The sequence below is a fragment of the Ischnura elegans genome, chromosome X, assembly GCF_921293095.1.
Source record: "Ischnura elegans chromosome X, ioIscEleg1.1, whole genome shotgun sequence".
Classification (NCBI taxonomy): Eukaryota; Metazoa; Arthropoda; class Insecta; order Odonata; family Coenagrionidae; genus Ischnura; species Ischnura elegans.
The window spans coordinates 68,814,706-68,958,884 of NC_060259.1; positions in this window are offsets into that span (position 1 = coordinate 68,814,706).

A 144,179-nucleotide genomic window follows, 5' to 3' on the forward strand; every position below is an offset into this window, starting at 1 on the left:
TTTGCCGCCATTAGCGATACCAATGACGCTTACGTTCGGATTTTTTAAGCATGCTATTGTATAAAAGGATCTTCGTTTTCGGAGAAAGTCTTTATTTTCTGTTCCGAAGGAGTCCGAGTAATGACGCTGGGTTTTCCAATGGAATATTGGATTTGTTATTCCGATCTCATCCTTTGATCCAGGGTTACGCCGAGGAAAATGGCGATGAAGTGAAGGCCAACCGAGAGTCAGCTCCTGGGCAAAGCGCTTCCCATCCCTCGCCTCGGACAAGCGCAATAGGCACCGCACGATATCGGCAGGAGCAATCGTGGCCAGAGGGTCACCAGCGGGCCTTTTCATCCGGAGGGGCCGACACTGCCATCTCATGCACAAGCTCATTCTATTCCCCACTCCCTGCCCAGCAGCCGGAATCAGCCGCGTCACAATGACTGCACCTTTGTTCGGCATTTGTTCTTGCGATCTTGTCTCCCGCGTTGGGAAACGGCGCCCCGACTTTTCCATCCGCGGCGGGGGGCGAGGGGGGTAATTGCCGTCCCCTCTCCTCCTTCGCAGTGCGCGGGCGGGTCGACCATTAAAGCGATTGGCTCGCGAGTCAAAAGCTCGGGAGATATCCCACCCGCACGTAAACGCTTTCAAATGTACTTCTCTAAAACCTCCTGTGATCGTTTTAGGCAGATCATTATGCTTAAGGTTTTTTTAAATAAACAAGTATATAAATAAGTTTTCTAGTCATGAGTATATGACTGTTTCATATTTCACTCTTGAATAAATTTTATCCATGATCATGTAGAGGCCCTGCCATAATTGGTGCTCGTTTTATCGACCCACTTCCTTTCATTGACATTGTCTATTGCATAAGTGTTTTTTGATAATGAAACAAATCTTTCTGGTCATGAAGACTGTTTCATGTTTCGCTCCTCATTAAGTTTTATTCATGATCATGTAGAGGCACAGTCATTAATCGTACGCATATCTTTGATCGCTAGTCTATTTTGAAGCTTTCTCATGTATTCCCAAAAAGTAACCGCAATATCGTTGGGATGAATGCCAAAACGTAATTGACCTTATGCGCTTGAACTACAATCCATGCATTCTATCAGTTTAATACCAAACGACTAAAAAATAATATAGTTACTTCATGTCTCTAAAATTCATATATTCAAGCATTTTATGACGAAATAAATGTAAATTATATTGTTAAACGCATTGTTCAATAACTTATCCAGTAATAAGTTCGTAGTTATGACTAGTTATGCGGTTGCAGCTCACCTACGCGCTGTAATATTTTTTTGAAATTTTTAAGTATTAGGATGAGACTAATCTTATTTGGGATTTATCTTTCTTAGAACATTATTTTTACTTCATTATTATTCACCTACCTCCCGCGACGAAGTCGTGCTAATACTAACCTAAGACTCACCTGTGCCAAAGCTGGGAAAGTGATAAGTGTCACCACGTGATCTAGTGAGTTCATCACTTATGCTTCGAGTCATTCATGAATTTCCATATAATTCTCATGTGACGTAGGTTTCAGTATTTTTAAATGCTATTCTTTCGTTTGTAGGGATATTTGTTGGTTTAATTCAACTTGTTTCCGTTTCTTTGTCAGTTGATAAATTTTGTGGCGTACGCGAATAAATATGAGATAGATCTAAGTTATTTCGGAGTGAAATATGAAATCGTCACATCTGCATGACGAGATAGCTTCGTTTATTTCAACGAAAATTTCCAGAATCAGTAAGAGCCAGCATCGGCGATCCATCGGCTACATTTGCGTGTGCTCGTTTCGTTTGGATCGCGATCCGCGGAGAGCGAAACGAAATGATAGATCTTGCAGGCACGCCGTGCGATCGGAGCGGAGGGAAAGTGATCCGGCGGCTGCGTGGCCGCTTCGAGGCGAGGGTGTGGGTGGGTGCGGACCGGGCGGCACAAGATGCCCCGCGCGAATCCACTCAATCGAATGCTCTAACGCAATTCTGCCCCCGCCGCCCCCGGGGGCAGGCCTCCGAACGGGTCTTGCCGCTTTCCCCCCCCCCCCCTACCTCCGCCTCTCTCTTCATTTCCTCCTAAAGCCATTCCGCGTGCGGGGTTTGAGTGTAAACATTTCTTTATCTGGCCGCCATCGGCCCCTCCCACCTCCACCGGGGAGGTTTTGTAAAGAGGAAATAAAAAGGAGGCGTGGGTGGGGGGAGGCTCTTGATTGGGCGGGAGGGAAACGGGTTAGCGGGGCGAGGGGGAGGTGGGAGGACTTGCTACGTCATGCCACCTATCGATATGTGGTGAGGGGAATAGGATCGATACCATCCGGGTTGCGGCAAATGGGTTCACATCAAGGTTTTTAACCCTTCATAACCCAATGTTGCTTCTAAGCAGCATCAAAAATGTTGAAAATTTCAGGTCTATTTAGGACATATTTAAACTAAATATTATTTTGTAATAGTGACGGGAGAAGCAAGAAAGAAATTATCAGCAGAATAGCCCAGGCGAAGAGAGCATTCCACCAAAAGACCTGCTTACAGCGGGAAACTTAAATATGGAAGTAAAGAAACAATTCATAAGAACCTACATCTGGAGTATGCTCCTGTACGGAAGTGAGGTATGGGCAATGACCGCAGCGGAGAAAGCAAGGATAGAGGCCTTTGAAATGTGGTGCTACAGAAGAATGATGAAAATTAAATGGATTGACCGAGTTAGTAACGTCCTAAGGGAAGTCCTAAGAAGGGTAGGAGAGAAGAGAAGCCTCATGAAAACCTTAATAAGAAGACGGAACAACCTTATAGGCCACATCTTGAGACATGATGGCCTTATGAAGACAATCGTCGAAAGGACAGGTGGAAGGCAAGAATGGAAAAGGAAGACCTCGGACAAAATATATGGAACAAGTAAAGAGAGATGTGAAAGAGAAGAATTACGTAGGTGTGAAAAGATTAGCTGATAGGAGAACTGAGTGGAGAGCTGCGTCAAACCAATCCTAGGATTGTTGACCAGTGATGATGATGATGAAAGTAAATTTTAATAACGAAATATTAAGCTGCCAAGATAATCATCATTGAGTGTAAAATTTTCAAGTTTTCATAATGAAAATACTTGAAATTTGATTTCTCCCAGAAACAGCACTGGGTTAGAAAGGGTTAACGCGCTGGGCAGGTTATTAAAATACTGTTGGTTTTTTTGGTACTCTATGAAGCTTTTTTTTAAATAACTGTACTTATAATCGATTTCCTAACTATGTAATGTCTGTTTTTCCCCATCGAACAATGACAGTGAATATTTATCGGGTTTCACACCGGGTGAGGTCATCCCTATATCCATCCGATGTTTCGATGAACAGCTCATCGTTTTCAGGGATTCCTGAATCCCTGTGGATGATGGCGAGTTGAACATCGAAACGTCGGAAGGAGGTATCTTAGGAAGACCTTACCTGGTGTAGAAACCGAGAAATCTTCACTGCCAATTTTCGCTTGAATTTTTAAATCTACATCTAGCCTTGTGAAACATTAAAAAACGCTACATCTGTTTTTTTAATGCCATTATATTCTTTTTTTTAAATTAACTTAGACCTGCTGAAGATAATGTTATAATACCAGAACGATGCAAGTTCGTGGTATTTTGAAATTTTGCGCACCAAAGCTCCATAAATATAAACCATTCCACATTTAAAAAGTGGTCAATAAATGTTTGACGAAATAACACTTGCAATATTTTCACTAAATCCTGATAGCTGTAATTTTAATTATACAAAATTATCGATGAAGAAACACGAATTTAATATAAAATAGTTGGAGCAACTTTATTACCATAGCTTAGACGATATGTGGTACCTAAATACTCAATACATCAACAATGAAGGCTATTATTACAAAAAGGAGGTCAATTACTACAAGCTACTCGTCTGTTACAAAGTAGGGAAAATGAAAAGTATAAACATTGGATCTAGTGAATTCATTACTAATAATTGCGCCATTCATGAATTTCACTACATATACGTGTGAGCTATACTACATAGCTCAAACGTAAAGAAGTAAGTAGTACATTTTTAAAACTAGTTTATTATTTGTGGGGATATTTCTTGGTTTCATCAAACTTGTTTCTGATCCCTTTTCAGTGGATAAAATCTGTGGCGTGCGCGAATGAAAGGATGGGAATGCTATCGCTTTTTGAGATACATACGAGATGAATTCCATCTTCCATTCAACTACTTATTGCCTCAATAACTACGAGCTGAATTTTGCGGCGAATGTTCTTTAGTTGCATTTATGTTTCCATAGAAATGCACAATTATTATGAAATAAGTGCATATAATAATGATTCGTAAAAAAAATATTCTAACCTGTGATAAACTTCAGACGATAATACAGAAATTATTAACCATAACTTCATATTCACCCCATAGATAATTATTTAATTACTGGGCCAAATAAAATGTCATTTAACACAACTGAAAAGCTGTGAGTCTTTACTCTCAACGCAAACGCTCTATAATAATATTCCTTTACTATTAATAAGCGTGCATGCTCAATGTAATTTTCACTCCAACAATGTTTCGAGAACATAACCGATTCTAATGATATAATTCGATGACTCATTGTTATATTAATAAATACGCTCTTCTTATAGACCGCAGATGTAGTATCTCAGCGTAATATCTTTCATTTGTAAGTATCAAAGCTACTAACACAGAATAATGAATAGTTTATACAACAACATAGAAACATATTAAGTAATACAGAAATTTAAAATAATAAATGTAACAATCCTATTATTAAATAAAAATAATGAGTCCACCGATGTTATATCCAAATTAGTCGGGAAAATTATTTCCAATCAGCGGGAACAAATGAATTTTCTTGGGCGGAGCAACCCTTGATCAAGTATCATAAAGCTATCGGCGATAAAACGTGACGCACTCAAACCTCTTAACAGCATCTAATCAAGCGTCTCTATGACTCTTTTATCTTGATCGAGAACGATGCTCTCATCATAAAATGTGATATTTTTTGGCTAAAGGAGAAATGTATACACGAGGTAAAGTCTACATTTTTACTAAATACGTTTCCTGTCGTCGTATTATTACTCTATATCAAAATAAAAATGGGTTCCAGCGCTGAATTAAATGGTGGAATCAAAGGTATTTGACTGCTATAAATCTGCTCGAGACTCCATGTTGCATACCCGAAGGCAGAGTTTGTTAATTAACAAAATAAGGCTTGCTAAGTAGAAGAATTACAAAGAAATTTCCTCATGATTTACAAGAGTATACCAAGAGTTTTCATCATTTTCATGTTTTTTCTAGGGAACAATCCATACATGCATCGTCCAATAATCTATTCTAATAAAAATAATTCAATAATTTATAGCCCAATTAAATTCAATTCTTTAGGAACAAATTACTAACAATCTTCAGTCAGATTTCAACATAACCGAATAACAAATTTTCAAATTTTTCTTATTATTGAATTATGTTTTGGCATGGTTCCATTTAACTACTTCCAGAGTAATAATAAGCTTTTCAGAGAATTTTTAATATAATTTTTATGAAAAATATAGAGATATATACACTTTTAAATCAAATGAGCGCAGTAGCTATCGTGTGCTGTTTCATGCTAAGAACTAGTGTACATATTAAAACATAGTTTCTTCCTGCCAAATCGGTCTTTTTCTCTTTTATGACTGTTCAATTTATTTACGAGCAAGTGAGCCTTTAAGTTAATTCAATATAATTGTGTCAAACCGCGAGTGTTTTCTTAAGTTGTTTTATATCCATGACGTCGACAAAGTACTAATTTATCGTAGCGCCGAGAACCCAAAGGGGACTGACGAGAGTTCCGGGAGAGGTTGAACCGGTAGCCAGGATAAAATCGGGACCAAATTAGATTCTAATCCGTAGATTATTAGGAAAAATATTTCCACTGAATGAGGTAGGCGTTCCAAACGATCCGTTAACCAGAAAAGACCATACCAGCCACTCTCTTTGCACCATATATTTGTCCGAAGCCATCTAAGCGAGAGAGAACAAAAGTTGCCTTACTTTCCCTTTCCTCGGCTGAGTGGAGAAATTTCCCAGGATGGTGGTCATTACAATGGGCTTAGTAAATTACAGGGTAATAACCATACTTCACCCAGTGACAAGGACCATTCCGTCGTGCGAGCGAATGTCGAACAGCAGTTTGTAATTTAACTTATTCTCAGCTACGCACCTGGCCGTATTTTTAATGCTCCTATAATTTTTCTTCAACTCTCAGTGGGTTCTTTTCATGCTGAGCTGAGCAATCTACTTCGTTCGTTGTCTTAAGAGACCGAGAAAATTGCTTGTGAAGTCTAGGCAATGTGCGATACCTGTCAGAGGTGAAAGATTACTAAACAAAGATCGCTATACATCGCCCATTTATGCAAGCAACTGAAGAAGTCCCACTTATCTTTTGAACTAAGTGAACATCACTTAGTCACTGTCATTCAACTCACAAAGTTTACGTTAGTATAAAACCTAGTATTATATATTCGATAATGGTGTGCATAATGAAGTCCAGAATTCAATTAAGTTATAAAAAAAAGAAAATTTTATGTCGTCATACTCGGTTACGTACAAATAAAACAACTATGTCAAGTATAGCAAAAAAACAAACAGAAATGGGCGGTTGGAAAATCATCCAGTATAAGCATCAGCTAACCGTGCCTCCCATTCGTCATTCTGCAAAACTGATAAACATAGTAATTTGTGTTATCTACATAGGGCAGCGTTGAGGCATGATGTGAGGGATTCATTCTTCATTACCTTCATATAATAATTAACATCAAAGGGAAAACAATTCTGTGACAAAGACAATTCTATTTCATTAAAAAATAAACTTTGACGGAGAGAAACACTAAACTGCAGACGATACACTCCTCTGTGGAAACGAAATCGATGATTCTCACGGAAGCTGCCGCTAATACCATTTTCATATTTGGGTCTCTGCCATTTTATTTCTTGGCTTGTCTCACCTTAAATATTTCCTAGCTAGACGATTTTAAATCCAATTGTTATTTTTTATCACCGATTTTCTCGTAGAGTTCTGAAAAAGGGGTTCGGGTAGCTGCTATAGTTTTGGCTTTCAACGAACTGTGACCCTCATGGCACCTTTCGTTAAGATTAGGCTAATGCCAACGAACGGTTTCTCTCTATTCTTTCTACCTTACACTTCTTCATAGCAGGAATCACTCCTCCAAATACCATGCGATAAAAGGTATAAAAAATGCAAGAACACACATCTTTTCCATTTCCCAATTTCTTTCCTCAAATACCGATCCTCTTTGGATGAGCCTTTGCACTTATCACGTCACCAACTCGTGGAAATTCGGCGGCAACTGTTGCGTGATAGGTTTCACAGTTCTGAGAGAATTGATGAATGAGGAATTTTTTCGCCGAAACTTATGTTTCCCTTCCATTTGCCTAATTCTTTTACGGAATTGAGATTTCGGTTCTGAGTGAACTATCCCATTTTCTGCACTGACGGTGAGACTAGGAAACCACCTATTATTTTCAATCAAGAGCGTTATGGTGCGTTGGATGTATTACTTATACGGAGAGACTCACACTAAGCCTTAACTCCTTTTGTAAAGCCAAATAGATAGAAATGATTTGCTTTACATAAGTCGCAGATGAGTTGAACGTTTTCCTGTACATACCAGGTTTCTCTAGGAGACTTGTAAGCGTTCGGAGTCGGGCAAAGATTAATTTTGCCAGTAGTTCATAGCCACAAAAAATAATTCAAATAATGTGTTTACTTCTAAAGGGCAACAGTGATAAAAATGTGTTTACTTAAAAGGGCCACAGAAACTAAAATATTTTATCGTACCTGGGTATATTCAGTGGCTATCAAAATAATATGTATTAATAGCCATTAGTGGTAACTTCGTTGTTAATTATAATTAATTCACAAGGTAAGAAAACGTAATTTCATCATATAAAACTTGTATATATAAAAATAGATATCATTTTCTTAATATCGAAGCTCAAATATGTTGAGAATTAAAAAAAATCAAATTCTGCAGCGATAGATTTCTGTAATACGATAAAGAATGGGTGAAAAGTGATACGCCTAAATATATCTATGAACATTTTAAATTTATATCTCTATCAATAAGTGATTGTGGGTTACATTGAAATATCGCTAAGTTCACTTATTTCTTTATATGTTTATTGTTCTATGGGATAAAAGTAAGGTGGCTTTGTGCAACTAATAGCGTAAGAAATTTTATTCCCAGTGCAAGGGATTGGAAATAAAGCTAGTATATCTCTATGTGATTGCTTAAGGAAAAAATGTGACCTTATACTGGAGGAAATAGTAACCTTGAATTATGAGAATAAGAAGATAAATATTACACATTCCAGGAGAAATTCCACTGTATCAATCAATTTATACGAACTGCACCTCAGAAAGGGGACAATTCATTTGCTACCGTTTTATCATGGCCATTACTCCGCAGCCATGAGAAAAATTCTTTCGTGGCAAAATCATGGATAAACATCAAAAGTGTTTAGGATATGTAAAAACACATCCCGTCATAATCTACATTCCATAATCTGGATGAAATGGTATGGATTGGCTCATCACAATTTAATTTTAATCAATTTTCGATAGAGAAAAATTATCCCAATCCAAATAATCCTAATTTTACTACGCGTTATTTTTATTTGAACATACGCGAGTTAATCACACATTAAAAGTAACAGTTTTAAGCGCGTTTATGCTATAATTTTTTCTGTACATCAATTCCAAGTATTAAAGTCATGTCTCATAGCTCAATGTGCACATTTTTCTCTAATTTTCATACGATGAGCTAAATCATTTGCCATGTCTATCATTCTCCTTATTCATACATGTCTATCATGCTTATAGAATTTCACTCTATCATCATGAGTAAAATTAGTACCACGTGTGATAGAAGGGATAAAATTTGAGGAATGCGGTATGGAAGAGCTGAATGAAGGATAACTCTTTACTTAACGATCAACTTCTCAATGCGAAACGTCCCTCAGCTGTCCGCAGCTATTTATTATGGCTAGAATTTTAAGATGCATTTTATAAATGCATGAATTTTAAGATTTGGAATAATAATCGAAGCCAAAGTAACTCACTGTTAAATATACCCTCCCTGAAATACTGATATATTATAATTTTGGGAAGGTTATTCGCGTTCGACAGCGGGTCAATGATTACACAGCTGTTGACTTTTGTCATGACACTGCCAAGTCATCATTGATCAGGTGGGAAACTGGATAAGTATTCCAAGACGCCATGGGTCGGGAAAACACCAGTGAATACTTCACTATAATTTCATGTCATAACAATGCCAGTTTTTCCAGATGCCTTCAAGTACAAGTATAATATATATCGTCCTCATTCTGTAAAATTTGAATTCTTGCAGAGATCATGAGTAAAATTTCAAATCTTTGACATAAAAAATTTAGTTTGCTATCTTAAAACATCTCTGTTTAACTTCCGTCATACTCTACCTAAAAAATTCAAGTATAATCGGAAACTTGAGCATTAAAATTCCAATTTAACTAAATTTTTATTGAATATTTCGCACCTTTCGTGGCTAACATTAAAATATCGTTGAAACCTGCAAGGGTTTTAATGACACGACCTTGTGGTTTGCGCCAATTAATCTAATAGCTTGTCGATCTCGGGTATTTTCGAAGTGGTCATGTGAGGAACTTCATTAATGATAATCTTTTGAGATTTTATGACAGGTCCAAACGGTGTTTACAATCTGCTAATAGAGAGTTTATACCCCTCGCACATTTCCCACTCTTGAATCACCGGTTCTGGAAGCTCACGTTAAGACTGTGTTCGGAGGAAGTAAAATATTTTGACGAGCATTAAAAATTCACTGGCTAAATATTACTCATTGAACTGATTGAACTTGCTCGTATTGTTACCACATTATAAGCCTTATTTGGAAATTTATCCTGTTACCACGCTGGATAAAGTTCAATTCCATTGTATTACTTGGTCAAAATAATTATGCCATAATTATTAACCCATTATAACGCAATGTTTCTTCTAAGAAACATCAAAAATGTGTAAATTTTCAGCTCTATTCAGAAAATATTTTAACTACGTATTATGTTGTGTGTAAATTTTAATGGTGAAATACCTATCTGCAATGATAGTTATGAATAAGTGCGAAATTTTCAAGTTTTTAAAATGAGAAAACTTGAAATTTGGTTTCTCCCTGGAGGTAGCTCTGGGTTAGAAAGGGTTAATACGTTGTAGTTATTAGACTGTATTAAGTGAGTTTCGCAAAATGATTAGGATTTTCGTCAACTCCGGTAGGTGTATTTTCTGTGTGAATCACATTTTTATTGGAAATAACAGTTATAAAGATTTTTTTCTCTCTGTAAATGACCAGTTTTACTGCAAGATGAAGAGCATCAATATTGCTAATTTGGCACTACGCATTGCACCACAATCTTTTTCGGCTATGATAAAAACACATCAAGCACAGCAAAATTGATGGATGCTGATCCAATCTAAAAGGATTCCAATCAAGTACTTTGGCGTGCGAAGAGGGTCCTCCTAGTGCAGTGAGAGCAATTGAAGTAGCTTCTTGAACTTCCCTAGGGCGAGCAATATAAATCACACCGACCCTGATGCACTTCCGACCTAACAACTGACTGGATTGTAAGACAAACTCAGCGCACACACCTTTAGCCAAAGTGTATTTTCATTGCCCGCCACCAAAACTTAGAGGTTTTGCCAGGATTAAGAACAGAAATTTTAATTTCCACTCTCTTTAATTCAAAAACTCAATAACCGACCCAGGTTTTAACACATTGTATCATTTTCAAGGACCTTTTCACCTTGAATAGGATACAAAGTTTTGAAACCTGGGTCGGTTTTTGAGTTTTGGAATTAAAAAGTGTGGAAATTACTATTTTGTTCTTTCATGATGGATGTATCGAACTTCCGCAAAATCAAGCCAGAAACGACTTTATACTTTGGAGGTTTAGGACTATAGACATGTTTAATTCTGTAATGTATTTAAATTTAGTTGATTTATGGATATTCCAAAGCAAATATTGAGTTGACACGAGTCTAATGCATCTTTTATAGGGTTGAATTGGCGATTTATAAATCTTTTAATCTTTAAATTTATCATTATTTTTACCTTGTTTCTGATGTGTATTATTATTTTTCTTTCGTATTTTTGCAATTAGAAAGATCAGCTATGAAAATATTAGCCATTTAATACTTGGTTCACAATTTTCAGTAACATTTTCACGCCCCTAAGAATTGGCTCTAGGCAAGGAATGGTGCTCTTAAGTCAATATATTGTTCTTAATTCACTGAAATGCTTCGCTGATCACTTTACTTGTCCTCTCAATTTTCCTGCTGTGACATAATAAGATATGATAAGAAAATATGTTCCTAATAAGAGAAATAACCAACGCTGTCGAATTCAACTAAGAATTTAATCATGTGCGTTAGAAGAAAGGTCTCAAACTAGTATAGTATAAAGTGTATAAAGTATCTCCTTGCCCTCCTTTGAGGCCCACCAACATAAATCCTCCCTCTCCTCGGGCTTTTACCACCGACAAGTGATCCGGTAGAAAGATAGTCGCCGCACCCCTCACTCGTTCGATATGGATTTTGATTACACATCGCCGCAGCTTTCCTGAGAATTGGACTCATTTATTCAAATATATGTTTCCCTTTGACATCAGGTTGATTTAAGGATATTTCGGAGCAAATGTTGAGTCAATACTTCATTAAAAGGTCAATTGCTGTGATAATTTGACAGGGAATGGATTATTTTCTTGAACAAATTTACGTGACATAGATTGATTACGTTTTTCCACATGCCACCTGAATCTGGTAGGTATCAAACATTTTTGATTTTTTATTTTCAATTGGTAAGGGGATTTTATAACATTAGTATTATGTTTTAGAAACGCTTCATTATTTCCGGTCGCATTTTCAAGTAAGGAATGATGCTCGGTAGTATGTGTGTAACTCTCAGAACTTCTCTGAATTCCTTAGAAGATCAATTTGCTGGTTCCTTGTCTTTAAAAAAATCATCAATATTTGGCTTTATTTGAACGTATCCGAAAAAATTACCTGTGAGAAATTTTAAGCATCAAAACCTCCCGCAGTCAAGGCATCATTTGTCTTGACGCGCCAGACGCGTGGAAACACAGAGGCAGTACATGAAGCATATGAAGCAGCTCCATTCACTCCAATCACCTTTACTGAAGAAGCCAATGCTTTTTCAAAATTCTATTGCAGGGAAAATATTTCAAGTTACAGATTATCTTATAAAAAATTCGCATAATATAGATTTAGTAACTTGTTGTATTTGAGACAAATTTTATCGGAAACCGTTAGGTATCAATCATTTGAGTGTTTCTATTTTTAATTGGAAAAGGAATGTATAGCACAACTACTATTTTTAAGAAACACCTCATTATTTTCATTCTCATTTTTTCACGTCCATTCTATCAGTTGTTTCAAAGATCTCTTTGCTAGTCTCCTCTCAAGTCCAGGGTTAAAAAACCCTAATATTTGGTTTTATTTGAAGACATCCGAAAAAATTACTCCCATATGAGTTTGAAGCGGCTAAACCTCCAGCAGCCAAGGCATATCAAGTGTCTTGGCACACCAGGAGAGTGGCGTGGAAACACAGAGGCCGCATATGAAGCAGCTTCGCTCACTCCTCCCAGTAACATGAATCCCATCGCTTCTCGGACTCTTACGACGGAACAAGCGACCAGGTTGTAAGACACTCGCCGCACACCCTCCTACCCGGCCACCCGGGCGACACAAACGCCATCGGGGTCATGACGTGATAATTACCCGAGTGCATTCCTGTGTCACTTGCGCCGCGTGGACCTCGCCTCCCGATAGGGCAAGATGAGTCCCGATTAGATCGGCCAGCACGCTCGCAACTCGCATATAACAAGAGCGACCTCTCCCGTGAGTCCAGCCTCCGCATCCGAGCGAAGCACAACAACTCCCGAACCCATACCCTCATTACCGCTCGCTGATTTACGACACTGAGGGACCTTAACGAATCGCTGACTCGCTGAAGCCTTGGCACGGTGGAACGGTCACGACCTACAGTGGAGCAGAGGGGCTGCCTTTTGGAGCGGGGAGAGGTTGTATGATGAATTTCCGCTCACACATTGCTATTTTCTTCGTTTCCATCTCGCAAGCACTCCATCTTCACTCCAGCAAATCCCATAAGCATGGCGAGTGAGCAGAACCTTGCTTGAAATATCCCCGAATCACAGGCACGAGTAAAATACTATCCTTCACCACCCATCCTTTGCCCTTTTTTCTATCTTGCCTTTCCAAGCTCGAATGATATTTCTTACTTAAGGTGTTCGACCGCAAAAGTGAGGTTTCTATGGAGTATTTTTGCGGATAATCCGCCTGTGTCACCCTCCAAACTCGACTTCCCTCTTCGATTAACGATAAAACCATCTATGTTCTTTAAAACCCACTAATGATCACTGACACATACATATGTTTGGGCTGAACGTGACGAGGTGCGACAAAAAGTCATAGAATTGCCCCCCTCAAAATCGTCGGAAACCCTACGAAAAATTCTCGAAACATAAATTTTCCATCTACTATAGTTTTTCCAATTTCCTCTGGGCCTCTGCTCTTTGGGGGCACTTGGGGATTAAGAAATCGATGGTAATGAGGAATTTTAACATCGCGGAGAAAATTGTTTGTGCCGCGAAAGTCATTGTGGCAGCCAGTAGTCTACACCTTGTAACAGTAAGAAACCCTGGAAGCCAAGAAGTGTTTGGTATTCATAGGATTCTATTTAAGTAGGTTAGATAAAACAAAAAAATGATCCCAAAGTAAAAAACCGAAAGGGTCTGGTCAGCCAGCGAGCGAAAGCGAGTATTCTACGTAAAAATCCTATTCTCTTTTCTACCTCCCCGCTTAGCCGTCATACTTCTCTCCGACGTGGACTTCAGAATCCCCTTCCTGCTTTGTACTTCTAACCCTCGAGTGGGCGCGCTGGCGTATAAAGTACGCCAACCTTCAAATACCACGGATTTCAATATTTTACGTACTTTCTTGTATAGAATGGCCTCGTGTATTCTTACACTGAAATCTGACTGTCAATAGTGCGACTTTACAAAGCTCGAAGTATAATGGCTAATTTATTTTTAGACTGGCAAGAGGAACAGATACCCGTGGGGTACAAAGTACGCCGCGCGACCTGACCTGTACTTCGTGCTTTGCTTTTCTTGAATGGCTCCGCGTATTCTCACAATGTCATTTTACTGACTATAGCGTGAGTTGTTAAAGCACAAAGTATTGTGGCAATTTTTTTTGATCGCCAAGTGGAACCCAACACCCGCGGCGTATAAATTACGTCGCGCGACTGGTCGTGTACCACCTGTGTACCATTATATCTGTATCGCCTATTAATGTACAAGCTTGATCTAACTTCCACAAATAAAGATGAATTTTAACAATAATCAAATATTATCATATAAATGCATATGCATATCGTGGACAAAGTATGCCACGGGCCCGGTCGTGTAAAAATATCAGGCGCCCCCGCTCGAGGGTTAAACTCTTCATCTCCTCCGCGTCTCATTTGAAATATTCCTCTCCTCGCGCATCATGTGTCGCACTCAATTGTTTCTCCCTCACTCCACCCACTTCACCTCTTCCTTTCGCTTCCAAACCAACATTCAAAGTTTCCATTCTTTTCTAATTTTACTGGCGCTCTGTAATTTCTTCCTCTTTACAATGACATACGAATCTACCTATTGGTGTAAATACAAGCATAGAAAAAAAAAATCTTCATAACTAATTCTCAAAAGCAATTAGGCTTGAGATATGGGAGCTGTAGAGAAATTAAAGGTGAAATCTGGTACTTAGGAAGAATTGTGAAGAGAAAATGGATGAAGATCCCAAAAGAATGGGAGGAAAGAGAATTGTTCAGACACCCCGGAAGAAGTCTGTTAAACCAAACTGATGAAAGCATGAGAGTAAATGAAGTAATGAAAAAAACCGTTGAAGAGCAAGCGGAAGGGAAGAACGGTAAAAGAAGACATCGGAAAAATATGAGGGACGGGTCATGAGGAACGCAAAGAGAAGTGCGCAGGAGTGGAAAGATTTGTGGATAAGAGAATTGAGATTTGCGTCAAACCAATTTAAGGTTAATTGACGAAGAATGGTGATCGTATTCGCGATATCAGCATAAAAGACATATCGGCAGCAAATAAAACCCCTATATTAAACAAAAAATTCATGCATACCATGTATGACGCACTTAAAAGTACAAGCGCAATAAGAAGATGTAATGAACACTGAATATGGCTAGTACTGAACCATCCCATGAAGCTCTATACATTTCGTTGGCACCAATGTTAAAATAGCGCTAAGAATCTCCTTGAATCAGGCCTTATTTATGTCTAATTGGATCCTTAAATTTGCATTATTGAGCTAAAATATTTTGCATTGGTTGTGGTTGATATAGCATTGGAGGAGAAAATGGGACATCAAACAACATAAGACAGCTCGTGGTATATTTATTTAGGAAAAGAATAGTAATTATCTTCGCATTTAAATTTTGCCACTGGCGGTAAACTATGCTTACTATTTTCAAAAACAATCTCATCATTAAATATGGAACAAAAGAGGCTAAAATTTACTTATTTGATGAAATGAAATTATATCGTTATTTCACGGATTAACGGAGAAGTATATGTTAGTTCATCCTCCTCAAATGGGCTGCCTGTATAGTCATCTATACGATAGAAATTATTGATCTATAAACGGCGACAACTAAATTTATTGGAAAAACTTCTTTGTCAAAAAATATTTAATTTTAATTTTTATATTTATTTTTAACTCTAGATGAATATTCGTTACTTGCACAAAAATTACCACAATGGAGCCCCATAAATCTGTGAGAATGTATTTACTCAAGCTTATTCATTAGTTTATCTTAAAAGTAGTGATGGATCGCTTCGATTCCTCGATTTAATGTCATGAATCGGAATCGAAAATGAGTATCAACCAAGGTGAAAAGTCGATTCCGATTCCAGAATTGCTTCAAACAACAAATTTATATACGACCGTTGTTCTGCCAATCATTTGAATTTTCGCGCCACGCCTCATTCTGCAAAAACGAAACACATTTGAATCGGCGTACTGATCGTTTTTTCCATGCCGCAGTCCGGTAGAAATATATATAACTTCGGATCTGAAATTTAGCAAATACATTATAATTACATGGTGATGATACATGAGTGATTCTTTTGTTAACTGATTCTTTCACAAAGTAATAATTTTTACCTGGTTGCCTTGCGGCCTGGAATTGAGTGATATGTTTCTTGGAGCCTATGGCATCAGAATAAACGTAAATGGTTTTGGTAGAATCAGAATCAAAATGCGAAAACCGGAATCGGAATCGCTAAAAATTTTGTAATCGACCCGTTACTAGTTAAAAAAAAACAATCTAGCATAGAAAAATGAGAATGAAATATAGAACGAAAAATTATCATATACTTTTTGTGGGAAGATACAAATGAAAAACAGGGTCGGGTCAATATATTTTCCGGTTTGAATGCTGCGAGTTTAGCGGGGCAGAAGCCGGCAACAGGATGCACAGACGAAGGGCGGCAGGCTTCCAATCAGAAGACTGGTGAGGTGGGTGAATTATTGCGGACGCTTTGAGCTCCTTGACCATTCGGTTCCTCTTTTTCCCCTCTATGCTTCACGCACTCCTCACTTCCTACTTCACCACATTCTTGCGCTAATTAATATCAAGCGTAATACGCGGGATGGACGCCATGAGCAAAGTCGTGACTTGAGAACCATGCCCCTCACGGGATAGCAATTTCTATAATTATCTCTGAGATCTATCACAATAATCTAAATTATCATTGAATATTGGCTATGTGCATAAAAGACACCGAAAATGAAAGTTAAATACAACGAATACACAGTATACGTTGGGTAGATGGATCAGATAATGAGGAATGCTGAATTGATATTTAAAGCGGAAATTACGCTCTTTGAAGATAAAATGGGTTATTAAAGTTTGGGACTAGCAATTAATATCCTGTATCATCATATGATCAGAAAAAACGTTCCTAGCAAATGATAGACCAGCGTGGGATGATTGCTTTTTAAATGTGGTAGCTGGGAAAAGATAGAGAAATGCCTCATATGCCGGGATGTTCCATGCAAAAGGAATAACAGGTACAGGGATGATAGGAACTATGAAGAAATCACGATCATGAGTTGATTGACTATTGCATGATAGTTACAAGATGATAAAAGCTACAAAATGGTGAATGATGGCAAGGGATTGAAGAGCAGGGACGAATAAATACTGGAAAAAGTATTTATTGTGAGGGTATAAAATTTTTAATGAGATGTGACTTGAATATTTACATAAATATTGATAATGCTAGTGGTAAAATAGAATTACTGCCCACACTGCAATAAAAAGGATATTTGATCTGATCGCGCAATAAATATGACTATAATAATGCATCAAGATGAGGGATAATAGAATTGGGCAATAATAGGATATAAAATTAAAACAGCAGTGTGTGTAAGGTTCCTGAGAATCATTCATAGTTTCCTCAAAATTGTAAACCATCGCCTATGGCCAAGCAAAGACGGAAAAATACGGGTCTCAAGCGAGAACCCTCTATCTTCCAATGACTTAAAAAAAAAATAAATGCCAAAAGAAATTACTAGCTAATAACTATACAAGTACATTTTGAGCGAAAGATCATGAATTCGAAGTGAAAGTAAAGAAGATCACTTCTAGATATATTCAAATAAATCACCAATCTTTTTGAAGACACCGGTTTTAATTCTAAAATATCTGATGCATTTAGCAAGGCTGTTGAATTTGTGTTGAATGGTATTCAGAGGACGCAACCGACAGTTTAGGTCACTTGCGCCATAAGCAAAGGGGAGGAGAGGAAGGTTCGAGGGAAATCCATGCCAATATTGGTCCGCTAAAGGCGCCAAGGGGATCTCAGATTAGCGTCCTATCCGACGGACAGATGGATCTAGTTGGATAGCGAATTTCTTTGAAAAATCTCGGCATCCGCCTGAATTCGAACCCGAACTCACAGCGTGAGAAATAAACACTGAATGCATTTGTTCGATGGTTAAACGCGATAATGCCCATTATATTTTTTACTAGGATTTAGTCAGAGAAATAGATTTTTTAAGCAGGAATAAAATTAATGAAATCCTTTCTCTTGGATATTTAGGCTTATTTCGTAGAATCCCACTTCCAAAAATTAAATGAGTATAATAATCGAATTATTTACAATTCCCAAACCCTTTATGAAGCCCTTACGTATTTTTATTGAGTTAGAAGGAGGATACACAGAGCTGAAGCTATTAGCGAAAATAGAAGCACATAAGGAAGGATGGAAAGAAACCCGGCGTTGGGGTGAGGCAAGGAATATAATCCTATCCAATGGACGTTGGCTACGATTGAATCGTCCTCCACGATGCTCAGGCAGGATTGCGGCTCCCTAAAAAAATACCTCTCTGCTGTGCGCCAACGCGACATAGCGTGTCCTCCGACTGACCGAGCTTGATGTCTTTTCTATATCACAATGTAGCCAGGTCCGAGCATTCCATACCGAATCTCCATCGCCGATGGAACCTGAACCCAGGACGATTCGTTGGGAGGCCAACACATTCATTGCACTAGCCCCATCCACTATGCAACCCCTCTGTGTTACTACGTTCACTCATTTGAGCGAGATGAAAAAAACCTTCCCCAACGTTAGATCCATGAGCACAATGCAATATCGATAGGATTCAGCATCATCATTAGCAGGCAATACTAACATTGGTTTGACGCAGCTCTCCATTCCTCTCTCCTATCCGCTAGCCTTTTCATAGTTAAGTATTTCCTCTCTTTTACATCCACTATAACCTGTTCTATGTAACTCATTCGAGGCCTTCCCTTGCCCTTCATCCACTCAACCTGTCCTTCTACGATTGTTTTCATCCGGCCATTATGCTTCATAATGTGGCCAACGGCGTTGTGCTGTCTTCTCCTTAACCCTTAACCGGTGACGTGCGGTATGAGAGACCGCTGCGTTTCTAAAATTATGAATATTTTCAAAATAAAGATTTCAAAATATCTATAAATCTCGTTAGCTTCATATATTTGCATAACGAGAACATCCCACTCTTAAAATTTAACGTTCCTTTTATTAATTTCTGTAAATTTGCAATTGAACTCGATTAGCGGTCTGTGAGACCACACGTCACTTACTAAGAATGCATCAAGAAAAGGAATAAGCGGGATAAATGTCATGGCTACTTACTACTTAGCCCTCCAAATTTAACATTTAAGGCCTCTTTTGAATCTGGCGAAATATTGATACATAAATATAATAATTATAACTCAAGTGTTTTTGGCATCAGTTTTTTGATCCTGCTTCATATCACAATTTTTTATGACAAATTGGTTCGTATTGGGAGTGTAAAAATTTTAATATAAGTTTTAAAATAGTAAAGCATTCAAAGAAAAACTAAACAAAACAATAAAAATGGCGTAGCATTATTTTATGAATTTTTTATTTATTGCGGTCTCCCAGACCGCACGTCTCTGGTAGTGTAACAAGAATTGCACGTCACTGGTTAAGGGTTAAGGTTATTTGAATAAATAAAATATACCGGGACTTGCCACGGTAATAACTTTACGGAGCCAACCGCAATGCACAATATCTGAGAAAAATCCGAAGAGTACTCTTTTCTCCCGCTGTTCTCAGCTCTTCGTCTTAGCTTTTTCGGTCAATCCGTTTTATTTTTATCATTCCTCGGTTGCATCATATTTCAAATGCTTCCACTCTTGATTTCTCTGCAGCTGTCAAAGTTCAAGCCTCACTTCAAGCAGTCCATGAAAATTCTGAGCCCCACCACCGGGATTTGAATCCAGTTCCACGCTTTGGGAATCCTACATATTATCCTAGCCTCCTTCAACCGTTTATACTGAAAAACTACACTCCTAATTTTGCAGTTTCACTAATCAACATCCCATGGTCAACGAATATCATTGACTCACGTATCAATCCATGTATTTTAATTCCCTCACCTTACTCTTTCTCAAGACACCCTATTTCTTTTTCATATATTCAAATAGTAATCTCTAAGTATGGCTACTTAAACGTTTTCATGTATCTACACATCGGTACCTCAGGCTACTGCATTATTTTAGCTCACATTACTGATTATTTCAATGCATTCTACCCTTATTTCACTCTGTAACTGCATCTTGATCATTAACAGTGAACAATATAAATTCTGTGGAGTTTTCTGGTATGATTTGCAAATTCAATGGTGAATCACTTCCTGAGAACGTTCTGTCGAATATACATTGTTCAATGCAAGTTTTTATACTTTATTTTTCCAGGTACATTTTTGTGTGCCGCTATATATTGCAAACTTAACAAGTATTCGTACCTAAACACCACATTTTGAATGATCCTACTCTTGATTTCTTTGCTGCTGTCAAAGTTCAAGCCTCACTTCAAGCAATCCGTGAAAATTTTGAGCTTCACCTTCGGGATATGAATCAAGGCCCACGCATTGAGAAGCCAAAATATTAGCTTAACCTCCTGCAACCGTTTCGCCTCACAAACTGCACTCATCCGGGTTTCAAAACAACTCGCTTGCCTGGGCTTAGATTTGACGCAGCGGCGACCTTTTCCGTTTCCCAGATCACTGTTGGCTCGCGGCCGCGGGCGAGCCCCGCGCGCGGCATTCCTCGTCGGGGGCCGGTGCTGGGGGCGGAGGGGGGCGGGCGTGCAGGCGGGGCGGGGGCGTGGGCTGGCCTAGTTTCGCCCCCACCCCGCCCCCTTTGCGTCGAAGTGGAGAGCGGATGATCCGTGGCTCCCCACCACTCTCGATTTCATGCGACGGAGATGATCGGCGGTGCATCGGCCCAGTTCCCGCACGCCACACGTTACGCAACCCTCTGGTGGACGCGAGATGGACGACACTTGGCTTCAACTTTCGATTATTACAGTCTAAACCATTCTGACCCAGAGCTGTTTCTGGGAGAAGTTAAATTTCGAGACTTCTCATTTGAAAAATGTGAAAATTTTCTACTCATCCATCACTATTGTGGCAGCCGCAATTCCCCATTAAACTATACAGCATAAAACAACACGTAGTTTAAATATTTACTGAATAGAGCTGAAAATGTATCCATTTTTGATGTAACTTAGAAGCAACACTGGGTTCTAATACGTTAATAACAGTTATTAGGTATTCAGTGTCTTAAGAGTATAGGTTAAAAATATAATAATGCTATTTTGCCAACGTTTTGGTAAATTTATGCACCTTCAACAGGAATTGAAATAAAATTAGTAATGCATAATATTGATACATTAACAGCATATAAGGTTATAACAATGTTTTTTACATTAATAAAATAAAAATTAAAAAGAGTTCAATCGCATATTAATGATAATGAAGAGAGTAGAATTTTGACGAATCTCTTTGCAGTGTTTATTGATGATAACTGCGGTAATAAATCGCTATCACCTATTAATTTTGAATAATCAGGTAACGATTAACTTCGCTTAAATTGGCATTGTCTAATTTTTTTATTACAACTATTTTTGTTTTTGGGAATATGTACCATTTTCCAAATAGTCGTTTTTTAAAGTTGTGTTTATTACCTAAAATTTCGGTATATATTGTTAAACATAGAGGTAAAGGGAGAATAAACTAATTTATTTATAACAGTTATCCTCGGCTTCAGGAGGGTATCCCCGTGAGTTAGCCAGAGGCTACAGAAACAATATGATTTCGTCTTTGTCTCGATCACAACAACCGGTAGCAACTTTTGAGGTGGAAGTTATTGGGTAATTGTGATAATAAATTAAAAGTTACTGAGAAATTGCAGAAAATACTTATATTCACGATCGTTTCCAATATTTATTTGTATCATTATAAGGTCAGCTGAATGAAATACTTTTTGTGTCAAAACCAGTCGTTAGATTGCTAGTAATTTTAATTTTTAAATATGAATAGTTTAATACATATTGTTAGTATGCCACGAGATGAAACCCGAAAAATACTCTGTACTTGGAATATCATTAGGGAAATCAATAGTGCATGAATTTTCAAATTTATAACAATTTCAATGTATTATCAAGATTTAACATTTGCATATCTGGTATAAAAGGCTTAAACTGCGTAATAAAATATATTTTAATTCAAAGAACCCCGGCGTCGGGGTTAGGCGACGAGGGGTCAAGTTATTTAATCATATCCTAATGACGTTGTGCTACGCTTGAATTTCCTAGAACCCTTGCAACGAAATTTTAGATCATAAGAAATTGAAACGCATAATTTGACATTTACGTCTTTGCATTAAATGCTAAAATAAATTGCAGAAATAAAAATTGTTCAGCGAAGGGCTCCGATTCCTACTATGTGTATCGTACCAGATTTTTCAGCAATAACATAAGTGCCACGGCCCTCAAAACATATTGTAATGAAATGGTACGTTCATCAAATACCTCATGGTTGCCGAGCGAGTTATGGTTACTTTGCGTCAGAGGTTTTTTTAAAGTCTTTAGTACAAAGTCTTCACTCCTACACGCCAGGACGTATCTTACTTAGGACGTTTAACTTTCCCCTAGACTTTTTTGAGGATGGTGTTACATTAAAGGTGTTATATTACGTCATATATATAGGAGTTACTATAGCTTAAAAACTATCATTAAGAGTATACGTAAGAAATGCCTGTGGCAGGTCACAAAAAAGCTAGCATTCGTCAAGCATATTTTGGCAAGGTTTTCGGACGCGAAAGTCATAAAGAGGTGCTACTTCGCACTCGTCAGCCCGCACCTCGAATGCACGGCAATCATGAGGTATCCGGTGCTGAAATATTTAATCCGTGATTTATATAAAGGATGAGGGCCTTAATTCACCCAAATTCCTTGAGCTGGATAATCATTTCAGATTTGGCTCGATTACTCGTTAACCTTTATTTGAGGGAGGTAATCACTCATTACAGAGTAAACGACAGCGAAGCACGCGTGGGCCACGAGCAAAGTCGCCGAGTAGTTGAGACCCGTTGACAGGCTCGACAAAAGTTCGTGACGCCATCAACTTATCAGATAAGGGGCTAAGGCAGTCGATTTTTCGTCTCGAGTGGGTCGAGCAGCAGGCAACGGATCTAGAAACGGAATTACACACGAGTAAGCCATTTTCAAGCTTAAGTCAATGGTGGGATTACACTAATAGAAAAAAGATTCCGTTTTAGTATTCAAAATATTCTGGAGTATTTGGATTATTTGAGTGACTAGGAGTCCTTGCAGGTACTTGAGAATGAACAAATGTATTCACTTTTGTTTTTTCTTCGAGGCAGTCAACTTCTCTCAAAGGCGTTAAAATATCATCCTAAAGTCGGTCGGTCTTTAGTCATTTAGTGATTCAATCACGCTGTTTGATTCAAATAAACCTGGGTAGAGATCATCCTATAGTACACTACAGGCGTTTAAATTTTCAAATATTCAGGGTCTTATTCGTTACCCTGGGCCATCTTGCACACCAAGAATATATTTTTGGGTGTCCAAACGATTCATCCTAGATTTGATCCAAGGACTCAGAACCCAAGAGATCTACCCACTTGGGTATACCTCTAACCCACTCAGATGAAAACATAGGTACCTGAGTACGTCTCTGGATCTTTCTTAATATAAGATATATGATTCTATACTTTTTAAATATCGCGCATCTAAGACTAGCCGTAACGGCTGTATATATATCATAATGGCAGATTTCTTGCTACATCTATATTTTCAGCATCAAAACACTAACATGGAATACACTTCAAAATAATTTTCACTGGCGCGTACTGAAGCGCGAGTCCGAAGCATTGTAACTATCGATTATTCCTTTCGGAATGACTAGTTTTCTGAATCGGATGTCTTTTAGATACGGATGATTTATCTATATTCTTATAAAATCTCTCATAGGTAGAGGCTATGACCTATAGACTTATTTCCAATCTTAATTTTTCGTATAATAACCCATGCGCTGAGATTCAACGCCATATCTTATTTATCACTGCCCACAAAGGCTTTTCGGTCCACTGGAATGTTTAAGATTGTGCGGGAAGATTTGGCACCCGCCTCTTTTTTAGCTCGCAAATTAGACACGGATTTAATCCTCCTGCCTTTCGCAGGCTGAACCAATGGCTCAAATTCCTCTTTCTTGGGAGCAAATCGAATTTCTCAAGGCTGAGCAAAACTTTCTCTTTTTTTTGGATCCAATCTCCGCCGAGGATGAAGTTATTTGAAATCCTTGATACAGTTCGAAATCATCGATGAGATAATTTTTATTTGTACGAAAGGTGATATTTTATGTTGTTTTAGATGTGCGTAAAAGATTATTCATGTATTAATGCATAGATTCATTCATAAGTTGGTCCTCATTGTCCTCCTTATATCCGCGGCATTGAAAACAAACCACTTAGGTACGAAGACAGATTCCAGCTATTTGTTTTTGTGAACTCAAACTATTCGGCAAAGAGGGAACTTTTTGCACAGCTGAACTGAATGTAAATGATTTTACGGCATTGGCAACGAAGTCATGATGAACTCCTACATTATCCTATACCATACCAAAAAAACTATTATTTTAATGGATAGCTGTATAAAATTTGACACTAAAAGGACTACTCTTAAAAACCAATAAAACAATGTTTATATTCATGCCCCGTAATGTTGCGACGCAGTTCATCAGCACTTCACCCTGATGAAACTTAGGCGTCCACATCTGGGATTCAAATCGCAAAAATAAGAGTAGGAAAGTGTCCAATAACTCATAGTTTTACGAGAAAATTCCTTTCGTGAGTTTTGGAAACTGAAATCAGCGTTATATATACAGTAAAAAGGAAGTATTCATTGTTCTATGATACCACGCATTTAACAAAGACACTTGGGTACATCAAGAATAGAAAAATTATCAGCTGATATTTTATAGGTATAATTTGGCAATATTGATTACTTTTTAATTATACTGACACATTATAATAGGCCTAAATTGAAATTAGAGCGCTATTGAAGGAAGTCGGTCTAAACGTTAAGTGATTGTAAGCTTAATATAAGTGAAATGCACTAAAAGAAGGCCAAAGTATGTTTCCTGCCTCTAAAATAAGTAAAGTCATGGTATTTTACAAGGGGGAAACTGAATGCATTCCATTTATATCTAGATATTCCGAATTAATATGGATTAGAAATTAGTAATCTTCCCTCATACGTGGCGGTTGGCGAAGGAACATGAGTAAAAGATAGTAATACTTAATGATTCGAAAACTAATAACCACACGATCATACAGCCCATTATTTTAAGTTTACAATTGATTGACATTAATGAGAGAAATCGCCACGGAAATGTTTCACCTGTATTAACCTTAATAGAACGTTTTCCAGTTGCCACATTATCATTAAATTCTACAAACAAAATCATTTATAAAAGTAATCCAACGTTTCCGTATAAATGAATGAACGGCTATTATTTCCTACTCGCTTTTCCTAACGAAAAAAATAGACTTTATATAAATACTTGGTTAAAAACGGAAAGCCTATCTCTGCAAGGATACAAAGCAGTAGGAACTGTGTAGTAAGTGGATTAGCGGGTGATTTAGCTACTGCTTCGGTTGATCTGGTCACATTTTTTATTCACGTCCACAGCAATGGTCATTCAAAAGGCAGCTTGCAAGAAAAAAATGAGCCGGTGATGAAGCCACGAAACCGTTGAGAAATATTCCATATGCGAGGACTTCATAAATCAACCCCACAATGCACTCCCATTCTAGCTGAACAGTGGATCAATGTCACTGCCCATTATACCATGGGAGCAGCGTCCATTAATTTCGTTTAGAGGCCTAAGCCAGCGTGAGATATTGCTTCTACTTTAACAATTCCTACTGTTGGAGCAATTTCTTTCGAACCTAGCTTCCTAAAATTCCACGGAAAGTTTACATCATAGCACGCATCACCACGTATCTTGCCAATTAAAAATTGAACCATAAATTGTGTTGAAGTAGGCATAGCATAGGAACATCGAATTTCGTGCGTTAACAGAGAAAATCACATATATTTGATAATACCGGGTTTTTTCTTTTTGTCCAATGCTGTGAAATTTAAGAAATCCGAAAAAAGGAAAATAGACTTGATGATTTAACACATGTCCGAGCAGAAAAACTTGCGATCGCATGCGATTGGGAAGATATTTAGGTACGTTGCTCTCACGGTCGTTTTTATTAATCCTGTGAAATATTTTTGTGATATATCATCTTATTTATTCATAATGATCCACATGGCTATTTTCGACTGGCTCCAAAAATGAACTAAAAAATGAGTGGATTATGTTATTGTATGGATTGGATGGATAAAAATGAGTGGAATATGCTTCAACAACATATTTACTACAATTTGGCAGAAAAAAAATAGTGCGTTTTCTCCAAGATCGTCATTAACTCAGAATGGTGGGATGTAGCCATACATTTACATTAAGAGGAAAGGGTTAAAATCAAATGATGTTGGTCAGCAAATCAAGCCAAATTAAAAATTTTAAAAATCAAATTATATGGTTAAAAACTTTGAAGTAGATGCCTCTCTACAGGTATTTATCTCTATGGTAATTTAAAGGAATCTGTGATATACTCTGAAATAGGAAGACTTCAGTCCTGCATATCAGTTCAGGGCATTCAACACATATCCAAATCATTTTTCAATTTTTATCAATGTGCAAGTAAGCATTTTTTCCGGTGGCAATGTAAGCGATACCCGACCAAGTTTCAACATATATTTGCTCTCCTGTCAGATGCTAAGAAAACTCCAATCATGATGAATGAATGATCTTTTGACGTAGGTGACCTTCTGGACGGGATTTACCACTAAGGTCAACCTCCTGCCTCTCGCATTAGCCCATTTCCCTAGAATATACCCCGGACCACGCACCCTCCACTTCTCGGAACCAAGACCGGATAAGACATTGGCGCGTCAACCTCGTCATCTTTCCAGCTACCGTTACATCCTCTTCGGCATGTCCCATCACTCATCCTTTGCACCTGATAAACCCCTATCCGCTGTCGAGCCAAGCGGACAGGAAAGTTTCCGTTGAAGAAACGTTCTATTTACGTCCGTTGAATCTCATCGCCTTTTTATTTTTCGACGTCCTCCGCTGGGGAATTCAGATCGCAGACGGAATTGGGTGAGGGCGCGTGTCCCCGGAGCTGTCATATCTGTCCCGCGATCGTCCTTGGCTCTGCGGCGGAGGCGGCCGGGATAAACCTCACGCGTCACTGCGACAATTGAGTCGTAGATTCAGGACCAAAATAGCAAATCGATGAAAGAAATGTGAATAATAGTAATGGTTGAAAATTAGCACAAAAAAAACAAAGATATTAGTATGCAGCGGATGAGAATAAGTCAAGGCTAAAATTACAATAGAGAAGCAAAAACTGGTAGCGGTTGATGAATTCTGATATTTGGGAAGCAGGGTAACTAGCGACGGGAAAAGCAAGAAAGAAATTATCACCAGAATAGTTCAAGTGAGGAGAGGACTCTTCCAAAAGAGAGACCTGCTTACAGTGGAAGCAGGTCTCTCTTTTGGAGAGTCTCTTAAATATGAAAGTAAAGAAACAATTTATTAGAACCTACATTTGGAGTATGCTACTATACGGATATGAGGCATGAACAATGAAAGCAGCGGAGAAATCAAGGATAGAGTCCATCGAAATGTGGTGCTACAGAAAACTGATGACGATCATATGGATCCACCGAATTAGTGATAAGGAAGTCTTAAGAAGAGTAGGAGAAAAGAGAAGCCTAAAGAACGCCTTGACAGACGGGAGACGGAACAACCTTATAGACCACATCTTGAAACATGATGGCCTGATGAAGACAATCATCGAGGGACAAGCGGATGGCAATAACGGAAAAGGAAGACCTCGAACCAAATATATAATATATGGAACAGATAAGGAAGGATGCGAAAGAGAAGAAATGCGTAGGTGTGAAAAGATTAGCTGATAGGAGAATTTACTGAAGAGCTGCATGAAACCAATCGTAGGATAGCCGACCAGAGATAATAACGTAGTGAACTTGATCTGTTTCGAGAAAGAATAAAAATTTTATCAAGCTCTGATGTTATTCATGAATTATAATAACTAAATGCAATTTAATTGATGTATTATGATGTCTGGGACTGAAAAGTTGCGTGTATGTTTACATACTTTGTATGAATATATTTTTTCTTGTAAATATTTTGTTTTTTATTCACACACCGAAAACAACAAATTTCTTTCGGCCTTTTATATTGGGGCTTTCAAGAACACTAACAATTACACGTGCAATAATAACCATGCCCTGGATAGAGCCCTGCAGCCTACCCAGACGGGAATCGATCCCGCGACCTCTTGTTTGGCATGCGAGTACTTTACCCCGCCCCCACTAAGGCCAAGTAAAACTATATCTTGCTGGAATAACTATTAACTCAATTAATAAATAAAATTTGCTTCCCTTACACGAAACTGCCCCCTTCACCATCACCCCCCTTGATTTTGCCACTGCGTCCATCTACCAAGATCTTTATTGATAAAAACATCATAACTACAGAAAAAATCTATTCATATAAAGTACATAAACGCCGCTATAGAGTCCCAGTCCTTATAATGCATCAATTAAATCAATGACAAAGAAGTTATTCAGAAGAGGGGCCTTAATAGAATAAAATGCCACTTGCCTTCCCTACCTGCCTAAATAGTCACGTCACGCCTCAGTTCTCCCCGACTTAAATATTCGGGAACAGGTCGCTGACACGGTATTCAGAATTCACCTCTTCAGAGGCTATGAACGTGCTAATGAACCCTAGGGTGTGATGGCTAGAGTATTGGCCTCCCTCCTAGTGGACCTGGATTCAAACTCTGGTAGTGGCAGATATTTTTTTCGTAGACTGCCCGATCCTTGTTTGCGTGTTTCGTGGAGGCACTTTTGGGCACTCGTGGGCACTTCAAGTGCTACACTTCGTGGGACGTTAAGCTGTTCGCCATTGCTAATAGCAGACTAATTCCCACGCCGGGTTTCTCTTCACCCTACCTTCCCTACCCTTGTCTATGGCGTAAATGACATTAGTTGTCGGTCTCCACCTTGAAATACCATATATGTGAAATACCCGCTAAGGGGAATATGTCGAAAAAAATTAAGTGACAGAACTCAATGGTCTATTTACTAGAAATTGGTTTACATTTGTAAACAGTAAATTAGAGATTTTGCTAGTGATAATTCACCACTGACGGCGCGACAATATCACTTCCCAAATCTTCCTAACTTATCCTAACCATTCTGGCTTATCAACCCGAAGATTTATCGTTTATAACACTGAGACTCTCAGCCCCTTATTCTTTTCCAGAATGCAGCATCTTCTGAGGATGCAGGAGGGAAAAGTTGAAGCTTTTTGCAGACCGGGTCTCTGAAGTATAAACCAGCGAGATGAAAGAACTTTGATTTTTTTTACCATCTGGAGAAAAAGCTATGATAGTTGTTTCTAATTTATTCCAAGGGTGGCCTACTATTTCTTTAATAACAGAAAACACTATTTTTTTGTGCATAGTAACTCTTACCACCCCATCCCGCCGTGCCCATCCCAATTCCGGGGGACTCTTGTAGATCCTCAAAAATCATTTATTTTCTCTGTTTCAAAACCCTTAAAACAGTTCAGGGAAAAATGCCTTGGGCACTTAAGATTCGGTTTCTGAAGCGTAAGCTCGTTGGAAGTGAAAGGTTCTCCTTAAAAGTTTCCTATTAGATTCTTCTTAATGTAGATCCTAAGTCAAAGTTTCCTGACTCAGGGGAAGATAATTATACATTTTGATGCCATAAAAAGAAGAAAATATAGCAATATTTCTGGCATGCTATTTTTAATTTTTTGTTTTTTTCCTCGATGAAAATTATGATGAAAGACTGTGAAAAATTACTGCATATGTTCGTATTCCACCGTTTTCAATCCATTTTTTTCTGACATCCCTCTATCTTCTGCTGATATAGCACATGAAATATTGCACTCAAGACATCGGTAAAACATTATTGGTGGAATATGCAAACAAAATTATTACTCGCGGTTTCAAAGAACAAGTATTTTCGACCGTTTTGCATCTTTCACGCGATTTAGGATTCATGGAGCTTGGTATTCCACGTTGTATAGCCGTGTTAATTTTAGCCCTTATGTATGTTAATTATTAATTAATAACCATTCACATGTGTTTTCTTTCCTTAACTATGGGTTATTTATTATTAACCGAATCTATTATCAGAGTACACTGTTTCTAATTAGGAAATTCACTAATGGGATTTCGTTCGAAGCTACCAATGTTCCTATATTTCGTAATATGGATAGGAGGATAATTTTATCGTCACAATCGAAAGATGATTTAATTTATATCTTAAAGTCCTTTCAATTAATCATAGATAAAAATTTGTTTATTTTTGTTTTTGCTACGTCTTCATTCTGCAAATGCTCCAAAAACTAATTCCTATCCAAGAACTTCCTCACGCCACCAACCCTAGCTCACGGTCACTTCTCAGAACAACAAAACAGGGGTAATAAAGTCTGCTTCACAATGCCATGGAATGGAGACAAGCTAATTAAGTGAAAATTGAAGCATGGAAGCATTGCCCACCACTCATCGTTCGCTCCTTAACATTGAGGTCATGTATACCCCACCTTAACTCCTTTTGCTCATTCAAAAATTAAAAATCTTTTCTTAAGGAGAGTTTGTGATTCATGACTCCAATTGAAACAAGAAATAATGGCAGCTAACAACTCTGCCAATTATCCGAGGAAAATTTTCGTGTGGGCGAGATTGGAAAACGGACATGGCGAATAAATTAGTGCCAACTCCCCAGTAATGTATCGTGTCCATAACTCAAAGCAAGTGGTCCAAACTCCGACCATAAAAACCTCTCAAGTTCACACGCAGGAGAAATGATATTCTTTAGGAGTCTCAAACAACAGTTTCCGGAAGTTGCGCAACGTGCAGAAATTTGTAGTTTTACTTGAGCAAAACACTCCAAGCACCACAATTAGGCGAGAACTGCTAATAGTATTGAATTTTGTCCAGTTATCACTGCTATTGAATGCTTCTCCTAGGGAAAACAACAAAAATGAGCTATGAGTGGCAGGTTTTACTATTGATGGGGCTAAAGATCCTACGTTGTAGAGCATTGTCACATTCTTCATTTTATCTTCCACTTACAATCTCACATCAATTTCCTTCCTTCTACAAACACGTGATCAGAATTAGATTTCAGTACCAACTTATCGCTTGGCCAACCTGGGTTTGTAATCTAATACAATAAGTTGGATGTTTTTAATTGAACACCAATAACAATTTTTCGTAAACTATGAGTAAGTATTTCTTATGCTGCCGGTATCCTAAAATAATGTTCATTGCAGATAATTTGGAGTAAATAAAAGGGATAAACCTTAAAGCTTAGATATGGCCTGTATACAACCATCTATTATTACTTATTCTCCATTTTTCGGTTGCTACCGCGTCGGATAATTTAGGTCAAACGACTAATGTTTCGCTGGCAGTATTTGATCTGAATAATCCGGCAGCAGTGCCAGTGAAACGTTAATATTTTACTATACGGCAACCGATGCGGTAGTAGTCTACCGCATCGGGTGCTATAGTAGTGCAGGATGGAGAATTTGGAATCACAATCCAGCGGAAACCTTCCATATTAAACCACCTCTTGCCTTCACCACGGAATTTTTGCCGTGTTGCATGTCCAAAATGTGCATTTACCATGTAAAAACCTTTACTTCAATTCAAAATTAGGCCTTAAATCTTACTCAAGGTATTTAAAAAATTTTTTTGCACTTTCAATCGAGTGAAAAGTTTGCACGACACACTAATGAAAGTGAAAAATATATAATTTTGATGCAGTAAAATCTTAATATCTTTCTATTTATTCACGGATCATTTCTCTGTTTCAGTCAACGGCCATTGATACTATTACACACCGGAACGGTTGAGAAAAGCTATTATTATACACCGGTCATTAAGACACTTTTCTCACTGTTTTTTAAACGGCCATTCCCAAAGGGTGACAACCTTGTGGGAATAGCATCTCTGATACCTTTTGAAATACGGAGGTCCCCATTCGGTGATTTGAAAGAAGACCTTTTCAGTGAATCAGGGAGAAACTAGCGTAAGGTCGAGATGAAGATATGAGAGAGTACTGAAGCTTCATTGTCACCGTGTATTCGCAACGACGCGGTGACAGTCACCCTGCGGCACAATGGAGCCGGCCTTCCAATTTCGCACTTAGGCACGCCATCATGACCAAGCAACATTCGGTCCACCACACAGAAGGCCGAGTTCTACAAAAAGGAGGACCAATTTAAAAAATGGCTTTTTCTAAAAAAAAGAACATTAAACTTCAAATACGTACGTTAAGCTGATATGCAACCAAATAATGACGTATCCTCTGTCGCATTATCCAGCTATTTTCCTTGGTGCTAGGGCTAAAACACGACAAAGATTTCAAAAATACGTCTGACTTCACAGTTCGACCAAAAGCTCTCTACTTCATTCGTGGGGGAGACTGTGGATATTACTCGATGTGATGTAATATAAGATGTTTGGTCTCGTAAAAAATCTCTGACTAAACTCCGCGTGACTTTTAGAGATTTGTTTTCCCTAAATAATGGCAATAAAAGTTACAAAATAGAAACGCAGTATTCTAGCGAACGCTAGTTTTACGCGAAATTTCTTATGAAATCGGCAATATGTAGCGAGTAAAACATATGTTTCTCAGATTCAGAATCTCATACCCTCAGAGATGATTATCGTAGCACAATGAATACACGCATTCGTTTTAACAGTGATTAAAACAGAATTTGTAGCAGAGGCTTACACTCTGGACGGTCTCAAAGACTGACAACAGGGGTGAACAATACGGGGGTTACGATACACTTGGACCAAAGAGCGTTGGGTGAAATCGGTAGCCAGCAACAATCGGGTGACGAAGGCTCCAGTGGACACTGACTGATGACTTGAGACTACTATAAAGGCTGTTTTACTCGGTACACGGAATTGCGCAATCTGACGTACGTGCGAAGGCGCAATCAAAATTGCGTCGTGTAAAGCGGTGAATTGCTGGAACACATGCGAGAATGCGTGGATGCGAGACGGCAAAATAGTCCCTGTTCTAATTTCGTTCATGCATTCGCGCAATTCCACGCCATTTTAGAAATTAATGCAGCTCTAACCTGCGCAATTCCGTGCCCCGTATAAAACGGCCTTAACAGCCGCGAGACGAGTGTGACAAATGCTAGAATCACCTTTCTGGAAAGTTCCAGGGTAATCTCGTGGTGAATAACTATGCGCGCCTTTCTATTATTTGAAGTACACGAGCAGACTAGGCTCTGCGTCACTCACTGCATCTTGTTACCCAAATGCCCCTGCTGCGGTTGTGAACACCCACACTTTCACACAAACTGTAGATAGCAGCTCCGACAGGGGTGCAGCTACGAATTAAGGCTAGGGGGGATTTTAGGAGCAAAAACACGGGGGATCTGAGGGTGTGGAATACCAGCCAGGGTAAGCTGGTGGTGTGAGGGCCCTCGCTGTGAAATTTTTTATGATAAATGGTCCAAAATGGTAAGTTTTACGGCTTTCTGAGGGATATTTTATTGGTCTTTACACTATTCTATCGGTAATATCCAATTTAATGAAATGGATTAAACTTTAAAATTCCTCTGAGCTCTGGGGGGAAGTATTCCCCAAAATCCCCCTCGCTGCACCACTAAGCTCTTATCCCCTTGCTTTATACGGCAATTTTTCCATCATATAAAATTTTCAAGCTATCGGCTGATATTATTTTTCTCGTATATATTTGAGGGATTATTCTAAACAGTATTGCATTAGTTGCACTGTATTTTTCTTACATTTCTGAGGGATTGGTTTAGAATTTAACTGAAGAAGGTTTTTCGAAGGCGTTCTTTGACCGGAAGAAAAGGTTTTTGACAGGAAGAAAATAGTTTGAGAAATATGACGAGATTTATGGATTCCATAACTAAGTTTTGAATTGCTTTTTCATTAAATTCAGAATTTTCATTTTTTCATCATTTTTATGTAACGATTAAATCCGTTTTGTAAATGCATAAAATTTTGATACCCATAAGCAAAATTAATGTCGTATATTTTCAGTACAATTCTCTACTTCGCAACTACAAGGATAAAAAGGTAAAATTAGATCCCATTACTCAACTAAGAAAAGATTTTTAGTTGAAATAGCTTCGTACTATGAGGCAAGATTTACCCTTCTATGCCATTACAATCATTTGTTTTTCCTGCAAATACGAATTCCAAGAAGTATTGAGTGCATGCTAACATAGTGCTTCTCCCAGTGAAACTTGGTCGGATAACTTCGCCGTTTCCCCAAGAACAATTAATCGAAGTCTTAATTCAGGCCGCTGGGTGGTTTTTTCACACAAACTTTAGAGCGCGGCTCCGTTTTGATACGGCAGAGTTATTGACGGCCGTGGTATGCGGCTGCGCCGACGAGACGACTGTGACGGGGAAGCTTTCTCGAGGAAACATAAATCACTTCTCTTTTAAACAACATCGATCACTCTCCGGTTTTTTGCATGAGTGACACAAGGCTACCGCTTCCCCGATTGCCTCCTGGTAGATTCCTCTTGATCGGCTCGCGTTCCAACGCACTTCACCGTGTGTGACAACCTTTTTGTGCGTTGAAATCTCCAGCAACGGGAGCAGCAACCACGTTAATCTGAACTAATGAACTTTTGAACTAATACGACTGGGATGAAAACAACACTTGCTCGCCAGTTTATAATATCATAATTAAATTCTTTACATGATTCATGCTTTGGTGATAGCTATTATGCGTTCGAAAATGATTTAAACATTAATCTCGGTCCCATACTTATTTATTCTTGGTTGCTTCACATTCTGAAGCTATAGTTATATGTTAGGTTGAAAACCATTTTCAGCGTTGGTTAGTTAGAATTAAGTGGGGATATTCACAACAAACTATATCAATGAGAAAAAGTATACCCACATATGCCGTGGAAGAGAAAGAACATTCCTAATCTTAAATATCGATAGGAAATTTCGAGACCAAATCTTGGAATTCTCCCAAAATTGTACTTTTTGAACTATTGCACCTAACATATGGGTATGTGATTGGAAAAGTTTTTCTACCCTATTTTAACTTCACAAGATACATCTATTAATGCGTATGAATATCAGTTTCTAGGCTAGAGAAATAAAAATAAAACTTAGGGAAAAGGTATATTAGCAGACAATACCTAAATAAAAGTAGTTAGTCATTTTTTATCGTTATGCATTATGAATATTTGAAGGAGGGGTGAAATTATAGATTTTATTTTTTCAGATGATGAAATTAATTTTAACACGATAAGTAATATCAACAGCCTAGTTTTCAATCGTAGAAATAAGATAGCAGTAATCTAATCTTAGCCCAACTCAGCTGCTCAGAACCAGCTCAAATACCTTCAAAGAAAAGTACATAAAACCCTCAGAAAATGTATATGACGCATATACGTAAGGGATAAATGCATAAATTGAAATTATCAAGAATTGTAGAAGTCACCCCAGTTTTATTTCTGAATCAATATTTTGGTGCTTATTCAATAAGCCATTTCTATTAATTTATGGAATTTGAATCTATTTTGAGAACCATTAATACAATGACATATTTATACTTTAAAGTTACTTACTGACTATATCAACAGTAAGGCAGTCTACATGGCTAAGAGGACTAAAGATTAGATGAATATTCCAAACAAAAACTGACAATCCAAAGTTCTTCTTTCTCACGAGTCTTTGCTTTTTATTTTATTATATGCCAATGCTGATATATAGTCCAAATTACTTCGTGGATCCGATTTTATAAAATAAAAAACAGACTCTCTCTGCTCTTTTGTATTTTAAGATATCACGGATAGAATAATACAGAGAGCGCTTCATATGAACACAGCTAAAAATTAAGCCAACTGTTTCAGCAAACCATGTGATGCGGGGCTTAGATGACAAGTATCCTGGTCTCATCGCGCATGGAAAAAAAGCGTCTAAAAAACCTGTTCTCTCCTCAGCCTCTCTCTCTGTGATCTTATATTTATGACTCAACCCACCGCCCCATTCAGAAGTATGCAACATGCTTTTAACTACGGCAGAAAAGAGATCGGCCTCAAATTTACTAAGGAGACAATTATTTTCTGTTACCCGTCGGCCTTAAAGTGGCTCTCATCCTTGCACAACTGACAGTCTTGTCACGCAAGAAGTTCAATCACGTTTTTCTTCCTCAGACATCGTGGTTTTCAGTGGCATACAAAGATAGAGGGTTAATAACATTGGCACTTGGTGCAAAGAACAGACTTTATCATCATTGAATAATGAAGACAACGTTTGAAAAAGGCATTATTTTAGTTAATCTTTCTGGATTAAAAAATCTACTATGCAAAATTTTTCATCAATTTCTATGAAGTAAAGAACATATGAAGGCTGTATTAATGAATTTATCCCGAGAATTCCATCCTAAGAACGCTCGTTATGGGCCCGTTTTTTCTATATATCTATCTATACTGAATTTCTATGCTCTATTTTTCTAAATATTTATCTAGGTAAACTGAAGTATTAGCTGCATTTACAATATGAATTAAAAATTAGCTTTCAAATCATATTACCTCAACCATAATCAAGACGAAATCTAGCGAATTAAAACTAGAATTGTCTATTTCACTTGACCGTCAACTTAACTGCTCCCGTAGGTATCCTCTAGATCAAAGCCACTGTAAGAAAATGAAATAAATATAGAGTAATAAATCCTTTGAAAGCCTATATTTTTTACTTAAATTGTTAGAAAATTATATCTCAAATTTACAGAGACATTTATTGTTTTAACACTTAACCCGCCAGCTGATAATTGGGCGTAAATATTGATGGGCTTTCCCACCTGGCTTTTTGTATCACATAATATTTGAACGTTGATAATTCAATGGACATGCAGAAATGCCCATTATTTCTTACTTTGAGTGTCAGTATATCACAATACAATGGAGACTAAGAAAACATGTACCTATTATCGAGATTACGATTACCTACAATGAAAGGTACTATTTCATCAAATACCAGTGTGAGCCGTCCGTCATGAGCTAAAAATAACGTAATAATGATATTAGTTCTGGCACATTTATGCTAGATAGAGCCATAGATGAATATAAATATCTTCAATTTTAGTTCACTCTCATCAACAGTGTACTAATATCTGATTTTAGTTAAAAATTTATATTTATTTCGTCGATGTTTAAATAGAAGAGAGCTGCTGCCACAAGACAACCCCTGCTGCGAAGTTTTTCCTACGACGATTTTCAAAGATATTCCCACATAGAGGGAAAAAATAGCTCCTATTCCTTTCGCTGTCATCATCAACACACGCACTGTGCAGCATTTGTAAAGTCTGTTCTTTGCATCGATATCAAATGAGCCTCGTAATCAGTTTTTCGCTCACACTACAAAGGGTCTCGCCGCCCGCCCTGCGCTGAATCGAACGCAAGACGCCGGCCAGGTTATTCTTGGAGAGGCTTGATGAAAGGGGAGGTAGGGTTGATATTCCCTTTTCCCACAGGGAAGAACTCCCGCTGGCGGTCCGAAGGACGCGCACGTCCCGCCAGAAGTTTTTCCGCCGCGCGGCGACAACGTTATGCCATCAAATTACCCGCAGAGCCCATTCATCTGATGAGAAGCGCTCAACTTTTAAGACAAGTCCCCTTCCGCCCCTTAGCCTTGATTACGACTTCATTCCTGCATTCGCATCCTCAAATGTTTGATGCTATTAAGGTTTTTGCTTACTTTTCCGCGAGCGATTCCCGTCGATCTGCGCGGCTGTGCGAACGTAAAGAAGGAAATATTTGAAGCATCCTCCCTTTTAAGTATATCGGAGAAGGAAAAGTGTTGAACCAAAATCATGTAAAGGTAGAGTGAACATGGAAATCAATGGAGTGAATAATGAGAACATCAAGGAACTCCGCTTCCATTGAGTTAAGCTAATTCTAAAAATTTTTTTTTCAACTTTTATGTCAATTATGAAGTCAGTCATCTACAGTACATATTACCACAATTTTTTTCAAAATATTTTTATAATTATGAAAGCATCCTCAGGGTGAAGTTGATATTGATTAAAAGAAATATTTTCAAGTTTCAACAAACTAGACTACGGTAATATCCTGTTTTTGATTTAATCAATCGATTCGGCTTTAACTTAGTGAAAATCCATGTTGAAAATCCAAGGTTTTTTATTAATCCTGTTTTTGATATCATCTTAGCCTTAATTAAGTGAAAACATATGCAGATACCAAAATATTGGTAAATTGAGGGTAAATTATATTTTATTAGTCACTGCTCCTCAAATATCATTCCTCAAAATAATAGCTCAAAGACTGTAAGCCTGAATCACACGATAATTTTTTCCATTCCTCTCGAGGGACAGTTCAAAAGATTGCTCCAATAATGGCGAAAAAAATAACCGTTTCACGCGTTCGTTTTCCAGGATGGCTCCAGGGATAGAAATCCCATCCCGCTTTCCATCACCGGGTAGGTCCCTATTAGCTGAAAACATCGCTGGCACCGTCCTTGAGCAAATCAAAAGATGCGGCCACTTACGGCGACTGTGACGCCATGTGGTGGCTATTGTGCTTAAAATTTAAAATTCTCATCACAGTTAAATGTGATCATTCATTCTTGATAATAAGACGACTGGCTACTATGAAATATCGGCTCGTTATACTTTTAAATGAACGAAAGTTGTAAATACAGAAAATCACAGAAAAAAGGGACGGTGAAAATGACCGTGTGATTTATAAAATAATGTGCCGTGAAGTCATTTATTTGGTTTCTGAAAACCTATCGCTAAAGGTATCACTCAGAGGGACGGAAAAAATGATCGTTTATTTTAAGCTTTACTCAGATTACGTTTGGCGTTCCTCGTGGAATTAAAGATAGTTAAGTCGCTGGTGGCTGTTGTGCTTAAAATTAAAAATTCTCATCACAGTTAAATGTGATCATTCCATCTTGATAATAGCTACTATGAAATATCGGCTCGTTGTACATTGCCACCATTCTTATTACTCGTGTAAAATCAACCGGATGCTGTGAGCTGCGGAATTGATCTGATTTCTAGAGGCTCGGTCGCACTGAAAGTTAATTTCACCTTGAACTCAGCGGCTAGATAACTCTAAGTAATTGGAATGATTGGATCACATAATCACTGCACTTAAGCGTGTAGCAAAGTATATGGGCGAGACTGCTTCATAGGAGCAAATGCGAGTGCTTTCACCAAACCCTTGCGAATAAGATTTTTATTTTATTATCATTAATTTGTGTTGTCTCCATTGCGGTCATAATTCACGAGCAGTGAATATGACACCCGGGGTTAGATTAAGGGGGAGTTATAGGGGCCTTGAACCCCGCGAAATTTATTATATACTTTTTATTTTTATTATTTTTATAGTTTTTTGTCCATTTAAAGGGTGAAATCAATGGTTTGTTAGATTACTTTGTGGAATCAAGGCATTATACATTAAAAAGAAAACGTTGTTGTATTCCACACAGTATTCATTAAAAGACTCGACCGGTTTCAAACTTTATAGGCCATCATCAATAGGTGAACACATAGAATAACAGATATATATTATGTATCAACCTGCCTGCATATTTATTTATTCGTCTCTTAATAATAGCAAGAAACAGTGGAAACTGGTCATGTTTTTTTAATACTGTGTGGGATAAAACAAAATTTTCTTACTAATGTATCCTTTTAAAGGAGTAAATGGAGTGCATATGCAAATTCATGGCTACAATTCCCAAGTATGAGAGAAGTTTGAGGCGTATTTATCCCACCGCACCCCTGCCACAAGCCTCCTTCTAAACCTCCTTCCAGAATGAATTCCTGAAAGAATTTTTCTTTGGTTCCAAGCGGGGTTAAAGAATTCATTATGTCCACCGTATAGGATCCTGACTCCGGTATTTGGTGAATATAATGGGTGGAGGTTGATGGATGGAAAATGCCAGTAATTGAGACGTATGCCATGACTTTGGATATTATGGATCCCTTAACCTGGCTTGGACGCCGATATTAATTCCTATAAATAACCTAAAGGAAAGCACTTTGTCTAATTACACGAATGATTCACTTTCCCAATGCATTTAAATTCCCAAAGAAGAGATGTATATTTTTTTCGGTCTTCATTGCTTGGTGCAGAAGCAAACGCATAACTGGACTACAAATTCAGTTTGTAATTCGGTATTGGAGTTATTAAGACTAAGTGAAGCCTACGAACTCTTTTACCCTCTTCTCTTTAATTTTAATTGCTAATAAAATAAATTATGGACAAATATCGCTAATAAAATGAATCTATGCGATCCTTGAAAACATATATGGATCTTTATTGCCGTGCTGAAAATAACTACGAACAACACAAAACAGAAATACAGCTAGTCACTAGAAATCAATATGATAATCAGGAGGGATATTAAAACATAGGGTAGTGTATTCGTGGTTTACTGGAATTAGATTGTGTCGGAACCGAATGTAACTAATTTATGTTGTCTCCATTGTGGTAATAATCCACGAGTAGTGAGTACTAACTCAGGGTTGATTTATTGGGGGTAAACAGGAATCATGACCCCCACCCCAAAATATTATCAATATATTTATATTTTTTTTTGCTTTGATATTTTTTATCCTTGTAAAGGAGTGAATAGTGTTCAAATGTAAACGCATGGCTAAAGCCCAAAATTTGAGAGAATTTAGTGTTGCATTTATTGTAGAGCGTAGCACTTCCTACTGTTAAAACGCCTCTCATTCCCGGGAGAGATTTCTATACTCTCCGGACCCAGGTTATAGCATCTCCAAATTTGATGCTGAACCCAACCAGACCGAGACTGATCTCTCCGGAATGAGTGTAGATGTATATGGGGGTGTATAAGCAAATGCATGGCTACGGGACTCAAACGTCGGAGAAGTTTGATTTATATATATTGTAGAGTGCAGCATTCCCTACGGTAAACAACGTTTTACACAGGAGCAGTGGCGCAGCGAGGGGGGGTTTTAGGGGATAAAACCCCCCCGGGGCTCAGAGAAATTTCAAAGTTAAATCCATTTTACTTAATTGGATGGATATTACTAATAGAATAGTGTAAGTATTAACAAAATATCCCTGAGAAAGCCGTAAAACTCACCATTTCGAACCATTTATCTCATAAATCCGCTATTTATTATCCTCGCTTTTTCTGGTGGGTATTCCATACCCCCACACACCATGGTATTAGTTCCACCTAAACCCCCCCTCCCCCCCTGCACCCCTGCACAAGAGAACGCCCAGGTCATGATCCCCCGCCAATTTTGATGCCGAGTCCAGGCCCGTGCTGGACCCCTTCTTAGGGCGCACAGTGGGCTGAAATCGAAAAAAGCTGTCCAAAAATGATTTTTTTTCACTTTTTAACTTGGTAAAAACTTTTAATTTTCAAATTATAGAATGATCAGTGACCACATAGCTGAAATAACTTCATTTATAACTCATTTTTTTTAAGCAGGAGACGTCTGTCAATTTAATGAAAAATGATCTCAACATTTTTTTCCCATTTTTTGAAAAAATTGACTGAAGTTTTTTGCTACTGATGCGTTGCGTTTTAATATGCCTAAATTTAAATTAGTACATCATAAAAATTAACATTTCTTAAATCCGCTGTAGCGATAGTTTTTATTCTATCGATAATTTTTATTACTTTTATTTAAACAGTTAAAATGCCCTATTTTTCACTTATTTTTAATATAATGTAGAGAAAAACTTTGTTTTTTTCTTTGATTCACGAAGTATTTAGCACTACTTTATAAAATAAAGGGTCAACTTTAGTTATCAACTGAAAAATCCTGCCCCAATTTGCCACCCCGCCTCTCCTATCAAGTTATGTGCGTGAATGTCCAACTGCCCGATGCGGCGGTTAGAAGCGAACATTTGTTCAGACATAGCTGTAGTCGAGGATAATTCGCTAAAAGTAGAACCAAATTACAGTTGTCTACACTTACATACACTGCATACATTTAGCATGCCATATAAGTCTTATTTTTCTAATTTTCCAAGGGCACGTTACGATTTCCTTCATAAGACTTATAATGGACTCAACGATTGCGTCGGCAAGCCAGATTCTTGTCTAGGGAAGCGGGCGGCTGCAGAGCATTATATATTAATTCTTGGAAAACCCAGTTCTTAATACTCTGAACTCGCATATTTTGTTCTCCACGTCCTCCTAGGCATTTTATTACTCCCATCAGCTCAAACACTGGAAAGGGTACACGTGTGGTGGAGCGCCCCCGTGGCGGCGGGTACTACCCTGCCGACCGCGTTAATCCTTATTGTACCCGAAAGTCAGACCACCGTGGTATGCTCCTTATCTAGCGTGAAAGAAGTTCTAAACTCGATTCATAACTGTCCCTTTGTAGCTCCCACTGTCCCTATCTGGGATTTTTCTTCCTCATAGGAAAATCTCCTCGGGATGGTGGAAAATAAATTGCGTATGCTTGGTTTCGCTATTTAGTGGGCCCTTTTCCCTCTGTAGCGTTAAGGTGTTTTTCCCCGTCCCCTCCTTTCCGCTCCTATCCCCTCCCAGAGGCGTCGACGGGCTCCCATCGCGGCGGCGCCTCTATCCTTTTTCCTTCCCCTCCAGCCCCTCCCCGGGTGACCGGGCGTATAAGCCACGGGCTTGGTTCCTGGCCCCTGTGTGTTGTAACCTCGAAGGGCTCCCCTGAGCCCTCATGCATTGTCCCTTTGTAGAAATGTCGTTAATTTCTTTATTGCCTCGGTCTTTGACGGAGTTTTTGCACTGTTGAGGATCGCTTCCCTTCGACATCCGCGCAAACGTTTTCTACGACGTAGCTCGCTCGGGGTTTTCCACAAATGCTTCTTTCCAATCGGTTGAAAAATATACTCTTTCACGATTTTACCGAGAAAATTAGTAAGTTAGTCTTCTTGACTGCGAAAGGATCTCAGTGCTTGTGCAACGGAAGCGAAGAGCCAGGATTTATTTTCCCTTAATCGTGAAATTTCAGCGTTGAGGCCGTACTACCACTATTGAAGGATATCTCGGAACGATAAAAAGGCATGTTTTCCAAGTAAAATATCTTAGTGATCTTGTGCCTTATTCAGGGAATTATGTTCTAATTTCGCTTTCCTCATCTCATCATTTAGATTGTTGATATTTTGGATGAGAGAAAATGGAGCGCATGAAAATAAGAAATACATGACGTTATTGTTAATGGAAGTGGAAATTCGTTGTTGTCAAAACGAAAATCACCCCTTAAATATTTTCATGATAAGTTAAACTTGAGGAAAGACGAGAAGTCAAAGGAAATGTTGAAGAACGTCACGAATAAATACTTTTTCAATAGGTATATCCATATATGTGAAGAATGCAAGAGAACCAGTGTCAGATTTGAAGTAAAATTTCGATGTTGGTTATAGAAAGATATACCCTTCCCCACAGATATGCATAAATCTCTTCTTGGGACTCCTTGTTCAAGCATGATCAAGGCATGGCTAATGATGGGAACACTGCCTAACATTTTTTTTCTGATCCTAAGCTAACATCAGAAATTTCCGGTATATTTAGCATCAAAAACTCATATTATAAATATTTTTATTTATTAATTCCAAAATTTGTTATGAATATTTAGAATTTTGAAGAAGTAATTGGTGAGGACTTTTTTCCTTTTCAAATACGCATTAACGAGGAACTCATCTTGAGTTTTGCCTCAATTTTAAAAGCTCTGACATTTGGATTTGAGATAGATTACGCCAATTTCAGTGAGTACTGCTCAGAAACTGCATCCCTGTTTGTGGATTTGTATCCGTGGAACCACATGCCGTCCACAACGCACAAAGTGCTTTTTCATGGAACATCAATTGTCAAGGCAGCAGTGCTTCCAATTGGCCAACTTTAGGAGAAAGCTTTGGAATCTCGCCACAAAGATATCAGAAGATTCCGAGCGCACAGCACGTGAAAAATTTCGCGCCTAACTGAAATGGGAGACCTTTTCCGAAGGCTCCTCCTTACTTCTGATCCTCTAATATCCAATAGTAATGTAAATATAAATGTTAAAAGAAATGTTTCAAAGGATATACGAAACTTCATTGTATTGGAGGAGCCAACTCCTGATGAGGAAAGTGACGGCTGGGAATCTGATGAAGACTGGTAGTGGGCTGGTAAATATATCCCTTATTTTTCTTTTGTAAGTATTATATATTTATGTTAATTTATTATTTTTCATAAATAATTTTACTTGGCAATGTGGTTAATGGTATAAATTGTTTGCTAGGTGATTTCTAATGTGCGTTCTCTCAGACAAAATGTTGACGCAAAGTTAATTGACTAAATCATTAATAATGTTTAAAAAATAATTTTATGAATTTAATGTGATTTTTTTAAATTTAAATTATAAATTTAATGTTAAACTACTAACTTTCTATTCCTAACTATTAATTTCAATTAAATGTTGCCTCTCTACTGAAGTGGTCCAAATAGTCGATTTTTGGTTTTTTTCCGTCTCCGCGACTTCGTTTAAAAAAACTCCCCAGATCAATTTTTCAGAAAAATGTGATTATGTTCATGTTATGTAGTCTAAACAAGATAGTAGGAAACATTTTATCGAGCTAGCTTTAAAAATATGGAGGATATGATTTTCGGCCAGCTTTTTTCGTCAGCCCACTGTAGGGCGGTGGAAAGCAAGGCTATAAATTCTTCTTCAGACCAGTTGAACCTATTTAGTTCTTCATACGCTCTTTTAATTATTAGATCACTTCCTATTATTCTCTCTAGCTCTTCTTCACTAGTTTCATCTGCATATCTAAAAAAGTAGACTCACTTTTCAACTATATTTGAAAGCTGATCTTCTTTAGTTTTGGAAAATTTAGGCAATTCAATAAATACAAAATAAAAATATTTTAGATCATGTTCATTAGTATCTTCATCGCGAATAGTATGCTTCGATTTGTACTCGGACTTATCAGGAAACAGTATACAATCTGCTATAGCAATAAAGATAATTTCCTTAAGGTCATTGTATTGATCACCTTTATCCGCTTGTCTTGAATAGATCTTACATTGTCTTGAATAATTCGTGACTGTGCACGTGAAAGACTACCTGAGGGTGTGCGGACATGGATATAATAATAAATAAATTTTTAAAGTTAAATCCTTTCCCTGCTGAGATTGAATTGAATCTTACCAGATTGAATAATATTGATTTTAATTATTGTTTTGTTTACTCAAGACGGTATTAATTATGCCGATAAATGAGATCATTGAAACTAAGATAACTCCTCAATGCTGGTATTCTGACTGACAAATTTGTCAATTTTGGAACAGGTAGGCGCCAAAGATTTCAAGTATGTAAGGCGCACCGCGATACGTCCCGGTGTCCCGGCGGCCCAGCACGGACCTGGCTGAATTCATCCCTGCCTATCCTCCTTGGCCCTGGCGTATTGTATAATATATGTCAACGTTTGAATTTTTTCTAACTTGGCCAAGTGAAATGTCGTTATTGCAACTCTTTCCGAGCTTTCTTATAAACGACTGCATCATACAGAAGCATGACTTACAGATATCGCCATGTGATTTATAAATAGCCAATTAACCAGAAAACATGAAATTCAGACCAACAATATTGGTAGGAATGTTCCGGGACTGAGGAGGCTATACCGAGAGTGATCTTTGGCAGTTTTTAGATGAAAAAAATATTCACTAACTCATTCTCAACTGTGTGGTCTTCCATTATAGTCTTTCTTGGATAGTCAACTTTTACTTTTACCACTATTTTTTTGCATAATGTGACCCGGGTTTCGGTGAGTAATCATCATCATCAGGCGTAAATTCTTATGTATTTATCTTGTTATTGTAACCTGGTTACCAAAGGGAGGAAGTGATGAATTTTAAAACTTACGCCAGAATAAGGGAAAAGGATTGGTATAGACATTCGTTCATCAGAGAGAGATGTCCTGTTTTACAATTATTTCCAAATTTTCCAACTGCTCTTTAGAGTCCATTTTTCACTCATTGAAACCCGGGTAGCGTTATGCAAAAAAGTATAGGTAAAAATGAATTATTCGAGAAACCTTATTTTTGTGATTAAAATGGACGACGGGAAAATCTGTTTTTTTTCGATGAATATCAGAAATATAGGCAAGAGCGTACTCACTCCCAGCTCGGACTCCTCTCACAAAGTCCTCTCTTGCTATTTCATTGCGTCAGTTTGGGAAATTGGGATATGCCTCGCCTTTCGGGCGCACTTGCTCCCCCCGCCTCGGGCGAGGAAAAGGCAATAAAGAGCGTAAGATCGTACCCCGGGGCCAAAGAAAGCGAATAATTTCCCTTGCACGCCGCCGTGAGGGAATCCAGGAGCACAGGAAAAAAAATTATATACACATGCGTGCGCTGAGGGAAAAGCATATTAATGGCGGCCTCGTAATATATTGAGAAGTTGCCCGACTTGTTAAACTCCCCCGCCCTCGAAGGGCCAGGCTCCACCCGCTACGAGGAGGCGGTTTGCTGCCGGCGCGGATTACACATAAATCACTGAGATCGAGATCCAATCGCCGTGCTCCGTCGACTAGAAGCACGCTGCGGCCCGCCAAAAGGTCGCATGGCTCCTCGCAAGGTCCCAAAGTGCGTAATATACCTGGACTAGAAGGGGCTTAAGGTAGTGAAGTGATACATTCACTGAGCAGCCACCGAAGTGGCTGCCTAAAACGCTCTGTATATTGTCTGGTTTTAATAGTAAGTGTCTGCTTTTAGTAATATCAATCCAATTAAGTAGAATGGATTAAACTTAGAAATTTCTCTGAGCTCCGGGGGGGTTTTATCCCCCAAAACTGTCATTGCTCCTGTGTAAAAGGTTTTTTACCGTAGGGAATGCTGCGCTCTACAATCAATATAAATCAAACTTCTCCGACGTTTGAGACCTGTAGCCATGCATTTGCTTATACACTCCCATGTACAACTACACTCATTCCGGAAAGAACACTTTCGGTATTGTCTGGTTGAATTCAGCATCAAATTTGGAGATGTTATGACCTGGATCCGGAGAGTATAGAAATCTTTCCCGGGAGTGAGAGGTGTTCTTGCAGTAGGGAGTGCTACGCTCTACAATAAATGCAACACAAAATTCTCTCAAATTTTGCTTTTTAGCCATGCGTTTACATTTGAACACCATTCACTCCTTTGCAAGGACGAAAAAATATTAAAGCAGTGAAAGTTAAAAATATATTGATAATATTTTGGGGTGGGGGTCATGATTCCTGTTTACCCCCATTAAATCACCCCTGCGCTCGTTATACACATGCATGAAAGCGATGCATGGGGAAAATTACGAGCATTAAACTTGGTAAATTAAGCAAGAGCTGTATATTCAACATCGCCTTATATATTCCGTGATCGATTTTGACGATAAAGAGTCTTTTCAAGTTTGATCCAACTGGAAAAATTTTCACACGAGGCTTTTTCACGCATATTTTTGGATTGAGCCATTTCCTCACTCCTCATGGAAATTACACATACCTCGTACGAAACATTTTGTCAGATTGCTCCTTCTTGAAAATGGCCATGTATCATCGAAATCAATCGGATATATATAGTAAATCTGTGTGGAAAGTTCTATTGGTTTTTGTTAACCATTTTTTACCTATTCTTGCTATTTAAAAATATTTAATAACATAAGTATCAATTGACCGGCCGGTTTTAAAATTTTAATTCGACGTATAATTTCCATGGACCGGGGCACGAATGGTCCAATGCTTTGGTTACACATGGGTGGCTCTAGTTTTATTCGACCTCTATATAACTCTTATTTATTCTTCAGATTGTAGCGTGAGAAATACCACCGTTTTCTGGAAGAAATGGCCGCTTTGAAAGATCACCGCAGTAAAGAGTTGAGAAATGTAGGCTTTCAAGGAGAGAGAAATAATAAAGTGATCCAATACTTATTTCCCATTCTAAATTGACATGAATATCTAGCCAGTTATAAAACTGAAATTTATGTTCAAAGGCAATGCATTGGATAGCATGGATGGAGTCCTACTGGTTCAAAGTTCAGCTATTATGCCCATTCTACAATATACTCATGCTGTTAGAAAGATGGCCAAATCCACCATTACGATATCCAGCTTACGTTCAGCCTATTGGAGTGCATCATTAGCTTGATCGATATCAAGGCAGTCTTTTGCCACAGGAAGTGGAGGATATGATTTGAAGTTGATCGAAGATGTATGTCCAAGAAATGAAAATCGTGGGCATGGCACTTCATGTATAGATCATTATATTAAACATGGAATTAGTAATTATGTAGAGACTTCCCTTGGCAAAATATTAAATATAATATTATTGAATATTAGAAATTGATGTTAACTGTTACAATTAAAAGAGTAAAACATCCATTTTTCAACAAACAACACCTAATAAACCGATAATTAGAAAAGTTTGATAGAAGAACAGGCTGGGAGGAACACTATTGTAATTATTTTTTGTTTCTCTACTCTTACATTTTGAATTTTATATAACGCTTTGAGCCTCACATTAAATATATGCTGCGTTAAGAAATTACTTAAGGCTTTCATTGTGCCCATTGTAGGCCAGGCATTAGCAAACCCGGGCACCGTATCCGGGGTCAAATTAATGGACACATTGTCTCCGATTCAATTACCTCCGCGCCCCTTCGGCATTAACCACTAGATGGGTGGATGTGGTAAGGGGAGGTGGAGATAAGGGCTTTTAATTAATGCACCCACGCGATCCAAGAGGCCGATCCCGTGTTCGCGCTTAAAATTATCGGTCCGGTAAATTTTTCCGCAGATCACGGCGTGCCTGCCCTCCGTTTCCTTACAATCGAATGCATCGCCCTGACTAGCACGTCTAGCCACTGAAAATGGCACGCGGTGCTCGTGGTGTGGACACACGCCTTCCGGGGGCGAGAGGTAGGTGTTCTAATGTAAGCGGGAGGTGAGACCTACCCATCGACATGCTTAGAGAACACCTTGTAATTTCATGTTAGGTGCGGCAGCTAGCCTTCAAATGGATATGGAAATATGCTAAAGAGGTGAGACTCACTAAGTGGTTGAGAAGATGAAGACTCTTCCCATGCATCATGGATCATTATTAAGTCTAAAAATGTAAATTTTTTACCACAAACTCACTTTTACGTCTCCACTCCATACATCTGCATACTGCTCTGCAAGCCGCCTCAATAGGAGTGCGGCGGGGGGTATTAGGACAAAAGCCGTTTGCCAATGTAAAGGGAAAGGTCCAGTGAAACTATGCTTAGCATTTATGAAAGTCCCTTACTTTTTGGGGGAAAATTGTTTCCCATACACATTTGTTTAGAGAAATATCTCCCTTAAGTTATCGTTTCCTTCGGACCTGGAAATATAGTAGGGTTCTTATATGATGTTCTCCGCATCGCTCCGAATGATATCTATTCTCAATTCCTCAAGCTATTTGAGTCTAGCGCACAGATTCTGAGTTACTAGCGGCTCCCCGTATCATTCGTTTAACATATGCATAATGCTTTCTGTACTCAAAAAGATGTCATAAAAATATGGCCTCGGATATTTAAACTAATGGCTCTGCAAATTATAAAGTTTAAAAAATAATACTGTTCATCAAACTTTGGTATCACCGCTGTTAACGGAGATAATAATACGATTTATTATAAACTAGATAAGTTAATACTTTTCATTGTAGTTTCGACAACATGATTTCTTCTTTTGGCATTTCACTAGTATCGGAATTTAAAACTAAAATAGGCGGTAGTGATACCTAAAATAGTGCCAAATATAGACATAATCGATCAAAAATAGATAACGCAAGTTCGGTGATTGATCAAACAAGGGGACATTGCGAGGGTGATGTTCGAGATCTAAATGCCGATGTTATTCTCTAAAACTTTACAGGAAATGTATCCAGGATTTCTTCTCCATAGGCTCAAGTTCGAGAGACTAATGCATGTATAGTTTTGGCTCGGTATCAGACCCCTTGAGTAAGTGTGATTCACCAGCAACCGTTATATGCTAAGTGTCGCGTTGTGATACCGATTTTAGATGAAAAGGGTCGGTACGACTAAATCTTCCTATTCCTTGTGTTCCTTCCGCGTGAGGCTATTGCTATTGTGATGCTCGGAAGGGGCTAACCACTAGGAATAGGTCTTTCTCGAACCCAGCTCTACAATTCATCTCTAATGGATGCCACGAGTGTATGTAGTCCTTCCTCTTCTATTTCCCTACTTTAGTCCGTCGTAAACTTACAGTAAATATACACAGAGGGCTCAAGGTGGCTCATGAGACAGTATTAAAATATCATATTTCAATATGGTTATTGGGAATGGCAAAAGGATAAGGAAATCAAATATTTGTAAGCATATCTTATTAACATCCTGAAACCCTTCCCTGTGTGTGTTAGCTAATGTGTAGAATATATAGACAAATGAAATCGGCAGAGAGGAAGAGAAAAGGCAAGTTGCTATTCATGGTGGACGAAAAGAAACATTTTTATATGAGATACGACTATGTTATTCGAGCGAGTACCGAGCAGAAAATGTTTTCGAACCTACCGAAGCCGTGCTGTCCGCAATTGAACTAAGGGGAAGGGTGCATGATAATTGGAAAAGGGAGATAAAGAGAATGTGATTTTTAGATGGATGCAAATGAATAAGCCTTATTGTGAATGGAAGAGGGAAGTCCACCAAGGGAGAAGTGGCCGCTAGGATAGTTTGTAACTGCTTCATGTAGACGTACCTTAACTGGTAGAATTCTCGCGTAATATTATTACGGCAAATAGAGAAATAAATACTTCGTATGGTATACAGGCCCCATCTGGGATTTTTAACTTTGTTATCCAAGTTTTGATTACTTAATTTTACTCAATGGAAAAGGTTGTCATTTTAAAGTCTACAATTTTTTGATATTTATTTATCAATAGAAGTAAGCAGTATGCAAGCAAGTACTATATTCGGGATCAGAAAATCAGCGGTCTCTTAAGAAACGTAGAAGTCAGGGGCAAAGGAGTTGTGATAACGTGACGGAAGAGAATTCCATTTCAATCTTGGTCGTAAGAGCAGAACGAAAATTGCTTCATCCTTCATATAAAATCTGAGGTCATAATGCGAAGGTCAATTTGAAATTCTCTGATCATGATCAATTTGTCAGATGATATGCCACAAGGAGTGCCAATTCTTTCTCCGATAAGAACTAAGCAATATCACTGATATTTAAATGAGCTTTATCATTATCGGCAAGATGAAACAATGGCATAGTATCCAGGGGAAAAACGAGAAAATCTGTTGAGTTGAATTTTCCAAAAAATATCATAACTTTGTCGCAATGGCAGCTCTATTAAAACTTCCTGAATCCACGATTTGAAATAAACCGGAGGAGGCTCAGCCTTCACAGCAAAATTTGACTTCCGTTATATTATATTATTTTTCTAAAATCAAGTTCAGAAAGGATAAGAACACAAGGTAATTGGAAATAATATATTACGAAAAATATAAGTGTGAAGGAGTAAATTGAGGTGAAAAAATAGCTGAGAAATGAGGAATAGTACAGCTATGTGTCAGAAGCGATATGTGACGCAGGGGAACGAGGTCGGATTAGCATGTATAGTTAGCATATATAGCGTAAGTTTGATGATGGAGTTAATGTTGGAAATAAGGAACTCTATGGAAATAGGGCGCCATAGATTAAGAAACCAATTACGCAAGGATGCATAAATGGTCAGTTCTACATGGACAAAACAGAGTTTGCGGAGAAACAAAGCTAAATATGAACTGGGCATAAGTGATCCTGAAAGTACCCGTGAGTGAGCACATTTGTTTGGCATAAGAGGTTATAAGGTAGGCTATTTCCATGCCAGATCCTCACAGCTTGCCCGAGTTTCATTACAACTATCAATTGAAAGGGAAAAAATCGTTAGTCCAACAGTAGTTGCTTCCAGAGCACGATCGGAACTGGCCTTGCTCGAAGAATGAGCCGAAGGATTGGTCAAGGAGCAGGGGTATGTGAAATAATTTCGATCTTTTTCAATGCGAGATGTTGTTTAGAGTGCTTGATGACGGGATTTGAATTATTTTTTTTCATTATTTCAATTTCGACGACTTACTATGAGGGCTCATCCTGGCATCGAAATATAATATGTAGAACTCACTCACATTCGATCACGTTGCCAGTCATTTTGAATCAACCAATCGTAAGAGAAACTATCGGAATAGCTCCATGCACGTCCGAGCACGAGTATTAAGCGCGCCTCGTGAGTCTACCAGGAATTGTGGTGGAAAAGGAAGGCTTCATCTACATCCAACGTTACTTTTTTATTAACGCCGTTCATTTTCTTCACATCCATACCATCCATGGCATGCATTTCTACCTAGAAATACGCTATTTTCTTGTAATTTTTAGTATAAATAGAGTGGTCCCATTTCAGCATCATCAAATTTTCAACATTTTGGCCCCCAAGTAGATACCAAGATAGAATTTTCATGTTTGGGGTAGAGGTAAAAGTCAACTCTCTACTCTCTATGAGATGCAAATTCCTAGGTGGAATGGTGTATACTTCATGAGAAATCAATCATGTTGCCTTTGAAATCACGGTATTCAGCAACAACAAGATATTTAGTGATTCATCAATTTCTCAACAACATTTTAATACTGGAGGTCGGGAAGATATTCACACGATGAACCAAACTCGATGAATGGTAAAAATTTGCCACAGCGAAACCTATTCTCCCTTGATCGCTCCCTGCTCCTCAATAGCTGTGGTGAGAATTACTTAATTTTATTTGTTTTACTACTTCCGATTGCTATCGAACGCATCGCTTATGCCTGTGCTGAATTGAAATAAATATTTCTTAAAAGTCTATTGAATCTTGCAGTCATGTATTCCTTCGGTTAACAATCAAAGGGCGAGACAATAGTAAAACTCGCAAATACACTTAAGATTTTAAATGCATTATCAAATAATTTCTTAGTGCCACAGTCGAAGCAAACATTCCTTCGACAGAAGTAAAGGCAAGCGATGGGTGTTTACACTGATGATAGAGTCAGATGCTTCCAGTAAATGGAAAATTCGAGGCAAAAAGCACTGGAGATCAGGAAAATGGTCGGACTTAGACAGACACGGGATGAACCTAACTCGCTGGAAGGTGAACATTTGCTGCAACATAATTGTTGCTCTGTTTTTCCTCAAAATGCTCCCGTTGTTATCTGATCCTCAATAGTTTTGGTAAGAATCACTTATTTAGTTACTTCCTATTTCTATCGAATGCATCGTGTATATATGAATTGAGTTGAAATTAATCTTTTATCAGTTGCTGAACCTATTCTTTCGGTTACTAATGGAAGGTGGAGATATTATTACACCTTCGTTTATAGACTCAGGATTTCAAATGTATCTTTGAAAAAAAATAGTGGCATAGTCGACATAAATAGTCCATCAGCACCGATAAAGGCAAAATGCTTACACTTCTGATAGAGTCAGATGCTTCCAGAAAATTCGAGGCAAAAGGGACTGGAGATTTGAATGTTCACAACTAGAAACAGACTAGTGGTGAACCTAACTCGCTGAAAGGTGAACATATGCTGCCACAAAATCGTTGCTTTTTTTCTTCCCGTTCAAACTCTTTTTGCCACAGTGCCCGTCAACATTCGCTGGATAGTGATGGAGTGGATATTAAAATGCCGCTGTAAATTACTGCTTGCATCCAGTATCAACGTGTATATTACTGATGCAATAAGAGGATTCAGGCAGGGTTAAGGTATCATTTACCATATTGTGTGCAAATTAAAGCATCACTATATCGAAGTGAACGCTCATAAATATTCGCAAAGGTCTTCATGGCGCCTTAGGTTCAGAAAGCACTCGCGTAATTGTGGACATTGCTTTCTATTCCAAACACCTTATAGGAAAATAACGGAAAATTACTACCCATTGGTTTCTATTCTATATCTATTCGTTCTTGTAATATTTATTACTCTCCCAAAGGTGATATTATCCAGCTCATGATCGTGCAGCTCTCACTTTCATTACCATTCCTAATGCAAATTCGAATGCTCTGAATTTATACTTACGAAGGACACCCACCTATAGTACTCCGCATTATAAATGGGTTTATTAAATGCAGGTATTTTACTTGATAAGTGCCACTTTACCTTAGTAGCCTTAAAATTCCACCAATTAGCAGATTTATTTCTGCTCCTTAATTGAATAAAAAGACAAAATGAAGTTCAAGCTCTCTGTATTGACACAAGTTTTCGTGTCAATGTCGCGGAGAGAAATCTACAAATAACGCTATTTCCTGTCTTCATATTGAATGCGATGGTACAGGAAGACTTTTCCTCTAGAATCTAGTCAATACAGTTACTTGAGCTTATTGTAATTCTCAGGTTGTAAATGGTAAATTATGTAATAGTATCTTGCATCATTACAAGGAACATACATTCAGCTAGCTACCGATTCTGGAATCTCATATGTATCCGTGAAATATTCAGCTGAATTGAAATTTGAAAGCGAAAGATTGACTCATTTTCCAAATAATATTATATTTTAGGAAATAGGGACTTCTATTTAACCGCAATTTATGTTTAAAATATAGTAATATGTATACAGGCAAAAAAACAATGACAACATTGAACTGTATGGAGCATAGCTGCAGCAAGGCAACAGCTTGACTCTCATCTTAGACCACAGGCCAAATCAATATATAAGTGTCATTTATTCAGCAAAACTCAATTCATCTAAAGATTCAACAGTTAGGTTGCTGATAGTGTCGTGTCAGGTGACCCTGTCGAGCCCAGTAAAATTTATGGCAATTTAATTAACTACCTATTTCTTAATAGTCATTGTAAAAACCTAAACTAAAAAGGCAATTTAATTTCGTGAGGTCAACTATAGGCTTAGTTTACCTAATGGACTCTCTACAAAGTGCCAAACTAGAATTCAGCATTTAAGTGTGGAAGAGTAAAAAGTAAACTTTGTTGCATTCCTCGAATGTATTTATTTATTATAAATACTCAACCTATTTCGATCCTTTCAGGTCATTACCAAGAGGTGAACAAACAGACATAAGTACAGGGCGGTACGTATACTTACGTACATCTCACAGTAATTGAACTGAATTAACAAAATAATTGAACAATATAGTTAAATCACTTGTTAATGACCTGGTCGAAATCGGTTGAGTTTATTAAAAAATACTTTGTAGAATACTGCTAAGTTTCCACTTTATCCTATCATGTCACAATTCCATAAAGTGAACTCGCCAAACATTGATTTCAAACAAGGGTGGGAACGGAATCAATGCTATGAATATCCAAAAAATACCCGCAACACTGTAAAACGGTCGTCACGTGATACGCCCCGAGTAACACGACCCAAATGAGTACTTACAATGAGAAACCACTCACTTGAGATAGCGTCTTTCTTTGCGGCCGACTGCGCGTGGCGTGCAATTCTGTAACACGATAAATGATTTGGGTTTGCGGTTAACCAACTTCGACACTTATCGCAACGTGACCCGGGACGGGGAAGTTGACTGAGTGATCGGATATGTTTGAAGATGCGTCGCGGAAGTACTTGTCACGAGAAAGCACGTAGCGTGGACCGCAGTCAGACCAACCGACCTGGAGGAGTTCCAAAATGTTCCACAGCAAAATTCCTCAATGTATGTTTCCTCAAAATTCCCCTATGTTACGTCTAAGTAACATAAAAAATGGAAACATTTTCAACAGTATTCAGGAAAAATTAAAAGAACGTTTTTTTTGTGCTGTAAAGTTTAATGGCGAAATATGTAGCTGCCACAATAATTATGATTTACTAGAAAATTTTCACAAATTTACAAAGAGAAATCTTGCAATTTTATTTCTCCCAGAATCAGCTCTGGGTTAGAAGGGGCTAATGAACTTGTGACACATCTATTTACATAATAGGAAACATGTCCCTCTGCTTTATATAGATAGATAAATATTCATTCCACAGGAAAAATCTGTAAGAACAACAATAATACCACACAGTATACATGCACATTAATTACAAAATAGATAATTACAAAAAAGATGAACTATCCAGTTTTTGAAATCTATGAATTTTATTCATAACGTTCGTATTTTTGTCTATTTCACATCATTTTAGAAAAAATACGAATCTTTGAGATTTTTAGGGAAGTAACATTTACCTCAAGTCGGAACCACCTCTTATTAAAGTAAAATTCATAAACATTACTTCCTTATGATTTTGTGCTTTAATCATAACTTCACTTAAGATTAACACCTTTCATATCAAATACATAAACATTTTCAATTTTTTCAGTTGCATCATCTCTATCATCCCTTTCGGTCTTCTCTTCATACCATACCAGGTCTATGCATATGCCAAACTTTCAAATTCTATGCATAATTCTGTAATGTGATATCTTCGTGCAGCAACAAGTGACAAAGTTTTCACTCATTTAGATTAATAAAATCCTCTCCTCATGATATTTTCTTATGCCTCACAAATTAATTGAAAAACTTTGAAATATCTATTTGAGTTCATGGCCATCGAACTCCGTTTTATAAATCAGCACACTCTCCTTTTTTTATATTCTCAGCATGGATAATACAATTCAATTATAATTTTAAGACAATTACGTATGTATTAGACATATGTCTCATTAACCATTGAAGTTTTAAAGAAGGAACGAATTTTCTTATGACTTAGCAAAAAACTTCGAAGTTTATTGAAAATATGTTCATTTCTTCTTAGATGACCGTTTAATAACCACATGGTAAACAAAAGTGAGGAGTTTTAATGCAACCATAAATAATGATATCATTCATACGTAATATCAATGCATTACTGAATAAAAATTTTCCTGTTATCAGTACGAAGGTACTGGAATAGAGGAATAATTGTATGTTTTAACACACACAAGTAGAAGTTAAAGTAATCGGAGAATTACAAAAGTTTTACTAATTTATCTTTAAGCTTTGGGAAGTGAAGGCAGCCATTAAATCTATCATTCATTTTCAATCAGAAATTCTACTTCTTTACAACGTAATTCTCTGAGCACCTGACAAAACTGGTCATCATCCATTGATGCACTAATTAATGTGATAATAGAAAGTAAAATAGCAATAAACCATGCCCCGACGCCAAGCGCCTGGGTTTTCATAAATCATCTCGACTGTCGTCCTGCTACTGGAAGGGTATAATTTGATACAGTTACTTTACCCTAGAAAGATTCATAGTGTCTATGGTTCAAAAACTAACAAAAGGTGCTTCAAATCCAATTGCAGGATTCGGTCCATTCCTTGTATGACATGGTATCTTAGGAATTAATGCATAATATATCTACCATTAAATTGGGAATCGCAGACAAATCGTGATCTCTGTGATAAGTTCATGTCAAATTAGTTTCGGATGATACTTACGGCTCCAATAATGGTGACAAAAAATAGGAATCAATAGTTCAACCTGAAGACGCCTCCTGGTACATAGGATTGATTAGGATGTACGATTGATAGACACCGCGCCAGAGCTGACATATTCCCTTCTATTAGGTACCTATTTTTGCTATGCTTCAACTCCCGATGCACCAAATCATCCATTTTCCAACGATCCCTCCTTGATTAACGAGATCATAGAGCCCTTATAACTTAAATACTGTAGAAAGTACCATTTTTATGGAGAAAGGGACTAATCTAAGGGAGGAACTGATGTCTTTTACAAAGCTGTGTGAAATCGGAAAAATGCAGCATATATCGTCTACAAACCACAGGAGCCAACGAGAGTGTGGTGTTTCCTTATAGTTGTGCCGTCATTAAACAAACCTGTGTACGACACTTCCCTATAATCACTAAATAACAACACGTATTATTCATTAAGTGTAATAACACGTAAATGTAATCGCAGGAAAAATAGCATTCGTATGGACTACTGTGGTGTACAACGGGATTGAAATACGTGGGCGAGTAAGTTCAGTAAGCTTACGATATAATGCTGAATTATGCTTTCGAGAGTGATGAGTACATTTTCTTTCAATCACTTCCTTATGCTAAGTTCTGATCACAGCGTCAATAGTTCACTGGGGACCAGACACCGCGTCGTAGCTGATAGATTCCCTCCTATTACCTCTTATGCTATGTTTCAACTTCGGATACACCAAAGCATCCATTTTCCAACGCTCCCTCCTTGATTGACGAGTTCATATAGCTTATTTGACTTGAATACTGTACAAAGGATCCAATTTTTCTGGAGCAAGGGACTAATCTACATTTTCACATTATGGCATTTTGTAACGTAGGGCGTCGGCCGGACAACATTTCAATGGAAAGAGAGGGGCTATATCCATTGCATCTCATATTCACTAATGTAGTGTCAAAAATGGCAGAATAATTCATTACGATGACGCTAAAATAAATGCGGGCCCATCATTATTAAGGCTAATATACTGCACTGCATATAGCAGCTAACGTCGAGTCTGATCCATTTAAACCCAATGAAAACCATTTCGCCGTTGTTTGTTGGAAACTATTATATTTCAGAAATGCAGACACAGTTAAAAAGTGTGCCAATCAAAAAGGCAAATAAATACGAACCACCCGGGAAAAATTATCCTCACGATAATCCTGGTTACGACAGCTTTACAACCGGCCATTTACTTTAAAAAGTTGTTTACTGGCGACTAAATTATGATATTTTTGCCTAATGTTTTAATTAAAGTATATTTTTTGCGACAAAAATTTGTTTACGACCAGTGGAATAGGAATTAGAAAATATTTACCCTCAGTATGGCCTAAAAAGAAATTCTATACCACAAGAAACATCGCATTTCTTTCTTTCCTACCCTTTAATCAGTGTTCTCTACCTTACCTTTTGTTGCGTAATGAATATTTATCCTGTAGTATGGATTTTGTGGATCACTCGCTCTATTAAATTGGTTCACATGTTTGTTCTATGTATTCCTTACCTCTCTCATTACAAACTATTCCAAGTCCTCGCAATTCTGTTACTTTTTCTTACCCCCTGCATATTGACTACCCTTCTACGAACCCAGTTATTGACCAACTATTCTAAATCTAATTTAATGGCGTCGCTGTTTCTAATCCAAGTTACGCTGCACGCCATGTTGGGCCAGTAATATTCCACTCTTCATCGTTCAGTCGTTGATGTGGCCACGCATTCCTGTGTCATTTACGTGCTTACTTACAGATGAGCCTTGGTAATGCTTTAATATTTATTTCGTAATTATTTGTTATGGTTTATATTGATCATCTCTTGAAGATCATATTTTTAGTACCCATAACTTTACTTTAGACTAAAAGTTGCCTGTTGGTTGGTGAGACTAAAGCGAAATAATTTCCAGGGAAACAGCGGGAAAAGAAAATTACACCAATGACAATGAATTTGCTCAAGCATAAAATTTGCTTAGCAAATATACTTAGAAATTTCCACGATATCACGCCAATAGTTTGGTATATTTGTGCAAAAAATTAACTTTTATGGGGTCAGAGTAACCGTAAAAGTTGTTACCTGTGAAAATTATTCGTAGGATGATTATAGATATATCTGAATACATATATTCATCCTAAAATTTTCATGGCCTTATCACCAAAAGACCGATTTTATTGCGTAAGGCAATATTAAATTTACCTGGGGTAAAACATGAAGAGCGAATTTCTCAGTGGCCAAGTGAATTTTTTTTTAATTATCCTGAATATTTTACGATAATGGATTTCGGGTTCTCCCTTCATGAATCAATCAGTCTGTCAAGATATTGGAAAAATTAACACGTAATATTCCCACTTCGAAAGCGTATACACTACAGACGATACTGAATTTTATTTTGGCATCCCATATACTGAGGAATCGATGGAAGAAATCTCAATCTCAAGGTGATGAGATAACTAAACAACTGCAATCGATAAAGAAAAGTAAATCTCCGGGTCAGGAGGGAATACCCACGCGTATCCTCTAGGAGTTAGCTCCACAAATCGCACCTTACTTAGAGATAATACTCAAGGAGTCATTTTCCGAAGGAAAGTTACCGCTAGGCTGGAAAATTGCAAGCGTTACACCCGTATTCAAAAAGGAAAACCCAGACATGGCCCAGGCAAATATCGTCCAATTTCATTAACATCGATTATAGGCAAGATACTTCAGCAGATCGTCGTTGGCAGTATCATAACTTTCTTGGACAATCGTAACTTCCTCCTTGGCTGTCAGCAAGGATTTCGAAAAGGTATATCATGCGAAACGCAACTCGCGCTCTTTCTTCGAGAAGTTCTCAAATCCGGTGAATCAAAAAGAAAAGTTGACGCATTATTTCTAGCTTTTAAGAAAACTTTCGACACGGTACCTCACGAAAAACTTTTATGCAAATTACAGCGATGCAAGTTAAACGATACAGTGGTAAACTGTACATGCCACTTTCTGAATGACCGTAAACAAAAAGCAGTTCTTTACGGGATTCGCTCTAATATGGGAATGTGACACCAGGTGTTCCACAAGGAAGCGTGTTCGGCCCCCTTTTGTTTATCATATACATTAATGACCTCTGCTCCCGAATTAGCAGTAAAATACGTTTATTTGCTGAAAAAGCAGTCATCTATCACGAAACTAGTGATCACTCTGACCATTAAATTCAATCATCGGATTATTTCTTTGTTTTTGCACTTCCTTTTTATTTGTAAACGGTGTCCTAACACCCCCTGCTACACACCTTTTGGGCGGCTTGCGGGGTATTATGTAGGTGTAGATATCTTTCTATATTGAATCGATCAAGTTCAATTTAATTTAATTCTCGTTTAAATGCACAAAAGTTTAAAGTTGCATCTGCATTAATCAATAATAGGATCAAGGATAGTTCGTTTTTGTGCAAGTATTCCCTCTGCGGTAGCTCTCATTCATCAATAGGATTAGGCTTACAAAAATCATCTCCGAGGATTATCAAGGTTGCGATTTGATATACCATTAGTTACTCCTTCAACGTCCTCAGAACAGGTGAATCAAATGCAATAAATGAGTCTTTTCAAGAAATTTATTTACTTTAGATATAAGCACGACAGAACGCCGGTGGCGGAGACTACGAAACCGTAGTCTCCGCCACTCATTTCGAGGTTCACGGATTTTAATGAATTTCCTAGGTATGATCTTCCAAAAGAATAATCTTTAAATTTCCATTGATTCATAACCTACGAGTATTATATCGTCGTTTATCTCAAATACGCACAAAATATAATAAACCTGTACGTAAGCCCGGGCTGCTTTTGTACCAGAAGGGAGAACTTCAATGGAATCAAATCTTATTTAGAGTATCTTGGTGTATTGATAGTATCCCTACATGAATATTTACAGCCTTTAACAAGGTACTCACATAAATTTGTCATATTGGAAAAAGATTCCATTAAACAGAGTGTTTAAGCTACTTCTGCAAGCTTGACCAGATTAGCGTTAATACTGCGTAAAGGTTGTTACTTGGCATACAATATTATCGTCACGAGGAACGGTTTTACTGCTGTGAACTTACCTGGTACGTTCGCACGGCAGGCTGCTGTGAACGTAACTTTTCTTCCTCCTTGCCATGCGCTCAGCAATTTCGCCGCATGTGAGGGGTAGGCTTTCGGAGATTGAGCAGCAGCGAAAGGATTAAGATAGATCTAAATGCAAAGTAAAGAGTTTAAAAATTATAGCTGCTCTATTAATTATAATCAAAGGTTGATTCCGACGCATGAGTAGGTTCTAAAAAAATCACGATACATAGGGACCGATGTCATTAGACAGCGCAAAGGTGAGCTTATAATGATGAAAATATCTGCCAAGGAGTTCACCTTAGTTATTGATTGAAGCATTCACCAAGGCAGAGAATAGAGCGTAGAACCTCAGGAAAGAGGATAAAAATTAATATTACAATAACTTTGACAGCATAATTGACTTAGCCTTTGATCAGCGCTCCCGGATAAAGGGTTAATGTTTGATTCTCTTTCGAGTTAAATTCTTCTTTTTGCATTGTAAGGCTAATAAATCACTCTAGTTCAGCCTTCTCAATCAGCTAGCTATATTTGAATGACAAAAAATTTAGAGACACGCATATGTGAGCCAAGGTAAGCTATTTCAACCCTTGAAGTTCTTTAAACTCTAATTGGTGATCTCATATTTCATGAAATTTAATTACGACGGAAATGCATACCATACGAGAAGCTTAATACTTCAATGGTGTTACGACATTTAATAGGCCGAGTCATTATCACGAAGTGGTTTCTTTCAAGAGCCGCATCAATGACGGCGCGTAATCATCCCCTCCAAGGCTTACCTAAGTCCCAGCAAATGCGCGGCAGTACATTTTTTATTATGCCGTCCAATTATCCCCATGCATATATTGTGGATGTAGTTAACATCAAGGAGTCGGATGAAGTCAAATATCTGGAAGTTACGGTAACTTCTAAGCTATCGTGGGCAACACACATAAGTAATATTTGTGGCTGAGTCCTGACGAAGTTAGAGTTCCTTAGGGTTAAGGGAATAAAGGGGAGGATTTTTGATGAAAAAGTGAATGAGTAGTGCCTCTCGTGAACAAGCCTCCCACGAGAGAGGAATTAATCCCTGAGTAAGGGATAATTAATGTAGATTAAGCTGAATATCAGAATGAATATTGAGTACTCCAAAGATTACGTTACGGCATACATAAGTATTGAAATTATTAGCATTAATGCCTAGACGAATTCGTACCAACCAATTTTCAGATACCTTCGCGTATCAGGCTGTCTACTCGCTGCTGTGTGTGCAATTGATATTATTTACTGCGGAACTGGAGAACTTTGGTTGCTAAGATATCATCGATGTTACTCTTCTCATTAATCAGAAAACATATTAATCGTTTGAGTGTCAAAAAATCATTCGGATGACCATGCATTCAAATGAACGCAGAAAGATTTCCTTCAGTGTCCAAGTAATCTTTCAGGTATTCCAGTGAAATCTCACTGCATGACCGCTCCGAGGGCGTGTATACTCCTGCTGTACCGTTGAGCTTTTGCTCACCCCAACCAGCCAGTTTACAAAAAACATGGAAAATAGCGCATGTGTACCGTTTTTGCTGTAAAGCAATGTTTGTGAGAAATAGAAACTAAAACTAACATTTTTAATAAGTACAGAAACTTTTATTCAGTACAAATCTACAACGCTGTTAAATGCAACTGTTATTATTTATGTTATTTTTAAATTTAATAATTTAGCGTTTTTTAATATATTTATTTATTTTTTGTGCCACCATTGTGGTAAATTTCTGCTGCATTTTTTTGTATTTTTTTCTTCAGGTGAATGAATACATATGGCTCCTTCCTACGTTGGCCGCCAACGAAATGCCGAAACAACACCCCAGTACCACATGCAACGGCAGGCTTTGTGAGACAGTAGAGTAGCGAGTGGGAGGGTCTTGGAGGTCCAAACTATCCCCCCCGAAATATAAAAACACAATTATTTCGCTTCACGAAAAAAGAAAAAATATTGTCAATAATGAATTTACTAAAGATTTCTTAAAATATGAATTTTCTTCGATCATGAAAAGTGATGAAATTAGTATCGTTATATATTACTTACTGAGAACCTTGAGCATATCAGTGTCCAAGATAAAACAATACCTTTTTAATTTTCAACCCATTATTTATTAACACTAGGAATACTGGTCTTGATACCCCTCCTAGAACTACCGAATGGAGTTATTTTGACTCCTACCTTATAACTTTTTATTTTTGCAGTTTATATCTGCTTTTATTGATATGTTGCTTTCTATGATATTTCAGTGTTGGTTTTAACAAAAAAATAGCATAAAAAATGCGATGTTCGACAGTATTGCTTTAAAAAATCTTTCTTCTTGCATGTTACATTGTTTTAATGGGATTATCGCTGTGGAATTGGGTAAAAAAGTAAACATAAACTGTTCAACACATTTTATTATCATGTTTACAAGATAAAAAAATATTACGTAGGCTATATAGAATGTGGGAGGATAATTTAATAAAATAAAAATATTTTTACTACAGTTTGTACCTCTTCTCTTTGGTAGTCAACGGTAAATTTTGAAAAATGTGTACTTTTTTATAAAACTATTTTTATCGCAAATTTTTATATTTTTATTTTTATAATTTTTATATGTAAAAAATGAATAAAAATCGCTTAATTTCAGGCCAAAATTCATAAAATATTAGCCAGAGCAGAGAAATAAAAATCCCAGAGTCAAAATAACTCCAACGGTAGTTCTATTAGCCCATTAAGTATACCCTCTACTTAGTAGCCTGCTTTTCGAAAAATTTTCCTCTAGTTTTGGTTCCCCTCCCGAACGAAAGTCCCGGCCACCTCACTGTTGTGAGAATCCCGACACCGCACACTCGATCCACGGCTTCCTAGTCGAACGCGGATTCCGACATGGGAGAACATAGTCACGTCCGTGACGCGTCACCGCTTAGCAGGCGCTGACGTAACAACCTCAGGTGCCCCGGCTACCGGGGGCTCCATTTCAGCTCGGCTTCCCCGTTCCCAGCTGCCGGGCGGGGGCGCGATGGGTTGGGGGAGGAAGGCAGAACGAACTTATGCAGCAGATAGCGATCGGAGGGAGGTTAGCACCACCCCATCCGATGCACATACCTTCGCCTCTCGTGAGCCAGCCTCCTACGAGAGTGGAATTAACCCCTGATTACGGGACAAGATCTAAGTTCACCGACTCGGAGTTTTTCTCTCTCCCGCTGGAAAATACCAATGGTCCCGCTCACCCAGCACCCCGCAGTCTCCAGGAGGCATCGGCCTAAGGGGGTGTGCCAAATGTAGTCACTCGTAGTTACTCGAGTAGCCGAGTGAATACTTGCCGACTCAAATGATTATCCCAGTACGCATATGCATATCGAGTAGTCAAAAAGTACCCACATGTGTATAAAATCGTTTCAGGTTTCACTTGGTGGAAATGCGACATAACCATAATTAAAACTAGAAATTATTATTTCCACCCGTAATGTAGAAGTCCACTACCTACCATGGTTTTGAAATTTTATGTCATTTTCATTCTGTGTGATTTTTATCATGGATTATCCTTATGACTTTGTATTTGAATGATTTCCTAATTATTGCCGAGGGTAGCAGCATAAATGGTCCATGATTGGTGAGAGATAACCTCTGCTACATAAGTAGTAATAGTAATCATATGATTTAGCCACTACCGACCATGGTTTTGACATTCTATGTCATTTTCATTGTGTGATTATTATCATGGATTATCCTTATGACTTTGTATTTGAATGATAAGAATTGAATGAGGTCCTAAATACTGCCGTGAGTAGAACCCTGAATGGTCCATGATTGGTGACAGCAAACCTCCGGTACATGAATGCACGTATTTTATGGTATTACCTGCGTGATGTAGCCTGGTGCATGTTGTAGAGAAATAATCACTGAGGAGAGATAGATGCATTACTGGGTATCATGTAAATGTAGATAAGCTGAATATAGAATCTTCTTCATCCCGAAAATCCTCTGAGGTTGAGGACAAATTTGTTCTTCAAAACGTCGGGAGACATGGAGCCAATTACCCGGAGGAAAAAAACGAGAATTCTTTATTTATCTTTCAGGTATTCGAATATTAATGAGTGAATAATAAAATGAAGAAGATTCCCTGAGCATGAAGAGCAAGTCCTTCTTCGAAACGTATGAGATGTGGAGACAATACCCGGTGGAAAACCCAAGAATCCTCTCTGTATCTTCCAAGTACTTGAGTGGCAATGAATGAATACTTACGGCTCCTTCTTACGTCGGCTCCGCACGCAATATTCGCAAGCTGCCCCGGCCATCCCCCGGAGGCAGCCGAGCGTGCTGCCCCCGCCCAACCCCACCCCTCCACCCCCGCGACCAGATATCCCATCGCCAGGCCGACCAGTGGTGTGAAACCCCTTGTCGGAGAATTTATTGGCCGCAGCGTTCGGGAGAGAGTTATCTCTGCCCTTTGAGATATTTATTATTTTCGCGGGGGTGCGGCGTCACGGCTCCCGGCGGCTGCGCACCGCGACCCCGCGCCATTTGTCCGCTCTCGTCCCGGCCAACACTCCATCTCCCCGAAGGCAAATATTACGAGATCGTGATTTATATCGTACTAGTGGGTCATATGAGTGTTATGACCAAACCATGGTGCCAAATGAAGTACAGAAGATTCCAGTAAATTGGGACACATCGGGACTTGTGCACTTTGCCCCAATTAAGCGGCTGCCCCAATTATGCGAAATATTCTTTATATGGGCATAAACAAACGTTGAAATGATGGAAAGAAAACCAAAGAATTTTTACCTGCAACATAAGTTTATTAAATTATTAATTTGATTAATCAATCAGTGAGTTAAGTTAATGTATTATCATTTTTAATAATTATAACAATTTAGTTAAAAATATTTTTCACAGCCTCAGGCGACGTTGAATGAATGTCATTTAATAAGTCCTATTAAAGAAAAGTCCTATCCTCTTGCGGATATGAGAACAACAAGAGCTTTCAAAATAGGGCAAGAATAGGAGCATTTGTGAAAAATAAGAGTAAATCAAAGGAGGAAAATATAAAAAAATAGTATTCTGAAAACAAAAAAATTTAATTTCGTCGCGAGTGTAGAGTCTATGTCGCCGACTCATGGCCCAATAAAGCGGCATGCTATCCCAATTAAGCGAAGAATACTCTGGGATATTCCTGTATTGGGTTCTGTTCTTCAAGACCTGCTCTAATTAAGCGGCTGCCCCAAGTAACCGGTGGACCCATTAAACGGAATCTATCTTCTATATTATTTCTACTGTAAAGATACCTTTTTCTCAGCTTATACACAACCAAACTCTACAAATGAGGTACCAAAATGCATAGGATTGATCAGAAAACATGCGACGGCATATTTTACTTCCTAAATATTACTATTGTTTCCTAAAATTGGTTTTAAAATAATTAAAAAAAAACAAAAAAACAAGAAAAACCGATAAATACTCCTGACGTTAACGGCGCACAAACTGATACACTTGTTCATTTGTAACAATATCTCGCATTCTTTAAATAACTTTTATCAAAATGCGGCTGATTCCACATTCAAGTCTCCTGTTGATACGCTGGTATGAGTCATCATATGCGTTTAACAGAGGATAGTGTAATTACTTCCAATGTTGTGTTTAAAAAGGTCCTCTGACCTCAATTTGTACATGAACATTCCAATTAAATTTGCACATAAGACCCTGCCTTTTTTTTCTACATTTTAAAATTATAAACGCGCCTATCCCTCTGTGGACCTACATTGAAAAGAGCGGGAGAAGCCCGCTGGGAGCGGGCGCAGCACGCTCGTTATACCATATTATTAACTAGCAGACCACCCGAAGATGCTCGGGAAGGATAGTACCTAGAGAAGAGGAAAACTCATCTTGGAAACTTGGAATATGGATTTCATGATCATATAGGATATTTATGCTTTCTCTTTGAGAGAGTTAAGAGGTGTGCCTACTCAGCAGGATGTCCGATCGCAGAGGTTGTGTGACGTGACGTAAGAAACCGTAATGAAAAAACGATGCAAAGGACGCATTGGAAGCAACTGAAAGCAGTACTACGGGGTTTGGAAGTATTAGATGCACCTACGCAGAAACTTTGGTTGCAATCCGTGTAACTTTATGGAAATTAATTGCGGACAGACAAACAGAAAGCTTCTTGAATATATAACTGTGATGTTGTATTGCAATCCTTTTGGATTAGTGATATGGCTTGACATCCCTATCCCTCGACGTGGCAAAGATTTTTTACTAGGCATATATGGGTTAGCATGCATGCGTGCATAAGCATGATGAAAAAGAAATGAAATAAGAACTAACAGACGAGGTGGTGCATTGAAGCTCTCATCGATGTAAATCAATAATTTCAAAATAAACTCATGTTCTTCCTTTAATTTCGTTTATTATTTGGCAACGTATGTGCCTGGTTCTCGAACTTAATATTGCAAGGAAGTGGTAAATGTTATCAATTGCCTACAAAACTGAGCATTTTTACGCAACGACACTCAATTTGAATCCCTGAATCCAACAATACGATAAAAAGATACAAATTTTTCATAACTGAGATTTTTATGCTGATTTGGCTTACATTATTACAAAAACGCTTCGCAAGGCTAAACGCAATAGTTATGACTATTCTGATATAGGTATTAATATTTTTATAGCCCGGCATCACTAAAATACATTATCTTTGAATTATTGGATTTTAAATGAAGGAGGGTGAAAGCGTGAATCTTGAAAGCACGATAACTAATTTATAGTGACGTACCCGAAATAAATAAAATGGCAGCTAGCAAAGTAACCCCCTTTCCCTCACTAGTAAATGGGGATATATATTAATCACTTGTATTATGGCTTTCAAAAACTCATTCTCATGAAACGTGAGCTGGTAAGTGTTGCCTAAAATTCAGATACCACCATTTTAATTTACTAAATATTCACTTGTGCCGTAGGAGCGTGATAAGAGCTATCTAGACATTTGGTGAAACAATCATTTAAACTTATTGGTTTTACTTTGTACTTTTAAATAGTTCCCGAAGGCTTAAGTCATATTTTTACACAGGTAAAATGGAGTAACCTAGTCCATGAAGTTATTATAAAAGGTACAATCCTATAAGATGAATCGCGAACGGAAAACTTTTTCCTAGGCTAGTCATTGAGCCTTGGGAGAGATTCGGCAAAATTTCCAATATCTTGTTCACTTTGGTCTTCCCAGGACCTCGAGTAGACCATTTCCTCTCACAGTTAAGAGTAACCTGAGAGCAAGTAAAATTTTCAATTATGTTGAGGCAGATAGCCTAGCTACTTATTTCACACTTGAGCAAAATTAAATATGATGTCATATTCAAAAGCCATAGAGGTAATTGTTGAACTCATGAAAATATGGACATCAATTAATGCCTTTTTGCCATTAACGCCTTTAGAAACCACTGAATTGCATAAAAAGTCGAATTCACTTACTGAAAGAAAATAATTTTTCATTTAGGTGACAGCCACTGCTTAGCACTGATACAATCTGGTATTTTTATATATTTTCTCTCACATCAGAACGAAATGCATTAAAATATATTGAAAAAAAATTAATACTTAAAAAATATATATGATGAAATATTAGAACTGTTGGGATATTTTAAATGCATTTCAAAACAAACCTAATCTTAAAACTCTTCGTGAATTGTACGAGACGTATATCATGAAGAATAAAAAGCGCTGATTTTAACGCTAAAATTCTCGCATAAAACTGTACAAAAAACTTTGAACGCTGTGTATTAATGACGCATGAACTACTTTCTTAAATTTCGGAGGCAGTGACGTGCTGGGAGTGTTTACAAAGAGAATATTCATGAGAGCCGAAGGGAAAAAATTGCTTTTTAAACGAGCTTCCATATTTGAAACGATATGAAAATCACTTGATTCGAGTCCTTCACCTCATTTTGCACGGGAATAAATTTGAGGAATGAAAGAATGTTCACAAAAACACAGCCTCAGTGACGTGTTCAGCGGTGTTTGACGAGATATGATGGAATAGCATAGGTACTGATTAAAATTATAAAACTTTCTATACTACTTACTTGTTCATAAATAATAATAACGCATTCCTACGCTTATCATAATCATTAGGTAAAATAAAAATATCGAGTAGTCTTGGTATTTTTATACGATCGGGTGATGATGCCAAGTGTCAACACGCTTTTTTATTTATTATTAATGAACCAGTGAACAACACATAAAGTTTATCAGTTTTTTACTCACTGGCGTGATAATACCTACGATCTCAAATCCTGAGGTCCTCTGTTCAGCCGTTGTCAGAGTTTATCAGCGCTCAAGTGCGTGGGTGGTTACGTGAAGTACTGGTTGCTAAGATGAAAAGGCGTATCCTACTGATTGGGAAACTGAGGTTCTACATAGTGGTTCAATAAAATATCGGAGCAAATAATCGGGTGTAAATTTGTGAATTAAAATTAAAAGGTAAGATAACTACCGCTGACGCCGTGCCATGCGAGAAAGATAAAAATGAAGTGAGTACGTAAAATTTCAGAATTACCATGTGGAACTTACGAATATGGTCATATTTCTATATTGCAAAGTAAAAACTGTCTCAACTAGTGCATGTATTTTTTCAATGATATTTTATTTAATTTCATCGCTATGAATAAATGTTTTTTAAAAGCAAACGAGTAAAAAAAACGAGTCATGAAAATATAGCCGTTAAAGAAATCCTGTAATAATTTTGCTGTGACAATTTTGGTGAAGTTATCAAACAAATTAACAATGTCAGTATTTCCCATACTTTATTAGCAAACCTTTTTCTGGTGTGTTGACTAGAAAATGGTAAAATTCTACATGATTTAAACAGTCAGTTAACGTCTGGCATATATTTTTGAAATATGCGAAAATACGTAAAGTGTTTTTGATCTAATAAACTAGCAGCATTTACAAATAAGACAGAAAAAGAAAAGGTCTAAAAAACAATTCGTAGAGTCATAAGAACGGTCTGCTTAGCGTGGGTGTTATTGGACCATCACAAATGCAACTTAGCAACTGATACGCATTCTATCCAACTCTGTATTCATATGGCTCAATGTTGGCTAGTAAGAGAATGTGATGATTCATGCATACGAGTCTTCCAACTCATCATTGCAAACGATGCTGAGATTTAGAGGAAGATATATATGATTCAAGAAGGAATTTAACGTCTCTGTGAGCAAGGGAAAATTAATAGAAAAGATATTAAATCAATGATTTCAATAGAGTATACAATTGATGTAAATCACTGCTATGAATTTCAAAGTTCATTCTCTCACTCTGTCAATCATTCCTTACTTAGATTATAAAAGCCTTCGATACTTTGCAAATGCAGAATATTGGTCTCAAAAGTGGAAAATGAGGAGCACCATATTTCCAAGAGTTTTTCAAGAGCCAGCATCCTCTCCTAAGAGCTTTAAGAGGAGACTTTTCTTGACTATACAGAGATTTGTACGAAACTTCGCGAGCTTATTAATTTTTTTGGTATCCTAGAATAAAAGCGAAATATTTATTGCAGTAAGATTTAGTTTTATTAAATTTGTGCAGTTTTAACGAGAAGTAATATGGGGCGCGATTTGAGTAGCCCTACAAATTATTAACATTCATATCTACTTCTAAAAAGAAAAGTATTATATTATTTGAAAGGACCTGAAGAATTTTTCAGGACCCATACAGATTAAATGTCTCTAAAAAGTGTCTTTCATTATTTCTGCTGATATCACGGACCAGCAGTATATTTATCATGCATCAAAGAATGCAATATTGTTTGATACAACAGAGATCCATGCGTCCTCAACTCTACTTATATGTGTGTAACATGGGCACAAAATTCTATGAACGTTGAAATTAATGTTAGCTCTCAGATACAACAATCACAGTTTCACCCTCATAAAAGAACTTTCTAGAGAATTGCATATTGAGTATTAAAAGCCCCATGATATGAATAAAGAATAAAAGGAAAGAAAGGAAATGTTAATATATTTTCCATACCAAAACCAATAGCTCTCATGAAACATTTTGTGACAATTACAGAGATATTCACTGTAAATGCAATCTATTAAAATGCAAACATGTACAGCGTGACGTCAGTGGCCCTTGTTGATATCGGGATTTCTAAATTGATAATAGGATGCAATTTTACACTGCATCAATTTGTATCCCACTCGGATTTCAATGTAAAAACATCATCTTCAATCTGATGGTAATATTTTGATACACTTCATTACTTCAGTAAGGGCAAATTCCATTCCAATTTGCCAGAATAACCCTATTTTTTACCGTAGGAATAAAATCCCACTGTGATGAAGCAAAAAAAGGCCTATGTCTTTACCTACATGGTCCAAAAAATATTTTCCAATCGAGCTTTAAGTTAATTCCTGGACAAATTTTTTCTCTTTCATCTCTAAACATCTCTTTCTACAATCTTTATGCCCTCCAGCCACATGTATCAAACTTTGCAGCACAAACGATCGAGCCAAAGTTCTAGTGAGAACTAAATAAACTGGCGACCATAACATGAGTATTCAATGAATGTAAGCATAAACAGTATGGCGTTAGTGATCCGTGTTGATTTTGGGATAACTGAATGTCTAATAAGATGCAATTTTCCTCTAAATTAATTTTTATCCAACCCAGGTTTAATGAATCAACATCTTTGCCCTGAATATGATTTTGTGAAACCTCCACTGTTTCGAGACCAGTGTATCCCCAGCTCTATTTATCAACATGTAACGTGGGCCTAATACTTTCGGGACGTAGATATTAATGTAAATTCTGAGAGAACGCGATGACCGTTTCAACGTATTAACCCTTAGAGGACCAAGGGAGGGCTAAAAAATGTCCACCTTTTTATTTTTTCAATATTTTAAGTACTCATTCACCCAATAAAAATTTATAACTTCGTTATATTGTCAAATATAGGTTTAAAAAGATAAAAACATCTTGATGTATATGGAAAATTTTGTTCATACAACGTTATGAGAGCGTAAATACGCGGTGGACACAAAGTAACCCTCCCTTGGTCCAACCTGTGACATATTTTTTGACCGAATGGAATCGTGTAATGGGACAAATAGTTTTATTTGGCATTATAATTTATAACTTAATTAGTTTAAATTAAGTATTAACGTTTATTTTAATTCAACAATAGGCTCCATATTGCATTTATAAATTTAAACTATAGGATGTAATTACTTTGATTTTATTTCACAAATTTCTACTTTACATAGTTTCAATTATTATTCTATTCTAAGAAATCAGAATTCGTAAAAATAGTTTTCAATGTATTTATCTTACATATTGATGCACTGAATAGTAGAGGCCTTCACGTTGTAGAAATCCATCTTACTGATTTGTGAATGAAAAACTTTGCTGTTTCTACAATTTGGAGCTTTATTTTCCTGACTAGTTTCGATACACTGTATCATATTCAACATGTTGATTAATTTTCTTTAAAAATTTTGAACTGTATGTTTAAAATAAATACTCTCTGTTTCTAATCACTTTGCTTACTCATATAGGCTCTGCTTGACAGAATTATAAACTGATACATTATATCCAAAAAAAAGCTTCTGAATACCCTTCTGAAATTTTGAATATTGAAGTCATTCCCTCTATAATACTTTCACAAAAACCTTTTTACTGTATTTATTTTATTCACTCATGAACAGGAAAGGGCGCAAAGAGCTCTATCCAGCCATTCATGAAGCATATTTTACAAAATGAATTTTTGCATACCCCCGAAACACTTTGGTTACCTATCTAAACAGACTCGCAAGAATTCGAAGTATTTTACCTTCATGTCAAACTGGAATGCTATTGATGCGAAAATATGAGTGCAACAAGAACTAGCCCACTTTCTTACCGTGATATTAGTGTTTTTAAATTTATGACACACCGGCTAATTTACTCAATACCTTCACCCTCACCCTCAGATGCTGCGTGATTTGAACTCTCGCTATTCAAGATGCAATCTGTATACAATATAATGCAATTTATACAATCCCAAAATTACCTATCATACGGTGAGCATTTACGATGCATGGCATGCTGTCGGCAAAGCTCCTGTGAAATTTTGGTCCTCATGTTGACATCTAGAGCTACTATGCGGTGGGTTTAGTGTGAAAGGGTTTATATCTTTGAAAAGTTTTCCTATCCGCTTATCTACTTGACTGAGAGTGACGTGTAATGAGAATTGGAAATTACAAGTGACACAGAATAAATCAGTAATGAAGAATTGAGTAAAACTGTAGTCCATGTTAGTGAAATCAGTTCAAATAATGAAGTAAGGCAGGTGACGGAAGTGACTTTTGTAGGAAAAAAGGCAGCTAGGAAGATATCGAGTATGTTGCAAAAATGGCAAGGAAAAACCTGAGTGATCCTCCTCGCGTGACTAGGCGAACCATTCAAAATATATTGCGGAAAAAGCAATGTTTACTGCCTGCTGGTAAGGAAAAGGATATGCACAAGTCATTTGAAAAATTTCAGAACTGAAATTCTTGGCATGATTTTACGGCATACAAATGAAGAAGCAGAACGAGCTCGAAGTCTAAAAATGATTCGGTAAAACTAAAATCCTTCGTAGGAGTTTAGATATGGTTCGGTGCAAACAGTGATAGCAAGTTAGAATCGCATGAATGGTGGTTACATAGATTTGGAAGGTCCTCCTATATTGCTGCGAAGAGTTGAAACTGATTTCAGGAACTATTGCCTTATTTGATGAAAAGTCTACTCGGGGAAAGACAAAGATGAAAAGACAAAGTTGCGCTTATTTTTCGGTATTCCAAATGGTCAATGGGATATCACCCAAATATTACATTTGTGAACCCGATATGTTAGTTGATGAAATGTTATCATTGTTTAGGGGAAGGTGTAAATTTATATTATTCATGAAACAATAACCAGGGTGGTATGGGATACTTATAAGAATGTTATGAGAGGTATGTGCTCAACATGGAAATTGTTGCCTCAGAAAATAATGAGCCATCAACAAGCAGAGGTTCAAACGAGTGTACGCCTGGCGGTCCCAATCAAGAATTACGGGAGAAATATGTCAATGGGTAGATACTATAATTCTGTGGAGCCAGCACAAGAACTTTATGGATTGACTATGGTTGGATCTATGCAGAGTAACAGAAAATGTATTCCTGAACAATCGAAGGGAACAGCTAGTCAGAAGATTTTTTCAAGTTTGTTTGAATTTACAGACCCGAGATCTGGGGGTCTGGGCCAATCTGTCTTCTTTGCACTAATCGGCATTGCTGCCCTAAATGGATTCTCCCTTTTTATACTCATTTTCCATTCATTATACTCATAACCACATTTTATTGATGATGGAAGTGGTCGCGAGTAGAAAAATACAGCCGCCATATGTTCCTGTCAAAGTAATTGGCACAGGAAGTTTCCACACGTGCAGCAACGCACTCACATCAAAAAGAGTAAAACCAAACAAATTATAAAAAACTATGATTATATGTACTATATGTAACAGTTTTATTTGCGGTAACCATGGCATAAAAACTAACATATACAATACAGGCAATAATGCTGCCTTATCAGAAGATTCGAGTTGATTATTCATTAGTTATTGCTAATGTTAATAATTTTATAACTTTATCGGAATGATATGGTTATTGATAAATAAATGCAACGAACAATATAGAACATATTTTTTTATATTAGGAGACGTATTATGATTTATCATGTACTTTTAAACTAGGTAACTGAAAACGGAGTGGAAAATTTTAGGTTTATTTTAAATAATTATAAAATTGTTGTCCTGGAGTACGGTTGCTGAAAATTGACTTAAATTTGAAATACTATGTCTTATTGTTATTTTAGATACACAGTTATCGGTGATTTAGAAACTTAATTTTCAAATAAGAGCATGAAATCCGGAACCTCTGTGAAGAAGTTTTATCATAATTTCGTTTATGATCAGTTTAAAAAGATTTGAAAATTTCAATACTTTTATTGCGATTTTATGACTTTCAGCTGGATAAACAACTTTTAAAATGTTTTAACGATGTAAAAACACAATTGTTGAAGATATATTATGTTTCATGATCAGTTAAAACGAAAAGATATAAGTGGACATTTTTTGACCCTCCCTTGGGCCACGGTGAAACCGGAAAAAGGTTGGTCCTTTAAGGGTTAAAAGCAACTTATAGGGAACTTAATTGGAGTACATAATAACAATTGCATGATCTATATTAAGAATAAGTGAATAAACACACTATATTTAACCATTAGAGACAAATTAAAGTCCATTTTACCAGAATCAGCCGTTTTAAAATTCTTGGAATGAATGTCACTGTGGTGAAGTATGCGAAGAAGCGGCTTTACCACAATATTCTTTACCCACATGGTCCAAAAATTATTTTCCGAACGAGCTTAAGTCAATTCGAGGACAGCCTTTCTCCCTTTCACCTCCCAACATATCTCTCTGCAATCTTTATACCCTTCGGTCACAAGCATCAAACTCTGCAGCGCACACGTTCCAACCTTCCCACTTCTCCGGTATATCATCACTTCCACCAGGCTGGAGGGAGAAAGGCGCAGGGGCGGAAGTCGCAATAATTTAAAATATTTTTCGCATTAAAACCAAAAGTTCTCATTAGAAAAAATAGCGAATATTACATGAGCACTCAACGAATGTAAATATTTAGAGTGTGACGTCAGTGGTCCGTGTTGATTTTGGGATAACTGAATGAATAATGAGATGCAATTTTCCTCAAAATAAATACTTATCCGACCCGGATTTCAATGCAGCAACATCTTCACCTTTAATATTTTATTTTGTTTATATTAATACCATCGAAAACAGCACAAATTTGCCTTTACATTGAGTATAATTTAATAATTCAACAAGTACGCTAGCACAAGCACCATTCCCTGGACAGGGGCAACCTACACTGACGGGACCCGAACCCACGCCCTACTCTTTGGCAGGCCAGGATTTTACCCACCTAGGCCAGCAACATACCAATGATTTTGTTACACACTTTTTTATCCAGTATGGACAAACTCCACTCAAATTTTCTAGAATCAGCCAATGTTTAACATTTGGATTAAATGCCACTGTGGTGAAGTAAAAAAAGGCCTATCTCATTAACCACATGATCCAAAAATTATTTTTCAAACGAGCTTAAGTCAATTCCAGGACAACCTTTCTCTCTTTCACCTCCCAACATCTCCCTCTGCAATCTTTATACCCTCCGGTCAGAGGCATCAAACTCTGCAGCGCACATTTTCGATCCTTCCCACATCTCCGGCATGCCATCACTTCCACCGGGCCGCATGAAGAAAGGCGCCGAAGCGAGCGTGACAGAGGGAGCCCATGCCGTCCTTTCTTTTCGGGAATGTTGATGAATCTCTTTTCCCAGGGGGTTTCACGCGCTCTTTCTCAACGTCAAGATCCCGGTGCCGTCACGGAGCAGTCCGAACGCGGCCCCGACCGAGGTGCGGCCCACGTGAAGGAGAGGAATTGGACGTCTGAACAATGTACGTCGTTTGCCAGCTTGACGGCACCTTCCAGATTGACCGAACCGCCTGCTGCCGCGCTCTTCCACTGATACGCATCTTGGCCTAACAAGTGGTGTTCCCCGGCAGAAACACTTGCTTTGATTCGACCTGAGGGTCGGATTGCTTGCGGACAGTATCGGGTCATCAAGACAGGCGCGGCGAGAGGGGCGCCTGTGATCTGAAGACCGTTAGTGGCGGTGATGGGTAGATTCGTCCAAATGTCGCCAAAGTTTCTGGATATTCTCTTAATCATCGGGTGGTTCTCCATTTCTCTTTAAAATAGTCAAATCATGTATCAAAGACCACAAAAATGCATGATAAAATTCTTTCGTTGCCTCCACTGCTTCGAGATCCCCAACTCTAATTATTTGTATGTAACATGGACCTAATATTCCATGAACTTAATGTAAGTTATCAGAGAGCGCAATCACCGTTTCAACCTCCAAAAATCACTTTATATGGAATTTAAAACGGAGTGCATAAAAATTGATTGTTTGGATTAAGTATGAAGGGAAAGAAATGGATTTTAAAAACATTTTCCGCAGCAAAACCTAAATGCCTTATTGCACAAAATGACGCCTAATAGACAAATATTCAGTCAATGCTCGTTCGAAAATTTTTATTATTGCCGATTGTGACGGAGGTTGAAAGATATTTGTGTCGAGCCTTGAGCCTTCCGCTGAAAAGTCTATTACGTCATGAGCTCAAGGTAAGTGTGTACCCGCTTATCAGGTGCTCCTGAGCAAAGTGCATGGGATTCGCATGGTTTGGTATCATTTGCACTTGAACGAGCGATTTCTTCCCTACACGAAATGTTCTTCCAGAACGAGTAAATGTACCAGAATTGTTATTACGAAACCAACTCATGAGAAGCGAACGGTGACATCCGCGTCTTTTGCTTAAAACTTACAAGAGATTGGCTAATGGGTGTAATTTATTTTTCTTCGTAACTAATATTCCCCCTCCATCCTCAGAATGCTTTGATAAATTGCGATTTAAGATTTCATTGAACAATTCCTTTGGAAACCCCAGGTTCCACCAGTGGTGGCTTGGGCCGACTCATTTTTAGTGACGGAGCGAGTTGGGGATCATGTTAATATGGTGTCTGGAGTGCTGGCTTCCCATTCAATCGGTCCGGGTCCAATTCTCGTCGGTGTTAGAAATTTTTCGGGGGCTGCCAAATCCCTCGAGTGGAGGGCACGTTAAGTGCAGCACTCTGCCCGTGGGATCGGACGTTAAGCCGTTGCCCCCTTGGTACCTTTCCTTTGAAGAGGGCTAATGCTGACGCCAGGCTTCTCTCCACCCTTTCCTCCCTACCCTTTCTTCATGGCGCCAATGACCTTAGCTGTAAGTCGTCTCCCCCAAATGCCATCCATACCATATAGTACCGAGCGAGACTATCTCTCCTACACTTTTAACCATCCAGGTGTATCCGTTGGGCTCATAATGTCGAGAACTCCGCTCAGTTTCGTTTCCCTCAGAAAGTAGTGGCGAGAAAAGCCTTGGAAACTTACAACTCACTTAGGGTTAAAGGTTGATCCGTCAAGTGTGTTTTGGGAAGGTCCTCGGATGGAATAAACTTTAAATTTGATAAATAGGTGCTAATTCATACTCGTAGAGCCGCACCTCAGATACATGGCAAGCATATTATAGGTTTCGGCACATACAGAGATAATCCTTGAGCTAATTAAAATACAGAGGAAAGCAGCGCGATCCGCTAAAAGTGCCGCAGACAAGCAGAGAGCATTACGCAGCTTGGACTCAAATAAGGCAGTGAGCCTCGGGAGTCTCGGAGGCTTGAAGCTAGGTGGAGCTCAATTCAGCAATTTATACCTGTAGTACTGGGAATCAATACAGGCTCCCTTTACATACTAGACTTATTTTGTTTGAGCAATCAAGAACATGCGCCGTTCAGAGTGACAAGGAAAGCATAACCTTAGTCTCACTATCTTATCACGTGCAGCAAAAGTGATACAATGAGCTACATACTTTGCAAAACGGATTGGTAAAAAAAAACTTTTTCCCATCCAGCAGTAAAAGACATTCAATCAATGCCACGTCGAGCTGTTTTATTTAATTTCTGTAAAAACGCGACTTGATATTTTTCTTTTCTCTTACAGGTTAATAGCCGTTCACCATATTGCAGCATACGGCCGCACACCTTTTGAGGCCATTTACGGGTTAAAATATAGTTCTACGCAAATAATGATTACAAGAAGCCTTTGAAAAATGCTACCGGTTTGAAAAAATCAAAACCCATGTGAACATTCAACAAGAATTGAAGTTAACGTATTGAAAACGATTCAATTATATATGTAAACTACCTACACGTTTCAATTCCCGGGATACATGTAAATATTATATTCATAAGCACTGCCTGTATCACCGTTTTCCGTTTTTCGATAATTGAAGCGATTCCTCATTTTCAATTCATATAAGTTTTTCGGTCCTCAAAATAACCTTGTGTGTCTTACTACTACGTAGTAATAGTGGTGGTTTCCTCATCACAGTTGTATTTACTTTCTGTTTTACATTCTAAAAGGTGGCAAGATATAAAGACCCCTTAAGGTAGAGTAATTAAGAGTTTTCAAATTTCATGTCCTTCGAGGAATCGCGAAGATATGTGCGTTATTAGACCGTCCTTATGGCCTTAATTTCCTGAGTATTTCTTCCTTGGTATATTTTCTAGCATTTCTGCTTTTGACCATCAGCCATAGTCATAAAAAGCCTCGTGCCTCGCTGCAATCCCAAGGAAACATGCTGGGAGACCCACTGTCATTAACAGAATGCGATTCTTTTCGCAGCACAGCTCTAGAATAGTTTTATGCTTCAACACCGGTAATAATTGCCCCCAACTCATCCCAGGAGCAATCGTTGAAGTAGTTAAACGCTCCTGTCTCAATTACATAGGTAATTAACAGCAATTGAGAGGTTATTTTTTTAATGTTGACATCTTCATTGAAAGTAAGAGAAGACGTATTAAGACTTAAATTTTTTGCGGCAACCAGCAAATGGAGAGGTATTTTGCTATGGATTAAGTTGTAAATTCCTCGCTGTGCTTGAGGGACACTTATAGGAGGGCAAGCAAAGTTGCATGGTAAGTTATGCTCCCAACCTTGCTTATAAAAAGGTTCCGGTTCAGGAAGAGATTCACTCATGAAGTTACATGTGCACTTCACTAGGATTGTACATGATCAAAATGGAAAATATAGTAAAATAACCTAAATATTCTGCAAATTTAGTATGCCACTTTAATTTCTTTGTAAGCGCTGTATTTTTCGCCTAACCAGAAAGCTGCGTATCTTGCAATGAATCAAACGGTTACATTTAATTTAAATCCAGGTGAATTTATTAACAATAACTAGTCAAAATCACATTTGAAATAACCAGGTTTTTCAAACATGTAAAAATGGCAAATTGTTTGGTAGCATTTTCCACTTGTTAATGGTGTAAAAGTACTCTATAAAATAGTAGCAGTATGACCCAAGATGTCATAAACGTTGTTACTTTTTATGCCAACAATGCTCTCTTCACATATTACATGGGTGTAATGTGGTATTATATGTAATTCCACCGATGTACCAGTGTAATAATAGCCCTGTAATATGTGACGGAAATAAATTAAAAGTTAAATAGTAAAATGATAATAATGAATATAAGTAAGAAGTGTAATACATAAAAAACAAAAAAAAACACGAGAAAGAAGACTATAAAAATAAAAAATAAAACAATTCAACAAAAATATGAAATGAGAAGAAGGGAGAGCTTATTATTGTACAGATATAGGGGAGATTTCCCTAAATTGCACCGCTTCCTAAATCGCACCACCATCCTAGAAACCAATGTATTAGATATATATGCAATTTAATGGCTGCATTTGGCACTTCATGCATCACTAAGCACACCACACTTCAACTGTGGCCACCAGAGAAGTGACAAGTCAGGTGCGTAGGTATTAAGAAAATAAGTGTCTCCTTTGCCATTTCTTTCGTATTTTTACAAGAATATTGAAAACAAATAAGTTGTATTTTTTTAGTTTAGCTACATATCATATTTTTGAAGCCTATTGTGTTTCATTTAGTGATATTAACAGCGTGGTATTATCTTGTGTTTAGGCAGTGGAAATGATTTCATATAAAATGGCGGCCGCTCCTAAATCGCACCACGCCTCTCTATACTTGTGCGATGTAAGAAGTCTTAAAAAAAGCTGCCTTGAAAACACTATTCCAAAGCATAAACACTTCTACAAAAGACTTGTAAATTTGTCTCAATCATTGCAGATTCTTTATAAAGCAAAAAACTACATCTATTATTAATTTCAAAGACATAACGTGTTTTACTTTTTTCGTTCCTAATGTCACGGGTATTTTAGTGCGCACTTTTGCTCTGTTGTGGGATCTAAAAATAACCTCGAAAAAGTTGCCTCTCTATTTCTCATTGTCGTTGAAACATCATCTCCAAATTTTGGCCTCCAGTGGTGCGATTTGAGAAACCGGTTGCCTAAATCACACCGTTTGCAGAGGTTTCAAGATGAATTTTTAATCATGTGTTCAACTTGGAATGGTTCGTCCCCAAAAATTGTGAGAGAAGCAGACATTCCTCCTCGTATTCATCAGCATCAAATACGTATATTGCGTCTATAATTTTTGAGTTAAAGCGTTTTTTTCCAAAATTGGTGCGATTTAGGCAACCTTCTTCTATGTGACATAGAAAGGTTGATTAAAGAGTAATATAGGAGCAAGAATAAATACACGTTATCTTATAGAGACGGTAGCACAGAGAACGATTGATAACAGAAAGTCTGGGGGTAAACAAGCGGAGAAAAAAATGGGAGCGAGTGGAACGGCGAGGAACTCGGTAATTAACGAAGGAAATTTCAGAAGAATCAATATTCGAATTGAGAATGCTGTAAATTAATTTTAAATCTTTTTTGCTCTTTGATTGGAGCGATTCGGGATGCCAAGGAACGATATGATGGAATCAGTTCGTATGTCACGGAACTGGGGAACTCTGTCTTTTACTATCCTGGCAAAAATACTGTTAATGGTAGCAAGGTTTGTTGAGGCAGGAATGGACAAAATCGGAGAGCAATATGAAGTGGTTGGGAGAATAAATGTTGAAATATTTGATAAATGAAAGGGAAAAAGTAGTTTCGAAGAAATTTTTCTTCCTCCATGATAAAGGAACATAAATGGTAATGTCCACACTTTTAATTGAAAACTCAACAACCGACCATGGTTACAACGCATTGTCTCATTTTTCTCTACCTCAAAAATGACAGTGTGTTGAAACTACCGTTGGTAATTGAGTTTCGAGCTAAAAGTTTGGAAATTGCATTTGTGTTCTTTTATCAAGGATATATTGAACTTCCACAAAATCAAGCCGGACACGATTTTATGCATTTATTTTCCTCATTCAGTCGGGCAAGGCCCATGTATAAGTGTGAGGAGTAGTTGAGAAGTGGTGACGCGCACAGCATGAGGTCGAACTTAAAGTATTCGCAGTAAAAGTGTTTTGGCCGATGGTTTTTAACAGCAAATACCTTGAAAAGTGGAAATAAATCGAAAAACTGAACAGATTTTGTCACTTTGTTTTTTAAACCATATCACAATGGACGTTTGTGAAGATTCAGCAGAGAGATTTTAGGGAAATACATCTCGTGTTCATCTTCGTAGTCGACAGTTTTTCCGGTATTGCAGCTGTCTTCTTCAGGCCTATGCAGGAAAGAGTGATGGTTTCGACCTTCTTATATCTGCATTCGTCGGATTGAAGCGCCTTATCATTGGCCCACATTGAAGATTTGTTACTGGTCCGTCTTTCTTAGCGTTTTCTTTTTTTCTTTTTCTCCCGGCTAGATTTGAGAAAGCTGGAGAAGAAAACAAATTAGGGGAATCAGGGACTCTTTTACTTTTCGACTCGCCAGGCGTAGTAGCTGAAGCTAATAGCCGCAGATTGCGATGGGCAGGGCACATCATACAAAGAGAGCACCCCTGGAAAAGCAAGTCTGAGCGGAAAACTCCGATAGAAGAGGACCTCCAGGAAGACTGAGAAAAAGATGGAATTATGAGGTACTGATTGATATGGGGAAAACGGGAATCAGCGAGGCGGATGCAGAAGTTAGAAAGAGTTGGAGGTAGACAGTTGGCGCGGCTAAATACCATTTAGGACATAAATGGCCATGGGAGTGAGTGAGAGAGGTTTGAGTACTCTTTCCCATTAGTTGGATAGATGGTATCAGTCTCCCGTTTTGAAGGTTTGCGTCGATTTCATAATCTCAGGCGCTTCCCTATAGAGACGTGAATAGTATCTCTTCTACTTCGCAATAACTTTTGCGTTCTCATAGTCATTATTGTGAGTGGTTCACCGCCAGGCTATTGCTGATCGGCACAGTTGCTGGGCTCTGTATGTTTGCCCAGTGTATGCACTGCAACAGTCGCAGTTAACGTGGTATAACCCTCATACACACGGTGCACATCCCGTAGACCTCTCCGCTGATAACGTAGTTCCGTTGTAAAATGGAATCGATAAAAAATTTCACTACGCTCAGCTTATTCTTCATTGAAGAACTTACGCTGCAGCAAAGTAAGGCGACCATCGTGACGACGAGCTTGCAAATAATCCATAGTGTTAACATGATAACGATAATGGGCACCTCGTGCACTCTACAGCCTAAGTGAAGCCAACCTTCGCATACTAAATCCATTCAAAGCATTATTTATTATATGCGACGCATAGTCTTAGTTAATATGCTGCATTTTTCCCTAGAATTGCTATTACAATTATTAAGTACGGAAATAAATTCAATGGGAGTGGAGTGAATAGTGATACAGTAAAACTCTGTGGGTTGACAGATTCTGTTACTTAGGCGAGAATGTCTTCGCTGACGTAGAGGATAACTCATCCTCATCTGCATATCACACAAGTGGCTCTCAGAAAGATGTGAGCACTCAAAATGGTGGGCGGTGACTCAATGGCTGGCATGTAAAATTTTTAAGTACACCATTACGGCCTCACAGTTGTTTTCTGCACATGCTGTTGCTCAATATGATATAACAAATGGAATATTTTTCATCTATAATGTATCAATTGGAAAATTAACTCAGGATAGCATCATGCATTTTCTGTTATTCTTCTCAGAGAAAAATAATTTTGAGAACGCAATTGCACGTTCACAAGTGCAGGTGAAAGAAGGTACGTAAAAATCAATGAAATTCCATCTTTTATCTCAGTAACGTTCCATGTGCCTCCGAAAATGACAATGTGTTATAAGGTAATTTCAATTTTAAACCTTTTTGTGGTACTTCATTTAAGTATGTTCAGCTTCACAGGCAAATCATCGGTAACTCATGATTTAGCATTACAAGGGCGGATCCAGAATTTTTTAAGGGGGGCACTAGGGCCTGACAGGCAAACGATTAATATAATTGGGATTAAGAACAAAAAAAAATTAATGTACGAACTTTTCTCTTTATTTTAATACAAAATTTACTAATATGAAATTAAATGACCGAAGTTCTGGTAAAAAACAAAACGAACGTAATGATAGCCATATGGAAAATCTTGTCAATTATTCTAGCTTCCGAAGTGGGCAACTGCTCCAGTACCCCCTTCCCTAAATTCACCTATGTACCCTTACGTACACACACTTTTTATTACCTTTAATTGGAATTTCCTTTAGAAATATCTTCTCTATTAAATTTTACATCAATCATAACGTGACACGGCATCTAATTTCAATATATTCTTCAGATTTACCTGTTATTAATACCTCACCTAGTTTACCAGTTATCAATACCTCATCGATATCGTTTTGGCTTGTTAGTGATATAATATAGGAATCTTAATAATACCAAATATTTCCTAGTTATAAATCTAATGGTTAAGAAAGATGGCTCAAATTATCACAAAAGGTGATATTAGTCGTCTTAAATCCATTGGGCTAAAATAATTCAATGCGATTAGTAAATTGCTGGTGGCTCCATCTCCGATAAGAAACTCTCGGAATTTTGCAGGCCTGTACTCATGTCAACGTTTCAGGAATGCAATTACCCATTTTATTACAGAATGTCATTGCTTCAGGACTGGGTACGTCAGTGTATTGGTGTTCAAAATAAAAGTCGACGCCTCGCAAATGACATGCCGATATTTGATAAGTTCAAAATATAAAATAACTTTGAGAAACATAGTGTCCATTGAGGATATAAAAAGAGTTGAGAAAATTGATGCATAAACTGCATACGTATTTTATTTCTCAAGGTAACAATAGGAAAATGCAGGCCCTGCTGCTAGAAGATGGGTTTATGTTTCCAAAAGTTGAATAATTTAAGTGCTATGCAATGATTTTCTCAGCTGATAATGTAGAGATACTAGAATTACGACGCGGGTTTAACTTACGGGTCAACATGCAACGAGTTAACTTCATTTATATCAAAATCACGCCATAGAAAATGAAATTTTGAAAAGCCAAAACTATCCCTTCGTCACCTCTATTGATACGAAATCCAGAAAAGATGTGAAAGTGAAAAAAATACAGCTTAGCATCATAGTATTGCCAAAAAATGTACTGGTCAACAGACAAAAGATTTCAACATCTAAAAAAGACAAAACAGCAGTATCAAAATGCAGGTGTAGTAACAGAGAGTATAACCAGGAAACGTGGGTGGGCAGGGCGTGTATTATTGAAAGAGGATGGATATCAATCAGAGTCATAAGTCATTTTTACATGCAGAAGATATGAAATTTGTATCACTTACATCATTTTTTATCAACACCCCATTAGATGATACAAAAGTTATATAATTTAAATATCACTTCGGATATTAATATTTGGTATCACTTTATTTTTTTCGTGCTAACTCTTCGTCTAAATCAGCTGTTCCCAACTGGTGTGCGCCGGGGTATACCGAAAATAATTGGTAATGCCGAAGGCCAGTAGCTATGTATCTCTTAACCAGGAAATATGTATACATATTAAAATGGGCATTTAAAACTAAGTTTTTATTAAAAACTAAATTTAAAACCCTAATTGGAAATAAAGGAGTAAAACTTTGTCAGGTTCACTATTATATTAATATGGGCACTAGCCGGGTTTCGTAACGTAGTTGCATGTTCAGGTGACTGATCTTACATGCATCTTACGTTTATACATACATATTGAATGCGACAGTAAGGACATCTATCGGAAGGGAGTGGACTGCTTGAGTGGGTGGGGGTGGGGGTTAAGCAGGGAATGGAGGGGGAGAAGGAGCAGCCTTGGTTTGGGACGAGGGTTTTTCTAGTGTGGATAAGTATCTGTCCAGCCAGGGGAGGGCGGGGTTACGGTGGGTGAGGAGGCGAGGGCTAAGGAAGGGAGTGGTGAAGAGAGGATTAGCGGGGGTACATTGGGTTATCCAAATCATAATAGTCTATAGTAGTTCATGAGTCCGGCTGTGGATGGTGCGGGCATAGGATATTGATTTCCCCGAAGAACATGGATCACTGGGGGGATTTTAGTAGAAGCAGTGAACCTGACAAAGTTTCACTCCTTTATTTCCAATATGGAGTGGTTTCACAAGGCCAAGCCTGAAGTTATCTCTTATATTTTAAAACCCTAAGTTTCTATCATAATTATGTACACCTTAAAGTGTCATCACACTTAGATAAATATGTTATGAAATGTGCACCCATTATTTTTCGGGGTACAATATTAGTTATATACATAAAAGTAATGGAGTAAGGGAGGAAAAAAGGGCTGGGAACCGCTGGTATACATGACGTGATTAAAGTAAAAACTATTACGTGATTCTAATAATAAACTGTTCGATTTTTTACAAGATCATCGATGACTCTTCTAACATACAATGGTGGTACAAGAGCAATTCAGGTAATCATACGGAATTTTGCTCTTCGAACTCTGGTCCGCTGGATAATTGCTTTATTTGTATTCCCTGTTCTTTGGCATAATAAGGAAGGCAGAATACAGATAAGGATCGTGTGCGTTCATGATTGATTGCAAGTGATGCAAATATTGAGAGGTCTTGTGTGGTAGCCGCACTGCTCTCCATTTAATGCATATTGCATGAGTATAAAATGCTGGAGCGGAGAGGTTTCGCTGAGATATTTGCAGATATATAAAGGGAAAGATTTATGGGCCGCTGTGTCTACCGTAACACACACGAGCAGAAATGAATATTGCAGTTACGGCTCCCACTTTCCTCTCTACCTTAGGTATTTTAGAGTTGCTTGGGTGATGACAATTTTTGCCGCAATTTTCGAAATATTTCGGGAGAAAGCAAGAGTAGAAACAATTTTTCTTCGATTCCTTTGCAAAAAAATAAGGACTGAGACCATACTGCAGCACTGTTGTCCACTATTCATGGGAATAAAATACCTTATTTGCACTCAAGTATCTGATATTCTCTTGCGTAGGTATTAATTGTAACCGGTCTTTGATCCTCTACATTTCAGTCACTGCTGCTCAGGTTTTTTACATCATCCTATCCAAGAAGTTAATTAAGAATACCTAACTTTGGAGTATAATAATTTTCTTTGCTTAACTACTGTTACTGGGGGCTCTGTGAGTGCCAAATATAAGTTACTTTATCAATAAATTATCATCTCACGGCAAAGACTCTTCCTCTCGGACTTTTTAAGTTAGCATAAAAATGGTCATTACACATTAGTGTACATAATTACTCCGATAATAGCTCATATCGAGTGAATAGGTATTCAAATTAAGTACTTTACTATGGTGGAACACAAAAAATACTAATATAGATAATTTCAGGATATAATGGGACAAAGTTAAGACTGGTGCTTGATATCAATGTTCATACCACAGTATTTCATATGTATTATCAAATCAACCATCTTGATCTGTAATCAGAAATTTTTTTTATACTTGAAATTGAAAAACTTTTGTATGTCTTCAGTATTTATTATCGCACTACGTGTTTCAGAGAATTAACTTCGCCATCATCAGATGCTAATGCAGTATAAATACTGTGGGCATACACAAAGTTTTTCATTTTCAATTTTCATTGCAATATGTTCTGCAACATCTCGCCGAACACCATTGAATAAATCAGAAAGTTTTTTTCATAATCTACCTTGCACCAATCCAATATAAAGCCAAATTCTGTTGAGCTTGTATTAGAATACCAAGTACCTACATCCATTAAGTGGGCAAGGAGATACATTAAAGGGGTGAATCATATTTTTCTCAGATATTTCAATAATTCATCAAAACATATTTTCAGCATAGGATACTGCTTATAACAATCATTAGGTATTCAATAGCGTCTTAGCTTTAAAAGAAGTAATGGCTCTATCTACTAGCTGCGTCACCTAGAGAACAATATAGCGAAAAATATCTACAGCTTTCTCATGATATTTAGTCAAGTACTTGGACGCACAGGAGTAATGTGTGGTGCTCATTAGACTGATAAACTCTCTTCACTCCCTGACGGGGCCCTTTGCAATCTACTCAGGGAAGCCACTCAAATGCAAGCAGTTCCTCTCCACCGAGCTGCCTGAAATGTATTCCATTGCTTATCCTCGAGTAGCCTTCGCTCATTCTCTCGTAATTTAACGAGTTCTCGGAGCTTTTACGTGCACACACTGTCTCGGCATTTGACCGCCATTCCGAGGGACACGATTATTCGAAACTTCGCAAATCAAAGCAATCATAAACGAAGCAGCGACTGCCTTCTTCAGCTGTTTTACTTCTTTTTAGTCGAGAGAGAGAGAAGGTACAAGACTAGGAGGTTCATGAATTAACCATGATGCGTGGCAGTAGGACTGCGAGGCTTCGTGAGATGCGAGTCTATGGTGGACGGATTGTTCCCTCGCTGAGATGATGGTGAGAGGACGGCTGAGTGCCTCGGAAGTACCCAAATAAAAAACGCGAGCAAACTGGTGTTCCTCTTACTCGGAAGCGTTCACTTCGGGAACAGAGGCAAGGAAACTACAAAAAAAATACCTCGCAAATGCTGCAGATTTGAGCGCAAAAAAATAACGTTCAAATGAAGACTTATCTCAACTCTGGTACATGACCTCACACTGCCATGAATTGCTGCCGTTCAAGAGAAACAGGTTGCACGTACTGGCCTTGTACTCGCGTGGGTCTTGTCGTCTCGGAATATAGTGTTATGCTTAATGAGGGAAAAATATGGGTGAATATTTATAATGAATGCATTATATATTCAAATTCACGCTTTACGTGACGCCTCACCTGCATGCTATATATGTCAATGAATGTGTTAAAACTTATTCAGTGAAATTTATAACTTGAATGTAAAATATATCTCGCTTGTTTAGTCTTAATTGTATGTCTCAAGAAAACTCAACAGGCGTACTCCTTAATGGGTTACGCCGGGGTGGAGTAGAATAGAGTGGAGGACTAAAATGCAATAGAATTCATAAAATTTAAGCTGATGGGGATTGATATAATGGATAGTTATAAACTCACTTCCTAGGTTTAGAATAATGGCATTTAGGATAGCGTTGAGCGCACTAAGAGAATTAAGTCTAATACACATACTTTTTTCCCATAGAGAATCGTGGGGCCATACCATTGTTTTTCAATTAAGTCTACTTGATGAGATGTGTGTCAAAACTAAGTATATACATTTTATAAATTACTCTGCTTGGTATATTCTATATACCCTATATATATACTACTAAGTGTATATGTTTGGAACTATAGTATATTTTCCACGCTCTTTGGAGGATGCGGCCTTGGGTTTCATCAAAAGAGCCATTTTCCCTAACACGGAATATGGAAAATATGAATTATTACTTTTAAAGGTAATTTTTATGTGAATGCATAAGCATTTTTCTATGGATTTTCTATATTAAGCAAATATGTTCTAGATTCCGTCATATACAATTTTTCATCCATCTTGATTAAAGTAGGTGGCATCGACGTATAATTTTTTGAAGTACCCCTTAGTACTCTTGGCTAAATCAGTATCATTCATCAAGTATCCTGAAATACGGCTGTTATCTGCTAAACAATATTTATTATAGATAAATTGGGTAGCAATATCAAAAAATAGAACATAAATTAAATTAGTTTAAAAAATGAAAGATATTAGTGACATCAAGCGTTTAAGTTATGGATATCTCTGAAACCATAGGATTTGACTGATTAGGAATGTAAGTAAACCCATAAAGAATGCAAATATATCGTTTACTATACCTTCATCTTGTACGATGTTATAATAAAATCTACCGGCAATGGTATTATATGTGCCATTTTACATAGTGGAACATATATGCATAGATAATAAGAGAGCATATTACACTTTGAACAATTTCTGTCGCGTACGCAATTGAACGATCAAGAGATGGTTGGTAAGCAAGCGACAGAAAATTGAAGGTGATTTCTCCATTTAAGAACATTGGTTTAGGAAAATTTCCCAGTGTAGGTAGAGTGGGCAAATTACCATCGGTGTCAGCTTACTTTTAGCCTATGAACAATTTTCATTCCTTACAAAAATGTCTGGAAAATTCATTGAATAGTCAGGGAAGTGCCTTATACCTATATAATAAAATTCATACCATGAAAAGTATTTCGTACCTACATTGAAAATCGAATTAGCTTTGTTAAAAATACAAACAATAAAATACGTTGGGCATTTTAAAAACACTATCGAGTTTCGTTTAGCAAAAAATAAAATAATGGAACGCCTGAATCTTAAAATAATACTTGGTTAAAACACATTTGTCTCCATTAGTTAAATAGACATCAGATGTTATTTAAAAGAATTAATCGGAAAATTAAGAGCCAAGTGTACATAATACCTGAATTTCTTGGATATAGATAATATATTAAGAGATTGTACTGCGGTCAAATTAGAGTCATTTCAATCTTAAAATGCAATACGTAATGGTACGAAAGTCAAATGTTATCCTACAATTAAAATGGGCATGATTAAGGAGTTAGAATGAAAATTTATTGAATTACGGAATAGGTATAAATCAGCAATGCAGAAACCATTGCCATATTTAAAGCATGAAATTATCTCTATGCAAATTAGAAAACCCGTAATCTAAAGCAAGCTTTATCGACTGTGTTCGTAAAGATAATAATAGTTAAAACGGGAAAAGTAGTGAATGCGAATGTTTTTATCTATTTTATAACTAAGTATTTTATGTTACAGAACAGCTATTCATTTTTAAAATCCTTCATTTAATTGGTTAATTTTGGTGGATAAAGAAATATCAAAAAGTTGCAAGTACCTTATTTGTTGCTCGCTCATTATCTTAATGTATACTTTCAAGTACATTTTTGTTACGTTTCAATACATTACAGTTTAAACACTGAACCTAAGTGATACTCACAATAAAAAATTCGCTACAGAAAAAATCACGAGTCATTGGAGTCGAATAGCGGCTACGATTCAGAATTCTGTGATAGGATACCGTAGATGAAGAGAGCCTCATGTGTCACATTTGAAATACGCACTGAACTGAACCCTTACAAATCTGCAGTAAGCAATCTACACAGCACCATACCACCCATATTCGCCAGCTAAAGAGACCGGAGCTTCTCAGGAACCCTCAGTAACTACATATGTTAAAATAGTGTCTCTATCTTCCATATATACAGATGATGATCCAACCAAGTTAACCGGCGGTCTGTGCTGTACAGTGTAGTTACTGTGGAGAGATTTCCCTTTAATTTAGCCCACCAAATCTACCTTATTAACCCATTAACGGCCAAGGCTAATATTCGGTAGAAATATTTGAATTTATCATCATATTTAGTCTTAATAGATACTAGAAAAGAAATTTTGAAAAATTTGAGGCTCTAAAAAATTTATTTATAACAAAAAAATAATGGTGCGTTTTCGCACCTTTGGCGGAATGTGGGTTCTTCGGTTAACATACCGTGAAAAACTAAAATCTTATTCTTTTCCACCTTTTTAATATATAAACACATAGAAACGCATAATTTATTATTTAAAATCATTAAGTAAGCGTTCATACTATAAAAAACCCCTTTTATTAATGAAAATTATTTGAATATAAGGGCACATTAAATTTTACCCAAAAATATATACACTGTGCCCTAACACTGACTAACATTTTAACATTACCTACACCTTTCCTTGTTACCTTTTTTTCGATAATATGACCTGCATTATCTTCTTTAGTGTCTGCTAGTAAAGAATTACGAGAAGGTTTGTCTTTTTTCGGATTTGATGCTCCTTCTGCATGTATTTCTTACTGATTGCCATAACTGAATCGGTCACCTTTTATTGACGTTAGCGCGTCATATGATCTTTGAAAAATCAATTGATGACATTTTTTGCCCTCCTATAGATTTTCAATGAATTAGTTAACACACTTTCCAGTAAATTGGTAAACAATGTCCACCACCTTTTTTTCCCTCTGATTTTGATTCTATAATTCGCGTTTGCATTATCGTGATGTATAATCCACCTGTGGGATTATTGGAATGACAGAAGCTGGGGAATAGTTATGCCTTTTCTCTCAAATTGGTAAATTGGCTATTTGTTGCTGGCCACAATGGTAACAGAGGTTTCATTCCATTTGACCGCGAACAATTCAGATTCCTCGTCAAATAAGCATAATCAATTCTCAGAGGTTTTTTCCAAAAGCTTTAGGGTCTTCAAGCGGGCACTTTCCAGTTCTATTTCCCCGAGTGGTTCAAGTTACAAAGGATCGCCTTTCCTTCAGTGTTTGGAACAAGAAACATGTATAAGAGAAGTTGTCAAAAAATAACCGATGCTGAGTAATTTCGGGAATTATTTTCAAGAGATGGGAAACTAAGATAGCTCCTAATCCTACCTTCACTCCATTAGTTTGATTGATTTAGCCCCTGCATACGAAGACAAATTGGATGAGGTAACCATCTGAAGAGCAAAGGCACCATAATTTGAACCCTAATCAAACCGGGTTATTTTGTATCAACATTTTTGCTGAGTGGCGTCCAAATCACGGAACCATTTGCTCATCCATAGAAAGGTTACGAGGACAAACTCCAAACTGCAAAAAATTAGCATTCAGCATAGTAAATATTGGTCTCAGCTTTGCACATTTGTCCGTTTTGTCGAGAGAAAAGGTGGATATTTTCCTTTATCTCTTTCTACTCATAGTTTGACGAACTAATTCAACCCATTTATCTTTATAATATCTTTAGACAAGCAGAAGTCCTGCTGCGGGAGCACATGATACCTAGACAGAATCAAAATCTCAAGACACTTCTCAAGTCTACAATACTAATTGTAACTGATGCCTACTGCTATAAGTAACATATATTACTTTTTGAAAAATATACCATTCCCTCCCAAACCTCGTCATCAAGAAACCGGAGGAAAATGTCAGATGGAGACATACCTCCAAATTTACGTCTTATTTATTCGTCATATTCCTTCTCTTTTGATATTGGACGACACAAAAACTTAGCATCAATATCCTTTTTCCATTTTGGAAAATTAGTGCCTTTTATCAGACGACTGAATATCTTTTTTGGTACTCTGATGGCTTTCCTTCTTCTTCTTGCGCACTCAGCCGGTGCTCCACTATGCCATCGCCTCGATGCGTTTGCAATGTTACCGCGATGTCATTGTTAATCGGCTTCGCAGTTCAAATGTTATCATCGACGTCTTCTTCATCAGTCAAGTTCTTAACGTCTGGCGGTATTTAGACAACATCCGTGGCGTCATCCACAGAATCCAGGGTTTCCTCTAAAGTGGTCAAGATATCTTGGGTGAACATACACCTTCTTTTATTATCCACCTACAGTAGTCTTGGCAAATTTGATGAGATGAAAAAGATAATTTTTTTCACTCCTACGTTGCCTGAAACGTTGATATTGAAGATGTAGGATCACCCAGTTACACCCGTCATACCTAACGAATGCGAATAGACCAATGAGACTAACTTCTTGAAGCTTTTTTCTAGCGTTAGAAGGTAAGATCCATTGAACTATACGTAGCAGTGATCCGTTTCTGATTTACCAGCGCTGTTTGAGAAACAGTACATTACACACAGTTGAAAACCGATAGGTCTCGTGGCGGGTAATGAAATTGCTCATTAGTACATATTGGCTAAAAGAAGCCACATTTTAGAAGACGACAGCTGTGAGACCAATAAGATAAGAAAGTACATTTTATGGTATTTAAAACCCAACAGGGATTAAATTGATTCACCGAATAATTACAGGGCGGCGTACAATATTAGTGACCAAGGTTTGCTACATTTGTCTCTCGATACGGTGCCTCAGCCCTAATCCGCCATACCCCCAAACGCCAAAGGTGCGAAAACGCACCATTATATGCAAGTGTCAAAATTGTACATCTCTAAATATATTATTTGGTTTAAAAAATCTGAGTAATTAAGCATTATTAGTACACTTATAATACTAGTAATAGGATTCATAAATATTCTTAGTGCACTCGTAAAAAAATATTAAGTTGATAGCCCTCGATGAGCATGAAATTTAGTAAACTTGAAAAATTATAACTAAACAATCAAGTCAAAATTATTAAAGAAAATGGTTTTAAAAATAAGTTTACCATCTAATGAATAATTTACCATGGAAAAACTATTAAATAACGGAGTAAATAATTTTTCACGAACTAATTAAAAAATGGTGCGTTTTCGCACCTTTGGCCGTAAATGGGTTAACTCATATTTACTAGCTAACCTGCGGTCTTTTCTAGTCACTTTGCCAGTTTTACAATTTTTTCCTGCCGTTTTTCCTTAAGATTCGTTTATTTTCGGGGATATCTAATCATAATTGAATCCTTAGAATACCAAACAGTTTTTGACTGATAGGCTTTCTGACTGTAAAAGATGTGGACTAATACTTGCCATGATGGCTATGGTGCCATTAGCAACTTCTCTGCGATGTTCAAATTCGTCATTTAAATTGATTTTTGGATCTTTAAACGCTCCCAAAGACTACAGGCATAGAGGCAGTTGACAACAACGTAATAGACAGATAGTTTAGAGTTTCAACAATTTTTCCTAGGGTTGCAGACGATTTTAGAGGGAGTAGATTCTATACCTTATTGTCGTATCTCGTCTCGTTTTCTCCAAATATTTGTATGAATCAGTCAGCCAGTGGCCGGTAGTAGATTTCATAGTATTAGTGATGCCCTACGAAGGGTGCCTATTGACAATTTTTCCACAGAATTTATGGGGCCGAAAGATCAAGAAGACGCGAAAAATTTCGCAGAATTGATTTTTGGAATTAAATAGCTATCATCAAAATTTAAGATGGGGCCAGGCGTTTTATTTCATTCTTAAATATTCTTTGCAAAAGACGCTTAAATATTAGTTTCTCACAAAGTATGTGAACATTTTTTGTCGCTGTAGATTTCATATTAACGACCCTTAAAAATGATGATTCAGAATATAAGGAACGTTACCACGCCCGATTTTTTATTTATTTAAATTATTTTTCACAAACAGCCGTGATATCAATTAAACGAGAAAATTTCATCAAAATCATGAATTGAGAAAAAAAACGATACCTATGTAAAAATTAAAAAATATAAAACCAGAGGAGAAAAAAAAACATTCAAATAGGTGGCAGATAGGACAAGGCTTGTACGGTGAAGTGGTTGCATGACAAGTAGAAAGGATCGATGGAAGATTGGATCGAATTTCGAAGGGAGGAGAGGCGATATAAAGGTGAGCGCTTGGTCAGGGGAGACTCTGGGAATAGGCAGATGGAGTAGGGAGAGTGAGCGAATGGATTGAGTAAGTATTATAAAATTCAACAAAGAAAGGAGCTCAGGGCTGTCAGAAGTCGATTTTAGGGTATTGTGAAATAGTTTCAAATCCATTTTCAGCCTAGAGTTCTGTAAGTTAGGTAAGTAGAGAGACAAAGCACAGCATTAGAGAATATATCGCGTAAATATGGGACTCTACATCCGAGTATTGTGGCATATTTTTGAGGGGTATTGTCAAGGGATTTTAGATAAGTTGGGGCACAAACAATTTTTCTGATTTTAACAAAAAAGTGATTTTTTCCCCCGGGAAATTTATCTGAGATACCTAGCAATCGATAAGGATTTTGAACAGGCAAAATCTATTCAGAACGACGTTATGCCTTCAGAACTAATCCATAATTAGAATAATACCATTCAATCAAGCACGCGAAAATATCATTAATTACTCGAAAATTTCATATATTACTCGAAAATATTGATTATATAAAGCATTACAGGAGTTCCCGGTGATAAAACTGTGGTACACGGGGGGTTTCCCGTGAAACGTTCTTTCATTCGAATGTGTATTGGTTGGTGAGGTGTATGAGGTTTGATGCAATGTGCAAGATTTCTACACATGAACTAAGATAGACGATATCATTTGGTTAGATAAAATTTAAAAAAATGAGTAGATTTTTCAGAGTTCTCGCGCAATTAATTTTTAAAGATGCGATATTGAATTGATTTTTCCAACAATGATTTATTATGTGATATACGCTATACACTTTCCCTGCCTTCATCACAAATCAATCCTCTGTTATTTCAAGTTAAATTTATTTCCGCTTAAATTCGACAGCTCTAACGATGGACAATTAGTTTTTGAAGTTATATATCATGCACTTGTCAATTATTTTGCATGAAGTTAATTCAGTGAATGAAGTACCTTGCATTCACATCCAGGAAAACATTTGGCATGCAATAAAACAAAACGGCAAGTATACGAAAGAATTTTCGTACATTAAAATGAAAGTATAAACTGAGGTTTAACCGCTGGTTAAACAGATGGTTATGTATACGTGATAAGCCACAGGTGGGTGAGATTCACACTTTTAGGTAAAGGGAGCCAGTTCCTTATTATGATTCACCTCTCATTTCCAGGTCCATTTAACAGACGTCCAAATGCTAACAGAGAATTTGAACGCACGACCCCTCCGTCAACAGCCAAATAATCTGCTCACGCACCTACCATGCCTTCCTTACTGCCCTTCGACTATTTCAGCTGCTAAAACTGAACGGCTTAACCGCAGAAAATGGAGCTCGAATAGTCGATTTCTTGCGAATTGATGAACGGTAAAAATGACTGCTTAAAATTTCGAAAGAAAACTATATCCATGGGTTAAATTGAAACCGCAAACGATACATGATCCACTGAATTCACCATGCTAACTCATGTGATAGTTTTTCAGACGAAACATCGTCTTGACATGTGTGATGGGAGACCAAACGAGCGGTAGAAATGTCACCCTGAGAAATAATTTAAGAAAAGCAAAAGAGGTGCAAAAATGTATATCGATCGTGGGATAATAAAACAAATGAGTGAAAAAGCTTAGAAATTGTGAATCATGCCTAGCGAAAATGATAATGAGTGTTAGTTTTCTTTACCGCCGGAAACTCACCACTATCGAGAACCTTGATGACCGTAAAAGATTTTGATGTATGGCCCGATGTATGACCTGAGGGAAGACGGCTGGCGGCAAACGAATCGCGTGCAATAATAAATTATTATTTGCGAGAATCCATTGTTCCGGCAACCATGGCGTCCCACTATAGAGAGAGAAGTCGACGATGGCTGCCTCGGAGCGACGGCGTGGGCGGAGGCTTTTCTAGGCGCCGCTAGAACCCGATCACGTCCCCACCCTCTCACCTTTTGTGTCCCGCGCCAGATTGCGGCGGCCTGTCTGCCAAGAACCCATTGTCGTGAAATCGCTTCGTAACGTCCGAGGGAAACGGAGCAGGTAACCTTTTGGCTCGCTAGCGGCGCCACCAGCGACCCGTTCGAAGATTTAAATTCCCCAGCCGGACCTAAGCAGCACTCGGAACACGATAAGATAGAGTGAAGTCAAAGAGTGAATACATCACGGCGTTGCGAGCATAAAGAACGACTTAAAGGTGTTGCGTGTCCGTATATCGAACCATTTTAGCACATCGTCGCGCGGGTCCACCGATGCGGGGTGTATCGGAATGAGCGAAGCCGGCCATCCGCGAGGACTTTGATAGCGGGAACACGACGAAGCCGTGGTGTTCGGATCGTGTGCATAATTCTCGTGTGGGCTCAACCTTTGACTAAATCGCTCTCCCAAAGACTGGGCCTGGTGATGTCTCCTCTCTTAGCAGAGATAGCCTAACCTTTTAAAAGAGACGTAAGGTGACTCGACGATTAAATATTTATGAGTCGCGGTGAGTAAAAATTTTATGCTCCATGCGAGAACTACGTCTTCTAACCCGTGCAGCCCTCCACGAAGCGCACTTTTTTATGATATCGATTTTTTTTCATGCTCAGCAAAACAGGTTTCGCTTCACTTACCTACATTAAATGTCACTTCGCTACGAGAGCGTGGAAAGTAGGGACACATTCCCGGAAATTTTAACGCGCACCTATACAGCTCTCTGTTCAAGTAAAATTTAGCAGTCCACCGATCAACCACATTTAGTGTGCAATAAAAGTTATCAAAATTAAATATTAGAAATTAGTCGAACTTTAAATAACAGAGGATAAATTTTTGATGAAGGTAGGGAAAGAACATTGGGTATATTTCCGAAGGAAGGAGTAGATTATTAAATTAAATCATTATTTCGCCTTGGAAAATCAATTTATTTGTAAATCATGGAAACTTAATTGCACGAGAACCTGAATATTTTTTTATATTTTTTTTCATTGGTATCAAACCGGATGACACTTAAATCTAGTATCATAATTCATGTATATAAATCTTGCACATAGTATCCGAACTAATTTTCCCCTTACGAGTGAAAGCATTTTGCTCGTGAAACCCCCAGTGTGCCACGATTTTCACACCAAAAACTCACGTGATGCGCCTTGCAATTAATGTTTTAGAATAATCGTTGTATTTCTTTGCGAGTTCGATTAAATGATGTTAAACAATTGAAACCATTAAGTTAAATAATGACTCAAGTAGGCCTACGGCTACTAGCGGATTATAGCCATATTTGAAGATACCTACTCTCCGCCATTGGCAATGCAACATTTTTCCTAAATGCTTAGTTTATTTATTATATGAATGGTTTGAGAGACAAGCGGTACAAGTGATTCCTTTTTTCTATACACGGTTAGGTACAGAAATTAGGTATAGAAAACAAAAGAGAAGAATTAGATACTTGATAAAGTGCATTTGATTTTCCACTTGATGTCAGTGCAGCACCGAGACTCACTCGTCTCCCTTGGAAACCAATTTTTTTGCATTTCTTCTAACAATTAAGTTTACCTAACTCTGTTGAGAAAAAAATCACTTGTACCTCTTGGCTTCCAAAGCACTCATATGATTTAAAATTTAATAAATCGGAGCTAAGATGCATACTTTATATTGCAAGTCGATTATAGGTCTAAGTTTCACCCTAAATTCATGAAATATAGGTAAAGGTTAGATATTTTTGAATCCCTACACTAATTTTTCATTTTCTTCCGCCGTAGTTTCCTCTTGCAAACTGGTGCTTCCGGTATACGCAAAAAATTAACGTGGCAACCCATGACACAATATGCCTAAATTTTTATAGGATCAGATGCATATGAGGCTTTTAAATACATGGGAAAATATTACACTTACGGGAGATATAAATAGAAATGTTTATTCATGGGTTGATGAAAGATACATAATGATTTTATTGTCCCCTCCAAAATCAATAACTATCTCCAATACGGGCAGTTTTTTGCAGGCCTCCCCTTTCAACCTGTCTGCAAGTCATGTTTTTCAATAGACCTGGTAATTTTTGCAACCATATAATTTCTTGTATCATCCTTGAAGACACTCTCTATGAGTATTTAAAATACCGACGGTGGTAGAAAATTTATTTCCAGGGTAATACCTTGGTATCGCAGATTAATCGCAGGTTTATAATGTTCCTTCCATATTCAAGGTTCCTATGCATCAATGAAGATTCTAGAGCAATACATGATTCCAGCGTCATTAGGTTCAATACCAATTAGAGGATAAAGAGGGAGTTCTGTACTATGCAACGCATTTTCATTTATACGTAATTTTTAACTTTTTTCAAAGCTAACAGGCAAAAAATACTTCAAAAGATATAATCGCTTTAGTTTTTTATACCCAATTCCATTATGTACCTAACTATTGAATGGAAAGAAAGTAAAAAAATATTACCTTCTATTGAATGTTTTTCTGCCTTACTGTTCTTGTACGCGCGGTAGAAATGACCTCTCGTTGGTCTCACTTATGGAATTAATTCACTTGTGATATTAATTCCGTGCATGTTGCCATTAAAAAGGTGTGACTAGTGTAAGCAAACACCTCCTCCTGATTTGTTATATTCTACCCGTTGGATGGCCAGCCGCTAACATGTCGTGTCTTCCTCGCCACTGCACTGCTCGGAACGTCCCAACTCGGGAGGAAGCTTGCGCACCGCGACAGCGTAATTGGTCACTCGAGTCGCGAATTCATTGAGCTCCATGATATCCCGCGATGGGCATCGGCGTTCAATAGTCGATTGCGACCAGAATTGACATCCCAGCGCTGATTGCTATGGGTTTCACAGCCGCAATTATCGTTCAGTGCTCTCGTGAAGAACTGATGCCCTTGTAACTCGGTTTCCGCCAATATTCGGCGAGTAAAGTATAGATTTACCTGTGAATATAGGGGAATGAGGTGCAATAGCACGCATCTTACAAACAATTATCATAATTATGTATTCATCATCAAGCAATGGTTTATATTTTTACAAAATTCTTTCACTGCCTGTTATAGTTCAATACCTATCGTCCATTTTTGCAGAAAAAAATTTAAAAAACTGGCGTAATATATATATAGTATCAAAACGTAAGAGGAAAACAAATAGGAGTCTTGCCCATAACGTGAAGGGAGTGTCCTCTAATCATAATTTTCACATGTGAACTTTCTCTTTCGAGAATATGTGGTGCAAAGTTCTTTCCTCATGTTTTACATTCAAAACACATTGACCAATCAACAATTGATGCATCTGAGTACAAATTTCCACAAACTCTACAACGACAGACAGTTTTTCCGGTGAAGCGACATATTTGCCTCTTACCCCCCACAAATCCCCACTTACCCCCGCAACCCTTTACATTGTTTTCAGATATTTTCACGTTTAGTTTATGGGTGTAGGGGGAACTCTTAAGAATGTCAGACCACTTTGAATTTTTACGCCGATTATGGGCATGCAGTGGATATGATCTGATGCTGTCAGGAGAGACATGTGCCTCCCGATTTGTGTGAGGCAAAGTATCCTTAGAGGTGGAAGATTAAATTGCAGGGATATGAATGTGGCATATGAGTTAAGGGAGGAATATTTGATTGTAGAAAAAAATCTCCACCATTTATGCTCATTTGCTCTCCCAGATGTCCCTCTTTATTTCCATATCATCTCCCATTTGATTCGAATTCAGCCTGTCTATAGCCAACGAAAGTACGAAATCAACCTCACTAAACCCGTAAGCATCAAGTGATTTTATGTCGCAATTATGGAATCTCTTTGCTGCTTTCTCTCAAAACAGCTTTGTTTCGTGGAAATTTCAGATTTCATGTATTTAATCACACTCTACCTGTAAAAACATTTCAAAGGGCCATATAATGTTACATTTACTGGCTGAGATTTGTGCGAGTTACGGAAAGGTGAAGAAACTACTTGCATATAGTGAGTCCTACAAAATTTTTTTGCAGGACGGGAGACATGTAAGGCATGGCTGTCTAAAATGAGCAAGACTGGATCATCAACAGAGGGTTTTGCATTTTTTTTTAATTTGGCCAGGCAACAAAACTGTTTGAATTGATGAATCCCGAATCACTCGTTAAAAAAAAAGTTCCTGGAGGTGCTCTAACTGCAAGGTTTCTTTCCAAATGCTTTCTCGGAAAAATATGGCTAGGGGACGTACTCTAGTACACTCATGCTTTTACACAGGTAGTTTGGATGACAACAGCCAATATTATGAACATATACGAGTAAAATGCACCTGAAATCCTGAAATAAAGTGATATTTTTTGAATTACCATGCAATGGAAACATATAATTGCATGATATAATTTCTTTTGCACATATCGCTTTAAGAAGTTAATGCAAAGACAATACACCAATTTCTAGACAAGCGGCAATAGAACGTATGGATTCTACATTTATCTTCCTTGGTGCAGCTACCTCGAAAATTTGTCGTCCCAATGCTATCCAATGAGTTTTTATCATGCAGTTCCGCATTTTTTTTTTTCAATACCATTATAAATAAATATTTGTGATATTTATAGCAGAAAGTATGAGGTCATGGAAAAAGCAATGGTATAAAGTGGGGCAGGAGTCAGCGCCCGTGGGGCAAGAGTCCTCATGCGGACAATTACACCAGGACTCTTTCCTCAACGGCACTTGATGCACCTAATATACCATTACTCAACTGCATGGTGAGCAGCGAACCAACTAGCTACATGTATTTCCTAAGCAAAGAATGCATATAAAGGAACGCTAGACAAGCACAGTAGTTAAATAAATACCTAAAGCACAGGTAAAAATTACGCGGTCCTACAATTTAGATTAACGTCGCGTAGAAATGAAAAGTAAGAAAAACTCGCGTTCTGTCGATCGATGTCTTCCAATGAATGTACTCGTGTGCTTAATTTGGTCACGTAAGTTACACTGACTGACAAAAAGGTGCATCATTTTGACATTAAGAGAACTATTTTGGAAAAGGAATCTTGTCCCATGCAGACTCCCCCCCTCACTACCTACATTTCTAATGTTTACCCCAGAGCTAGTTCCCTAATGTTCGGAATTTAACAATATTATTAAAACCCCTGGGGTTTTTTAGAAAAAATATTTCATGCAATAAATAATTCGAGTGAAATTTTTGGTGCCTTTCTAATACCCTTATTTACAGCCCAGCAATTACACAACCACTATTTTTGCAATGAGTCTATTTCATGTAAATATTTACTCTTCCTGTTTGATCTAAAAAGACTAGGCGATGCATAAAAAAAATTCCGAAACATTAGTAAACTGACGGATTCAAATTTTTCAAGCTGATCGATAATTATCAGCAGTATTATATCAAAATGAACATGGCTCCAGCTATTGTGATTGAAATTCAACATTCCAAGGAAAATCAATTAGCAAGAATCTGCTTGGTTTAACTTTCACAGGAACGATTACATCAGTATTATGCACAATGAGTGGTACAGAATGTTACTCAGTGGTTACTATTTGTTTTAATCCAAAGGGAGTACAGATATCGACCTGACTGGATGTTGCTGAGAATAATGCATAAAAGAGTAGCAATTTTTACGTTTACAATAACATTTTAATCGATCCATTAACGTCTTTTGTTTTTCTTAGTAGTTTGGATGGCTAGGACAAATCTTCTATGGATGCCCTCAACCTTAGACCATTCTTTATTTATTATGTCATTTACATATCTAGACTACGAGTCACAAAAGCTCCACAGTTATTGTGAATTGTCACTCATTCAACCCTGGCCCAAGCTAAATTTCCTGGATTTTCAGGCGAGCTTGAATTTAAAATTCATTTGAGCAGAAGGTCAGTTTTAAGCTTGCAATGATTGTTCTCTCCCAGAATTTTTTTTAAGAATAAACTGCTTATTTCGTAGTTTTTTTAGTTGCAATTAAATTTTCCAAAGAATTCTAAATGTTGTAATCAGAGAAAATAAATGAACAACAACGCATACTTCGAGCGCAGAACTATTCTTGCATACCTTTCAAAACTTTGCCCCAACTTCTATACCTAGTCTATATTTTCACTTATCTGATTATCAGGGCTTCGGAATATGAGTAAGGAGGCACCTGTATAATACGTTTAGGGCCTTGAATAATGACCGTAACATTACTCTTCTTTTTTCGATAGCGATGTATGTAATTTTAATATAGTTTTGAATGAAATATACCTAGTAACTGGATTGGAATTTAAAATATAGTAGAATATCAGGTACGCTATCCCTGGAGTCAAGAGCCAACTTCTATTGCTCATATCGAGTCAGCGGCTTTAGCATTGATGCTACACCACCAAATTCCCATTGAAATATATTTTCGTAATTGTTATTTTGAAGGACTTTCGATAGCTTAATCAGTAATAATGATTATATAATTGCGTTTTGCATCATTCAGTGGAAAATATTATCATTTTCGTTCAATCAGATCACGTGGCAGCCGAAACCAAGAGGTAAAAGTACGTATTTTCTTATCAACATTTAATTATGGAGAGAGAAAAAAATAGACATAGCGCTCGTAAGCTCAGGAATTTAATTGGGTAGTTGTAAATAATAGCAAATTTGAGTTTTATTCGTTACTTTTAACATTGAAATGGGTGACATTCAAGGCCTTGCATTCCTCTCTCAGTATTTATGTAAAAATCAATATTTGTGTGCAAATGGGTGTAAAAAATCTCTTTAAAAGTAGTAAACTGCTAAATCACATTCTGTAATCCATCAAATAATGTGTATTTTTGCACAAGTTATTTCCACCGAGTCACGTTATCACTGGCGATGATTGGCAACTCCTGCCACGCACCCCTGATGCGACTCTCGGGGATTGTCCGCCCCCACCCACGCCTCGGTCCAAGCGGTGCACACATTATGCCCCGGGCGATCGCCCTCCCTCGCCGCTCCGGATTCCTCGTCACGCTCTCCGCCCCTGCCACCGCTATCTCCCCACCCCCCTGACCCCGGGTGGACTCAACGTTCAGCGCACACATAGTGTTACAGCCAAAGGATTGGTTTACTGCAGCCTGCCATTTATTGCATTGAAGATTCTTTCGCTTACTTATCGTCTTTCTTCCCTGTATCTTTCTTGAATCATTTTCCATCACCTCGTCCATATTTGGATTTTTCGTTTCCCTACACGCATCAGTTTTCACGATAATTTTATTTCCAACCCCACGTAAAAATAATTACATCCAATTTTATATGGCTATTTATTATATACATATAATTGTTATGTATAGAAGTATTTCAGGCTTAATATCATGGAATTCTAGCATATTAATAAATTAAATACTACTGGCATTATTCCACAGATACTCTAATAATATGGTATTAGTACACAATTATATGTATAGATTTGCTATAATGTTTGTCTTATAATGTTTTTCTTCCCCGTATCTTTCTTGAAAAATTATGCAAGTACTCGTACCTAATTTAATTTTTCGTGTCCCTACATGCATCAGTTTTTATTCGAATTTCGGCCCCACATTCCACCTCATTTAATATACACATATAATATTGTGTACTTTTATGCATGCATGAGTCACAATGCATCAATCCATACATACATATACTCATAAAAATATTAAGGTTTTATAAAAGCATTAAGGTAGCATGAGCTTTCATTATTCGCGCATTTTGGTGTATGGCTAAATAAGACAATGTAAAAATTTCGTTTTGGTGTAAATTGTCTCCCCAACTCATTATGGACTATTCCAGCTATGTATTTACATCGTTGAGGTCCTTTTACCTGCATTCCTTCATCAGTTTTCCAAAGTACTTGAGAGATAATACCGAGAGGCTTCTCTTGGATATATGTAAAGAATTGTTTCTGACGCAATATCGTGGAATTCTAACTTATTAAAAAACATAAATGTACTGGCATTTTCCAATAGATGCTTTATAAGGACGACCGATTTCATTAATATTCTATTAACTCCAGGGCTAAAGATAAAAAATGATATATGAAAACCTTTCGTTCAATCAAAGTGAGTATGGAAAATTGCCAGTAACTTTCCATTTATGGATTCCTTTCAGTAGAGTGACAATAAAACATAACTTTGAGAGAAACTGAGAACAGTGGAGAGAGTCATTTACAATATCGATCTAAGAATCAACACAATTTGATATTTTATCATTTTTTGGATTTTTGGTATCCGCACAAGTTTTAATTCTAATTCCATGCGCAACCCCTGAATACCCTCATGAAATCTTACATGAGCTTTTATTGTGCGTGAATTTTAGTGTTTGTTTTACAATTGTGAGTTTGTTCTAAATTGCAACTCCAACTTTCCATAGACTATACCCGTTATGTAGTTGAAGTAATGTTTCTTCGTTAAAAGTTTCGTGTGCACTAAACCATCTAAATAGCTAAAGGGGAGAAGAACAGCTTTAACAGGGACACCGCCCTTAAAGTAAGTCGTACTTCGCAACCCGTAATCCGGAAAAACAATCAACAATCTACTCCTCCAACCTCCCGTTCCCCCCTCTCCACCCTCTGACAAGGACACCTACAATTATGAATAAAAATTCCCACTTCATCAGATTCCTGTTAGAAAACGACCAGCATCGGTCGGGAAACGTTGGGGCCACCAAAAAATTGACCCGGCGACGTAGCCCAAAAGTTTTATTTAACATGAAAGTTCTTTTTCCTCGACAACTTCTTCACTTGCCCTAAGTACTTGAAATTTCACGCCGAGAATGTTTCCTTTGATATATTCTGAATTGTTTGAGGCTTAATATCGTGGAATTTTAATTTAGCAATAAATTCAAATTTACTGGCACTTTTCCACAGGTGCTATTATAGGACGACCGATTTCAAAATATATGCTATCAACTTCAAGGCTGATGATAAAACATGACATATCAAAATCCGTCGTTCAATTAAGGTACCAATGTAAAATTGGCAATAACAGTTAATTTATGAATTACTTTACGTACACTGAGAATATGAAATCGTGTTAAGAAACCTGACAACAGTGGAGAGAGTTATTTACAATATCAATCTAAGAATCAACACAATTTGATGATTTTTATCATTATTTTATCTTTCTTGCCACAAAACTCACCAGTTTTCATACTTTTTTCAACCCAAACCCTGAAAATCCTTATAAAACCTTTCACGAGATTTAATTGTGCGTAAATAGTGCATGCCTATATATGGTAGTGTTCTAAATTTGGGTCTAGTGTCAATTGGATCTCCAAATGTCCATAGACAACTCCCGTTATGTATTTACATAATTGAAGTTCTTTTCCTCGATTAATTCTTTACTTGTCCCAAGTATTTGAGAGTCAACGCCAACATTGATCCCTTTTCTATATTTATAATTGTTTAGAACTTAGTTTGGTGGAATTTTAACATATTAAAAAATTCAAATTAACTGGAATTTTTCCAGAGATACTTACTTAAATGGCGCGACCGAATTCAATGCAGTTTAAGAGAGCCTGAGAACGGTAGAGAGAATTATTTATAACATCGATCTAAGAATTCGCAAGTAATGGGCTCCCTGGCACGTGTACGTAAATACAAATGTACCAGCATTCCGGTCGTAGAATCAAAGCATCGACAGTTGTAGACTCTTCACGCATCCTGTCGCCTCCTCTGACATAGCTCGGGTCGCATCGGATGAATGCATCCTCTTTGTATGCCATCAAAGGGCTCTGGATTTCTACAGGTAAGATAATAGGATTGCTTGTGTCAAAACGGAGAATCAAGTGAAATACTTAACTTAGATCACTGCATAAAGCGCTTTCCATATGCTGACATAAACTCTTAATGGGAGTTGACGTGTGACTTTCCAGAAAATGCTTACTTTAAATAGCGTATCGGTTTAGAGAGATGTCGATCAATCGCTTTTTGAGATTTCATGACTGTCATTCCATCAAAGAAAAAAAAATATTGGTAATTAATAAATTGTTACGCAATTTAATCAAGTCCTTTTCTTAGCCTAGGCAAATATCGGTAATATAATGACAAGGAAGAGAGATTTCTTATATCAGCGGATTTTTTTCGCGAATGAAATGAATTTTCAAGCGACTGCTGTAGGAAACATTTAGTACTAAATTAGGGAAAGAGTAACAATAATTATTCAACAACCGCGTTCGTTTGGGAGAACTCCTTTATATTTCTCCTTAAATAGAACCAAGAAAACTACAGCAATGACCTCGCGCAAGCTAATTTGTGGATTATCGATGATTAGGAAATACACGACGCTAGGGAAAACTTCACAAATTTTTATAATTAGAAAATCATGAGATGAAAGAGAATAATGCAATGGGCATCTTAATGGAGGCGTTAAAGGTCACTTTATAAATTTATTCAATTACTAATAAACTTCAATCACCACCAAGTCCATTAAAGTGGAATAATCATATAATTAATGAGGAAAGAATAGAGAGTCCTGGTAACGGATGTGACATAGCTTTTACTCACAAAAAATAATTGTTTCATGTGTACATGAAATCATTATAATCATATTAGGCAAGGTTTCAATGGAATTATATTATGCCCAGACTTACTACCCAACATGGAAGTAGGTAGAAAAAAAGATAGACTTCTATATAATACAACATTTTAAAATCATTTTCAAAACCTTTGAGCGACTCATTTTTTAAAAAATTCGGCAAATATACGAAAGCATCAAGTAGCAGAATAAACCTATGGTGGACCTACATTTTAATTGGTAACTTTTTAAACCATTCGGAAAGAAAAGCGTTTTGTAAAATATGAAACGTTCACAGAAACATTCACGGATGAATAGGAGGCAGGAAACTTTTTCCGGGTTTTAAATCTACTGTTTTCATCTCCATGCACGTGACATCCACGCGTCCCAAAACCTAAAAATCATCGCAGAGAGCGGTGGACTTAGAAGATATCTCCGAATGGGGTGAAAGACGTTGGTTGGCGAAAATTCCAAATAAATCTCTCTCCTCGTCTATCCCCTTCACTCGTGCTCGGTGGCTCGAGCGGAGAAAAGAGTGGAGCACAAAAAAGACGCGCCTCGCATCGGAATGGGCGAGCCGATGCCATTACCGAGATATTACGCCGCGGATCAAAAGCAAAGGGAAAATCACGGATACACGCACTGCATGGAAGATTATCGAGCAGTTGGAATGCACTTCAAGCATGATCCCAAGCATTCGCTATTCAAAACATCCTTCAGCCAAGTGCCGGCTTAAATTTTAATTAACACTCTCGGCCCGGTGGTAAAAATTTTAATTTTTCCCAGATCCGAAAATATTTTAATAGCGTGGTTGGTCTTCATCTATTGATGACGCTATAACAAAGGTGTGAAGAATTGTTTTATTTAAATATTGTTTTAATTTTTCATTGAAAATGTTATGTTGTGATAAAATTACATAAACTTAAAAATATTAAAGGAACTAAACCGCTACATTCGAGTCATGTATTACTATGCTAAATGGAAAGTAACCATTTCTCTTCACACCTTTGTTATATCGATAATTTATGCCGATTTATCTATTTTTCACTTACATCGAATTATATAAATACATATTCGCGGAATTTTTATGGGTCGATAAAACTAGAGAAGAAAAAATCAATTGTAAAGAATATATATTTTTAAAATTTTACCTCCCGTGCGTCGTTTAGTTGTAATGAGGATGGTGGACGAGTGCTTGAAGTACTGGTGAAGTTTTTTATGGCCATATGTCTCTCGCAAACCTTTTGTTGCATTAATTTAATTTTTGGGCCGTTAGAGCAGCAGGTACTATTCTTAGGAATGCTTTTCCACTTCATTCAACGGTGTAGCGTACGAATAGAGGGTTGATGGCTCACCGTGGGAGATTTTGCCTCGACATGTAATGTCTCAATGGTAATCCTATCCCATTCTCATGGGGAAAACACTCCGACTTTGGAGACATATGCATTGCTCGCTCAGGGTAAGGATGGAAAAGGGCTAATTTCAGTTTCTGAACATGCAGCCAAGATTGAATTATAAAAATACCAAAACACATGATACCTAATCACTTCCCCTCCAGCCTTTCCGTGCACACTCACTGTTTCACTGATTGGCTCGTTCCGAAGATGATCATTTCTGTCTAGTATCTTGAGTTTGCTTACATGCTGCATTTTTTTAATTAAGTGTTTGAATTCCCTTAAATTTTACACTCTAGAATGCGAAATATAAATAAAAGTTATTTCTATGCATTAATTTTTGATAACATTTATATCTATTCTGAGAGATTTTTCTTTGATATTTCTTTCTTACACTATCATATTGTTTATCATTGACGAAGTGAATGGGTTTCAGTCATGTCCGTGGTTTTGGCTACTGCGCAGCAACCTTGAGCACTCTGCTCACATTTGAACAGGTAGAAATATGCTGAAAATATTTTCTCGTCCAAATTCATGCTTTATTACTTTATCTCAAGGTGTAATTCATTCTTAATTATTCAGGATCATATGCACGCACAATAATATAGAGGCATCAGAACTATAATAAATCTAAAATCAGAGGAACCAATGGTGATGCGTAGATTTTTTCCATATCGAAATAAACGCATGCAATTTTCACATATTTTAAACTTTTATTCCGACCTAGGTGTCGATGTGACTACATCATCTTCAATGTAGAAAATGCTTCTAAATTTCAAGGTACATCTTCAAAGTAAAATGGAATCATTTTGTACCTTGAATATTATGTAATAACACCAAAACCTTGGACGGAATTAAAGTGTATAATTGTTAAAATTGCTTTATTATTGGCTTATTACTATTCATTGCTTTAACTGCTATATAAGCATGAAATACAATATATTTACAATCATGGAAGCTTTTCCATTTTTCAGAGATGTTGAAATTTGGGGTTAAAAGTCTTTCCCTTAACAGTAAATTATTCTCTTGATTTCATCTCGACATTTCGTCGGCCCTGATGTTGATGACAAAGAGTTTCATAGGAACGTCGGCAGCAATGAAGATTTAGGAGATTACGCGGATGAAATCCCGAGATGAATTTACTGCCACCATTCACCGGGAAAAAGTGTAGTGCCACATCTTTCCCTTACGTTTTGACTAATGAGTAATCTTGGTAATTTATTTCAAAATTGTCTGTGACAGCGAATCCTCCAGAATACACACTCTCACGAGGAAATTCGAGCGGCCGGACGCTTCGATGAGGCTCTTGTGTTTGGGCGCCCCCAAGCCGAGCGTATCGGCACGGCGGCGGCGCGGTAATCGGGCCGATATGTCCCCGGGCGGTGCGGCCGCAAAAAAGGAAAGCCGCGGTCGGGAAAACGTGATTGAAGCGCTGGTGGTCAGATGTCGGGGGGCGGGGGTGGTCGGGAAGGCATTCTTTCGAAAGGGAAAGGGAGGAATGGGGAGGGAGACCGGGCGTACCGCGGGGCGCGTGCTGGATCCACATTTGAATCGGACATCGCGAAACGTGAAGCGCCGAGGGTCGGTCATGTTTCTTACCTGCGGCTATATGAACCCGAAATTTATGGTTCGAAAAAATGAAAGAAGTGAAATTTTCGTGGAATGAAACTACAGCCTATGAATGTAAAAAAAGATGATCCTCAGGTATGCCTTTAAATGTGCTGTCACGTACCACGCATTTAAGGGTTTACAAAAGTCGCCACTCGCGTCGCTCATGGACGATTTGATTTTTCCCGGGGAACCACAGTTTTAGGCATTATTTTATAGATAATTTACCTCATGACAGGTAATAGAGTAAGATGAAAGGGTATCCGCAATATTTAAATACTACAATTATTATTTAGAAAAAATGAGCAAGCTGAAATGAGATTCTTGCGGTAAAAATAGAAGAAAATTTCATTCTGCCCTTCGTTAACATTCATTCTTCTCTAAAATCTAAAGGAATACCCGGAAAATGAGGAAAATAATAAATTCTGCACTGAATAGTTCTTCGCCAATGGAAGGCAAGTATCGCGGTCAGTGTTCATTAACGAAGACACGATGCCTCCCAAAAATAATACAAAAGTGGCATTAAAGGGTATATAATCAATACAGAGGCGTAAAAATTACTAACCAATTTCTCTCTTCGCAATAAACAGGTCAGTGCATCTCATAACGTTCTCATCTACCCTCTTACGAAATGAGATGAAATTCAGTTGCATTAGCAATGGGGTCATCTGGACTGATTCTACGTTAGATGTCAAGAGCAGGATGTAATGGAATATTCCCATTCAACATAGGGTAGAATAATTGAAGAAAATAACTGCGTTAAAATCGCGATAACGTGCAAAATATTGACTCTAAAATATTCGAAATTCAATTATTATGCCGGCCCAATCATCCGCTCCACCCAACCATTGGGTTGTAATGAGCGTACTTTTGATCCATATTTATTCGTACAACGCTAGGGGCAATATATTCGTGAAAAAATTTAAATCGCCTAGGTGCACGCTGCCAACAGCATGTTTCCACACTAATGTACACAAGTCACTCGGTTTCTCATTGGCTGGAGAGTGGCTTTTCAAATGATCAACTCTTAGCTATTCACGTCAGCTTTTGAAATGAAGGTCTGTTTTCCATATTTTCAATCACTGTTTTCTCTAGCTTTCTCACAACGCCAGCTCGTTATTCAAATGATATTGTATAGATACCAATTCTTGGGCGGAAAATATCAAGATTATCTCGTACTAATTACATTCTGTGGAAAGTATACCCACACGCACGAAATTGAAAGAAAATAATAATGCTGCCAAAGACTTGAATTGGGGAAATGGATGGGATATGTATCGGAGAGACATAATAAATATATTTAATTTGCTATGATGAGGCGTACGGCAGGCTATTTTTCCACGGAAATACTAGTCATCAATGGCCAACAATTTTATGATTGGCTCAACGAAGCTCTGCGCTCAATTTTCATATCAGCTGTACTTTTAACACATACGTATTTCTTCTCTTTCATACCCTTCTTTACCTATTCCATAAATTTCATTCGAAGTTTTCCTTTTCCCTTCTTGCTACCTACATATCCCTCGATGCTTGCCTTCATCAGGTCATCGTGTCTCACGATATCTCCTATAAGGTTGGTTTGTCTTCATGGATGCCGACTTACAAAAAATATTTGGGGGCCTAAACCGGGGATCTTGCCCCGGGAAATTTTATAAGTAGTGAGTTTTAAGTTTTTTAAGCATTTTAGAAGAGTCCTATGATCAACATTAGAACCCTGATAACTCGAATAACACATTTTTTACTCGCACCCATAACGAATTTTTGAGGGGGCTCGGGCGCCCTAGGCACCATGGAGTCGGCGCCACTGTCTGTCTTCTTGTCAAGGTGTTTTTAAGGCTTCCCTCTTCTCCTACCCTTCTTAGGACTTCCTCATTACTTACTCGGTGGATCCATTTCATTCTCATCATTCTTCTGTAACACCACATTTCGAATGACTTCACCATTGATTTATCCTCGGATGTCACTATCCATTCCTTACCTCCATATAGAAGAATACTCCGAATGTAAGATCTGATAAACTGTTTCCTTACTTCCATGTTTAAATTCCCCGCAGTAAGTAGATCTTTCTTTCGGTGGAAAGCTCTCTTCGCCTGGGCTATTCTGCTGATAATTTCTTCCTAGCTTTTCCAATCGCTAGTTTTTCTGTTTCCCAAAAAACGTAATTCATCCACCTCTTCCACGTTTTATTTCCCAATTTTAATTCCAGTCTTGACTTCTCTTTCGTCAGTATTGACTCTCTTCTTTTTTGCTGCATACCATCTTGTTAGAATTTTTTACCTTAACAAATAATGAATACAGTTTCTTCTCCTGACCTTCCTTATTATTACAACAATGTAGTGTTTATGATCTTGGAGTGTAGGTCATGATTTAAATTAAATACACAATTGGCCAACGTTTCTGAGATTTATTTTCCTTCCTCAGGGCTCTTAATTATAATGAATGTTTACAAAGAAAATAAAGAAAATAAATAAATTAAGTGGTTACAAAAATTTTGAATACAATTGTGCAGTACAAATTCATTGGTAAATTAAAAATTGTGAACAGAATTAAACAACATACCTGTGATAGAAAATTTTCGTTACTAGGCTAATCATGGTTACTAATAAATATTGATTCATTTGTTAACAAATGGTATCTAAATTATACTAAACAATTCTAATTTCGATGAATTAAATAATAATAAATTTTACTTAGGTGTTCGATGTCCGATCTTTTATTGCAACTGTTATTTGATTTTGATATGTAAAACATTTCTTTAAATAATCTTTTCTTAAAATTGGTTTCTATGTCTAAAATTTTGGTGTTCTCGAAATCAAAATGATGGCTATAGTCTAGACTGTGATTTGCAAGAGCAGAAAGAGTGATTTTATTTTTTATTGATGATTTGTGCTGGGATATTCGGTTTTTTAAATATTGAGAAGTTTGACCAATGTAACAACTATTACAATCGAGGCATGGTATGTGGTATATTATGTTACTTTTTAGTTTTTTTGGGGTTTCTGATTTTATTTTTGTGTATTCTGATTTTATTTTTGTTTCTGATTTTTTTTTTTTATATATAAATAAATTATCTGAACAACTTACTAGAGTTTTCAAAAAATTAGATTATAAAATTGCACACAAAATTTCTAACACGCAAAGCAGACTTCTGTACACAAAAATAAAATCAGAAACCCCAAAAAAACTAAAAAGTAACATAATATACCACATACCATGCCTCGATTGTAATAGTTGTTACATTGGTCAAACTTCTCAATATTTAAAAAACCGAATATCCCAGCACAAATCATCAATAAAAAATAAAATCACTCTTTCTGCTCTTGCAAATCACAGTCTAGACTATAGCCATCATTTTGATTTCGAGAACACCAAAATTTTAGACATAGAAACCAATTTTAAGAAAAGATTATTTAAAGAAATGTTTTACATATCAAAATCAAATAACAGTTGCAATAAAAGATCGGACATCGAACACCTAAGTAAAATTTATTATTATTTAATTCATCGAAATTAGAATTGTTTAGTATAATTTAGATACCATTTGTTAACAAATGAATCAATATTTATTAGTAACCATGATTAGCCTAGTAACGAAAATTTTCTATCACAGGTATGTTGTTTAATTCTGTTCACAATTTTTAATTTACCAATGAATTTGTACTGCACAATTGTATTCAAAATTTTTGTAACCACTTAATTAATTTATTTTCTTTATTTTCTTTGTAAACATTCATTATAATTAAGAGCCCTGAGGAAGGAGAATAAATCTCAGAAACGTTGGCCAATTGTGTATTTAATTTAAATCATGACCTACACTCCAAGATCATAAACACTACATTGTTTTAACAAATAATCCGCAACACGTGGACGCACTCGGTGGCTTAAAGCCCAGCCGCGAGACGAAAATGCCCATTTGGAAATAAACCTTTTATCCTCCTTAGTTCACCAAAGATTCGCTAATAATGGGGCTTATTTTTTATAATTCAGTCAATTTCTGAATACCTTCATGATGGTTTTCTCTCAAATTAATCCTCCTGATTTTATTACAGCTCTCTGCCCGAAACACTTACATACAGACATCTATTGATATTGCTTCCTCACGATTCATATTTTACATTTCATTAGGCCATTTTATGTTAATAATTCATTTCTAATGCCTGGCATGGATGCCCTCACCATATGTAGATAATTAGTTTTCAAGCAGCGATTCACCCTGACAAGCAGCCAATAAGATGGGACCGTAACGAGAAGCTTGATGGCTAGCACATCTCAATTATAGTTGAAAAGTAGTTTTTATCATCCATAAAAATAGAAGATGCAATCTTCGCTGTCAAAATGGAAACCAGCTACATGATAGTTTCACCAAATTTTGACGGCGGGCAGAGTAAAAACAGGGGTTTTCGTGAGAAGAAAATTTGAGTCTGAAATCCAAGGTTCAGAAATAAGTAGTTAGGTCGCAAAAATTTTATGAAGTAGACTTGATCTCTTTGAACTTTTTCGAGTTTAAATTACACGTATTGAGATCGTGAACTGTACTTTCGCGCCATTTATTACTCCGGCCGACCGGTTTGGCGCAAACCAAGGGATCTCTCGGTAACTATGGAGCAATTTGCCTCCCCATACTGATTACGCTGTATTTATAGCAAACCGGTCGGTAAAGTAAAAACTTCAGAAGAGCTTTATTTTAGGTTTACATCTTACAGGTGGGAAAAATAGCAGTTGCAAAGTAACCTAACACTAAGCTGCAGGCAAGATTACACGCCTCAAGGAAACATTGAGCTACTGCAAACATAATACATGTAAGAACTTCCTTACGTGTTCGACGTAATGTGTACAAGTTTAAACAATTTTCAGTTGCAGATTGTTGTCAACTTTCAGCAGGTGATTGATTTTCTGAGATTTTGAATCCATTATTGACTCTAAGGAAGGAGCCCATGCTACCGTAGTAAATCCAACATGGTGCACTCATACCCAAATCCCTCTTTATATTCCAATTACTCTCACCCCGTTTCACCCTCAGCATAGGCCGTAGCCACACTGAGACATAACTGAGCAAAAATCAGTCATAAAAGCTTCTCTTATGGAATAAAATCCCCGTTAAATCAATTTTGATGATTCTGCTTATTGAATATTGTTTTAATATGTCACCATAAGTATCACTTTGAAATAGTTTTTAAAAATTTAATTCATTACTCCCTTGTGTTTTAAACAGTTTCGTTATCACTGTGACAGAAAAAGCATTTTTTTTCAATTGCAGATGTAGATTTTCTTGGAGCCTTTCCAATAATTTAGATGTTGCGGAAAAAAACGATATTCTGTTCATGGGTAACAACAGCTGTTTTTATATCGTACTCATGCCGCTCCCACCGATTTTAAGATAATTTATAAACATTTTACCCTATCAAGCCTTACCTTTTCTCTAGGAAAAGCATTGTGCAACAAATGGAAAATGAATACAGAGAATTTATCTCAAAATAAAAACAATGGCAAATGTAAGCAAGATGTAAGTTGAATGCTAATCCTAAAGTAAAACAGGCAATAGATCGTAAAAATAACATTCTTTTCGCGTGAGATAAAGTTGAAAGGAGAGCCAGAATTGCGATGCGCCAGGCATACCCTTGATAAATGTTTCTCAAATCACATGTCTTATAACCCACTGAATTCTACGAATTTCCTCTGAACTCAATGAATTTGACGCGCAAGTCGACTCCACTACCATTCAGCCCGAGGCTGATGGTAAATAAGTTTTATTCGTGCAGCCATTCGCTCCAATGCCGTATTTAAGCTCATCATTATCCTCCTAGAACTCCGATTGACAAATGGCTTATTTTTTACACTGATAGCTGAACAAAATTCTCATGGATAATTAAATTTTCCACATAGGAATTCCATATTTATTTCCATGTTTGGGAATTTCGAATTGGGAGATTTTCGTCACAAAAGTTTCAAATGACGACACAGCTTGTTAGAAATATTCCACCTTCGGTTCACGGGGTGGTTCTTCATTTACTGACCAATTAAAAATTCGAAAAAAAATCCAGCTTCAATTCCAACCGTAAATTTGTCGTCGGCTGGCGCTAGTACCATATCAGAAAATACACCTTTGCAGTCGTTTAATCTGTTTTAATTTTTTAAATAAATGGCTATGATTGTTGTAATTAGAAGGTAGAATGTAATTACCTGCAGTTATTATCTACTTAACCTTTTCATAATTGATCTCAGGGAGAGAACTTATTATTATTCAAAGCAATAATTGAGAGGAAGATGAACACGTTTCATTCCACCCTAATATTTCTTTTTTCATCCCCCTTCAATTGCTTTCCTTGTATTCATAGCCATTGGAATTACATTTGTTTAATGATAAGAGAAACTATTCGTATGGGATGGCTACAATTAGTCTTTCGCGGTGCCAAACGATGGATACAAACTAATATACGTATATGTATTGCAAATAAATATTGACTATTCGTATGGGATGGCTACAATTAATCTTTCGCAATGCCAAACGATGGAAACAAACTAATATATATGTATTGCAAATGCATATTGATTCATTATTTCTCTGCATTCAAGATTTGTTAAACAGTTAAACCCTGTACCATACGGATATGAATACCTTATAGTTCACATGAAGAACGCATAATTCAAAATCTTGGCTTTATCACTCACCGTTTCCTGAGAAGAATATGCTGTTAGTTCCGTCATTCTCATATGTTTCCGCTCAGAGGAAATAAATCCGAAACACGAAGCATTGCATTGAGATAGGGATTTAACGGAATAAAAAAAACTGGGCCAACAGCTCATACCTGGATCATAGATTCGTTTATTATGGCGTCTTGGATCATTTCATTGAACGCCTCAATGGACGATTTCAGACTTTGACTGGTACATATGAGCCGTGAAATTCCCGAATAGCCCCCGTGAGCTTTCACCAGTTAAAATCCGCAAATATTCTTCCACGTTATTTATGGACCATAAAATCTGGGATGATTAGCAATTATTATCTCAAGATTTCTTTGCCTTATTATAGGTGTGTAACCCCGATTTTTTCCATGAAATTAAGTACGAGGGCCCAATTAAATATGTGATTGATGAATTTTAATGTTATTACCTATAATTCTTCTGCCAGCCGATGTTCATTCTTCTGATGAAGCCGGTTAGTATGGAATAAATTATATCCTCATTAATACAAACAAAAATTCAGGTTGAAGCACTTAATGAGTTTTAAGGAAAGAAAAGTAAAGTATTTCATGCAAAAAGTAGATGCCGCCAATATGGTAAATATTGAATAAGCCAGTCGCGGGTGCATAGAATTTTTTTAGAAAACAAAAATCAACTTTAGCAGAGATAAATTTACTTCGAAATATGATGCCCGCAACCCACGCGATATTCCAAAAAATGCCTTATTAAATTAATTAATGAACCTATAGAATGGCCGTTTTTACGCCTCCAATAGGGAGCTAAAACGTCTGTCACGGGAATTATATGTCCCTCATTTCCAGGAAAGATGAATTCGTTGCTATACTGATTCAATGATAATTCCTTCTTCTTTCGACATTATAAGTAAAACTCTATTTTAATCAATTTTTTTACTTGAATTTTTAAATTTTTTTTGTGATTTGCCTGCCTCGGTGGCGGCGGGTTAGAATCCTCGCCTACCAAGCTGAAGGTCGCGGGTTCGAGTCCCGCCTAGGTAGATTACCCCTGCGAGGGAATGGATGTCAGTCGTCTTTCGTCGTTATGTTCTATTCCACCGATGTAAAGGCCAATCAGTGCTGTTTTCGGGTTTAAGAAAAAAAATGCATGAATAAATAAATAAATTACTATGGAAAGAATGAAAATAATTGATAGAGGTCGAAAAGAGACCTGGTGAGGAGTATATTTTAGAATAAGTGCAAACAAGAGCACATTTTGGCATCTGCTTATGTACAGGGATTGAGAAGAAGAAGTCTCTGACCACTTGATCCCCCTCCCTTACCCCATCCAACTTTCTGAATTTGAGAGGGTTGCTGATTGGCAGGTTCTCTTCATAGCTTTTGTTTAAAGGCCTTTTTATTATGGCCGAGCATTGCATTTCAATTAAATGGCGTCATTCACTCAGACTTGAACTAGCAATTCATGACAAGAGCATCGATATATGAAAGTGAAAGATAAATCACGCCGAAGAATTCTCCTTCATTCAGCTATTCTTTATTATTTTAGAATAAAATACCGCTGAAGTTGCCGCCATCTTTTCATGAGTTGGTGGAGTTATTTGAGTGTGGTTCATTTATACGTTGAGGTAAAACCGTTCATTGAGAGAAAGAGTCACTGATAATAGAGTTAACAGCAACGAAACATGCATGGCCCAGGAATAAGGCCGAGAAGTATCAAGAAGGACGTGAACCGCTCGTTATGATTTCCTGACGTCTTTAACTTATCTGTAAAATGATGAAGGCCCCCGAATTATCGCCGTGAACAGCTCAAGAAGAAGGCGAGAGATAGAATAACGGAAAAATATGGATGCCTATATTTTTATGTCTCTATCACCATCAACGCATTCACTCAGTGATTCAACCCCTCCCGACACTATTTCCGCACGTTTTTGATGCCCATACACTTATAGTCATACACTTCCACTAACTGGTGACGAATTTCTATCGAAGAAAACATTTTCGCTTTCAAAAATCGAATAACCTTGCGTAGTTTGCACCTGGCGGGCGCGCTAAGCGGGAGCTTCATCCTTAACGACTGCTACAAAGCGGCTGAGTGACCTAAGGTAACGTGAGTGGTTCTCCATTTTAGCGTAGGAACCTAGGAATGCAATGCTGTGGTCAAATTGTGTCTAGCGGTTTGCGTTAGGAAATGGCGTCATTGGATATCTTACTTTTCAAAACACCCTCGCAACCCCTCACACACAGAAAGAGGACTTGTGTACTTTGTGTATAAATGTATGATGCATGCAAGATCAGTCACCTGACGATGTAACCAAGTTACGAAACCCGGGTCGTGCCCATAATTAAATAACAGTGAACCTTACAAAGTTTTATTTCCTTACTTCCAGTACGGAGAGGTTTCACAAAGTAAAGCCTGAAGTTATTAGTTATATGGAAAGAGGAAGTTGAAGTTAAGATTTAATCTACTGCTCTGCCGCTTTGAGAGCGCTCTGTTTATGTTTATTCTGAGAATAGCACATCACGGGAGTCAAAATTCACGACTCGGGGCACTGTGTTGTGGCAGCTAGCGTGGATCAAGCATGCGACCTTGAGGCGTCTCAAGCGTCCAGCGACCGTGCGTGCCTTCTGTTCGGCGCTCGGCATCTACGCATCCCGCGCCCCCCACCCCAACCCTGCAACTCCCCCTCCTGCTCCGATTTTCGCGTCCCGTCGAGCCAAGGTCGCTTCGGCGTCATTTTCTCCATTCCTCCGGAGGGAGCCACATATTTTTTCCCTCCGCCCGTTTTTATTCAAAGCGATCGAAAGCGTCCTCTCGCGTTCGGATGATCTGAATGCTCGCAGGGCGAGCGACCTCACGGCGTGGAACGAGTTATGGCGAAGCCAATTCATCACAATCACTTTATCCATTAGGACGGTTTTCATCGTGTGCGGATGCAAATTAATGCCCCATCTATCACGCACGGATGTCCATTCTGAGGGAAAAGCATGGATAATTTGCCGGGGACAATCGTCTTGCTTGCTTTTCACCCGCTCATCAGTATTTGTTCAGGCTTTCAATTTGATCTTTGTGGATTTTGGAAATGAAACGGTTGATTCCGAAGCAAGTTGTGCATGGAGATATAAATGAGCCCTTTTCAAAAGAATTGAAGGCGTGAGGATCAAAATAAGCAATTCCGTCGGCAGGAATTGGAATAAAAATTTTTATGCATATTTAAGGCCAGTAGTTGTTTCGTTTTTTCAATTAATGCGTATTTTAAATAAGAAAATATATATATTTGTCGAGAAAATTCTAAGGGAGGGAGTTCATAGCTTTGAATTCGTTTCGGAATAGTAGATCATCCTTGAACTCTGCTTAACGGACTTGAATTCTTTTGGGATTTTGCGGCTTCAACCACGTTTATAAGGAACTGTTTTAATATTAATATTGATTTTTAAAAAGTAAAGAATACCTACTCTTTAAAAGCCAATACCAAAGGATTTCGGGGTAACCAATGCCAATATCTTAAAATGACCAACGCTTTCTCTCGTATGCTAGAGACCTCATCAGGGCTTATCTCGTATGGAACATGGACCGCGAAAATTTTATTAATTTGACTTTTCTACACTTTTTGTTGACATCGATTTCTGAAAGCAAAGATACTCATTGTCAGTGTAATTCTAATCAAATAAAAAAGGCTAGAACCTTCATCTCCAGTTATTCATTCGAATGGTATTACAGCGCTTTATTGTATCTTCAATTGCCTCTTTTACTTCTAACTCGTCATAGAAATCCTCTGAATTAGATTCAAACAACTCACTCTCTATTGGAAATTTCTCTTATTTATGAATCATCGCCCACAAAGACGATTTAGAACATAAGACGTATCTTCTGAAGTGTTTTGATATTATCCATTTTCACGCTTAACTATAGCAATTTCACGGTAGATAACATGGATTAGATTGCTGCTAGCTCTTTAAATTTTAAATTTCACATATACTGCAGGGAAATGGTCTATTCTCAAAAGATTCAAGAATATAGAAAATAAAAAATAAAACTATGTTACCTTCACTTGGATAGGTATTTAAGTAAGCAAGACCCGTGTTTCATAGCATAGTTACATGTTCATTTGACTGATCATACATGTCCCTACTATTATAACCAGTCACGTGCACGTTAAGTGGTGGGGTTTCTGTGGTAGGTTTTTTCCAGTTTGGAAGGTTTCAGAAAGTTTAGCCTGAAGTTATCAGTTATATTCATGATTATATTTTAACAACACGCTTCTCGACTGTCATTTTTTCCTAAATTTCATGATATAATTCTTTAACAAAGAGCATGGATGAACCGAAGTGAACTGTTGACCAAACACTCCCTTCTATTAAATCCAGCTGAAAACGAGGCTTTACTTTATTAATTGGGAACTATTGTCGAAATGACAAACCATGACTGACCGCGTACATGAAATAAGCCGTGATCAGATCGGTGTTTTATAACGGCACCGCTCTAAGTCTCTAGATGACGAAGAGCCATCGCTGGCGATGAAAGTGAAAGCAGTCCCAAAGGAATACTTTTTCTCCTAAGTTATGTGCGCGATCTACAAAAAAAACGACAGAAAAGAAATCGAGATGGCATTTTCCACTCGGAGATGTTATGCAAGTGGTGTGGGTCGGGACGCGTCCGCGCGAAATTTCTTTGTGGGATGATGGGTGACATGTGTTGGAGGAGGATGGGGATCGTTTCTCAACCAAATATATCAGCCCGACAGAAGGACAGGTGATCCAGAAAAAAATAGCACCGCATCGAATCGGAGTGCAGCAGTAGGCGTGACTATTTTTTTATTCGAGATTTTTAATGATGGAGATTCCTAGAATTACGTGGACACGAACAGGTTTTGGATTCTTACCTTCCAGGGTTCCCAACTCTCGCTCGGAATTTATTGATTGGCATAGCTGAGTTTTTTTTTCAATATTCGAATTGTGTTCAGCTATTACCAAAGAAACAGAATTTCCACAGTAGTTTTATTTTAGCTCGTCTTTGGCTTCTGTATACCTTTGAAAAATGATATTACCTTGCAACAGTATCATTACGTTGATAAAGAAGAGAATAAGGGGCAACGAGAGGTTTTTATAAACCTTGAATAGAGGACGAGACAATTTAATCGACGTCACCATAAGGCATGATGGTCTCATGAAGAACACCGTTGAAGGGCAAATAAAAGGAAAGAATGTTCAATGATGGCCTCGCATGAGATGCATGCAGCGGGTGATGAACGGTATACACAAAATATGTATGCACTAAAATATTGGCTGATATGATATTTGAGTAAACAACTGCGTCCGACTAATCCAAACCAATATAATATTTGATGACGAACGGCTGGGATTTGCTAAAACCAATGGCAGAACAAAACATTTTGGATATGAAACAGTTTTCCTGAAAGACTATCAGTCACCAATTTCCTCAAATTATTGTGTGGTACTTTTATCTTTCTCGAGTTACTTAGATGATTCGATTGCGCCGGTACTTGTACGAAAATTTGTAAAACTGGGACGTAATAGCTTCTTCTCTATTAACTAGATGTTCCACATTATCTCGTCTTCCACAGATAATGTAGCTCCATTTTGGGTATCTCGTGTCTATGAAGGGACCAAGTACACGGAGACACGTGAAATAAACCAAATATATATATCGACGCAAGTATGATTATTCTAGCATCCAAATGCGATTGGTATCTATAAAGATCTCACGGTATCTTTCCACAGCAACATTTGCGGGGATAGAGCTTGCCTGTGCCAAAAAATTTCGTTTTTAGTCTATTTGGTTTCCAGACATATCGTAAAATCTCTGTTGCTCAATTATACGAGGAATTATTTTTCCAACTTCCATTTACGTCGCTTAACTGTAGTCTATTTCCACAAAATATTACGATAAAACTCTCTTTTGTTTACCGTATCACTCTCCCAACTTCCAAGCGCTTATCCAAATGCAAATTCAAACGCATATCAGGACTGAGAATGGTTGTTTTGACGTAGCAACACTTGCGCCAACTGATTAAAAATTAAAATTTTCGCATTGAAGTGTTATACTAAAAGTCTTAGATTCTCATTTGGCATTTTATTTATATCTGAATGAATATTTAAATCTATTTATTAAAAATATCAATATAAAATCCTATAAAAAGTACTTTTGTATTATATTTTGTGTCAAAAAAGTAACAGCACACCTCAAAATAATCAAATAATATTCAATTTTCGGTGGGAATAGTTGATTAATTTTGCGGAATGCCGAAAATTACCCATATCTTCGCTTACTTGGGAGTGACCATTTTCGCGTTTTTTTCTGTTAAAGACTTCCAAATCCGACTAATAATGAAAGGTTTTCGAGTGAATATAGAGATATTGCTCATCTATGATCACTAAGCTGCAGAAGAAATATGTGCATTTCTCCAAACTGTGGTCGCCATTAAAAAAATATTATAAATTTACAGCAGGTATCTTCACTTTCGAAGTTCTTCAACTTCAAACCTAAAGGCACCAACTGCAACGCTAGCGAAAGTATCGTAACTGTCGTCTACAGGTTAAAGGAACTCAATTTCTCATATTTATTCATGGAAAAGTTTAAATGTGAAATTTGGCTGCCAAATAAATTTCATATATTTTAGGGTTCGCCATCACATCGTTTTTCGATACACTGGCACTGATTTGTCATCAGTAAAATTTTAACAAGCCAACAATTTAATCAGTTAAAATGATTTGACCCCCGGAAATTGATTCTATCTCTAAGTTGAAGTGGAAGAACTTGAAACCTGAAGACGCCTGCTTTAACCGACGCGGTGTACAACCCGGAAGCCAATCTGCGCCTACTGTACCACTTCACGACAGCCTCGATCAACAAGTTTTCTTACCGTTTTGGGCACACAGCTGGAAGGGAATGTGACATAATCTGACTGTGAACAAAAGTTTCCAACGGCCTCGGGGCACGAGGACGAAGGCTGCGTCCTTTTGGCTAGTGTAAATTTATCATCCGGAAACATTGCGTCGCAGCAAAATAAAGAAAAAAGGCATCTACAAATTGATGATCCTGAAAAGTCAACTGCAAATTTATGACTACTGATACGGCGAGACATCTAATTCTGCGGATTGAAACATGTGATTGGTGTGAAGAGATTTTTCATCTCCTGTCAGACTGGACCACTGTTTGCTTCATCATTCTATTTGCAATCTCAGTCCTTCGCCAAATGTCACCACGCAAATTTTCGGACTGGAGACATCCCGCTACATCGTCACACTTGTGGTGACGGCGGAGTCAAAAAATCGTTTGTTGTGGTTACTGCCTAATATCGCACTCCGGATAAGGAGTACATTAATCTATGAAGCGACGCAGAAAAAGTAATTCCTTAGTTCACTTCCATTGGATTGTTCGTGTACAGGGTGTGTCCTGAAAGTAGTAGGACTGATTTTTTCCCACACACGCGGACGGTCGGACGGGAGTTTTCTGGGTTGTAGGTGGTGGAAGGGACTCTAACAAAGCGCTGCGAACACGCGGCGGTCGGCTCTGAGCTCTTGCGGAGTGTGAATCGTATTTCTTCCAGACCTCTGTCAAGTGACCTCGTCACGGTGCGTCATGGAACGTTTAGTGGAGCAGCGTTACGCAGTGAAATTCTGCGTTAAACTCGAGAAAAGCGGCAAGGAGACCCAGGAACTCATCAAGGCAGCTTACGGGGATAGTGCCATGAGCAGAACAACCGCTCAACGTTTGAATACGACCCAAAAACGAAGCGGCAAAGTGCAGAATGGCACACAGCGACATCGCCGAAACCCAAAAAAGCTCGCATGTCCAAATCGAAGCAAAAATCCATGCTCATGTGCTTCTTTGATTCGAAAGGTGTCATCCACAGTGAGTTTGTGCCACCAGGGCAAACCGTTAATGCAGCTTTTTACGTGCAAGTACTGGAAAGACTGCGAAAACGCATCTTCCGCGTCCGACCAGCCATCGCTGCTTCGTGGATCCTTCATCATGACATTGCGCCGGCCCACACCGCGTTCATTGTCGTTGACTAACTGGCGAAACACGGCGTGGAAACCCACCCTAAAGCCCGGAAATCGCCCCCCCGGACTTCTTTCTCTTTCCCAAGCTCAAGACCCCTCTGAAAGGGCATCACCACGGGTCGGTGGAAGCTCTCCAAAAGGCCGTGACGCGCGCTGTAAAGGACATCCCGGAGTCAGCCTTCCAGGAAGCGTATGCTGCGTGGAAAACTCGCTGGCAGCGTTGTGTCGATGCCCAAGGGGGCTACTTTGAAGATTTTTGAAGCGATGTACCTATATGAGAAATGCATTTTTTGTTCTCGACTCAGTCCTACTACTTTAAGGACACACCCTGTATCGCGTATTTTGTATTTTCATTTACCGTGGGAGTTAAAGCAACAATATTTATATATTTCGATTCTACAATGAAAGTAACTCAATTTCTGATATATTTTTTTGTAAACACTTAAATGTGAAATGTAGTTTCCTAACTGTCATATTTCGGGACACATGCACTTATTTCTAATCAGTGAAATAAAATCACACCAAAAAGTTTTAACCAGTTCAAAAGTTATGGACCCCGGTAACTTTATTAGTGAGTTTTCCCATAGGCAATAATAAATAGAATGAGAAATTCTAAAGTTCGCTTCGATTGAATAGCATTGTAAGTGATACTTTGTGCATTCATTGACCAATAGGAATCAATCAACAAAAAGTAATATGCACTGATTCCACTATGGTAGTAACTCAACTTATATAAAAATTGGGAAATTGATGATGTGGATTTAGGTGGCCTAATGAATTTCATATATTTTAGAGTTTACCATCACATCATGTTGGACACAAATACTCATTTCTAATCAGTAAAATACTGACACGTCAAAAAGTTTAATCAGTTTAAATTTATAATCCCCGGACAATTAATTTCATTTCCAACTTTAATGGGTTGATCTTTCACATCGGTAATACTGATAAGAATAAACAATGCCATAATTCACTTTCATTGGATTGCAGTTCAATTTATAATTTGTATTATCATTGACTAGGTGGAATCAAACAACAAAAAGTAATTTGCATTGATTCCACCATGAAAGTAACTCAATATCTAATATATTAATTGAAAAATTGTTGATGTACAATAGATTGCCTTTTATATTTAACTTATTTTGGAGTTTATCATTACACAATTTCTCGGGACACCTGCACTAATTTCTATAAAATAAAATATTAACACGCCAAAATTTTTAAATTAGTTAAACTTATTGAATCTCCCGACAAATGATCTCATTTCCAACTTTGATAGAGCGATTTTTCCAGCGGTATTACTGAGCTAGAATAAACCGCGCCGGTTGTTTTACTAAAAACCTTTACAATTTCATAAATTTCAGGAGAAAATTGTTTGTTGTTTAATAAAACCAATGTATAAGCGTTTTTCACCTCACCGTAGAGATTTTACTGAGTCAGAATAACTCTATACAAATACTTTACCAGTAGGTCGGATCGGATTCCTTGGATCCAAATACCCGTGGATATTGCCCTTTATCGGATACATCGGATCCAAAGTCGCGGAAGACATCGGATCTGGATCCGAAATTTTAAATAATAGCTTCAATAAAGGGGTGGAAAGAGTACCGATTCTCTCTTCGAATGTGCCGTCGCATGCGGTTCTTGTCCTGCGCCACTGTTCAGTGGTTTATCCGAAGATTTTTCTTATTTTCATTTCCAAACCCAAGCGTAACAGTTTAGGTTCTGAGCATGTAAATGTTTAAAAAACAACTTGAAAGCCTAAAAAATGATTTTTGATTAATAAAAATATTAAAATGCGCACGAAAATCTAAAAGGCATGCCTTCGGTTGTACGTACCCAGAATAAACTTGAATAATTACTTCGTTAAGTAGCAGGAATTGCAGGAAAATGCATTTGGATCCGAAAATATCCGATCCGAAAGATCCGGCTCCGAAAATCAAGGATCCGATCCGAATCCGGATCCGAAAAAAATCCTTGATCCGTCCATCCCTACTTACCTATATATATAACGGCAAAAATTATTTTTTATACGTGTTACATATTTATGTCAGAAATAAATATAGCTGTGCGCAGAATATGAAAAACTCGAGCCTCATCATTTCCATAATTTTTAGATCATTTTCAAGCTCCATGGGGCGACAAAACACAGTGACTCTTGTGTAACTAATGTAATATCACTTTTTGGGGCATTTAAAAACGTAATTACGTAAATAGTAGGACGACTAGCCTATATTTTGCATTAATCATGACACTAGTAATATAAAAAACTTTTTATCACTTTTATCACAATAACGTCATACTCCGTTTATTCTCCAGATTATTCCAACTCTGACAATTGGCCAACACCCTCAGCAGGGCCAAGACAACATCTTGGCTGTGAGTGTAGTTTTATAGAAGTACCTCACGAAAAGAGCAAACCCTATTTCCAGTAGTTAAATTACAATCAGAAAGTTGAAGATTTTATGAAAATAGCATTTCCTTCGTTTATGCGTGTATCCTGCTTGATGCTGGGGTCTGCCATAAGGACTTTGTCATACCATTGGCTCGGGAAAAATTATGTGGAAAAGCCTGAGAGCATTCCGAACGTGTTATTATCTTTCTCTTCGTACAAGGCGTCTCAATGGCCATATTTATTCCTCTGCCAGACGACGTACGGCAGTTACAGAAACCTCCATGAGAAGGATCTTAATATTCAGAAAAAATTCTCCCATTTTTAGTAAAACGCGGCCACTAGGAATATATGTAACCATCACTCGAACCAACACATATTCCTGAACCCCAACTCACCCAGGTACTCATCATTTCCTGTGTTTATTGGCGATGACATATCGTCAATGGAGACCATAAATAGGCAAGTGGTGTGGAAGAGAAGTCATAAAGAGAAGAAGAGGAAGATATTCGTGAAATGGAAGCGAGGAACTTCTCCCTTTTGTCTTCCTTCATGATTGCTACGACCAATATATTATAATGCTGAATATCTGGCATACTAAAATACCTGCTTGCTCTTTCCCCTTTTTTTTACGACGGCATTTCATAAATTATACGCATAGCTGTGAGTTCGACTCGCATCCCTGGAGGAATCCCGCTGCGGGGTTCAACTCTGCACGACGCGCACCACACATCGACCGTGCACCGCAAACGCCTCCGTGATGCACGGGGATGCATTGTCCGCTCGGCGCGACGTGCAGGTCGCGCATTACACACTCCCAGACCGAGGACAATCTCCGGTCGGAATCTTTTCTTTATCGTGCGTGCCGGCTGAACATACGCTCCCTCGATATGTATCGCCTCATTTCTCCCTTGCCTCCTGGCCTACATTCCATCCTCTGCACAGTCTGCGGCGTCCAACACCAAGCGGCATGGAATCTCACCGTATATTCGTTCCGCGCGGGCTCGAACCTCGCCGTAATCCGGTTCTCGACTCCGACCGCTGATAAAATTCCGTGCGCCGATCACCAGCCTGGAGAAAGACAGGGAGGTAATTAGAGTTTTACATTGTAAGCGGGAGGCTAGGGGGGAGGTTGCGTTCAAATAACATGATTACCAGTCGCCAAATGTCGGGTGACAGCCTCCGGTCAATGTTTTTGTCGTCGCGGGGAACATGCGTCTTGTGCATTGACCGACTCGACATTGGTTGTTACCGCGGGCTGCATGCATTTAATTGCTCGGCATCTTGTCTTGCCATCTGCTGGATGAAGTCCTCCTGGGCGAGCTGCCTTCTTGGCGTCCTTTAGCCTGCGATCAAGCAGAGAGACAATCGCTTGAGTGAATTGATGCTGGGATAATTATAATTTCCCAAGTTATCTCCTAGTTGAATTAATTGGCTTCGCTGACCGGTCTCTGAATTGAATGCTCATTTATTCGTTGTCATTATTTTAACGATACTACACGTGTTGCAGCAAGATGAATGCCGTCCAGGGTAAAGTTTCATTCTTGAGCCGTAGATGCAGACGTGACATGACACTGAGGAAATGGCGCTCTATTTGAAACACCGGATATTGATTAAAATGTAATCAGTATCATTATTTAGGGCCTACGGTTTTACCCAGAAAGAAAATTGTTTAGGAAATAGATGTTAGCGTTGTGAAAATGTACTAATGTTGCTTTGTGTAAGATTAATTAGTTTCGGAAATTACTCAAGGTATGAATTAAAGACATAATTATTCCTCGTTATTATTTTAACAAAATTTCGATTGATCCAAATAGTAGTGTGGTAGAATCCTCTCCTGTCACATCAAAAGTCGTGATTTAGTGCTCCGCTAGGGTAGGCCCTAATACAGAACTTGAGTGTTTGTGATCGTCCATTCTTATTGCATTCTTTTGCAAAAAAAATAATTAGGGTAATACTGTCTAAAAATTACTATAAGCACTCATTTCCGTTGTTTGTGGCCCTAAATTTGTTGCCACTAAGGCATTTGTATTTGTTCAAAGTGCTTAAATTGTTTTTTGCCAGAAGTGGAAATATGCCGAGTGTAAGTGACAAATATAAATATAATTTAAGGAATGAGTCATTTATATTTGCAAATAGACCCAAGCTAACTTTATATAAACGCTGTTTTATTTACATGGGGCCAAATTTATTCCATTTACTACCCGCTAGAATAAAAAAAATAAAACCACAAATGTCATGGTGAGACTTGCTAAAGACTGGCCCTTCTCACAAGTAATAGTTGAAAATTTATTTTGATGTTATTTACATAAAACACTAATGCATCATTTACTGCATTAATGTGTTTATTGGCATTCAGTTTGTTACTTGATGGTGGCTCAATTCTGGTCCTATGACCTTGGAGACCACCTAAAGCTCCTTCTCTTTTTTTTATTGTAGTAAGATGTAAAAAACAAAATTTAGGAGTAATAAATTATTATTATTATATGGCTATAACTCCGGAAGTAATTGGCCTCTCTGTCATTTTTTCTGAGTGATTTAGATAAATAAATAAGCATGCGTTGTATGGAGAAAAATTTCCCCCAGAATGATGCATCAATCTTAAGCTGCTTTAAACTAACCCGTTACGTGAAATTGAGTTTTTGGCTCTTTGTGTAAAATATGAAAGCAACAATGACGATATTCGATCGGTGCAAAGTTGGATATCATCTGGAAGAAAACTTTGATCAGTCAATTAGTGCATGCGTTAAAAAAATTTAATTCCATTTATCGTCCAATACCAAAAAAGAGGACAGTTATTGTGGTCTAAAGCCACTATTCGCATAGCTTCACTCCGAAAGAAAAACAAGTGGATTTAGAGAAGATTTCAACATATGCTACTTTCATTGGTAATTGACATATTTTAGACCACCTTAATTCTGATTCTGTAAGGCTTCCCTGAACACATTTTGGGGACAATGCATTGTTTCCGAAGATTTTCTCGGGCACTAGGCATGATTTTACCTTCATTATTGGCACTTTTTTTCTCAGAAAACGGGAGAAATTTTAAAATCAAATATATCAGCCACTGCTTGTATCACATCCTAATACACTACAACGAGAAGGGGATAAGTTTCTAATAGCCTTTTCTGAAATATGAACGCAAATTTTCATTCGAATCTTGAATTTTTCACACCAATATTTCACCCACATCAAAGTCTTCTCCACCCCACCCTATCCCTGCCTTCCATCATTTCACCCAGATTTCGCTTTTCCCCTCCTTCCCCCCAGGGATTTTTGTACCCTTTTCCCGTGTGAATTGAAAGGGGATTATTTATTTAACATTCTTCTCCGTAGTAAGTTTTTGCCTCTCCAGGGATAGTCTTTGAAATATACATACCATATAATAACAAAGCTCTCGCATATAAATGTAGATATTTATCCCTGGAATTTTTACTAGACGGCATCTAAATTTCTTCCGCCAATTCTCGAAAGGGATCCATTTGCACCATAGATGCTGACATCACGGATGTCTAGCTCCCAATAAATTGCAGTTCGGTATTTCTCTCAAGGAAGTAGAATGTGAGTCATCCCGGTACCTATGATTCGGTTAAGATGGTGCGAAATAATTCCGAGAGCTAGATTGCTCTTTCGTTCACTTTGCTTATTCATGATATAGGTTAGTAGGAAAAATATAACATGTGCAAAGTGTGCGGACACAAATAAACTCTGGTCATTATCACTTCTCCATATTCAGTTTATGTCGAGATGGGGGTGGATATTGGATGCCAATGACGCTCACGGAGAAAGCCATCTGGCTCGCAAGATCGAGACACCATAGCGAAGAAAAGAGGCCGGTATGTGACGCAGTGCTGGATACGATACCTTCTATAACGGAAGGGAATCTTTTTCCCAACATGCATGCCGGCATAACATGTTTCGCATGAATTGCGCCTCATTTTAACGTCATTTTTATTCATAAATTCCAAATCGCATTCGCGAAAATTAAGGTAAGGAGATATCTCCGTGGCCTCAAAGTTTTCTTTCCCATACAGCTCATGGAGGTTTCCCACATCACACATGTCTCCCATGAATTTACGCCGATTTTTACCGTTCTCGGGGGTCAATGGAGATGACTCTATTCCCTGACCATTATCGGCATGACATTCTTCTTCTCCCGAGTGAGAATAACGGACCGTAGTACAGGAATAAAATACAGTGAATTATAATTTTGCTGTCATATTTCCCGTTCTCATGTCCTCCATAGCCAAAAATAGGTGAATTTCAGCTAAGTGGTGCATGTCAGGCTATGTCTCTGTAAAATATTTGATATTTAACCTTTTCTAACCCACAGCTGCTTCTAGAAGAAATCAAATTCTAAGAGTTTTTATTTTGAAAACTTGACAATTTTACACTCATTCAGAATTATCGTGTCAGCTAAATATTTCGTCATTAATCTTTGCACCACAAAATAAGGTATAGTTGAAATATTTCCCAGATAGAGCTGAAAATTTATACACTTTTGATGTTGCTTAGAATCAACATTGGGTTAATACGTTCTGCATTATTTCGAAGTGGTCCTACGCTCGGGTCTAACATTTACGTCATCACTGCTCCCCGTCAAAAACATGTCGGTAGATGCGTGCGCTCAAGGCGTGGAGGGGAGATAACGACTAATTTAATTAGCGTTAATGCGAGACCCCGAGGTTCGTCTTCCCTTTTATTATTCCCACTATCCCCTAAAACGTTTTTTATTCCTCACAGCACGCTCGTGCCAAGGCAGAGAGGGTAGGATGGACTCACGCGAGCCAACCGTGACACGGAACTCTGGGAAGGGGGGACAGAATGAGGAGTTAAGGGGGGAAGGGTCGTATATTTGCTTTTTTCACGCTTCCCCCGGCGTGGAGGGGAAGGGCTCGGTGAGCGAACATACCCCGAGCCATTTCTCCCCTTCGTTTAGGATTCTTCATCATAGAGGGAGTCAGATGGGGCGATTGCGTCAAAATGAGACGCATTCAACAGTGACCGCCTTCCCCGCCCACGCTCCTCGGCCGCCATCTTTGATGCTTACCCCGGACTATTTTCACATGTCGGTTTTTTCGCCGCTCACGCCCGCAGAGGGCAAATCCTTCACCTCAACGCTGCTCTTCAAGCAGTGCGAATAATTAGCGAGGGTGGCTTGCACGCAATTGTGAGAAAGTCGAAACAAAAGGACCGTTTACCAAAATGCAGCGTACATAAATTTAAAAAAATTACGTCCAATATTTGGTGAACTCGAAGTTCCGTTTATCAGATTAAATGGGTTTTCAAATTGCGGAGAATTCTTGAATATCTGATTATGAGGAAGTTTTATTCATCAATCTTGTATTTATATTTTGCATGCCCTAAAATGAATATCAAGACGGCATAAGTCCATTACACTATATTAAAGAGCAAAGAATACAACGAACGCATAGCTGTCAAAATTGTGAACATTCTCTTTCTTTCTTTGGGTCCCCATCTTTGCTTGTACGCATGCTGGCGACGAGGCTAGGCCGGAAAATGTAGCATGGGACATTTTATATTCTCCCCAATAGTAAATTTTATTCCCAAGAAAACATTTGTTATCATTTACATCAGCTTTTAAATATGCTCAGTTTGGACACGCGAAACAAAGTTTTTTGGAATAATGCTAATTTCTCTAGCCATATTTTTTCAAATATTCAATTTGTGGCCTTATTAATAGCTTACTACCTATACCAATACCTAGTGGTGCTCCCAGTTGCTCAACCGATATATTGTCAGTTTTATACCATGACATAATAATATTTTCTTTTGCTGGCAAAAGATGACCGATTCGCATATCAATGGCTAAAGTTCAATAATCAAAGTTCTAATATCACGTATCTCAAAATAGCAACTTTTCAGGAGAGCAAAAGAAACGATTTCTATTTTTAATTGTACATTGAAATTAAAAACCAAAAATTTATAAAACTCAAAAAGAAAACAAAAGAATTTGTAAACAAAAATTTGTTTTTTGCTTGAATTTTATCTTTTAAATGTCATTACACTTTGTTTAAGATACCTATCTCAAATTGGCCAAATTTTGAGATGCGTGTTGTTGGAACATATCCGTCGATATATTCCAAGTACTCCTTCAAATTTGAAGCCAGATGCATATATTATGAGCATATTTCGCAATTATGCCAGTTTTTACCATCGTCAAAAACCGTAAGAAGATTAGCATGATATTCTGATCGAGTTTTGGAGGAATGTATTTTTAGTGCTCAGTTGAATCCCTCGTTATTATTCCCCGACTCAATTGGTAAAGATTGCCTTTGCTATTCCAATGAAGTTAGAGGAGTTCAACCGTGTTGCACCAATGTTTAAATTTTCAATAGTAACTTTTTCATAGTAATTATTTACAAACAAAGACATACAGCATACATAAGGAGCTTCATGTGACCTAGAAGGCGGATCTATGTTTAGGTTACCGTTATCGTATTTTATTATATTTAATTAATTAATATAATAATTTAATACTCATTATTTATTATATTATATTATATTATTATATTATCGCATTGGTTCATTAAACAGTGGTAAAAGAACATGCACTGACATTAACATATTTGACAAAACATATAATTAAGCCATCAAATTTGATTTAACAAAGAACTTCTTCAGATTTCGGATAAGTAAACAGCCAGTTTTTTTTGACATTTTAGAAAAATATTAAGAATAACTACTTCTTTACCCAGATGTTAATGAGTTGTAGAGGTTTATCCCAGTGCATATGAAACATTTTCTGAACGGTGACAATTTCGGCCTGGGGAAGGGTGTCAACTCACTATGGAAATGCCACTTGTTCGAGTATTTGGATATTTGAATTATTATTTCTAGCAAGTAAATGAAAGCCTAACTAAGCATTTCAAAGCATTCATGGGAACACAATCCTTCCCTCATAATAACGTGCGCAGTTTTTACGAACTTACACCTGTACAATCTAAGCCGAGTCCTTCACAGCTGTAATCACAAAAAAATTGATAAAAACGCCACGTATTGGAGCGATCAGATTGTAGTGGGCTCCTTGAACATATGATTGCGAGCAAATACTCAGTTCTTGCGACCGCCCGCACTGGTCGGTAGCTCTCGTCCTGCTTTTTTTCCCACCTCCCTGCGGCATAACAGATCACCGTTCTTCGAGACGAATGGCCCCGTGTTATGACAGCTCCGTGATGCAAGAGAAATCATCTTTACGTAGGCCTTACTCCGTCCACCCGATTACGCAGCTGATCCACGGAAATCCCTAGACTCATACCAATCGAAAGAGTTTTGCCGATAGAAAATAAAAAAGAAGAAATAAATGAAGCCGGGAATTCACACACGTTTCCGGTAAGCAAACCAGTTGTTGAGAGCGGTGCTTACAAAATATTGCCTCCCACTCACACCGCGCGTCTCAGCCGTCATTTTTTTTTCTTTCTCTCTCGAATTCCAGACTGCTCACGTCTCGTCTGTCCGTGGTTCTGCTTCTCGCGAGCACAGTGATCGATCGGCCGAAAGTCAACGTTTCGGCAGTCGCGGGAAAGGCATTTCTTTCGGGGCGAGGCGATGACCCGAGAGCGATTGCGGATGATTGATTTGGTGGGACGTGGGGAATAATCGATCTTGTGTGCTCGCAGCGAGTTGGAGGATCGGAAGTTGGGATCGAGTCTAATAGAACATGATTTTACAGTATCGCCGGCTCGAAGACATGTTTCCACCGGCAATTTCCAGCGGCGGGAGTCCCTTCTCCCCCGGACCACGTCTCTCAAATAAGCCCGTGAAAGAATGCTCCCCGCGCAAATTCGTCGGGTTACATCTCATATAATGGGTCCGTCCCATCCCATATATGAGGGTTTCAGATCAATCCAAACAATTACTTCTCGCAATTTTGAAAAAAATAAACATTATTTATGGACTAAATCCATTGATTTAAAACAGCAAGAGTATCTGCACATAGTTTGAGCAAATACTAATTATGTTATTTACGATGACCCCGATTTCACCCTGCCAAAACTTAACTCAAAGATTACATCCACTGATATAAACCAGCAAAATAAGAGTATCTACATGTAATTTAAACAAATAAATACACATTAATTTCATTTATTTATTTCTAATGACCCCGAAAACAGTATGTAACGGCCTTTACATCGGAAATTCATTCAAAAAACACTACAAGACACATATATCCATGCCCTCGATAGAGGCAATCTACCTAGTTCGGACTCGAACCCGCGATCTTTGGTTAGACAGGCAAGGAATTTGACCATTCAGCACCGCGAATTTTTAACATATGCTTTTCAATCTTCGTGAGCCAACTCAACACTAGAACCGCTGAACTTTCCAACCCCACCAAAACCGCGGCATGGGACTTTTTTGTTCCATTGACAAAATACGTTAATCCTGTCATGTTTAAGTATTATTGATGGTTTTTTTGTCGTTTGTGTGAACAAAACACATGTTTAGTTTATGTTTAAAACGTTTTATTAAGTATAACTAGGAATACAGTAAACTTATTTTCACGTGTTGGTTGCAAGCGCAGACCTGCAGACGCGCCGGGCAGAGGTGACGCGGCCGGCACTGCGTGAGTAGGCGGCCGGCGCAGTGCACAGATAAAGGTATCTGTGCATCGATCCCCTTCGTAATAAACTGCTATTATGCTAAATACAAAATAGGTGTACAAAAAAAACTGAAATTGTATGTTTTCCCCATATGGGACAAAAAAGTCCCATCCCGCGGTTCTAGGTAAATCGTCGTTTTTCTCGCGAACCAAACATAGTATTTTATTTTCAATATAACCATTCGAAACAGCATAAAAAAGGAGTAAAAGTCAGCAAATTTCAAAGGGATCAAACAACTAAAACATGAATGGCAAACATTTGCAAAGGGCGATGGGACAAAAAAGTCCCGTCCGCGGTTTCTAGTGTTAAGAATTTTTGTGCGAAAAAAGTAACTCAATTTCAACAGTAATATTCATTTGCTGAAGGCTCTTAATCTGCATGGTGGTGTGCCTTACATTTATTTTCCCCCCGATTTTACATCCGTTTTATGTCGAAAAGTAATGTGCATTCAAGGAAATATTAATGTCTCACACGCTAGGACCCTTGGATCTCCATGAGGCCCCAAGTAAAAATTCAGATTTCCTTACGTAATTCGAAGAGAAAATAACACAGAAATATAATTAATAGTTACTGATAGAGGATGAAATACTATCAAAAGAGAATGATATGGAATTTTATGCAAAAGTCACTTCCGTCTTTTCTGGAAACTCTACAAAGTGGACATGATCAACAATACTCATAACTATTTCCAGCGGGAGCCTACCCGTAACAAAAGATACAGGTTTGGCAACATGTCGATAGAGAAGCGGAAAAAATTAAATTATACCCCATTTTTATGAAAAAATAAAAAAAGTTTGACGAGATGCAGTTTTTTTTAATGACATAACATTTGCCGTAAAAGTAAATTACGTGCGGTGAGTAGCAATATCGGCAGATATGTTATCAATAACAAACAATCGAAATTTAAATCGAGGGATCCGGGTTCGAATCCCGGTCAAGGCGAATGATTTTTTTCTCTGTGGATTTTTCGCACAATTCAAACAATCGAAAATTGACATTGAAAATTAATGATGATATTGGCAGCGTAATTCACATTAAAACAGACTTGGCTGCGCTTCGACAGAAATAATGTTTGTTTGTTTTTTTAACCACGCTGTTTTTAAACATTTACAGGCAAATACGAAAGCAACTACATAATGGACAGAAAGTACCTGAAATTTAATAACCTTTCATATTCTCTCCGTTATTTTAGTAATAGACTGCTTGATGTCTCAGTTCACAAAATCCTTCAAGGCCTTACCATGCGTCTCACATATCTAAAAACAATATCATTTTAAATTAATTCATTAACAGTTAAATTCAGGTTATTTCAAACTTGTCGCGTAAACGGTGGGGAAATTCCTATTGACTGCACTTGTGATCATATCGATTTTCTTTTGTGGCAATTCAAACGGAAAGCCAAAGATCCGCAGCTCGATTTCCAGAGCAGGGGAATTGTGCTCATGGCAATCAATGTGAATAAACCATTAGTTGATAGCAACAATTGGTACGCTAATATGCTCATCTAGAATTCATTTTTACGCAAAAAATTTATAAATAATGTTTCTCGCATATATTCATTTTATTTAGGAAAACCTTAAATATAACAAGAGGATAATGTTAAGTATATCATCTTACAGTGTAATTTCAGTTTTAACATGAATTCGTTGGAAATGTTGCCTCCGTTGCGTTCACTGCTTTGTACTATTCACGATAGTAAGTACATAGAAGATATTTCAAAATCTTTAAAAACATACATTTCGGAAAGAGGTATTATATTCAAAGCTCCATCTCCACATGAAATTTTCAAAAACTAGTGGTTCTTCAAAGAGATGAGTACAAACTTTGGTGTAAGTGTACTCTAAGTACGGAGATGAAGCGAATTAATTAGGTAGTATTGTTATTAGACATTATTCATAAAATAAGGTTATAATATCGATATTTATATTACGATTCAAATTAATTCCCCCGAGAAAACTTCCCATCCACCGTACCCTCTTGTCAACAAATATTGTCCTCGCAATACTTTTATTGATCTATGAATTCTACCATCGTAGTCATCATTTTTTTATTGAATATGTGAGCCAATATGGGATGTTTTTTTTCTTTGGGAAGAAATACATAATTTCTAACAAAGAGCATCTGTATTCAAATTTATGGTGTGTTAGGTAAAATTACGAGCGAACGTCAAATTTATCATGGTAGAGATTCGCTGCTCACTGGTTCAAACGACATGGAAAGAGAACCAAGGTCCAATTGAAATCTCGGAAATCATGGTAGAACGTCTACTTGTTCTAAAAAGCTAGTTGCTGCTCTATGCACCAAAATAATGTAAATGACACCAAGCATTCAAATAAGCATTATTTATTTCCCAAACGTGTACTCCCTCCTTTACCAAACGTCACTCGTTTGCGGGGAGCATCATGCATTGGAAGTTTGGTGTGGGGAAAGTCGAAATATTGAATTGTAAAGGGCGAAGAGAACATTACTACGCTTCGATCGGTGAGTGTTGGGAGGGAGAGGGGATAGCGGACAAGAGTCGGACAAGCGGACGCCCGAGCCCTGGTCGTTGCTGTGATAAATGGACCGATGGGGACTTCCTTAAAAGGGCCGGGAGGGATTGGGATGGAGTTCGAAGGACCCTTACGGTCTCCATGCCCTGAACGAATGAATATCATTACAACAACTCTTATGAGTATGCAGAACGACATCTTCATCGAAGATTCTTATAAAAATGTTTCAATCATTTATTTCTTACCTAAATAGATAGTTTTAGGCGTGACTTCGTGAAATCGCTTCATGTTGAAACAAAAAAGCTTTTGAAATTTCATATAAATGATCTTAACAACGAGCAGTTTCGTCACTATGCGACATCGTCAGGTTGCAAAGACAGGATACAAGAGGAGTAAAACCTTATATTCATGTATATAAGGTCATATATATGTATGACCTTATAAATATGACATAAGGTCATACATATCCATGTATGACCTTATATGCATACGTATATGCATCACCTAATTGAGATTAGCTGAGAGGAGAATTGAGTGGAGAGCTATGTCAAACCAATCTCAGGATTGTTGACCAGTGATGATGATGACAACGTCATACTCTTCCTGTGTCCTGCATTTGCATCTAACGATGCCGCACGGCGATGAAAATGATCGTTATTAAAATCATTAATGGGATATTTACAAGTTTTCTTATTTATTAACGCAAATATATACTAAATATATGATTGTCATGGCCACATAGTAAATATTTTGTATTGTATAATTTTATGTACTTCATTTTTATTTCAGTATTGCATATCCTTTACCCCTGCAGTTTTTCTTCAACTCAATGATGTGCTAGGCAAAATTACGAGTGAACCTCTAATTCAGCATTAAATGTAATTCCTTTTCGCCGGTTTAAACGAGATAGTAAGCGAGCCCAAAGCGAATTGAAACCTCAGAAATCAACTTAGAGCATGCACTGGATCCTATAGGGTTCAGTGTATGCTCTAATTATTTATAAAAGCTTACTGCACAACACCAATGTTATCGCTTTTCAAGTCTGTGATTTAAAGTTTATTTTGCTGTAAATTGCATTCCACAGGTTTTATTTGATTAATAAACCTCAATAGTTTTTTCATAGAGGCTAATTAATCCGGGGTAAAATTTTTTCAAATTCTGTGTGTGGGTTTTCAAATGACTACTGGAACATATTTGAATCACTCTACCGAAATTCTTTACACACAGGGACTTTGTATCAAATTTGGTAGATCGTCTTCATTTTATAAAAAAAAAACATAGTCTTTGTGTCATACATGCAATTGTTTATCATATATTGCAATGATTTAAAACTGATCTTTTTACAAAATCGTCTTCGCATAAGACGTCATATCTCCGGGAAATTTGGACGATAAAAAACATGCCGTTGCTCAGAATAAAGGCCTATAACAGAAAAAGGTAATGAATGGATTAATTATAAAATTTACTTTGATAACAAATTTAAATAGTCAAATACATTTTTGACGGTTAAACTACCTTTTCCATTTTCCTAATCTTTGTACGTGTTGTAGATATATTTTTTCACGGAAAGTAAAAAAGGGTGGTAACTTTTCTTCTTAAAATATTTTGATAACTTAACTAGGTGCTGAACTGTCTGAATACCTCGTGCAATAATCAAGTTACAGTCTCCATTCCCAGACCACACGAATATCATCTCATTATCATGCGGAGAAGAATTGTGCTACAGAATCTTCATTGTTAATAATGCTACCAAAACAAGAACAGATTCAGTTAAAATGAAAGCAACGAATGGAATAAAATAACACACTCTGCAATCCATTACTGGTTGGCAAAACTGGACCGGTTCAATACATCTAATTGTGAGAAATAAAGCAAATATTTTCATTTTTCAACATGTAGATCTACCTGGTGAAGCCTAATTAATAACACTAAACATAGAAACATTATATAAACATAAAATTTTCCCGTTTGAGTGTTTCTTTTTGTGTTTCTATGTTTAGTGATATTGACTTGAAACATTTGAATAACGCAAAGAAAATTTTTTTTTTCAGTCAGTACATCAATGCAAATGTCTATCAATCCTCATAATATATGTTAGATACGAAAACAGCGGGGGTACACCGTTGATTATTGCGAAATGTTATTCATTCACTCTCATGTCTCCTTTGATTTCAGGACCAGTTATTCCATACTCTAGTAAATTTCCCCTCTCAATGACTAATCTAGCAATGGGTTGGCATTACTCTCACAATATTGAATGGCACTCCTCGTCATATTACTAACTCAATTTCTACCATTCCTAGATACTGTAGGGACTGGTGCGCAGTTCCGAATTAAGGGTAAAACTTAATTTTTAACATTATTAAAGCTTTAAATGGGTTAAAAATCTTTAGAAAATCGTCAGGATATTTTTATTATCTTGAGGGCAGAGTGCTCGACTGCTCATCGAAGGATTGCGCTTGAAGGTGAAGCCTGCGTGCATTTCCAAATGTAATCCTGCAATAGGGAGTAGGCCCAGAGAAAGGTACTGACCCCCAAACCTAACTATATGCTATTCACACACTTGTAGCCTTATCCTGGGCAAGCCCTACCCGCACATATCCTAACCAGCCTTCAGGTAAAATTCTCTGAGTGATTAAGCCTACCGTTAAAGATTGGTTTCCATGGAACATTATGAGAACCATTTGGCCTGTACCGCACCGTTGAATTTCTTTCCTAAGTGCGGCATGATCTCAATAATTCCTCACTCAATCAGTGAGCCCTCTTTACTATTCTCCTACCCTTATATTTCCAGAATTCTTCCCTCTATCATGATTTCAAACTCACTCTCTCTTCTAAATGCACACACTATCTCTGCTTCCTCCTTTTCCCTCTGGAGGTTTTCATATATTATATCTCACAGGTGCCTTTACATTGATTTCAGCGCACGAGTGCTAAATTTTATACAACAAGGATTAAATTCACCAAGAAGGAACTATTTCGCATTCGATTCATGTCTCGGATTTTCTAAATCAATCTCGCATAATGAATTTCCTTAGTGTTAATTATTTATGATTTTTAGTTTCCTCCCCACCTAATATCGAACTTTCTTGTTTACTTTTCTTCCCATCCATTTCACCTTCCATCATACCCACATCTCAAACGCAAGGGGAAAAACATGAGGCACATCTCGAGGCGATAGTGTCTTTGTATGCTGTGCTGGACTGGCCACCGCATCTTCCGGGCTCCAACCTCCTGGACCCCTCACCCTATCAGTCCCAAGCAAAAGGCCTCCACGGTGGAACCCCGGGGGACGGCGGAGGGGGCAGAGGAGGGGGGGACGGGAGCTAGGCAGCCGCCGATATCGACCTCCCGCCCCGAGACGCTGATGAAGATATAGCGGCCGGTTGCGAGGGCAGATCCGAAGGCGGGGGTGAGCGCATCCATCAAATGATATGAAATTAAAAAAATAAATAAAAGGCAAGGAAAACGGAACGGTGTTCTTGTAGAGGGGTGGAATGAGGTGGAAAGGGCCGCCTACTGACAATGGGAAAGCTTCGCGGAAGTCAACGGGGTGGTTGTGCTGTGGGAGTTGAGTGGTTAGTGGCCAGCCGGAGTGGGCGAAGTGAAATTGGGCGCTTTTCTTTTTTTTATTCGAAGACAAGACAAAGCACACTCGATACCTGGCTCGAATCCAGCAATAAGACTCGCTCGGCGGGTAGCCATTCACTAATAGCTCGCCGTATTGCTCGAATGTGCCGATCATGCAATCCACCTCAGCAGGCAATGGGGATTAGTCATGACAGTACTACAGCACTATGTAGGAAATGGTATTCCACAAAAAATCATTAACTGGTAAGACTAAATATAAATTCCTTCTTTGATTATACGCAAATCTCTATGAAAATTAAAATTTCTCGTTGAAAAGGTTCATGGCTCACATTGCAGTGCGTAAGCACCATTTTCAGACCTATCTGAAGGAACTGAATATCGCTCGGACACTGAAATTTGGGTAGTAAGCAGTTATTGCCAATGTAATTTTGATGGTATGGTATTTGGAGGAGCCGACCGACAGCTGAGGTCTTTTGCACCATGAAGGAAGGGTAGGTAATCAAGGGTGGAGAGAAACCCGGCGTCGAAATAGCCTGGTCTCAACGAGATGCGCCAAAGGGACCACGGCTTAACGTCCCATCGGACGGACGGCGTGTTGTGCTTCAAACATGCTCCTCACAACATTCAGGGAGGGATCGGGCAGTCTCTGAAAATTCTCTGCCACTACAGGGATTTAAACCCGAGCCCACGCGGTGAGAAGGCAACACTCTAGCCACCACACCAACCCGATCCCCAAGTGATTATGAAGACGGCTTACTTGAATTCATCTCATTCCTTACCTGTCTGCAATGATGATGATGATGATATACAGTTATAATACGCAGCGCTGTATTGCAGTTCTCTCCATAGTTATCGAGCTACCTGCGTCGAAGTCGTTTTCAAGATAACATTTCGTGGCCTATGCTGGCCATATATACCTATATTCAGATCAGGTGCGAGCATGGTATCAGACCTGATCTGAAGATGTGGCCAGCAAATGCCACCAAATGTCATATTGAAAACAACTGCGACGCAGTTAACCCGAAAACTACAGTTAGAACGGCAAAGAAAAGTTTCGCTAAAAAT